This window comes from Pinus tabuliformis, chromosome 2_1, assembly GCF_031772625.1.
Source record: "Pinus tabuliformis cultivar Carrire ecotype Pingquan chromosome 2_1, CPIR1, whole genome shotgun sequence".
NCBI classification, from domain to species: domain Eukaryota; kingdom Viridiplantae; phylum Streptophyta; class Pinopsida; order Pinales; family Pinaceae; genus Pinus; species Pinus tabuliformis.
In genome coordinates this window covers 75,671,648-75,815,826 of record NC_142299.1, presented here as the reverse complement: position 1 = coordinate 75,815,826, position 144,179 = coordinate 75,671,648, and the positions used below count along the sequence as shown (strand labels likewise).

The 144,179-nt window shown below is 38.2% G+C and overlaps 1 long non-coding RNA gene across 1 annotated transcript; it reads left to right on the top strand.

Annotated features, from left to right (window-relative positions):
* The first annotated feature begins 33,179 nt into the window (after nt 1–33,179).
* Nucleotides 33,180–83,954, top strand: LOC149198854 (uncharacterized). Its single transcript, XR_016253656.1, has 3 exons — nt 33,180–33,296; nt 83,613–83,649; nt 83,761–83,954. It is a non-coding gene; the product is annotated as an uncharacterized LOC149198854 (long non-coding RNA).
* The last annotated feature ends 60,225 nt before the right edge of the window (nt 83,955–144,179 follow it).

Here is a 144,179-nt window from a genome sequence, read left to right as displayed (position 1 = left end):
ATGAGTAAATTAGAGTAGATCAAGGCCTAAGTACGATGATACAAAGGTCAAACAACCTGTTAGCTACCTATACCAATAGGTTTCATTTTTCATGATTGGGGGGAAGTGCTAATATGATCTACTTTGGTGATGCAAAGATCTCATATTCTTGTGGAAAACACATATCTACAGTTGGTTGATGTTGTCCTACTTCTGAATGGGTGATCCAACAGTCTAAGCTGGGTCATGCCATATTTCAATTTTTTGTTGTAGATTAGAGAAAGAAATCTGTCCAAACTGTTCAATCTTGGCAGATAAGTAGTTAGGTAGAGAATGAAGGTTCCCAACTGTTTAATCTGGGGCCTTGGAAGTAATAAGGCTAGCTTTAGATAGAAAATCAAAAGGAAAAGCCAAAGGAAAAGAAAAGGCACATGAGGGTTTGCAAGTCTAAGTGCACCCTCCTTGAAGTAACAAAAAAATGCTAGGCAATAGAATGGGTAAGTAGATGGGGTTGCAGAAACATGATTTCCTTTATATCACTGGCCTAAGCAAAGGAAACACATGGTGGCCAGTGCAGATCTCCTATTCAGCAGTTTTGTAGCAACAAAGTGAAGCATGTCTAACTTCCCAATCATCCCCCATCAAACTCTTTGCTAACATCCCAATACCACCTTTGTTCATAAGAGAAAACAAACTCATTGGGTGATCCTTGTTGCATAAAGAACCACATCTCTTGTGAAAAATCTTTTCATTTTGATCTACTCTCCTAACTAAGTTTGGTTCTTATAAAACTTAGTCTTTGCTTCCTCTTCTCCATATCTTCCATCCAATACTAACTACTAACTCTATCTATACTTAACTCCCTATGTTCCCCTGTCCCTATTACTATAGCACTATGGTGTATAAAACCCCAAAAAATAAGTATATTCCCTTCCCCTAGGCAATATAGCCTAATAGTCCTAAAGGGTTGAAATACAAAGAAATCAAAGCGCTAAGGCAAGACTGCGCTAATATAGTGTCTTGGGATTAAATCAAGATCCGCTTGGTTTATAACCCTAACCCCACTTTTGCAAAAAATACCAAAAACCCATTTCCGCCAGCAGAAACATTGTAAAACGCATTTATGCCGCCTATCCTAAGTTTTGTTTACAAAGCGTATCTCACAACAAAACATTGAAAAACCCAAAAATCCGCCGAAGTCTAAAGTCCCGCCCTGGCGCGCATTTCCAGAAATATAATAATTTATTGCTCGCCCCTACCGCCGTATTGTCCTACCATGTTTGCAACCCGTCGTCCGTCGGATCTGGGCTTTCCCATCCGACGACCCATATCAATATCGGGCCGCCCCTGATGACCGGACGATAGCACCCGAAAAGTGTCAGAGGGTGACGTCAGGGCTCGGCCACGATTTGCCCCCAGGTTATATAGGGAGGCCGCCTGCCAATACCGCCCCCGTACCATAAGTGGTCCGATGGAACCGCTTACCACTCTTTGTTTACCGCCGGCCCACGTCACGTCCGCGTCATGCCACGTCGACTCCGCAGCAGCGCCCGACCCGCCATCGCCTTGAGCTGTCCGTCACGTCCCCCATCCACGTGGACCACTCACAGGCCGCCACATCACCCTTCCGTACCCGACCCCACCCGATGACGTCATCCAAAAAGCGCACCAAAAACCCAAAATGTCCATATTTTCGCCAAAATTTGCGTTTTTTCTCATTTTTCGGCAAAAGAACTATTGTGCTCCCTGCATGTGATTTACGACCATTCCGCCGCCAACCTGCAGAAATCGATTTTAGAGACCGTGGGCGCCCTCAATTTGTCTGCATTCCCACCATTGCCAGAATATACCAGGTATTTATCAAATCATCCCCTCCGCGCCTGGTTTTTACATAAATCACAGAAGAAACTAAGAAGAGAAGAAAAACACAGTAACTTCCAGAAATCCCTATGAACCAGTGCTCTTCCTCCACACTCTAAGCCCAATTTCACTTGCAGAAGTCCCAATTCTGTCCAATTTCCATGAATTTACAGTTGGTTTGCGCATTCGCAAACTAAAAGCTCTGCTACACAAGCTCACCAGGAAAACCACCTTTAAATCCCAGTAGTTGCTCATTAAACTCTCTCAGGAGCATTTCAACTTGTTTTCACCATAATTCACTCCGTTTCCTCTGCAAATTGCCCTGTTCCAGCAAAATCCATTGCTCTGTGTTGCTGAGCCCAAAGAAACAAGTTCAAGTACATATCAAAGCACCAATTTACCATGGAGACACTAGTTGCATTGAATATTACACCTCTAAATGCCCCACAAAGAGATTTAGAATGGAAGGCCCTGGCTGACAGAGACTGCCAGATGGAAGAAGTAATCCCAATGTATAGTGAATACCACATTCATATACTCAATTACCTTAAAGCCAAACATCTCAGTGGGAATGATATCCTAGGGATTTGGGACTCCAACTTGCCTATTTTTAATCTCCCTCAAGTCAACATCCTCCCAGACTTGATACATATATGCAGTGCCAACTATGACCCCTGTCAGAGAGCTGTCCTCAATTCCTCAGGCTCAATTTTGTTTCATGTCACCCCTGAGACCCTAAATGAAATGCTACACTTTCATACTTCAAGGCCATTGACTCCCCTCTCCATCATGGATTTGATAAAGAAAGGAGGCAAGCTGTCCAGTGCCCAAATTGTAAAGATCAATCAGCTATTCATTGAACCAGGCTCTGAAGCTGTGAGGACTCCTCCCATAGCAAATGTATATCTAAATAAGCTGGGCAAAATGCTTGTGGATATGATCAGTTATGTCCTGGGATACAGAGCATCTGAGGATGTCGATAAAACCATTCTAGCCATGCTGTCTATCTTCTCCCCTGGAAAGCCTCCTGTTGTTTACTATGATTATGCTGCCTACATTGCCAATAAGATTCATGAGCAATTGATGAATCTAGACAGGGAAAGGATATTCATATATACTTCTTATATCTATCATTTATTCCTATTCTATCAGCCTGATAGCTTCCCTTTTACTCTCAAGAAGCTTGATGCCCAAGGGAACCCAAGGTCTGTAGTGTTTTGGTCTTCAGTTTTCCATCATATGTCTTTTTCACCATACAACTACAATGAGTTCGTAGACCTGTTCATCCATCCAGCCATGTTAAGTGCCCCTCCTCAATTCTTCTGCATTCCCACCATTGCCAGAATATACCAGGTATTTATCAAATCATTCCCTCCGCGCCTAGTTTTTACATAAATCACAGAAGAAACTAAGAAGAGAAGAAAAACACAGTAACTTCCAGAAATCCTTATGAACCAGTGCTCTTCCTCCACACTCTAAGCCCAATTTCACTTGCAGAAGTACCAATTCTGTCCAATTTCCACGAATTTACAGTTGGTTTGCGCATTCGCAAACTAAAAGCTCTGCTACACAAGGTCACAGGGAAAACCACCTTTAAATCCCAGTAGTTGCTCATTAAACTCTCTCAGGAGCATTTCAACTTGTTTTCACCATAATTCACTCTGTTTCCTCTGCAAATTGCCCTGTTCCAGCAAAATCCATTGCTCTATGTTGCTAAGCCCAGAGAAACAAGTTCAAGTACATATCAAAGCACCAATTTACCATGGAGACACCAGTTGCATTGAATATTACACCTCTAAATGCCCCACAGAGAGAGTTAGAATGGAAGGCCCTGGCTGACAAAGACTACCAGATGGAAGAAGTAATCCCAATGTATAGTGAATACCACATTCATATACTCAATGACCTTAAAGCCAAACATCTCAGTGGGAATGATATCCTAGGGATTTGGGACTCCAACTTGCCTATTTTTAATCTCCCTCAAGTCAACATCCTCCCAGACTTGATACATATATGCAGTGCCAACTATGACCCCTGTCAGAGAGCTTTCCTCAATTCCTCAGGCTCAGTTTTGTTTCATGTCACCCCTGAGGCCATAAATGAAATGCTACACTTTCATACTTCAAGGCCATTGACTCCCCTCTCCATCATGGATTTGATAAAGAAAGGAGGCAAGCTGTCCAGTGCCCAAATTGTAAAGATCAATCGGCTATTCATTGAACCAGGCTCTGAAGCTGTGAGGACTCCTCCCATAGCAAATGTATATCTAAATAAGCTGGGAAAAATGTTTGTGGATATGATCAGTTATTTCCTGGGATACAGAGCATCTGAGGATGTTGCTGAAACCATTCTAGCCATGCTGTCTATCTTCTCCCCTGGAAAGCCTCCTGCTGTTTACTATGATTATGTTTCCTACATTGCCAATAAGATTCATGAGAAATTGATGAATCTAGACAGGGAAAGGATATTCAGATATACTTCTTATATCTATCATTTATTCCTATTCTATCAGCCTGATAGCTTCCCTTTTACTCTCAAGAAGCTTGATGCCCAAGGGAATCCAAGGTCTGTCGTGTTTTGGTCTTCAGTTTTCCATCATATGTCTTTTTCACCATACAACTACAATGAGTTCGTAGACCTGTTCATCCATTCAGCCATGTCCTTGCTATTAAGTGCCCCTCCTCCAAGATTAACAGATGAGATGCAAAGGATCCTCCATCTCTCAAAGGCCTACAGCATTGGGGATTGGTACTTCTACCAACACCATACAGTGATCAGAATATATGGCTGTGAGTTAGCCCCATATAGGCTACCAAGATATGTCCCTATGAGACTCTTTGCCTTAGAGTATTTCAGACAGTTTGGAAATGTGGATATGGTCCATTTCCACAGCAAAAACAAGAAGGTGCAATTAAAAGTCAGAAATCAGCTAGGCCCATTCATTTATAATAAAAGAGAAGAGGCATGGCAAGAAGCAGATAACTTCCTACAACGCCTCAGGTTGAAACCCAGTTTCCTCTGGATGCCCTATGATCCCAATCATTTCATTAGTCTTAGAAGGGTTAAGTATAAGTTGGCTAGCTATGATCATGTCAGGCTACCTCATATTGAAAAATATGCCAATATGTTAAGCTGGAAAGAAGGCACATTAGAAGAAGCAAGTCCTAAAGAGGAAATACTTCAAAAAGAAGCAAAAAATCTTGAGAAGGAAGCTGACTTGGAAAATTGTGGGCAGGTTTCCTCTCCTTATCAAGCTCAACTTGGAGCAGCTACCTCATCTTCCACAGCTCCACAGCAGGCAGCTCAAACTACTCCTCAGCCTGCCAGCAAAGGTAAAGAAAAAGAGATGGAACAGGAACAACCACCCCCTACAGCAGAACAGCAGAAGGAGCAGCACAAACAGCAAGAAGAAATGGTTGAAGCTCCCATATCTACAGAGCAACAAACTCAAGAAAGTGTGCCTCCAAGGCAGGAAACAGTAGTGGAGGCCTCGGTGCTCCAAACTCCACTAAATGAAGAGAGAACCAGAAAGAGGGATAGAGAGCAAGAAACTCCCCTCAAAACATCCAAAAATCAACAAGGGGAGAAAAGGCAAAGAATAAATCCCCTTTCTGAAGAAGAGATGCCTATTGGGCAATCCTTGGGTATGGGCCCCCCTAGTATGGAAGCATCTTCCAGCTCCTTCCAACAGGAACAAGAAAGAACACTAGGAGGAGAGGTCAGCTCCTCAAGCCAGCAAAGGAGGGCTGAATCAGGCATAAAGAAGCAATTTATTGACATCAAGAAGAGAAATGAGCCAGTCAGACTCCAACTGTATAATCACTTGCTTAAAATGGCTCCCACAAACCAGCAGAGGCTTATGTCAGCGTATGACATAATAGAAGGCAAAATGACTATGAGTCATTTCATGCCTACTATGCTGCAGCCACAGTCAGCTGCAGATTATATAAGAACCAATCTGGAGGTGTTAGCCAAAGACATCCACCCAATGGACCAGATAGAGCTTCATAATCAAATGGGTGAGATGGTCTATTCCGCTCTCGCAGATAAGACCTTTCTTGCATACAAATTGCAAAACAGTCTTCACAACACAACTGCCCTACTTGAATTGGAAAAGGCCTCCTCTCAAGACAAATACAACAGAATTAAGTCTTTGGAGGATATCATTATAGAGCTTGGGCATGACCCAAGTGATCCCAAAGCTGCACAGGCATTGCTAAAGGAAAAAGATGCAGATATAGCAGCTTTGAGGAAGATGGTCAAGATTCCAGCAACCCTTCACCCTCAAATAGAAGATGTTTCTCAACAAAGGAAGGACCAAGACGTAGCAGCCATGCTGCTAACACTACACAAACAGCTAGTACAAACAGAAGGGAAATTGGTAGAAACTGAGGCTGCATTACAGACAGCCCTGAACCAGAAAGAAGGAGGCCAGACATCTCAGCCCCCTCAGCCAGTGATTGACCTTGAGGAGCCTGCTCAAATTATCAGTCCTCCCACAGAACAAGCAGCGGGAGCAGGCCCTTCAACATCAGCACCAAATATAGCAGCAGAACCAGCAACAACATCACAGGCACCCAGCCTGGATATGCAGAAGATGATGAAGGAAATTCAAGTTCTAGAGGCCCAAATGGTAGAACTACATGAAGCCAAGGAAAAATTGGCTACAATAAATGAAAAGTATGATAAATCAAAACAAACTGTAGCTGAGAAAACAAGAGAGGTGAAGGCTCTTGATAAAAGGATAAAAGAGCTGGAGAAAGAGCTCTCTTTGGACAAAGTAGTGGCAGAAATCAAGAAAGTCTTATGGGCCAATATTGGTCAATCCATAATAGATCAATGGCAGTATATAGAAACCATTCATGAGCACATGGATCTCATAGGCAGGGCCCATAAGGAAAGTCAAAGAGCAAGAGCATCTCTTGGCAACATGCCTGAGATAGCCAATAGAATGATCAATGTCTTAAACAATCGCACAGGCCCCTAGATGGCAGCAATGGGCATCCAAGGCAGGACTGATACTATTTTATTAATTAAAAGGGTCCTCACTTTGAAAAGTCTTGTGCAAACATTGGATAGGAGATGCCAAGAAATGCAGACAGAGGTAAACAAATTCATGGAAAAATTTGCAGCATTACATAACAGAGGCCTTCTCGGCTTACTGAACAGCGCAGGGAGGCTACTATCCCATGACAATTATGCCAAAAGGGTAAATACTTTTGCTACAAATCAGATCACTGCAGGATCAAGTACCCCAGAGGAAACAGGGCCTGCATCTGGGCAGAGTCTCTATGACAGAGTAGAGAACTTATTTTTTATCATGAATGAGATCAGACATCTATTTGAAGTGCCTCCTAATTACTACAAATATACAGAGGCAGATGAAACATTAGGCACAATTTTGAGACATTAGTTGCCTACTCAGGAATGGTGGACCAGCATGATACAGACATTGCTATGACTAATAGATTTTCATCAAGTTTTTACATCAAAATACAAATCATCATGTTCAGACAGTTGATACATCCACTATGACCGCAAAGGAGTGGACTGAGCCAACTCATCAAACCAATTCGGCCACTAGAGAAACATTGATAGATACAGATGACAGGGCCGAGAAAGCTACAGCACGACAGAAAATTAAAGGCATATCATTCAGAATTAATGCAGAAGCACTCAACCGACTCAGTGGCCTCCAAAAGTCAAAAAGGTTTCTGACATAACTGAAGGCTATTCATTGTATATTTAGAGTAGCAATAACTTTCTTATCTGCTATTCTGAAAGTTGGTGAACACAGTTATTGAGCAAATGACTCAGTGTTCAGATATTTTGTAAAAATCGATTGTATATATATCCCCTCGCATAAGCTTGCGGGGGTTGTTGATTTTCTCTTCTGGAGAACTTATGCTGTAAATTTCAGGCTTTTTAATAAAAAGAGCTGATGGAATTTCGAAAGATCTGAGTTGTCTTGATGTGTTGTGATGTGATTGTTTACTGCTACAAGATTCCTGCGTATTTCATGGCACAATAAGTTTCCCAAACCTCTTTGTTATGAATTTCATTATATCATAATCCATTCATGCTTTATATTTCACTGTTTAATAGCACAGAAAAAGAATAGTTCATGATTTATTCATTAAATACCCTGGACTCAATCTATGCTGTTATAAATGTTTTCCTCCAATATTAGTTATGAAAGTGTAATTCTTAATTGCTTCACCTTCAGACTAAAACCTCACAGTGAGTGTTATTCAGGAATTCAAACCTGCTCCTGAGTGATATATCCCTTTCTCACATCACCAGCTTAGTGGAAGATTCTTAGTTGCCTCCCACTGGTTAGATACACTTCATAATCGCAAATTTTAAGTTTGTTACATGATATATCTATATGGCCCTGCAGTTCCAGCAATCCTACTCAATATCTCAAACAACTCATAATCACGGACTCCATTGACCAATGGACTAAAACCCTCTGAAAATCTCATCTCAACTACTAGAAGACATCATTCAACCAAAACCATAAACAAAACTCTCACTTCATAACTAGCCTAAAATCTTTCAAAAACAAAGTTAAAACTAAAAGAGAGAGCCCTCTCTGATTACAGGTAGGCTAGGACCTGTAATCCAAAGCTTGGTTAGTGGTTACCCCGGTTGTATTCCCTTGGGAGTCAAAGGGAACAACCTGGGTGTTAACATAAATGGCGACTCCACTGGGGACCTTAATGAACTTCATAAACCCCTGGTTTGATTCTTAATACTGTAGATAAAGCATGAGTGACAGCCAGACAGCCTCGGAAACTGCCTCTGCTTTGCATTTGCAGGAGTATATAAAAGCTGCCTCAGTCAATCTTTATTCAGTATTAAGTTCCATACAGTTGGGCTATACATGATCAGTCCTTGTCAAATATTACTATCCTCTCAGAAAATTCTCCTATAGAAAATCTCAGAAACTGGCTCCTAAGAAGAAAAATCGATATACAAGATCTAATCCAGATCCAGATCCATCACCGGAGTTTCAAAATCCCAACTTGGTTTCAAGAATCCTTAAGAGACAAAAATCAGAAGGGACTTTATCAGATTCAAGTTTTGAGGCAGGGTTTCAAACTAATATTCCAACCCCTGCTAAGGTTTCTTTACATCCTCATACTAATGTTCCAAATTCTCCCAGTTCTTCATCCACTTCACAAGGTGTGTCTTCAACCCCTCTATTAACTGCACACACCCCTCTCATTCCCTTTCCTCCACTAGTCCCCCTCGTTCCTGTTATCTCTATTATCCCACCAAACATGGCTAATAGATATGCTCCACTGCAGTTACCTGGTAACCCAAGGGCTATGCCTCAGGATTACCAAGGTAAGATCACTTATTTTGATGGAGCCAGTACATACACTGCCTTACAGCATACCAAGAGAATGCAAGATTACTTTGAAAACTATGAGATAGATGATGATGATGTGAGAATGAAAATTTTTGTGCAAAGTCTGACAGGTGAAGTAAGAACTTGGTTTAGGGCACTGGCTGTAAATTCCATAGCTGATTCGGGTGCCCTTTATCAGTCCTTTCTAAACAGATGGGAAAAGAAAAAGGATCCTCTACACATTTTATCTGAATATGACACCATAAGGAGAGGTCCACAAGAGACTGTCTCGGACTATTGCACTAGATTCAATACTATCTATAATGCCATTCCTCAAAATCTTAGGCCTCCACCTGATTTGGCATTGATTAAGTTCCCTGATGGGTTTGATGCTGATATGGCATATCAGTTAAGAGAAAGAGCCCCTGCAACTTTGGCAGACATGCAAGATATTGCAGTAAGTGTAGAGGCAAATTTGATTGCTAAGAGAAATAGAGCAAGAACCGAGAGAAGAACTACTTTCAAGGAAGAACCCTCATCATTTGAGCAAAAATTGGATGCAATCATCAAAGGCATGGATAGACTTGGGGACAGAGTGGAAACCATAGAAAGAAAGTCATCATGGGAAGGGCAAACAAGTAATATAAGAAATCCAAACTTCAGAAAGAATCAAAACCCCAATGTTGGAAGGATGGATCCTGACCAGCATGTCATACCCCCATTCCAAGAGAATTATGCTGAGGCTTCAAAATATAGTGAACCTAATGAGGACCCTCACATCAACCTGATGGGTTTGGACAGTGAAAATCAAGTCTTTTTAACACAAGAAGATCATAAGAATGACGACATTAGTCAGTTCCAGACTAAATCAGGTGAATCATTCGATTTCAAACAAGGTTATGACACAACTGTTTTTGAGGTTCATAAACAATATAAATTGAGAAGCAGAACTATAAATGTGACACAGCCTGAGAAAACAAAATATGGTCACCAGCCCAAGAAGGATATCGTCACAGAGCCAATTGACAAAACTGATTCAATTACAAATGAAGTAACAGTTGAAGAGGTAACCGAAGCATTTCCCTTAAAACAACAACCATTGGCCACACCCCCTTTACAGAACAATCCAAGCAGCACTTTTCAAAAAGTGAGCAAAAAAGACAAACTTCAAGATCAGAGGGAAAATCAAGAAGAAGCCTCTAAAAACTTGGTTGAGAAAGAAAAAGTTGTCAACTAGAACACCAAGATTCAATCTGAAAAACCCTTTGACTTAGAAGCTGAAATTGGTAAATTGAAGATAGCCATTCCTCTTTCAGAGCTAGCCAAGCATAACATTTACAAAGAGAAAATCAAGAGGTCCCTTCAACTGACCCATAATAAGGATGATGTCACAGTGTTGGATGATACCCCAGAGCTGCTCTTTGGTCCAGAAGTTGATGGAAAGACAACAGTTACTGGAATCCTACCTTTTTATGTCAACTTGCATATTCATGATAAGACATTACATAATGGAATGTTTGATTCAGGCGCCTCTCATGACCTTATGCCTAAATCAGTGATGGAGAGACTCAACCTAGACATTACAAGACCATATAAGGACCTATTTTCATTTGAATCCAGCCAAGTTAATTGTTTAGGTTTGATAAAAGATCTATGTGTGTCCCTTGTCCAGTACCCAAACAAAACAATCTTAATGGATGTTGTAGTTGCTGATATCCCACCCAAATATGGAATGCTATTATCAAGATCATGGGGAGCCAAACTCCAAGGTTCCCTACAATTGGACATGTCATATGCCACCATCTATATCTTTGGGCAGCCAAAGAGGCTATACAGAGAAACACTCATGAAATACATGGTGAGCAGTGAAGAAAAACCTCAAAATTTCCCTATTTATGCAGTCCATTCTGATTTGGATTCCTTCATCTTGTTCAATGATGATGTAAGTCCAACAAGTGATAATAAATCTGTCACACTTTAACAAGATTTGCATATGAGTGAGCAATCAAGTTCCCAAGAAATCAAGAGTGAGAAATCAATTGATGAGGCGCTTCTAGAAGACAAACCAGATGAAAGACAAGAACTCCAACTTATAATCCCAAGTCATAGAGACGCTGTTAAATATTCCCTAAACCAAGAAATCCTTTGGTTTCTTGAGTTTGATGGATCCGTCAACAAATTAGGGGCAGGAGCTGGAGTGTGGATTCATAACAAACAGAGCAATCATGCACAAGGTCGAGCCTATAGGCTTAATTTTAGATGTACAAATAATATGGCAGAATATGAGGCTCTGCTGCTAGGCCTCAAACTGGTAAAGTCCTTATAGGCCACAAAAGTTTCAATCATGGGAGATTCAGACCTCATAATTCAACAAGTGAAAGGCAATTTTGTCACCAATGATAAAAGACTAAGATCATACAGGTCTGCTACTATTGAAATACTTAAGGCTTTCACTGAATTTCAGATGACCAAAATACCTAGAACCCACAACCTTCATGCACACAGTTTAGCTACATTTGCAAGTACATGCAAATTTCCTTTTGAACCCAACCACTACTTTACAGCTGAGATAAAACACAGACCATATGTCCCAAACAATGTCAAAGATTGGCAAGTATTTGAAGATGATGCACAGATAAATAGTTTCTTAACCTTGCAGCATGAATTTTCAGGTTTGAACATTGATGTTGATTCTGTGAAAGACACACAAACACTAAGTGAACAGGACCAAACAACTATATCACTCAAAATAGCAAATCAAATACTCTGTCCAACAACCTTTGACAAGGAAAATATACTACAACTTAAAAAATTGCATGTGGATGAAATAACTAGTGCAGAGGCTGAAATCATACAGCTAAAAGACAATTTTCTACCAACAGGCCTAACTCCGTTGGAGGACATTTTTTACTCAAATGATGTTCCTAGAAAACCAAAAATGCAACCCCTTAATGCTGCTATTGAAGAATGCAACATTGGAACTACTGAAAAACCCAAGATAATAAAATTGTCTGCATCTTTACCTCCTGACCAGAAGCCTAAATACATTGACCTCTTTAAAGAGTTCCAAGATGTGTTTGCATGGAGTTATGAGGATTTGAAATCCTATGACACCTCTGTCATTCAACACACCATCCCCCTCAAGCCTAATCAAAAGCCGTTCAAGCAAAAATTGAGAAGAATCAATCCTATGCTTCTCCCTTCAATTGAGAAAGAGGTACAAAAAATGTTTAAAGCTGGTATCATAGCACCAATCAGGTTTTCAGAATGGATTTCAAATTTGGTCCCCATAAGAAAGAAAACAGGTGAGATTAGGCTTTGTGTTGATCTAAGGAATTTGAATCAAGTATCCCTTAAATACCATTATCCCTTACCAAAAATGGATCACATTCTCCAAAGAGTGGTGGGGGCTTCAAGAATCTCATTACTTGATGGATTTTCAGGTTTCAATCAGATCCTAGTCCACCCTGATGATCAAGATAAAACAGCCTTCACAACCCCATGGGGAACTTTCAAGTATGTTAAAATGCCTTTTGGGTTGAAAAATGTAGGAGCAACATTTCAGAGAGCAATGGATATTGCTTTTGCTAAAGAGATTCGTGATTTCCTTGTCATTTACTTAGATGACCTCACACCTTTCTCAAAATCTGACCAAGAACATCTGAAACACTTGAGACAAATATTCATAACATGTAGGAAATATGGAATTTCCCTAAATCCTAAGAAGTCTCTATTTGGTTTGGAGGAGGGCAAGCTATTGGGTCATATTATTTCAAAGGATGGCATTAGAATTGACCCAGACAGAATATAGGCCATCTTGCAAATGCCCCGTCCAAGAAATATTAAAGAATTACAAGCCTTCTTGGGAAAGATCAATTTTTTAAGGAGATTCATCCCAAACTTAGCAGAATTGATCAGATTACTAAACAACATGCTAAAGAAGGATTCAAAAGTGAAGTGGATAGTAGAAGAAAATCAAGCTTTTGAAGGTATTAAATTGGCCCTTACCCAAACCCCAGTCTTAACAAATCCTCAATTTGACAGAGAATTCATCATTTTCTCTTTTTCCTCCCAGCATACCATTGCTGCTGTCTTATTGCAGAAAGATGATCAAGGGAATGAAAAACCTATTGCTTTCTTTAGTAGAGCCCTTAGAGATGCACCTCTGAAATATCAGATCATGGAAAAACAAGCTTATGCTTTGGTCAAAGCCATCAAAGACTTTAGGATTTACATCCTATACTCTCATGTTATTGCTTATGTACCAAATCCCATTGTGAAAGACATACTGACTCAAGAAAACTTAGAGGGAAGAAGAGGAAAATGGATTGCTAACATATTGGAATTTGACATTGAGATTAGACCTACAAAACTGATAAAAGGGCAAGGTTTGGCCAAATTGATGTCTGAAACAAACTTCCAAGCCTTGGACATTAACCAACTGGACAATGAACCGGAGCTGGCGACTCCAAAGATCAATGTAGCCTTTGAACAATCCCTGTGGTATTCTGATATCTGTTATATATTGCAAAACCTGTGTGCTCCCCCAGGATTGTCCAGAACCAAATCTAGATTTCTAAAAATGAAAGCTTCAAGATTTTGTGTTATAGATGGTAATTTATTATGGAAAAATCATGAAGGTATACTTCTGAATTGCTTGAATATGGATGAAACTAACAATGTTATGAAAGAATTCCATGCAGGTGATTGTGGTGGACATTTGTACTGGAAGTCCACTGTGGATAAGATATTAAGGGCAGGTTACTATTGGCCCACTCTCTTCTCTGATGTTAAAAAATTTACCACTTCATGTCACAAGTGTCAAGTATTTGAGGGAAAAAGAAAGTTGCTACCACTTCCCTTAAAACCTATTGCAACAGAAAGGTCCTTTCAGCAATGGGGTTTGGACTTCATTGGAGAAATTCACCCTTCATCTTCAGGCAAACATAGATGGATTCTAACAGCCACAGATTACTTTATTAAATGGGTTGAGGCTGTTCCATGCAGACAAGCAAATGATTCTACTATCATTCAGTTCCTTGAAACCAACATTCTTTCCAGATTTGGTTGTCCTAACAAGATAATAACAGACAATGCTGCTGCTTTCAGATCCAAGAAGATGGTGAACTTTTGCCACAAATTCCACATTACTTTGGGCCATTCTACTACGTATTACCCTCAAGGCAACGGTTTAGCTGAATCATCCAACAAAAGTCTTATCAATATCATTAAGAAGATACTGGAAGAAAATAAGAAAAATTGGCATAAGAAGCTTGTGAATGCCTTGTGGGTAGACAGGCTAACAACCAAGAGGTCTATTGGGGTCAGCCCATATGAGTTGGTTTATGGATTGGAAGCCAAATTCCCTTCATCATTAGGGGTCCCTATCATGAAGCTACTTCAAGAAAGTCTAGCTGAACCAAATGACATGCAAAGAAGAATCAATCAGATTATCTGTTTACAACAAACTAGAGATCAAGTGTATAGCAGAGTCCAAGTCCTACAAGAGAAACTGAAAAAAGCCTTTGATAGAAGAACTAAGGCTGAAGATTTCTTCATTGGGGATAAAGTGCTTAAATGGGATTCAAGAAGAGAGGACAAGGGAAAGCATGACAAATTTGACTCCCTTTGGAGGGGGCCTTTTGTTATTCAAGCAGTGCAAGGAAACAATACTTATTTCCTCAAAAATCTTGATGGCACTGAAGCTGAAGAGGGCCCTGTGAATGGCCAGATGTTAAAGCATTATTTTGACTACTTTCCCTGCATATAGCATGGCTGTCCCCTGTGCATAATTAGTTGTATATACTATTTTCTTCCAGCATATAGATAGTTCAGTTTAAGAAGCTTTGTAAATAAACAGGAAAAGGATTTTATTCCAGAAGTTCCACAGAGGTGACAGCTTCCAGTTTTGAAATCCAAAGAAAAAGCTCTCAAAGTTTTGGTAAGAGGTCAAGGGCCAAGGCATTCTGACCTGCTGTTCTTGGTCTTTCAAAGTAGAAAAACCATCCCCAAGTGGAGCCACTGTTAGCTACCTATACCAATAGGTTTCATTTTTCATGATTGGCAGGGGAAGTGCTAATATGATCTACTTTGGTGATGCAAAGATCTCATATTCTTGTGGAAAACACATATCTACAGTTGGTTGATGCTGTCCTACTTCTGAATGGGTGATCCAACAGTCTAAGCTGGGTCATGCCATATTTCAATTTTTTGTTGTAGATTAGAGAAAGAAATCTGTCCAAACTGTTCAATCTTGGCAGATAAGTAGTTAGGTAGAGAATGAAGGTTCCCAACTGTTTAATCTGGGGCCTTGGAAGTAATAAGGCTAGCTTTAGATAGAAAATCAAAAGGAAAAGCCAAAGGAAAAGAAAAGGCACATGAGGGTTTGCAAGTCTAAGTGCACCCTCCTTGAAGTAACAAAAAAATGCTAGGCAATAGAATGGGTAAGTAGATGGGGTTGCAGAAACATGATTTCCTTTATATCACTGGCCTAAGAAAAGGAAACACATGGTGATCAGTGCAGATCTCCTATTCAGCAGTTTTGTAGCAACAAAGTGAAGCATGTCTAACTTCCCAATCATCCCCCATCAAACTCTTTGCTAACATCCCAATACCACCTTTTTTCATAAGAGAAAACAAACTCATTTGGTGATCCTTGTTGCATAAAGAACCACATCTCTTGTGAAAAATCTTTTCATTTTGATCTACTCTCCTAACTAAGTTTAGTTCTTATAAAAATTAGTCTTTGCTTCCTCTTCTCCATATCTTCCATCCAATACTAACTACTATATCTATACTTAACTCCCTATGTTCCCCTGTCCCTATTACTATAGCACTATGGTGTATAAAACCCCAAAAAATAAGTATATTCCCTTCCCCTAGGCGATATAGCCTAATAGTCCTAAAGGGTTGAAATACAAAGAAATCAAAGCGCTAAGGCAAGACTGCGCTAATATAGTGTCTTGGGATTAAATCAAGATTCGCTTGGTTTATAACCCTAACCCCACTTTTGCAAAAAATACCAAAAACCCATTTCCGCCAGCAGAAACATTGTAAAACCCATTTAAGCCGCCTATCCTAAGTTTTGTTTACAAAGCATATTTCACAACAAAACATTGAAAAACCCAAAAATCCGCCGAAGTCTAAAGTCCCGCCCGGCGCGCATTTCCAGAAATATAATAATTTATTGCTCGCCCTCGCCGCCGTATTGTCCTACCATGTTTGCAACCCGTCGTCCGTCGGATCTGGGCTTTCCCATCCGACGGCCCATATCAATATCGGGCCGCCCCTGATGACCGGATGATAGCACCCGAAAAGTGTCAAAGGGTGACGTCAGGGCTCGGCCATGCGTTGCCCCCAGGTTATATCGGGAGGCCGCCTGCCAATATCGCCCCCGTACCATAAGTGGTCCGATGGAACCACTTACCACTCTTTGTTTACCGCCGGCCCACGTCACGTCCGCGTCATGCCCACGTCATGCCACGTCGACTCCGCAGCAGCGCCCGACCCGCCATCGCCTTGAGCTGTCTGCCACATCCCCCATCCACGTGGACCACTCACAGGCTGCCACGTCACCCTTCCGTACCTGACCCCACCCGATGACGTCATCCAAAAAGCGCACCAAAAACCCAAAATGTCCATATTTTCGCCAAAATTCGCGTTTTTTCTCATTTTTCGGCAAAAGAACTATTGTGCTCCCTGCATGTGATTTACGACCATTCCGCCGCCAACCTGCAGAAATCGATTTTAGAGACCGTGGGCGCCCTCAATTTGTCAACATTCCCACCATTGCCAGAATATACCAGGTATTTATCAAATCATCCCCTCCGCGCCTGGTTTTTACATAAATCACAGAAGAAACTAAGAAGAGACGAAAAACACAGTAACTTCCAGAAATCCTTATGAACCAGTGCTCTTCCTCCACACTCTAAGCCCAATTTCACTTGTAGAAGTCCCAATTCTATCCAATTTCCACGAATTTACAGTTGGTTTGCCCATTCGCAAACTAAAAGCTCTGCTACACAAGCTCACCAGGAAAACCACCTTTAAATCCCAGTAGTTGCTCATTAAACTCTCTCAGGAGCATTTCAACTTGTTTTCACCATAATTCACTCTGTTTCCTCTGCAAATTGCCCTGTTCCAGCAAAATCCATTGCTCTGTGTTGCTGAGCCCAGAGAAACAAGTTCAAGTACATATCAAAGCACCAATTTACCATGGAGACACTAGTTGCATTGAATATTACACCTCTAAATGCCCCACAAAGAGAGTTAGAATGGAAGGCCCTGGCTGACAAAGACTACCAGATGGAAGAAGTAATCCCAATGTATAGTGAATACCACATTCATATACTCAATTACCTTAAAGCCAAACATCTCAGTGGGAATGATATCCTAGGGATTTGGGACTCCAACTTGCCTATTTTTAATCTCCCTCAAGTCAACATCCTCCCAGACTTGATACATATATGCAGTGCCAACTATGACCCCTGTCAGAGAGCTGTCCTCAATTCCTCAGGCTCAATTTTGTTTCATGTCACCCCTGAGGCCCTAAATGAAATGCTACACTTTCATACTTCAAGGCCATTGACTCCCCTCTCCATCATGGATTTGATAAAGAAAGGAGGCAAGCTGTCCAGTGCCCAAATTGTAAAGATCAATCAGCTATTCATTGAACCAGGCTCTGAAGCTGTGAGGACTCCTCCCATAGCAAATGTATATCTAAATAAGCTGGGCAAAATGCTTGTGGATATGATCAGTTATGTCCTGGGATACAGAGCATCTGAGGATGTTGATAAAACCATTCTATCCATGCTGTCTATCTTCTCCCCTGGAAAGCCTCCTGTTGTTTACTATGATTATGCTGCCTACATTGCCAATAAGATTCATGAGCAATTGATGAATCTAGACAGGGAAAGGATATTCAGATATACTTCTTATATCTATCATTTATTCCTATTCTATCAGCCTGATAGCTTCCATTTTACTCTCAAGAAGCTTGATGCCCAAGGGAACCCAAGGTCTGTAGTGTTTTGGTCTTCAGTTTTCCATCATATGTCTTTTTCACCATACAACTACTGTGAGTTCATAGACCTGTTCATCCATCCATCCATGTCCTTGTTGTTGAGTGCCCCTCCTCCAAGATTAACAGATGAGATGCAAAGGATCCTCCAGCTCTCAAAGGCCTACAACATTGGGGATTGGTACTTCTACCAAGACCATACAGTGATCAGAATATATGGCTGTGAGTTAGCCCCATATAGTCTACCAAGATATGTCCCTATGAGACTCTTTGCCTTAGAGTATTTCAGACAGTTTGGAAATGTGGATATGGTCCATTTCCACAGCAAAAGCAAGAAGGTGCAATTAAAAGTCAGAAATAAGCTACGCCCATTCATTTATAATAAAAGAGAAGAGGCATGGCAAGAAGCAGATAACTTCCTACAACGCCTCGGGTTGAAAACCAGTTTCCTCTGGATGCCCTATGATCCCAATCATTTCATTAGTCTTAGAAGGGTTAAGTATAAGTTGGCTAGCTATGATCATGTCAGGCTGCCTCATATTGAAAAATATGCAAATATGTTAAGCTGGAAAGAAGGCACATTAGAAGAAGCAAGTCCTAAAGAGGAAATACTTCAAAAAGAAGCAAAAAATCTTGAGAAGGGAGCTGACTTGGAAAATTGTGGGCAGATTTCCTCTCCTTATCAAGCTCAACTTGGAGCAGCTACCTCATCTTCCACAGCTCCACAGCAGGCAGCTCAAACTACTCCTCAGGCTGCCAGCAAAGGTAAAGAAAAAGAGATGGAACAGGAACAACCACCCCCTACAACAGAACAGCAGAAGGAGCAGCCCAAACAGCAAGAAGAAATGACTGAAGCTCCCATATCTACAGAGAAGCAAACTCAGGAAAGTGTGCCTCCAAGGCAGGAAACAGTAGTGGAGGCCTCGGTGCTCCAAACTCCACTAAATGAAGAGAGAACCAGGAAGAGGGATAGAGAGCAAGAAACTCCCCTCACCACATCAACAAATCAACAAGGGGAGAAAAGGCAAAGAATAAATCCCCTTTCTGAAGAAGAGATGCCTATTGGGCAATCCTTGGGTATGGGCCCCCCTAGTATGGAAGCATCTGCCAGTTCCTTTCAGCAGGAACAAGAAAGAACAATTGGAGGAGAGGTCAGCTCCTCAAGTCAGCAAAGGAGGGCTGAATCTGGCATAAAACAACAATTCATTGATATCAAGAAGAGAAATGAGCCAGTTAGACTCCAGCTGTATAATCACTTGCTCAAAATGGCTCCCACAAACCAGCAGAGGCTTATGTCAGCATATGACATAACAGAGGGAAAAATGACTATGAGTCATTTCATGCCTACTATGCTGCATCCACAGTCAGCTGCAGATTATATAAGAACCAATCTGGAGGTATTAGCAAAAGACATCCACCCAATGGACCAGATAGAGCTTCATAAGCAAATGGGTGAGATGGTCTATTCCACTCTCGCAGATAAGACCTTTCTTGCATACAAATTGCAAAACAGTCTTCACAACACAACTGCCCAACTTGAATTGGAGAAGGCCTCCTCTCAAGCCAAAGACAACAGAATTAAGTCTTTGGAGGATATCATTATAGAGCTTGGGCATGACCCAAGTGATCCCAAAGCTGTACAGGCATTGCTAAAGGAAAAAGATGCAGATATAGCAGCTTTGAGGAAGATGGTCAAGATTCCAGCAACCCTTCACCCTCAAACAGAAGATGTTGCTCAACAAAGGAAGGACCAAGACGTAGCAGCCATGCTGCTAACACTACACAAACAGCTAGTACAAACAGAAGGGAAATTGGTAGAAACTGAGGCTGCATTACAGACAGCCCTGAACCAGAAAGAAGGAGGCCAGACATCTCAGCCCCCTCAGCCAGTGATTGACCTTGAGGAGCCTGCTCAAATTATCAGTCCTCCCACAGAACAAGCAGTGGGAGCAGGCCCTTCAACATCAGCACCAAATACAGCAGCAGAACTAGCAACAACATCACAGGCACCCAGCCTGGATATGCAGAAGATGATGAAGGAAATTCAAGTTCTAGAGGCCCAAATGGTAGAACTAACTGAAGCCAAGGAAAAATTGGCTACAATAAATGAAAAGTATGATAAATCATAAACAAACTGTAGCTGAGAAAACAAGAGAGGTGAAGGATCTTGATAAAAGGATAAAGAGCTCGAGAAATAGCTCTCTTTGGACAAAGTAGTGGCAGAAATCAAGAAAGTCCTATGGGCCAATATTGGTCAATCCATAACAGATCAATGGCAGTATATAGAAACCATTCATGAGCACATGGATCTCATAGGCAGGGCCCATAAGGAAAGTCAAAGAGCAAGAGCATCTCTTGGCAACATGCCTGAGATAGCCAATAGAATGATCAATGTCTTAAACAATCGCACAGGACCCCAGCTGGCAGCAATGGGCATCCAAGGCAGGACTGATACTATTTTATTAATTAAAAGGGTCCTCACTTTGAAAAGTCTTGTGCAAACATTGGATAGGAGATGCCAAGAAATGCAGACAGAGGTAAACAAATTCATGGAAAAATTTGCAGCATTACATAACAGAGGCCTTCCCGGCTTATTGAACAGCGCAGGGAGGCTACTATCCCATGAAAATTATGCCAAAAGGGTAAATACTTTTGCTACAAATCAGATCACTGCAGGATCAAGTACCCCAGAGGAAACAGGGCCTACATCTGGGCAGAGTCTCTATGATAGAGTAGAGAACTTATTTTTTATCATGAATGAGATCAGACATCTGTTTGAAGTGCCTCCTAATTACTACAAATATACAGAGGCAGATGAAACATTAGGCACAATTTTGAGACATCGATTGCCTACTCAGGAATGGTGGACCAGCATGATACAGACATTGCTGTGACAAACAGATTTTCATCAAGTTTTTACATTAAAATACAAATCATCATGTTCAGACAGTTGATACATCCACTATGACCGCAAAGGAGTGGACTGAGCCAACTCAGCAAATCAATTCGGCCACTAGAGCAACATTGACAGATACAGATGACAGGGCCGAGAAAGCTACAGCACGACAGAACATTAAAGGCATATCATTCAGAATTAATGCAGAAGCACTCAACCGACTCAGTGGCCTCCAAAAGTCAAAAAGGTTTCTGACAGAACTGAAGGCTATTCATTGTATATTTAGAGTAGCAATAACTTTCTTATCTGCTATTCTGAAAGTTGGTGAACGCATTTATTGAGCAAATGACTCAGCGTTCAGATATTTTGTAAAAACTGATTGTATATATATCCCCTCGCATAAGCTTGCTGGGGTTGTTGATTTTCTCTTCTGGAGAACTTATGCTGTAAATTTCAGACTTTTTAATACAGAGAGCTGATGGAATTTCGAAAGATCTGAGTTGTCTTGATGTGTTGTGGTGTGATTGTTTACTGCTACAGGATTCCTGCGTATTTCATGGCACAATAAGTTTCCCAAACCTCTTTGTTATGAATTTCTTTATATCATAATCCATTCATGCTTTATATTTCACTGTTTAATAGCATAGAAAAAGAATAGTTCATGATTTATTCATTAAATACCCTGGACTCAATCTATGTTGTTATAAATGTTTTCCTCCAGTATTAGTTATGAAAGTGTAATTCTTAATTGCTTCACCTTCAGACTAAAACCTCACAGTGAGTGTTATTCAGGAATTCAAACCTGCTCCTGAGTGATATATCCCTTTCTCACATCACCAGCTTAGTGGAAGATTCTAAGTTGCCTCCCACTGGCTAGATACACTTCATAATCACAAATTTTAAGTTTGTTACATGATATATCTATATGGCCCTGCAGTTCCAACAATCCTACTCAATATCTCAAACAACTCATAATCACAGACTCCATTGCCCAATGGACTAAAACCCTCTGAAAATCTCATCTCAACTACTAGAAGACATCATTCAACCAAAACCATAAACAAAACTCTCACTTCATCACTAGCCTAAAATCTTTCAAAAACAAAGTTAAAACTAAAAGAGAGAGCCCTCTCTGATTACAGGTAGGCTAGGACCTGTAATCCAAAGCTTGGTTAGTGGTTACCCCGGCCGTATTCCCTTGGGAGTCAAAGGGAACAACCTGGGTGTTAACACAACCCAGTAGACAACTCTCGACAAAACCTAGAAACAGATCTGATAAAAACTCGGAAACCCTAACAATCGCATAACTACACTGTTTTCAGGGGGGAACACACTTTTTGGCCTGAAAGGTGTGCTCTAGACTCTAGATCACACTTTTTGGGCAGAAAAGTGTGATTTCTGCTGCTTGATTCCTGATGGGAGAATCTCAGAAAAATGTCGTCTCTGTCGCGGTTGGTTCCTGTGACCAGCGGAAAAGACTAGAAAACTTGCGGAAGTAAGAAATTTAACAGATCTAGGGCTAAAGATATAGTAAACAATATTAAGAGACTAAAAAAAGAAGAAAACCTAAGATGAAAACTAAAGGTCACCCGGGTTTCTGGATCTGAAGTAAAAAACTAGTGGAGTCGCCAATTTTGTTATAGTGTTTTCTTCTCAAAGATGTATGAAAAGAACCCACTTAAGACTGTGGATGACAAACAATCTCAACAATATAAATGGTTGCTAAACATTGTAGATCTGCAACAACTGATAGAAACAAAACTTGCCAAAGTCTTGATCTATGCCACAATCATAGTTAAACAACAAAAAGAAACAGTAATAACTCCAATCATCCAATGGAAACCAGATATACAAAGAATATATTTTATTATAACACCTATGAAGGGAACAAATAAATGTTACTAGTCCCCCTCTATGGGATGGGTTCTTGGCTATCTTCAAATGTCTTCATCTTGTGTAGAGTCTCTCTCCTCTATAATGTGTAAACCTAGCAAATAAAGTGTTTGAGCTCAATGGGAACCCGGAAAATTTTAAGGATGGTAATTTTTCTTAAAGTTTAGAAAACTCGACGAATCTTACTAGTCCCTATTATGCAAATTGTAAAATGTTTGGTGATATTTTTTGTAAAAGTACTAAAATTTCTAATAATTTTATATAGTCTCTATAAATTTTTGGCGATTTTTGAGGTAAAATAATTTTATCGTGTAACATTTGGGCGAATAATTTTTAGAAAAAATGGAAAATAGTGAATCTTTTTTTGGAGAAACCATGGAAAATTAGCCCATCTGCAAATATTAGCCCCTAAAATTTTCCCTGATGGGAACTCAAATGGAAGAAAAATGGTGTGCAACAATGAAAATAATCAAAGTTACAATAGTGAGTGCAACATTGAAAATAATCAAAAGTAAATAATGAATGAAAAATCCTTCTATTTATAACAAAATATTGAGTTATCCTCGAATAATGAGCAATAATAAAATATTATTAACCCCATTCATGGAATAACCACTAGGAATATTTTATTATATTTTGTTAGGAGGGAAAAAGTATTTAAACTTTTATTTAGAAATAATAAATAAATAAATAATTTATTTATCATCTCAAAAAATTGGTTAAGGAATAATAAACAAATAATGATTTATTTAATTGTTCTCGAGGGATTAATCAAATTTGACAAGGAACAATAATTAATTAGTGATTAATTAATAATTCCTAGAGAAAAATAAGATAATTAATAATTTATCTGTTGATTTTTCATAATTGGGTCAAATATGACAAGGAATAATAATTGAACAATAGTTTAATTAATCATTCCTAGAAGAAAATCAAATAAATAGTGATTTATTTAATTATTCTTCATGAGTTTAACTATAAATTACTTAACAAAGGTGGTTTATTAAGTAATTTCTCATCGTGAAAGCAATTTTACTATGGTAAAATTGGCTTTACATGGTGTACTTCGATCCATCTAGTAAATTAGGCTAGATGATAATTTTTTTGGTGATAACATATTACCCCCCAACGTGTGAGTGTTAGGAGAAAAATGTATGACTGAACTACGTTGTAAAGACACAATCACTAGACAACAAAGTGGAGTCAGAGAGAGAGAGAGAGAGAGAGAGAGAGAGAGAGAGAGAGAGACCAATAGAGCTGAAGCAAAAGAGGATAGGGATAGAGGGGGTGAGACCAATGCAAGTCTCCTTTTGTGTTGTGGTACTAGACCTCAAAGAGGCGGGGGAGGCATACCTATACACGTCGAGATAACCTAGTACACAAATAATGGCGCACCCAGAAACATAAAACTAAGTAATGAAGTACATGTTGAATGGTGCATGACACACTAGCATAACTGAGCCAAAAAATAATACAATGTGTCACCGCGCTACCCAAATATGGATATTGATAATGTTAAATTGGCAACTAGGGCCAAACTCCATGTGGGTTGGCTTATTTCTGGCAGCTGATATTTTTATTGGATCCCTCTCGTCGAGAGGTGTAGGATTGATCCAAAGATCATCCGATTTTGATAAGTATTTATGGAGATATGAATTTATTTTGTTTATGTAATTATTATCAAGCTGACCAGCACATATGTAGGCTCTAGAAGCCCAACCGACGTGTCTATTCAACCTCTACATTTTTAGTATAAATAGATGAGGATTTTATGTCATTTAAACACATATTCTTGAGTGATCTCCTCCTCTCCACGTCTTGGGTTTTTGGAGAAGGAGTGATACACCAAGAGTGATATGTTGGCCTTATGAAAATGCCCTAGCCGCAGTACAACGCAGTCATGGTAAAACGCTGGTCATGGAAACAAGTCATACGCTAATATATATAGGTTATGGAGACAGTCATTCCACAAGGCATTCAACGTATCTGTTTCGTTGTCATATGGAAGCGCCGCAGTACAATCTTAACGTTGTTCCGCAGGCACTTATACGCTATGCACAACAATGAAGAATATATGTATATATGTTGTCATGACTATATCTAACGCAGTCTATACGCAGTGAAGGAGGGAGACCTTACGCAGTGTATACTCTGTCATGAAGACAATATACACACCGTTACAGAAACCCTACACGTTGTTCATGTTATATATATACACGCTGTTCATATATACATACACAGTTCATATATATACACGTTGTTCATATATACATACACAGTTCATATATATACACGTTGTTCAAGTATACGCTGTTCTTTGTGGATCCGCTGTCTTTATACGTTGTTCTGCGCTGGTCATATAATTCATGGAGAGCATTCATACGTTGTCTTGAAGCCCACACACAGTCAACAGAACAATTATGAACTAGCACTCACACGCTGTCCCATATGCATCAATACGCTGTTCATTCCTGAGTTATATACGCAGTTCATGTAAAGATATGCTGCTCGTGGAAGGAACGCAGATATATATAGAACCTGTTGTTTGGAATGCGGTCATAGATAACCCGCAGTTATATATGGAACACTACAGCCAAGATATGAAGCCCTCAATTTGTATATGGAACGCTAATCATGCCATAACCCTGGATCCATTGTCACATGGATTACTCACAGTTCATGGACAGTCAACGTGATGACTGGAACGTCATTAACACGCATTCAACGTTGTTCATGTTATACACGCTATATATATATATATATATATATATATATATATATATATATATATAGATATATACGCTGTTCATGAGAAATATATTCCCGGTCAATGGAACACAGCATGGCACATCAACATAGCAACCCGCAGAGATATATATATATATATATATATATATATATATATATATATATATATATATATATATATATATATATATATATATATATATATATACATACGTTGTTCAGAAACGAAGTCATGATGCTATTGGAACGCAGTCATATATGAATGCCGCTGTATGCAGACATATATTGGAATGTGAATATATATGCTATTGGACAACAACTGTATATAGACAGATAATGGATCATCAGGGATTACATACAGTGTTCATAAAGTGATATTGCCTAGGTATATAAACTTCTGTGGCATAGAGATAAGAACGTTGTGTGATCTGGACACATATATATAACGCAGTCTTGGGCAGCAACATGATGTATGAGATATTGTGGATGGGCAGCGCAATGATACATGGAGCATGGGCAGTAGCATGATGGGCAGCACAATGATGGGCAGTAGCATGATGGGCAGCACAATGATACATGATATATGGGTAGCGTGATGTAGCATGATACAACATGATGGTGCTACACGATCAGGTGCTGCAAATGGACAAGATGCAGAACGATGATAGGTGAAGGAGTCACCTTGCAGAATCAGTTGAAGCAAAATGTCTTCAACTGATCTCATCGTTATAAGAAATGATCTATGCTAGATCTAGATAAGTCAAAGTGTTGACTTCTGTTGTAAATGTATTATCTCTCTCTCTCTCTCTCTCTTTCTCTGCTGAAATTTGAAGATAAAAGAAGATTTGATCAAAGGGTTTCCCCACACATTGTGGGGTTTGTCCTTGGCTCGCGCCACATCTTGTGTCCTCTTATCTTGGCTTGTCTTCTGCGTTTTATATTTATGTTCTATCTGCAGTTTATCATAATGTTGATGTGATTGCTAACTGTGAAAATTTAAATAAATTGCTCTAGCATATAACATACCTAATCTTAACAGATAAGTAAATGAATTTTCTCCCAATTTAGGGCCTTGGTTCTCCCCACTAGTTAACTTTCCCCTTGGCCCTCAAACCTAAAGTCCTGACCACTAGTTTCTCTCTTTTGTTCTTGAATTGAGTCTATGGTTTTGGGAGTATGTATACTATTTTGAGGATGATGAGGTCATGAGACAGAGGAGATAGAAACTTCTGACCTTAATATGGGGTAATATTGTTTTGTGGACCTGTTTTTCATGTATCCCTCTGCAAGTTTGATTTTTCTTTCTCTACTTTTGAGATTAGCTCTTGAATAAATTTTTTCCTCCCCAAATCTGCGCTCTTCTTATTCCTTTTATAACCCGTTTTTCCTGTGGATTTATTAGAGTGGTCGTGTTTGGTATCTCTTCTACTCATACACCCTACACATGGACCCTATGTGTAATTATCTCACACCCTAAGTGTCTAAGCTTCTATAGTGGAGAGCCTGCTCAGGTATGTTAGAGTGATGTGCAGGTTCTTATATCTCATCTTATCACCCAACATCTATAAAAATGAGAACACTTCTAAAGAAAATTCAAATTTTTTTACACACCCTAAGTGTTCTAATGATCATAGTGGTGAGCCCGCCCAGGTATGTTATAGTAATGCGTAGGTTCTTACCTCTCGTCTTACTACACAAAACTTGTGCACTAGAAACACTATACTAGCAAACCAAACTTGTCTGATTGTATCGTCAACTACCTTCCCTGGCAACGACGCCAAAATTTTGTGCCGGTTTAATCACTGTTTAATTTGACTGAACCGCAACCATTTAATTTTCAACCAGTGTAAGTCTGTTTATTTCAAAGGTGTCTGCACTATCTGTGCCGATACATAATAGCCAAAGAAAGAAAGAAAAGAACTGAAAGAAATGTTGCTCAACATAATTGCAGAACTTAAAACATTCATGCAGAAATTAAAAAGCATTCTACAGGAATAAAATTACTCATCACACTTCATTTTTTATCAAGAAACAGGTGTGCCACACACAATATTAATGAAACTGTATTAGTTTATCAAACATTACAGTTCTAACCAATCTTGTGTAACAACATATAGTGTATCTGAAAAATAGAAGTAAATATGCTCTATGAATTATACAATGAAAATAATAAACCCACACATAACAAAAAGAAAACAATTAATCTACTATTATTGCTACACTCCCTACTAAAGATGATGACCCTTCCTCCCTGGCAAGGCGTAGGGATGGAATGTGAACTAGTTAGGAACTCAACATGAAATCTGTAAAAGCATCACCATAGATGTTCTGTATTAAAAATAATTGTGAATTACAAGATCAAAATGCCGATATTGTCTTGTGTTTCCTATTCCCTTTCATGGAATTGGATCCTTTTATAAAGTTTACATGCCCAAAAATAGGGAACAAATCAATCATGAGAATCTTACGATTCTCATGCTGATCAATATTAAAAGAAAAATAGAAATTGTTACAAACTATTTCTAAATACAAGGCCAATTCAAGTTACACCGTCCTCTAGAATCATAACCACTCAGATCCTTTGATCGCCTATAGATAATTCATGCTCCTTGACAACTGTCTCATGGAATAGTACCCACGGCCTTTGACAGTTGTGGTGTAACAACATCTCGCGATGTAACAACAACTTGAGGTTTAACAAAAAAACTGTAACAACAAATATTCAGAGTATAACTGTAAGTACTAGCAAAACCATCCATCTTTTTGCCTTGAGTTCATAGGCAACACCTGAAAGGAAAAGAACCAGAAAACTTCTTCCACACTCACCCTAGTTAGCCATCAAAAAGACATCACTTCATTCAATATTTAAAAAAAATGGAAAAATAATATGTCAAAGCAAGAGTTTCTCTTGTAACCAGGGAAAGTGATAATTAGGACATAAAGTTCACATGTTTAAAGAGAAAATGGTTAAAAATGGGGAAATAGGTGTCTAAAATATGCTCAAAAACTTCACCCAACAAGTATGATGAGAGAAACGTTGATCGAGGACATCGAGCTAGCTCTTCCTCCCTGTTTGAGTTCCCAGGGTGTGGAATTGAGATAGAGGGTTCCTCGGGTTGAGGGAACTCTAGACAAGAGGGTTGCAAATGTTGCTCCCCTATATGTCACCCATGGAATGTGTGTGATCCTTGTTCATTTTGAAAAGTCGAGTATCTACCCCCTTTGTTCGTTATAAAGTATACCCTGGTTGGCATCACACCTACAAGCAGAGCTTGTTGGGATTGTCCCTCCTCGTCTGGTATGGGTTGAGGAGGCCTGGAGGCATGTGATCCTTGCCTCTTGGTAAGTCGGGTATCTCATCTAATATGGATTATGATGCAGGTGTTCTACCACATGATTGCTTAGAGTCGTCGATGGGAAGATCAACAAGAAATAGGATTGGGTTGAGATTTTTTCCCCTATGCAATTCTGGGTTGAGAATGAGCTCCCTGATGTGATTCTAGGGTTGATATGTGCTCCTCTATGAGGTTTGATATCATATTTCTTGATATGGGGTTGTAGATGTATGCCTCCCCCATGATATTTCAGGTCAAGATGTGCTCCCCAATGTGGTTTTAGGTTGAGATGCGCTCCCAGATGATATGCTCTTCGATGATGATGTGGGTCGTAGAATTGAATCTCTTCTAATGTGATTCCGGGTGGTAGCAAAGGCTCCTTGATGAATAGAAGGTTGTAGACTAAGCTCCCCTACGACAACAAATTCTTCTTCTTTTAGATTCGAGAATGTTCAACATATGAGAAGGGTCAATCAAGAGATAAGTAGGAGTAATAAAGAGATGAATTGAGATGATCAATGTCGATATGTGATGATCAGATACTTGATATTGGATATGATTTGATGACAGGATATTCATGACATGATGCGGGTGGAATTCTCCCTAGTTGAGAGGAAGTGTTAAAATATGAAACTATGGTCAAATTCCACTTTGGACAACTAATTTTATGGATATTATGATTGCATTGAATTCGTCTTTTCGAGAGGACCAAAATCAACCTAAAGATCACTCAAATCAGATAAGGGAAAGTGTGATTATGAAGAAAATCCCACATGTGCATATTTGATAAGGTTGGCCCTAAAGAAAAGTGGATACCCTTGGAACGATATAAATACAAGTTGAATCTAGCTCATTTGTACATCATCATGAGACACTCTTCTATATTGGCTTTTGGGTCACACAGGTCTGAAGCTCTTCTGAAAAGGGACAAGTTCTCTTGAAGATGAAATCACATGGTCTGTAGCTCGCAGTTATGTTTTAGGGTTTTGGGCGTCATTCACTAGCACAACACAGGAAGAAGTTGATTGCATTTTCTCACACAAAATCTCATCCATATGACTGGAACCTTCTAGTCGCACATAAAACTGTCCATCTATGTGATTGGGAGTTAGGATTTCAGAATCTCAGTCGCTCACTTGCCACAGTCCAAGTTCGACCCAAGTCGCTCGCATGTCAGGATTAAGGGAGTGATTGGGATGCTACAATCGCTCGAATGACCCCTCCTCTGTGTGACTAGGAACTAGAAGTTGAAATTTTAGTCTACCGAAGTTTTCGCTCATTGACCACAGACAGTGATAATTCATTATAGGTTTTTGAATCAGAGTTTTGAGTATAAACATGTTTGGGTTCATTTCATAGATATTGGTAGCTGATTTTTTCTATATAGTTGTATGGATGAAGACATGGATCATTTTACTCTCTCTTTGGTGAAAATTTTATGAGAATATAATAAGAAGAATAATTTGGAAGGGTTTTCCCCCTTTCGGGGTTTTTCCTTGGTCTCCGACCAATCCTGGTGTCTCTATGTGTGAATGTTTTTCTTCTATTGTTCCTTTATTATCTAATGCATTGATGATGATGATATTGTTCTTTCTATATAGTTGCATATGCTGCTGAATAATGATGTAAATATGAATAATGCTATGATGTCATGGTCTGAAATGAATATGGAAATGATAAAATGAAATTATCAAAGTAAAGAACAATATAGCACTAAGAAAAATTAGCATCGTTCACTTGTTGCTATGTCATGTTTGAATCAAGACACAAAGATGTTTTTCTTTTCAGTTTTGAGCTTGTGATAAATACAAATAAGCATCTATTCGATTTCATTCCTAAGGTATTGAGGCTACTTTTGCTTGAAATTTTATGCGTGAGGGAATTGGAAAGACTCCAACCGTGGTAGAAAAGTAGAAATGCACAATGTCCAATAATATTGGAAAAAAATATAATGAGTTTATGTTCCTTGTGACAGTGACATATATTTTTACTATAAGGGAACATGAAATTGTTTGAGTATTCAATCTTGAAGATCCATTCAACTCCAAAATAAATAAATGTAACTTGAAAATAGTATACCTTTAAGTTTATTTGTACTTCTGTTAAATTAAATTGAATTGCATTATAAATGGGTGCATTTTCGGTAGAAGTAGGTACCCTACATTTTCTAAGTTTTCCAACATTGTCATTAAGTTGGCCATATGGAGGATCAACGTTTTGATATCCATTCTCAAGTATTGACACAACTTGTAATGAAATGTTTGTAGGTTTTAACCCTGTACTTCAAATGTATTTTTAATAAAGCATAGAAGGTGCAATGGAAAACACACACATAAACACAAAGATTTTATCCTAGAAAACCAAAACTGGGAAAACCAACAAGATTTTTCCCAATATATATTTGTCTCTATATAATAGTACAATACAATGTATATCGATGACATCCATCAAATTCCAATCCATTTACCCTGGATTAGAATATAGTCATGATTCCTTAAATGAGATTACAAATCGATGGGAAAAGCCACCATGCACCACAAAATTGGTGTTATAAAAAACTGTACCAAAAACAAATGCAAAAAAAATCCCCAGTATTTTTTTTTGGTGGTACTACCCTCAAACCCCCATGCAAGGGGGTTTCCATCCACTCTTTCACAACAAATTTTTTTATAGCACATGAGGATATTCGTGCAAAGAATATAACACATACCCAAAATTCTCCTACTTCTTGTTGTCTTTGCACATAGGTTGTCACAAGAGTACATGATCAACCATCTAAGACAATAATGGCCATTGTTTCTCAACGCCAAGAAAACATCCCCATGCTCACAAATTTTGTTAATGAATCTATAGCATTCTTCAAAGTGTCCACTTTTTCCACCACCACTCTAATGATACCTCACATACACTCAATTTTCTTTTTGTATTCAATGATTATTATTTAAATATGCAATTTCTTCTTTCCACATCATTGTTTTCCTTTATTAATAATAGAATTGAATAGTACAAAATTCTGATATGTTATTTTTTTCCTCCTTATTGTTCTACAAATATCTTGCAATATTTCTCTTGCATTATAGGTGAATCATTTATATTCTAATGTTTAGACTAAAGAGATTTACTTGGCTTGGAAACTTTCATGGTAAATCGACACTTCCAATCACCTCTTTCTTGCCATGAAAATAATTATGTTGATTTTTCACTAAAATAATTTTCTAATTCATTATATGACTCATTTCTAGGACCAATACCTATACTCTAATGCCTCATAAATATGGGTTTTGTACCATTTTGTTTTGGTTATCGCATATAAGAATCATTCCTAACTCATTACCAATGTTATAACTTTCAATCAATTTATATTAACGAGCCTATGCTATCATAATATAAATTGCATCAAATAAATAACATTTTACCATATAAATGGCTTATTACGCTCTTTCATTTTGAATGTGGTATTAATGTTTATGATGTCTGATTCGTATTTGTGTTAAGGTCTAAACATTTAATATAGAACTCTCCAGACCTCATTGGCTTTATGCATGGTGCTTAACCATAATAACCATGTGTCATATCTTGAGCTACCAAATCAACGTTCGAGATTTTTTCTTGTGTAATCTACGATGGCGATTTAGTTTAGGTTTCTCATAGTTTAATGACTACCAGACATTTACCAATTCTTTATTCTTCTGCCGCCTCTTTCGCTATGAAACTAGGGTTTCAAGGTTAATTTTTCTCTGCCGTTCTTTCCCAAAACATTGATATATGGGTTTGAGTTTACATGTTAGTGTTGATCTCTCTCTTGTCGAAATGACTTGGCTCTTTCTTATTTTAACAACAATTTCTTTAATAAAGGTAAACAAAATCATAATCTCCTATGAAGTTTTATATTACTTATACTATTTTGTCTACAGTTAATACCTCGATTCCACTTGGATATTCTTTAATGTTTCTCTGTTTGAGTTTTATATTACTTATACTATTTTGTCTACAGTTAATACCTCGATTCCACTTGGATATTCTTTAATGTTTCTCTGTTTGAGTTTGCAGGATAGTCCAAGTTACGTTCACCGTTGGAAAACTCCTTTAGAGTTTTCCCTTCAAGAAATTTGCAGAGGGTTTTGTTCTAGGTAACATTATTTTTTGGCTCGAATGGCTATTGCGTTACAGGGTTATGATAATCATTCATTCCATCTACAGACAACTAATGTGAGATCCCAAATGTTTTTTTTTCACAGTTAATACAGTACAAACACAAAATTCCTTTCATTTTTATAAAGTTGGAACGAATCCCTTTTTTGCATTCTCTATTTCTTCCATAGAACTTATTTCCCGGTTAATACAGTATGAAAAGGGTTTCAAACCCTTGTTGTTATATCTCTTTTTGATAACTCGTTCTAAAAATTATTTCTTTTTGGGATGTATACTGGTTAATATTCCAAAGGAAAACCCCAATGATTCTAAGGTTTTTCGGTGCAACTATAACCTGAATTTTTCATATATATATATATATATATATATATTATTTTTCACCCTGTCAACAGAGGATGGAATTATGGAAATCACAATGGCATTTTCTATTTGTTTTCATTTTTTTCAATTACTATGTTAGGGTTCGTACCCTTTACTATCCTCTACATATTTTTCTAGTAAAATATTTATATGTGGGTTTGGTTGGCTGTAAGAAGTTGTTTCCTGCGTCCAACTAATTTTGTTATACTCATCTTTGAAGAGTTTGAATAATACTAATTTTCTCTCAATATTATAAATTTCCAAAATTTGTTTTCTATTCTCTGTAATTTTGTACTAATGTACACAATTACTTATTCTTTTTAACTTCACCGGCTAAGCCTATAATGTCTTACTTTACTAAAAGAAAAAACTCAACACTATTTTTAAGTGCAATGGCTAATTTATTTATTTTTCCATTTTTAAGTGCAATGGCTAAGTAATACAAGCTTCTTTTGTTGTTACATGTTCAATGTCCATTTCCCTTTTTGTTCTAAACTTGCACTTGGACAGGTTTATTCATGTTTTCTCCTATGTCTAATGCTAGATAACTGTCATCTTGTCTCTGCATTGGTAAATTGGATTTGCTATTGAATAGGTCATCTATGTTTCTTTTGTATGTAACGCTAGATAATTGTCATCTTATCTCTGCGTTGATAGATTAGATTTGCAAAAATTCATTTACTGGCTGCAGTTGGCCATCATATGTTATGTATGCATCTGTTGGTGCGGTTAGTATTCTCCATTCATTCACTTAATTAGCAAACTATTGAGAATTAGTGGTCAAAAGCCTTGTAGGCTGAGGGTGTTCATGCATGTCTAGAGTGAAAACAGAGTTGAAGTGGTTATCTAGCTTGAACCAAACCATCATTCATTCCAATATTTCCTAGAACAATATTGAAGATTATATGTTACTAGGCATCTCCGAGCTACAACCTAGGAGAGTTTCCTGGAGTGATAACATAATTGGCATCGTTGTGGGGAGAGGAGATTGAAGCTCAGCTTCCATGGGAGACGACATAGATCCAGCTTTGATGATAGACAAAGTCTAGGCACATTTTTTGTTGTAATCATCTATCTGGTGACTCTATTGGAGGCCGAACCTCTGGGCGACTCCACATCATAGTTCTGGCTCAGTTTATGAGGCATACTCAGAGAAATCCTCAGAAGTCACCAGCTGACCCAGTACCTGACCCTGAAAAGATCATCAAAGGAAGGAAGGTATCACAAAAGGAGCATCAGGATCAGGTAAACCTAAACAATCTTCTATATCTCTACAAGAAAAGCTTGTAACAGAACAAATGCATGTTGAGAGTATAGCCTCTAACACCAGCAGTGAAGAAAAAATTTTAGAGATTCATAAAGCTCCTTATTCTTTAGGTCCTCCTTTTGCTTCAAGCCCAAAGGAAACCTCCCCCCATCCATCATACTCCTTTAGTACTGTCAGTCACTCCTCAATTCCCTACCATTCAGACTGCCAGTACTCTTTTATCCACCACAACCATGGCAGGTCCACAAGCGCTCACCAAAATGGAAAGAATGATAGCTGCTAGGTATGGACCCCTAGTACTGCCCACTCCTTTGAATGCAATGCCTATTGAAGAATATAAAAAAAAATGCCTAAGTTCACTGGGACTGAAGGAGTTGCAGTTGAAGAACATCTTGAGTCCTTTTATAGCTATGCTAATAATCTAGACATTAGTGAAGATGATGTGTGGATGACAGTATTTGTCCAAAGCCTAGATGGAGAGGCCAGAAAATGGTTTAGAGAAATAACCACTAGATCTATAACAGATATTTAGGCTTTAGATGATGTATTACTAAAGCATTGGGGGGATAAGAAAGATCTGCTCTACTACCATACTGAGTTTGGGAACCTGAAAAGGGAAAATGAGGAGTCACTTTTTGATTTCAATAAAAGGTTTAACCGCATGTACAACAAGATACCAGCTGAAGTGAAACCCACCCCTACCTCTGCTAAACTCACCTATGCCAATGCCTTCGATTCTGACTTCTGTCTACTATTGAGGGAGAGAAGATGTGCTTCTTTGACTGAAATGCAGGATGCAGCCTTGGAGGTAGAATCCAACATCATGGCTGCAAAGAAACTCAAGGAGCATGTTCACCGGAGGAGACAGAGGGGGGAATCTTCCTCATCTTCAGGCCCTAAGATAGATAATATGACCAAGATGATAGAGTCACTAGCCTCTGAAATCTCCAAACTAAAGGTTGAGCAACACCTAGGGAAAGGAAGAGTTCCTAATACCTTTGCTCCTAGAAATCCGAATCCATATAGAAGAGCCAATGAGCAGTTGAAGATTATGCAAAGGAGCAAAGATGCCAATGAAGACCAAAGAGGGAAGCCCCATTTCTAGAACGTAGTCATGGAAGAGGAGAAATTTGGAGAAGATGATGAGATCCATTGTATGGAAGACAAAGGCAACGCTTCCTTCTTGACCTTGGCTGCCTATGAAGAACAGTTATTCAAGGACCGATCAACCAAGAGTGGGATAGTGGAGCTGTTCTACAAACCGAAGATCAGCAAAGATATCATTTGAGTTTGAAGATGAACAATGTCGAGGAAACCCCTGTTCAAAGAGCTGTTGTCCCTGCAATGCAGCAAACTAACAAGAAAAAATGACCAGCAGTTGATCCCATCATTCTCAAAGCTCCAACTCAAGAGGTAAGAGGCCCTAACAAGTCTCCTTCTCCTTTCAGTTTTGAATCAGAAATCCAGAAGCTGAAAATATCTATACCTCTGATGGAACTAGTAAAGAACGAAGCCTTTAAGAGACCCATCCTTGAGGCCCTTGAGCTTAAGGCCACTCAAGCATCAAATGATTATGTGAATTTGCAATATGACCAACCTGCAGTTGTGCTTAGCCCAATGACTAAACCTTCTGAAGACAATTCCCCATCATTCTATATCTCCTTGACTATTCATGACAAAATCCTTCACAATTGTTTGTTGGACACAGGCGCCAGCCATAATCTAATGCCTAAGGCTATCATGGATGAGTTAGGCCTTGACATCACTAGGCCTTATCATGACCTGTTTTCTTTTGATTCTAGAAAGGTGAAATGTTTGGGGTTAATCAAAGACCTAGCCATCACCCTGTCTCAACTACCTATGAAGAGCATGATAATGGATATTGTGATAGCAGATGTTCCCCCTGAGTTTGGCATGCTTCTTTCCAGGGGATGGTTCAAAAGATTGGGTGAATTGTTACAAAATGATCTATCCTATGCTACTGTCCCAGTTTTTGGAGGTGAGAGTAGGAGATTATACAGGGAAGCTCAGTTAACTTATATCATCAGTGATGAGAAGCATCCCACTAATCATCCCATCTATGCTGTTGACACTGATTTTGGAGCCTGTATTCTCCAAATTGAAGAATCCCAATTGGCCTCCATGCAGCTCAGGAAACCAATTCGTCAAATCACAGAGGAAGAAGGCCCACAAATTTGGGACATGTTCTTTGATGGAGCTTGCTCTAGGGAAGTTGCAAGAGCAGGTGTAGTTCTGGTATCTCCCACACAAGAATGCATACATTTATCTTTCAAGCTGACTTTTCAAGTCACAAATAATATAGCAGAATATGAGGCTTTGATCTTAGGCTTGAAAATTGTTAAATAAATGGGCATCAAACATCTGAAGGTGTTTGGAGATGCAAAACTTATTATTCAACAGGTGAATAAGACATTCTAGGCGAGGCATCCCAGGCTGAAAGCATACAGAGATGAGGCATGGAAGCTCAAGGATTTGTTCAATAGCTTTAGTATTTCCTACATCCCTAGGGCTAAGAATCAACTTGCTAATTGCCTTGCTGTGTCTGCTAATATGTTTGTTCCTCCTTTACTCCCTAGATTGACTTATGAATTCCAAGTAAAATACAGACGTCATTTCCTGATAATGTCAAGTATTGGAAAGTATTTGAAGATGATGATGAAGTCAATAGGTTTCTACAAGTCATTGGTGAATTCCTTGAAATGAAAATTGATCAAGAGAATGAAGCCATGGAGGAATACCATCAGTCCCAGCTAAGAAACAAAATTGGTCAACACAACATCATACAACTACCTAGTAAACATATCCCCAAAGGGTTGGTGCCTCTAGAGAGGTTGTTTGATCATAACGATGTACCTTATAAGCCCTCCCAAAAAGAGAATGAGTGTGTAGTCCATAGACATAATATAGGGAGCCCAGATCACCCAAAGTACATAAATCTATCCACCCACTTGTCTGCTACCCAAAGCTCTGAATATTGCACCCTGATGAAGCAATTTGTTGATGTCTTTGCCTGGGAGTACAGTGACCTTAAGACTTATGACAAAAACATCATCCAACATAAGATTCCACTAGAGAAAGACACCATCCCTTTTAAGCAGAAGTTGAGACCTATCAGCCCTATATTACTACCTTTGATTGAAAAAGAAATTAAGAAACTGTTGGCTACCAAGATCATAGTTCCCCAAGGTATTCAAAATGGATAGCTAACTTGGTGGTAGTAAGGAAGAAAAATGGAGAAATTAGGCTTTGTGTTGACTTCAAAAATTTGAACAAGTGCTCTAAGAAAGACAACTACCCCCTGCCCAAGATGGAACATTTGCTGCAAAAAGTTTCAGGGGCTAGAGTCATGTCTTTCTTAGACGGTTTCTCAGGTTACAATCAGGTTGCTGTACACCCAGAGGATCAAGAGAAGACTACCTTCACTACTCCTTGGGGCACTTTCATGTACTCCAAGATGCCTTTTGGACTGATGAATGTTGGGGCTACTTTTCAGAGGGCCATGGACATAGCTTTTGTGGGAGAGAAGGAAAAGTTGGTCCTTATTTACCTTGATGACATAACAGTTTTTTCCAGCAGTCACATGGAACATTTGTAGCATTTGAAGAAGGTGTTTCTGAAGTGCAGAAGGTTTGGAATCTCAGTAAATCCCAAGAAGTCACAGTTTTCTCTAGAAGAAGGCAAACTTTTAGGACATATTGTTTCTACTGTAGGTGTCAAGATTGATCCAGAAAGGGTTCAAGCAATACAGACATTGTCCATCCCAAGGTCAAAAAAGGACATTCAATCTTTTCTGGGTAAGATTAACTTTGTGAGGAGGTTTATTCCAAATTTTTCAGAACTAGTGAAGCACATCACCTCCATGCTAAAGAAGGGGTCAGAGATAAAATGGACAGAGGCTGCAAGAAGATCTTTCGAAGCCATCAAAAGAGCTATCATGGAGGCTCCCACCTTAGTCAGCCCAGACTACACCAAGGAGTTTTATATTTTCTCTTTTGCTTCTTATGATACACTTGCAATAGTCTTGTTATAGAAAAATGATGAAGGTATAGAACACCCAGTGGCCTTCTTCAGCAAAACTTTGAGGGATGCTGAATTAAGGTATGACCTCATTGAAAAATAGGCATATGCCCTCATAAAGTCTTTAAAAGAATTTTGAATCTACATTTTGCATTCCAAAGTGGTTGCCTACGTACCTTCAACTTCAGTAAAGGATGTCCTAACATAGTTAGATGTTGATGGGAGAAGGGCCAAATGGATTGCGAAACTCATAGAGTTCAGCATAGAGGTAAAGCCCATCAAGCTTGTCAGAGGCCAGGGCCTGGCTCAACTTATGGCTGAGGAAAATTGTAGCCTGCTGGACATAAATTGCATAGGTGCAGATCCAGGTGGTGAACTGGCAGAGGAGGCAACAGAAGAACAAGGGAAGAACCAGCCATTCACTGAAAATTTGGCTACTTGTGAGTGGTATTCTAGTATATCTCATTTCTTGTTGCAGCTAGAAGTCCCTCCAGGGCTTAGCTCAAGTCAGAATAGGACCATCAAGCTCAAAGTAGCCAATTTTTATATTAATAAGAACCTGCTTTATTGGAGGGACCCATCTGGAATCCTCTTGAGGTGTCTAGACAAAGAACAATATGTCGAAGTCATGCACCAATTTCATTCTAGCATCTGTGGAGGGCATCATTATTGGAAAACCACAACCCACAAGATCCTAAGGGCTGGGTATTATTGGCCTACTCTATTCTCTGATGTGTTTTCATTTGTGAAGTCTTGTGACAAATGCCAGAGGTTTACAGGAAGACAACAACTGAAATCTTTTCCCCTGAAGCCAATATGCACCCATGACCCCTTCCAGTAGTGGGGTTTAGATTTCATAGGGGAGATTAATCCACATTTCAGTGGCCAGCATAGGTGGATTTTGGTAGCCACTGACTATTTTACCAAATGGATTGAAGCCATGCCCACTAAGAAGGCTGATCACCAGGTTGTCATGAAGTTCTTAACTGAGAATATTTTCACTAGATTTGGATGCCCAACCAAACTAGTTACTGATAATGCAGCAGCTTTCAGAGCAAAGGAATTGGTGGACATGTGTGAATCAATGGGCATTAAATTAGTGCATTCTACCTCATATTATCCTCAAGGCAACGGCTTGGTAGAATCATCCAATAAAAGCCTGGTAAGGATAATCAAAAAATTGCTGGAAGACAACAAACGAAACTGGGATTCCAAGCTGAAGTTTGCATTATGGGCTGACAGAGTTACCACCAAGAAATCCATAGGGAACTCTCCATTCAAGCTGGTGTATGGTACTGAGGCTGTTTTTCCAATCCAATTGACTCTCCCTGTGGCCAAATTCTTGCAAGAGGAGCAGGATGAGGAAAGTGACATGGCAAGGAGGATGAATGACTTGGTTGAAGTTCACCAAATTAGAGATCAACTGATTGAGAAGTCAGTAGTGCATCAAAAGAATATCAAGGAGGTCTTTGATAAAAAAGCAAAGATGGACAGTTTTCAGGTTGGTGATTGGGTTCTCAAATGGGATGCATTGAAGGAAAAGAAGGGAAACCATGGTAAATTTGATGCCTTATGGACAGGACCATTTGTCATTGCTCGAGCTCAAATGAACAATACTTTCACTTTGCAAAATTTAGAGGGGGGAGGTGTTTTTGATGGCCCAGTCAATGGGTGGTTTTTGAAACTTTATTTTGTTTAAGGCTTTAAAGCCTTGGTATTGTAAATATGTTTTTCAGTTTTATTTCATGTTGATTAGACTCCATGCCCAATGGAACACCATGTAGTAGATTTGATCTTGTTGTTTACTGGAAAGGTAGTGGTCTATAGTTCTTGAAACCTCACAGGGAGGTTTTCATCCCTAGAAGGAGCCAGTGTTAGCCCTAAAGCGCAGCGTTGCCATTTTGAAGGCTAAAGGAAGGAGATAATCCGCTTTGATTTCCTGGATAGGGCCCCACACGATCCATCACCCCACTTTCATCACTCTTCCACTTACCTTTCATTTCACTCGTTTCCTAACCCAACCCTCACATCCCGACGAAATCCTCTTTTCGCCTCAAGCCTAAATAAATTAACCCAAAAACCCCTTGAAGAACCTTAATTTTCCACCCATACACGCCCTCTGCACATTTCCCGAGGACATCTCGTACCTCCGTGTCCATCCGCTGTTGATCTTCCCCCGCCGATCTGATGGCCCACGTCTCACTTGATCAATGAAACCTGCCTGATCATTCTATACCGTTAGATCACCCCCGCCAGATCTGACGGCTATCGCTCATATCACACAGGAAACTAGTGAGAGGAATACCCACTCGATAAAGGCAATTGTCCTCTCTCCTCCACTGCGATGTGTCATCCGCTGAATGGAATCGGGCGGACTCCACCATTTACCACTTACCGCCCAGTTAGCGCCCGATATAAACCATAACCGCCCAAACCAAACCACCCCCTGGATGTTATCGTCTGTGCACCTCCTCCATCGGATAGTCGTCCGATATGCTCACTCAAGATCTAATGGCCCGGACATGTTCCGCTCCCACCTCGACCTCAGGCTTCCTGCGCTCAATCTCCACCGTGCATTCCCCTCGATCTAACGGCCCTCGTTCATGATCGCTCTCGCCTATCCTCCACTCCGTCGTTTCTCCATCCATCCGATTTTGCATGTCCTTCCACCCATGCACCTCGTACTCCACTTCCTATCTATCACCCGAGGAAGAAGGTGGTCGACTTTGACAGTGTTGTGACAGTCAGATTGTTGAACCGAATTAACAGAAAGCATGGCCGAAGGAAGAAGGACATATCACGATCCAGCAAATGGAATTAAACAGCCATGGGGCTCCACTGGCGCAATCAAGCCAACCACCTAACAGGGCAGTGATGTACCAGAATTAATTATCATTTTCGTGATGGAGGGGAATTGTGTCCTTGAACACAACTAGGTAGTTAATGACAGTAGGGGATAGATTAATACACCTCCAGCCCTAAAAGGCTGGAGAGCATTGTAAAGAGCTATAAATAGCTGAAAGTAAGATGTACTCAGGGTTCAACTTCTGGAGACTATAGATATTCTGATCCTTGTAGCGTCTCATCTTCATTCTCAGTAATACAAGCTTCTTTTGATGTTGCATGTTCAATGTCCATTGCCCTTCTATTCTAAACTTGCACCTGGATAGGTTTATTCATGTTTTCTCCTATGTCTAATGCTAGATAACTGTCATCTTATCTCTGCATTGGTAAATTGGATTTGCTACTGAATAGGTCATCTATGTTTCTTCTATATCTAACGCTAGATAACTGTCATCTTATCTCTGCGTTGATAGATTATATTTGCAAGCTTCATTTACTGGCTGCAGTTGGCCATCATATGTTATGTATGCATCTGCTGGTGTGGTTAGTATTCTCCATTCATTCACTTAATCTGCAAACTATTGAGCATTAGTGGTCTAAAGCCTTGTAGGCTGAGGGTGTTCATGCATGTCTGGAGTGAAAACAGAGTTGAAGTGGTTATCTAGCTTGAACCAAACCATCATCCATTCCAATAGTTCCTAGAACAATATTGAAGATTATATGTTACCAGGCATCTTTGAGCTATGATAACAGTACCAAAGTATATTTCTTGGTTATTGTTATTCTTGTACAAACTTTGGGCACATGGCAAAAGATTGTAGGGAATATCACAGAGATAAATTTAATGGTCCCGTCAATCTCCTAGAAGCAATTTTACAAGAAGAAGTCATGATTACTCATTCATAAAAAAGATGGAGTGCTTCAATTGACATAACATTGTACATATGGCATGTGATTGTAACTTGACTTGGGTCCCTACGCAAGCTAGAACCATGACAACCAAGCCAAAAAAGAAAGTCACTCAAATATGGAGAAGGAAGAAAATTGGATCTAAAAGTCTCTTGAACGCTCAAGCCAACAACACATTTTTTTAATGTGAGAAATACATCTTTGGCAGATATGATGATGATGAAATTATTCCAAAAAGGAGACCATGCATACTGTTAGTGGGATCTTATGATTCATAACAATTCTTGTAAAAGTTATCCAAGAAGAGCCCCACAAAACCCTTGAGGAGTCACACATGGACAATTTAGATAGATCATCTCTTGGGAGAAACTCCATTGAAGAATATGATCCCTTTCTCATCCGGTGGACTATTGTTGTGGATCTCTTATTTTTTTATCACTAAGCAAGTAATCTTTCTTGACCTAGAGGAGTTTAAGCAGACAGGGGGAGTTGGTTCATCCATGAAGAAATGTAACTTGGACCATAATGCTAGATGAAAAAGCACCATGACAGGAGAAGTAACATACCTATGAAGAACTACTATTGATGAAGAAAAGAAGCAGCTTGAAAGGGGGAGTACTTGGGCACCCCATTTGCCATTGATGTCAAAGGAGGAGAGAATATCAGAAGTGAAAGAATATTTCCATCAATGACAAAGGGGCAAATTGTTAATATGTTGTCATTGATGTCAATATGGCATTCACCGAGATGGCATTATTCTTGAGATGCATGGTTCCAGATGATGATGTCAGGACTCTTGTTTTACAAGGATACCATCAACGAAGATGTCAAGCCACGAAGATGCCAAACCGTTAATGAAAAGTCCTAAGGAACCCTTGAACTAACTATAATGTTGTATATCTAGACCTTAACCCTTGATGAAATATGGAGTCATACACTAAATGAATGAACACAATTGATGATGGCACTTGGTGAAGGTTGGAAGACTAGATGATGACATAGAAGATCTCATTTGATGTTAGAAGACTACCTTGAAACTTTCCTAATGATGTTTCCTATGACGTATCACTGCACCATTATATGATGACACGAGATGATACGCTCATTTTTGGACACTACATGATGATATTATGATCCTATGACGATGAAGAAGCCAAACAATGGAGAAGCCAAACAAGAGAAACGATATTATCCTAATCATTTTTTGCACTAAATAATTCAAGGACAGTCACAAAGAAAAATAATTCTTGCAACCTTAGAAGTAACCTTTCCACATGGGACCTAGAACATCTAAAAGAGGACTTTTTCCTCTTTCCAATGAGCCGTTATTTGTCCTGAAACTCCTGATAGTTTGTGAGATATCGAATTTTCAAGTTAAAAAAATATATTTCTGATATTGAGCTGACTTACACTTAGACATTCATGTTGGCCTACTTGCAAAAAGATGTGTCCCTTCAGTTCAAGGTGAAATCCTATATAAATATGACGTCTAGCTCCTCATTTTAACCTTGATTTCGGTGAAGATTTCAAAGATAAGGCACAGAGAGACACAGAAGCAACACAAGGTCGAGGAGGACTACAGTTTAGGCAAATACTTTATGTGATTGGGCTAAACAAGGAAGTTCTCCATTACAACTCGGATAGATAAAGGACAGCCAAAATTTAGAGAAGTTTGGATTACTTACAAGCATGTTGGAAACTTTACCTCACCTCAGATTGCACCTCATTAGAACCTATTCAAAACTAGGACAGTGGACTGCTACCACTCCATTAGAGCTTGGACAGTGGTTTATAACATGAATAGAACTGTAATTTCGTATTTTTTCCAGACTTGTGCTATATTTTAAGGTTGGACATGTTGTCATCCTTCTTTTGCAGATCAAGTGAAGTCTATTTTTGACCTGTGGTGGATTTTGTGCGAACCTGTGGCGACTTATTGTAGATTTGTGAGCGTTTGGAGGTCCTGTAATAACACTTAATTGCAATATCTTGTTACAGACCAGTGGAACTTTAGTACAAACCTGTGAAGGTACCCGGTTGCAGACTTGTGGAATATCTTAAGCAAACTTACCTCGAGGAATGCTCTCTTGGAATTAAAGAAACATTTGAAGGGTTCATTTGAGTGTTTTTTGGAAGCCATCATTTGTGGGAGACTAGTGAAGACTAGAGCTGATCTTGAACCAGATCTTCAAGCAATCTTTGGAAAAGTATTTTTGGAGGAGATCAAAAAAATCTTGTGAGAAGTCTAGAAGCATATGTCAAAGACACCTTGTAGTAGTAATATTGAAGGCATCATATGAAAATCTGTTGTGCATATTTGAGAGAAGTCATTTGAAAACTATTTCGGAGCAGATCCTTGTTTCAGCTTCCTTGAAGACAACTTAAAAAAACCTTGAAGTCGTCGTTGAAGAATTGTTTTGAGCAGTACTTGAAGTAGCCTTTGAGGACTCCTTGAAGCTGATCTTGACTTATTGTACATATATATTAAGAACATTGGTTGGAATTTCTTTAAAGTAGGCTAGATAGTTGGAAGTAGCATATTGAAGATTCGTGGAGATCCTTGGAGACATGATGCTTTGCTGAAGCCCTCATGGAGTAACCTTGAAGATATTTACTTGGGTACGATGAAGAGAAATGGTGACACCTTCTAAGAGATCAAGGTTGTCATTGATGACATAACATGGATACTATAGTGATGACGAAGGTAGAAAAGGCTTATTGAAGAAGACATTAGGAGTCGTGAAGTACAACCAAACATAAATTGACAAAGTGAAGCGATAGGGTTGGAGCCCTTGGGTTTGGTGCCTCATAATTGACAGGTTTGATGCCTTGGAAAGTCCAAGTTGGTGCTTCTAAACTCAAGGTTGGTGCCTTGGATAAGATAGGGTCGAAGCCCTAGGGGTCGGAACCTCACTAAATCCTAAGTAGGTGCTTGGCACATCCCAGGTTGGAGCCTAAGTGTCTGCATCAAGAGTTGGAGCCCTACCCATATTATACTTGATTCATTATAAATATTATATTAATAAAAGCATTTTATTTCTACTGTTCATTTTGTGTTCTAAATATAAGTGATCTAACTGTTAAAAGTAACAATTGAAAATAAATATTGCTTCACTTCCCTCTCGGTATTTCCAAAAAGAACTACCCCATGAAATACTTTGTTAGGTCCCTATAATATTAATGATTCCCCCATTACTATTGTCATTATATCCCTTATTGTTATTTTTGTGCCCCTATTGTCCCCATATTGTTATTATTGTGCCCCATAGAATCCCTCTATTGTTATTTTTGTGCCTTTATATTATTATTGTTAGGTCAGCTTGGTTATATTGTAACCCCTTAGACTCCTATATATAGAAAGGAGGTTTTGTCATTTATATCATCCAAGAATTGTTCATTTGTGTAATGTAAAGGAGGTTTCCCCCTCAAAGAGGCTAAATTCTAAGGTGTTGATCTATCTTTTCTATCTTTTTGTGAGCTGGTTTCATAACATTTGGTATTAGAGCTTTGGATTCTAGGGTTTCGTTGCTCCAAACAGGTCATCGTGGAATTTTCGTTATAATTTTTTTTTCTACAATGTTTCAGAAGCTAAAAAAACCCCATTTGAGAGTAAATCTTGTTGAACCTTCGATCCTAATTTCAGATTTTGTCTCACTATATTTTCAGAGATATGATCTAAAGAAGTTAGGGTTTTTTAAGCTACAAAATCTCATCTAAAACAGATCATCGTGGACCATTCACTATAAATCTTTCGCTACGAAGTTTAAGAGGCTAAAAAAAACCCATTTGAGAAGAAATCGGTCTAAAACTCGGCACCGAATTTCAGACCCTGTCTCGCTATATTTGCGGAGATATAATCTAAGGAAGTAAGGGTTTTGCAGACCCCCAAATTACATTCCAAACAGGTCACCTTGGGAAAAGCATCATAACTTTCACTTTGAGCATCAGATTGAATTTTCGTAAGAAGGTACAGAAAGAGGATAGATTGTAGTTTGTTTGGGTATCATTTTTAGGACCTAAGGTTGATACAGTGACCCACGGCATGTCATACAAGTTCGATCTACTGAACCAGTCTATATTCAGGTCATCATGGGAGATTTGGCATAACCCTTCATTGGAGAATCCAATCTTGATCAGACTTGCGGGGCTAGAAAGATTACTTAGAGGGTTGGAAACAATTTCAGACCTAGGAGATCCAAAATTACAGAGATAAATCAGATTTAATATTGAGCTCCTACAAAGTGAAAAAACGTGTGTAATTTTTTTTTTTAATTTTTGCATAAGCTTGGTTTTAAAAATTAGTTTGAAGGAATTCAAAGGGCATAGTGAACCATTATTATCGGTAATTGATACCCCAAAGAAAGAAAATGGAAACACCTAGTAAGCAACCTGAAAGCTCTATCATGACTGATGAAGAAGAGGAAGAAATGCAACATTATATATCCAAATTACGAGACCAAGTGAAACAAATTTCACTCACACAAATAGTAACAGAGAATAAGATGGATGGTTTAAAGAAAGACGTAGAAGCTAATATGGATGGTTTAAAGAAAGACGTGAAAGCTAATATGGATGGTTTAAAGAAATGCATAGAAGCTAAGATGAATGATGTGGAAGCTAAGATGGATAGTGTGGAAGCTAAGATGGATGGCGTGGAAGCTAAGATGGATGCTTTAAAGAAAGGCATGAAAGATTTGCAAACAAATTTGAAGACATGTTTGACAAAGTATCTACAACAAATGCTTACTAATGGCGAAAGGGTAGTAAAGGAAACTCATGATGAGAACAAAATAAATGTTAATCATGATTTCATAGGCTCTAACATTGGATTGAAGAACCACCATGTTCCAAAGATCAATATGAGGAAGTTTGATGGCAAGGATCCCAGAACATGGATACTACAGATGGAACAATTTTTCGATCTCCATAATGTGCAAACACACAAAAGGTACACATTGTGACTTTATATTTGGAACCAAAATAGTTTGTATGGTATCGATGGCTTTGCTCTCGTAAACAAATTTTCACTTGGGCTATTTTTACGGATGAAATGATAGCACATTATGAGGATACAAAAAGCAACACTTTTTTTAGCCAGTTGATAAATCTCAAACAAAAGGGTTCAATGATGGAGCACATTGAGGACTTCCAAAAATTGAATATAAGGGTAAAAGATATTCTAGAGGAGCATAGGATTGATGTGTTCATAGGGACTTTAAAAGATAACATCCAACATGAGGTTCACCTTTGGGAACCAAATTCATTGGAGAAGGCATTTAGGTTGGCAAGAAAAATGGAAAGAAAAATTATGGCAACAAGGAAGCCTACCACTCACAGTCATAAAGATGGAAGTGTTAATGCCCCTAGCCATCCATAACTTGCAAGGTTGACACCACAACAATTGGAAGAAAAAGAGCAAAAGGGCTTTTTACAGTTGTGATAGCAAATACACTAAAGTTCATAAGTGTGCCAAGAAGAAATTATTTTACATAGATTGTGAAGAGGAGGAAGAAAAGGAAAAAGAAATGTCAAAAGAAGAGGATATACACCAGGAACAAACCCTAGAAAAAGAAGAAATGAATCTGGCCATATCTTGTAATGCATTGGATGGAATTACCACTCCTCAAACTATCAAGATAGAAGGGCATATCAAGAAGAAAAAGGTAATAGTGTTGATTGATTCAGGAAGTACCCATAATTTTATTCATTGTAAGATAGCCAAGGAATTGAATTGCTTCCTATATCCAACACCAAAGTGTCAAGTGATGGTTGCAAGTGGAGGAACCATAAATTGCTCAGGAAAGTGCCATAATATCAAGCTATCCATGGGAAAATGTGTATTAAATAGCCTAATGCTTTTCATTCCAATGGGTGGTGTTGATGTTGTACTAGGAGTCCAATGGATACAATCTTTGGGTACAATAGCTTTTAATTTTCAAGAAATTTTCATGAAATTCCCTTCAGAAGGAAAGGAAGTTGAGTTAAGGGGTATCGCGGGGAAACCAGGAAAAATAATCAGCTCTAACGGAATGACAAAGCTTCTAAAGAAAGAACAACGAGGCATAATTGCACAATTAGGTTCACTAGAGGTTCCCACATCAAAATCATCCATTCCTCCAGATCTCCAAAAAGTCTTGGATAATCATTCCAAGGTATTTGAGACTCCCAAACGCCTCCCACCTATTCGTGATCATGATCATGCTATTGATTTGATTCAAGGAAGTGTTCCTCCAAACATCAGGCCTTACAGATATCCCTATGTCCAAAAGAGTGAAATTGAACATATGGTTGTAGAAATGCTAGAGGCTTGTATAATTCAACATAGTCAAAGTTCTTTCTCAGCTCCAGTAGTATTGGTTCACAAGAAGGATAGATCATGGCGCATGTGTCCAGATTATAGGGAGCTCAACAAGCTCACTATTAAAGATAAATTTCCCATTACTGTCATTGATGAATTATTGGATGAATTGCATGGATCAATTTACTTCACCAAGTTGGATCTTTGTTCAAAATATCATCAAATCAGAATGAAGACTGAAGATATTCCAAAAGCAACATTTAGAACTCGTGAGGGTCATTATGAATTTTTGGTCATGCCTTTTGGCCTTACTAATGCACCTTATACATTTCAAGGTTTGATGAATTCCATTTTCAAACCCTTAGAAAATTTGTGTTATTATTTTTTGATGATATACTAATCTACAACAAGTCTTGGAAGGATCATGTCCAACATATTGACATGGTTGTTGACACCTAATCCGAAACGGATGAGGTGAAGCTGGACAGTTATCTAGAAGATGAACTGATCCGTTTTGTGTATGTATAAATAATAGTTGGCTAATGAATAAAAATATCAGTTCTGTCTTGCGCTAAATAATTTCTGGAGTTAACCTGGCCTGACATGGTATCAGAGCCCAGGTCCCAAAATAGTGTAACTCCTACTGAGCGCTGCATCATCCTGAGCGATTCCCTGACACTGCTGAAGACTGCGCCCTCTGTCCTGACATGGAGACTGCGCCCTCAGACCATGAGTAATTGATGTGCGTTTTTTTACCTGAGCGTTGATGCGTTCATGTATTCCCTGGAACGCTGCGTTGAAGCTCCGTTACCTATGCGTTGATGCTGTTGAACTGTGGTATGCTGAGAACTGAGGTATCGTTTTTTTGTAATGGTGACTGTGGTATGCTAAGAACTGTGGTATGCGTTCAAGATTTTTCGTTTTTATAATGGTGGCTGCCTTCTTAGTTTAATGAAGACTGTGTTTTTATGAAGACTGCGTTCCACAGCCTTATGCACAATGATTCAAATTGCAACTGCGTTGAAGACTGATTCAAATTAAAATGGTGACTGCGTTTTTTATTGAAGCCTGACATGGTATTGTATTGAAGCTGCGTTGTATTGTATTGAAGCCTGACATGGTATTGTATTGAAGCTGCGTTGTATTGTATTGAAGCTGCGTTGTATTGTATTGAAGCCTGACATTGCGTTGTATTGAAGAATGGCTGCAAGCCTGCGTTATATTGTTTTGAAGTCTGCGTTGTATTGAAGAATGGTTGCATTGTATTGAAGCGTTGACGGAATATAGTGTTGCGCCTGGTAAAGAGACTTGTAGCTTCATAAATCCACGTGGTATCTGAAATAAACCCTGGAACCGTGCCTTGTTTTAACGTGCCTCTATGTGCATTGTTGTAACATATATTTTGGTTCCGGTTTCTCTGTATTGAACCTACGAAGGTTGGATCCACATTAAAATTGGATGATATGCAACGCTAATATATGTGCTTTAGACTGACATGTTAGCTCTTCCCATTATGATATGATCTTCTCCGCTGGAAATTGTGAGGTACTGTTGTATGAGCCAGAGGTCTTGTTGAATTTGCTGTATTACTGCTTGGTGTAGGGTTTCTTGAGTTTGCTAAGTTATCAGTCGTTGAAGGATCTCTTGTCCACTGGAAATTGGCAGAAGATTGAATGTGTTGCGCTGTTTTTTTAACAGTTTTTACATTGATATATATTGAAGTGATATATGTTGAAGAGATCCCTTAGCGCCTTTTTTTTTTCTCAAAACACAGTAGTGTGGCAGTGATATAAGAAATGGTGATGCTGATGCAAATGTTAGAAGAAAAATAAAATGCATAAGGCTATGATATAAGATTTTTTTTCCAGCAGAAGTCTTGCTGTGGCATAAGTTTTTTTTTTCCAGCAGAAGTCTTGCTGTGGCATAAGAAGTTTTTTTTCCAGCAGAAGTCTTTTATCAACAGAATTTTTTTTTTTAGCAGAGATATTTTTACAGAATGCATTCAATCATTTCTATGGTTGGAATAGTTCTCACTGGCAAGGAGAACTATTCTGAATGGTCTCGGATGGTGAAACACACCCTCATCTACAATGAGCTGTGGAAAGGAGTGTGTGTCGGAGAAGAAGACAGAGACCCTGTGCAGCCCACATCAGACAAAGAACTCGCCATTTGGGAAAACAAGAATAGCAAAGCCTTTGCATTGATCGCAGCATCTGTAAATGAGGAAGTAAGTCATCATATTTCATCCTATTCCACTGCCTTTGAAGATTTACAAAAGCTGAAAGAACTCTATGATACACATTCTGCACTTGAAGTTGTTCAGCTCATGATTAAACTCTTCACTCTTGAACTGAAAAATAATGATCCTCTTACTCTTGCATCTGAAATAAAGTCTATAGTGCATGATATTAAATCCACTAAGGTTGAGCTGGATATCTCTCTTATTGCCTTTCTCAAAGCACTCTATCCTACCTACTCTAACTATCTTGAGTCTTTACAAGCAAATGGAAATTTTAAAGATATAACCTTTGACACTCTTGTGAAAAAGTTTGCTGAAAGAGAGAAAGCCTTTGGAAAGAAAACAGTCCCTGAATCTTCTGAAGAGACTGTTTGCCTTGCTCATAAAGAAAAGCATCCTGCTCAAGATTCTGCAAGAGGAAGAGGTGGACGAAGAGGAAGAGGAAGATACTTCAGAGGCAGGGGGGCAGACATCCTCAAGCAGAAAAGGCAGATCTGCATTGCATTCGCTGCAAACGAAATGGATCACATGATGCTTCTACATGCAAGCTACCATGGGACAAAGTTGAGCAGAGAAGAAATCAGCAGAAAGGTAAAACTGATGACACGGACAAAGGTAAAGCACCTGAATCCGCTCACTATATTGAGGCACAATGTAACATTGGAGTAAATGAAGATTTGTTTAATGCTTCACTTGCTTCTTCGAAAAATGACTGGTTGCTTGATTCAGGAGCAACCTGTCATATGACTCATAGGAAAGATTTCTTTGAAGATTTCACTGACAATGTTGATGGAGCAGTATACTTTGCAGATCAGTCAAAAATCAAGCCATCAGGGCTTGGCACAATCAGGCTTAAACTGCCTGGTCTTCCAGACTTTCTTCTGGATCATGTTCTATATCTCCCACAGCTCAAGAGAAACTTGCTGTCCCTGGTCCACATCCGCCAGCAAGGTCACTCCATTCATATGTTTGATGGAAAACTTGAGGTAAGAAAGGCATCTGACCATTCACTTGTCATGAGGGGTATAGAAGAAGAAAGACTTCTTAAACTGCAAGGAACCTCTGCTCATGCACAACATTTTTCATATGTTTTTCATCATGATGAAGGTACACTTCCATCAAGTCTATTATGGCATGCTAGATTTGGACATTTAAACTATGATAGTCTCCGCTTGTTGAAGAAAAATGGTGTTGCTGGTTTGCCTACAATTCCTAGAAAACATAAACAATGTGATGCCTGCATTCTAGGAAAGCACAACAAACAATCTTTTCATGATTCACATTCAAGAGCACATAGGAAGCTTGAACTTATTCATTCATATTTATGTGGTCCAATGCCTGTTCCTTCTGCAAATGGAAATAAATATATCATGACATTTATTGATGATTACACCAGAATGTGTTGGGTTTATTTTTGAAGAACAAATCTGATGCTTTTCAAACATTCAAGAATTTTCATAAATGGATTGAAAATGATGCACAATCTCATATTGGGTCTATTCGCACTGATAATGGAAAAGAATATACATCAAATGAATTTGAACACTATCTTCGCCAACATGGGATTAAACATCAAACAACTGTGCCTTATAATCCTCAACAGAATGGTGTAGCTGAAAGAATGAACAGAAAATTTTTGAATATGGTACGATCCATGCTTTTCTTCAAAAATGTAAAGACAATGTTTTGGGCTGATGCTGTTCTATGTGCTGCATATATAAACAATAGATGTCCATCTAGTGCTATAAGAAACAAGACTCCTTATGAATTGTGGTATGGACATGTTCCTTCGGTAAAACATCTCAAGATTTTTGGTTCCACCTGTTATGATTTAATACCAAAGGTACATAGAAACAAACTTGGCGCTAGAAGTCGTAAGTGTATCTTCCTGGGGTATTCAAACACATCTAAAGCATACCGCCTTTATGATGAAGTAAATAAAAAGTTTGTTTTATCTAGAGATGTCATTTTTCTTGAATCATCCAAATCTGACAGTGTTGTTGAGCAGCAACTTGATCGCTTGGATAGATTCACAAAACCGAAATCATTCCAAGAGTTTGATAATCAGATTCCACATCTTGAAGGGGGGATTCCTATACTAGATCAACATGTGGAATCTTCTTCTGAAGAACAATCTCCCCTGCATGACACTCCAACAACGGATGATGCTTTAAGTGATGTAATTGATAGAATTGGGAGACTCAATCTTGATTCAGACCCAACTCAATCAACAGAACAGCCTGGACCATCTGAGAAAGGTCCCCCAAAGTGGCTGACAAAGACACTTGAAAGTGTTCATCCTGATGAAATTGGAAAAACAGGAACCAGAAATTCAAACCGACAAGATGGAGGTGATGTAGATAACTCTAATTCACCTGTTGATATGGATGTTACTTATGATTGTGAATTGAACTTGTCTACAGATTTTGAACCAACTTCCTTCAAAGAAGTTTCTTCTCATGATAAATGGAAAGAAGCGATGCAGAAGGAGTATGATGCCCTCATAAAGAATGGCACTTGGAAGCTGGTTGATCCTCCATTTGGAACCAAACCAATTGGCTGCAAGTGGGTCTACAAGAACAAGTACAAAGCTGATGGCTCACTTGACAAGCACAAAGCTAGGCTTGTGGCAAAAGGTTTTGCACAGAAGGAAGGGGTCGATTATGAGGAAACTTTTGCTCCCACAGCAAAATGGGCCACCATCCGGACACTCTTTGCACTAGCTGCTCAGAACGGTTGGAAAGTCCATCAAATGGATGTAAAAACTGCATTCTTGAATGGAGATCTAAAAGAGAATGTTTTTATGTCCCAGCCTGAAGGATTTGCTGTGAAAGGACATGAACACAAAGCATGCAAACTTGTGAAGTCCTTGTATGGCCTTAAACAAGCACCACGAGCCTGGTATGAAAAACTAACTGAGCATCTTCTGAAACTCAACTTCAATCATTTTGATCTTGATGATGCAACTTTATTTGTCAAGAAAGTTGGCAAAACAGTTGTATATCTTGTGGTATATGTAGATGATCTTTTAATGACAGGGAACAATGAAAGCTATATTGCATCCATAAAGAAAGAATTAGGAAATTTTTTTGAAATGACTGATTTGGGCTATGTTCATTACTATCTTGGCATTGAAGCAACCCAACACCCAAAGTCCATATTTCTTTCTCAAAAGAAATACATTGGAGATTTGTTAAACAGATTTGGCATGACAGAGTGCAATCCCCTTTCTACTCCAATGGAACAAAACTTGAAGCTCACATCTATTGAAGGAAAGGAATTTGAGGATGCAACAAAGTATAGACAGCTTGTAGGAAGTCTCATCTACCTCACTACTACCAGACTAGACATTTCATTTGTTGTTGGAATCCTCTCCAGGTTTATGCAAAAGCCTTGTGAGGGACATTGGTCTGCTGCAAAAAGAGTTCTAAAGTACTTGAAGGGAACTCAAGACCTTGGAATCAAGTATACACAGGTGGACGACTTCAACTTGATTGGATACTCTGATTCAGACTTCGATGGAGACAAAGAAACTGGGGTATCTACTTCAGGATATGCTATGAGTCTTGGATCGGGAGCTGTCTCCTGGAGATCACGCAAACAATCCGTACCAGCAGATTCCACAACAGAAGCAGAATATGTGGCAGCAGCTGAAGCAACGAAAGAAATTGTGTGGCTCAGGAAAATTCTTGAAGATTTGCAGGTAAAACAAATACAATCAACTCCACTCATGATTGATAACACCTCTGCAATAAAGTTGGCCAAGAACCCAAAGTTCCATGATCGTACTAAGCACATCAATTCTAAATATCATCTGATCCGACATCATGTTGAGGCCAAAACAATCCATCTCCGTCATTGTTCCACAAACGAGCAAATTGCAGACATCTTCACCAAAGCGCTTGGAAGAGAAAAGCTTGAAAGATTCAGAACGATGCTTGGACTCACCAACATCCCTTCAGATTAAGGGGGGGGAATGTTGACACCTAATCCAAAACGGATGTGGTGAAGCTGGACAGTCATCTAGAAGATGAACTGATCCGTTTTGTGTATGTATAAATAATAGTTGGCTAATGAATAAAAATATTAGTTATGTCTTGCGCTCAATAATTTCTGGAGTTAACCTGGCCTGACAATGGTGCTCAAACAATTGGAGGAGAAACAATTATATGCAAAAATCTCCAAATGTTTCTTTGGAGTTAAAGAGGTGGAACATCTGGGTCATATTGTATCTCATGAAGCTGTTAAGGTAGACCCTAACAAAATTAAAACCATTAAGGAATGGAAAATCCCCACATCCATAAAGCATCTACAAGGATTTCTCGGGTTGATAGGGTATTATCACAAGTTTGTTAAGAATTATGGGAGAATAGCAGCATCTCTAACAACATTATTGAAGAAAGATGCATTTTCATGGACTCCAGAAGCAACGAAGGCCTTTGAACATCGTAAAAAGGCAATGTGCCAAGCACCAATATTAGCTACACCTGACTTCACAAAAACCTTTATTGTGGAATGTGATGCCTCAGGAAATGGAATTGGTGCTATTTTAATGCAAGAAGAAAGATCCATTGCTTTCGAAAGTCATCCAATCAAAGGAAAGTATTTACACAAAGCTATTTATAAGAAGGAAATGTTGGCAATACTACATGCACTTAAGAAATGGCGACCTTACCTAATGGGAAGACACTTCAAGGTAAACACATATCATGCTAGTCTTAAATACTTTTTAGAACAAAGATTATCTTTAGAAGAGCAACAAAAATGGATCACAAAGATGTTGGGTTATGACTTTGAAATCATCTACAAAAAAGAGAAGCAAAATGTTGTGGCAGATGCACTCTCAAGAAAGGATGAGGATGTGGAAGCATTTCTTTGCGCCATTTCTATTATCCAACTAGATTGGATAAATGAAGCAAGGGATGAATGGAAGAATGACGAGGAAGTGTGGGCACTAATTCAAAAGATACAAAAAGATCCTAGTACATCTGATACATTTAGCTAGAAAAATGATTCGTTATGGTACAAGGATTGGTTATAATTATGTAAGAATTCCCAACTCAAACAAAAGATTCTTAGGGAATTGCACACCTCTCCCTTAGGAGGGCAATCAGGATTTCTAAAAACCTATCACAGGGTTTAGAAGGATTTTTTTTTGGGATGGCATTAAATTGAATATTCAAAATTTTGTGGCATAGTGTTTGGTTTGCCAACAAAATAAAATTGAAACAATTAAGACCCCAGGACTATTACAACCTTTATCCATGCCAAGCCAACATTGGGAGGAGGTTTCAATGGATTTTATCACAAGTTTACCCAAGTCTGGATGAAAGAATGTTATCATGGTGGTAGTTGATAGACTTACCAAGTATGCACACTTTTGTGCATTATCTCATCCATTTAAAGCGAGTATAGTTTATACTGCATGTATGGAAACAATTCAAAAGCTACATGGAAACCCAAAGATTATTGTTAGTGATAGAGATCCCATTTTCACTAGAAATTTTTGGACAAAATTATTTTCTTATCTTGGTACTCAGTCAGCTCATAGCTCATCTTATCATCCTCAATCGACGGGCACGCTGAGATAGTAAACAAATTTTTGGAAGGATATATTCATTGCTTTGTATCTGATAAACATACACAATGGGTCAAATGGTTGCCTCTAGTTGAATGGTGGTATAACACTTTCTTCCATACTGCAACAAAAATGACCCCATTTATGGCACTTTATGGATATCATCCACCATCCATCACATCATATTTAAGAGAAAATTATAAGGTTCAAGCAGTGGAAGATCAGATCAAGCATTAGCAACAAATTCTCCAACTCTTAAAGGATAACCTCACCTTGGCACAGAACAAAATGAAACAGCAGGCAGATCAACATCACAATGAAAGAAGTTTTGATGTAAGTGATTGGGTATTCCTACAACTACAACCATATAAACAAATGTCCCTCAAGCAAGCTAAGAAGGATAATAAATTATCACCAAAGTATTATGGTTCGTACAAGGTGTTGCAAAAGATAGGTACTATGACATACAAATTGGAGCTTCCTGCAGCTTCCCGAGTGCACCCATTTTTCCATGTTTCATGCTTGAAGAAGGTTATAGGTGACAAGATTCTAGTTCAAACAATATTGCCAGAACTTGATGAGTAATCCCGTAGTGTTCCTCCATGTTGTCATGCATGCCCACAACGCCTTCAGAAGTTTATCAGCCCAATTTCTCTGGTGGCTAGCCACAATATTGGTAAGAATTCCCTCAATGACCTTGTTGGTGCTTTCCATTTGGCCATTTTCCTGTGGATGATAAAGTGAAGTAATCCTATGACAGATTTTGAATTTCTCAACTAGCTTCTTAATCAAATGAGATGTTAATTGGGGTCCTCCATCTTTCGCTATTTCCCGAGGTATCCCAAAGAAAACAAAAATGTCTTCAAACAAGAAGTCTGAAACAACCTACTCTGTGGCTCTAGTCAATGCGTTCACTTCAACCCACTTTGTGACAAAACCTGTGTAGACCAGGATGTAGGACTTTTGATGGGATGAAGTATTAATTGGTCCTACAAAATCCAAGACCCATTTCTCAAATGGTTCTAAAACTATTTAAGGGTGCAACAGAATCTCATTTGATTGAAGTGGTTGACCCATTCTCTGGCAGTTTTCACATCCCTTCACAAATTTCTTTGCATCCTGAAATATTGAAAGCATCTTGTACCCCTACCTTTTATCTTCAAAGTGTCCTCCACAAGGTTACTCATGACAAGCTCTTAGGATATCAAATATTTCATCCTCCCTCACACACCGCCCTATCTAATGATCTGGCTTAATGTGATAGAGATTTCCTTCAATCCAAGAATATCTTGCACTTTGCTAGACAACTCTTTTCTTTTCTCTTGAGGATAGGTGTTGTGGAAATATTCCCGCAGCAAGATAATTAGCTATGTCTGCATACCACGGTGAGTGATAAAAAAATAGAAAAAAGGTATTCATCAGGAAAAGAGTCTTCAACAAGCATGCATTCGTCACCAATAGTTAGCCTAGAAAGAAAATCGGCCACTACATTATCTTTCTGAGGTTTATCTGGGATTGTTATATCAAATTCCTATGAAAACAATAACCAACGCGTAACCCCAGCGTTAGTGACTGGTTTATTTATTAAAAAATGAATGGTAGAGTGGTCAGTGTGTACAAACACTTGATATCCCGTGACGTAGTGTCGAAATTTGTTGATGGCATGCACTACTGCAAGGAACTCTTTTTCTGTCGCCATGTAGTTGAGTTCAACTGGAGTCAAATTATTGCTTATGTAATAGATAGCATACAATTTTTTGTCCTCTAGCTGGCTCAATACAACTCTCACAGTAGTATCAAATGCATCTGTGGCTATGTGAAATGACAGAATTCTGTTTGGTCCTCACAAAACAGGGGTTGCTGATACACAAGTCTTTAATTCGGTAAATGCCTGCCTGCATTTCCCTATCCAAACAAATTCCACATCTTTCACAAGTAAAGAAAATAAAGGATATGCAATCTTTGAATTGTTTTCTATAAATATTCTATAATACCCTGCATGTCCCAAAAAAATACGTACCTATTTTTGTGTTTTGGGAATTGGAATTTTCAAGACTACCTCTAAGTTAGAAGGGTCTACTTTAATCGTGTCAGCAGAAATAAGATGTCCCAACACAATCCCTTCATTCATCATCATGTGACACTTTACAATACTTAAAGCAACATTAGTTTGAACACATCGTTCTAATACTTTTTCAAGATTAACTAATGTTGTTTCAAAGGCATCACCATTTTTATAGTGTTTTCTTCTCAAAGATGTACGAAAAGAACCCACTTAAGACTTTGGATGATAAACAATCTCAACGATATAAATGGCTGCTAAACATTATATATCTGCAACAACTGATAGAAACAAAACCTACCAAATTCCTGATCTATGCCACAATAATAGTTAAACAACAAAAATAAACAGTAATAACTCCAATCATCCAATGGAAACCAAATATACAAAGAATATATTTTATTATAACACTTGTGAAGGGAACAAATAAATGTTACTAGTCCCCCCTCTATGGGATGGGTTCTTGGCTATCCTCAAACGTCTTCAGCTTGTGTAGAGTCTCTCTCCTATATAATGTGTAAACCCAACAAATAAAATGTTTGAGCTCAATGGGAACTCAAATGGAAGAAAAATGGTGTGTGACAATGAAAATAATCAGAGTTACAACAATGAGTGCAACAATGAAAATAATCAAAAGTGAATAATGAATGGAAAACCCTTCTATTTATAACAAAATATTGAGTTATCCTCGAATAATGAGCAATAATAAAATATTATTAACCCCATTCTTGGAATAACCACTTGGAATATTTTATTATATTTGGTTAGGAGGGAAAAAGTATTTAAACTTTTATTTAGAAATAATAAATAAATAAATGATTTATTTATCATCTGAAAAAATTGGTTAAGGAATAATAAAAAAAAATGATTTATTTAATTATTCCTAAGGGATTTAGTCAAATTTGACAAGGAATAATAATTAGTTAGTGATTAATTAATTATTTTTAGAAAAAAATATGATAATTAATAATTTATCTGTTGATTTTTCATAATTGGGTCAAATATGACAAGGAATAATAATTGTACATTGGTTTATTTATCATAGAAGAAAATCAAATAAATAGTGATTTATTTAATTATTCTTCATGGGTTTAACTATAAATTACTTAACAAAGGTGGTTTATTAAGTAATTTCTCATAGTGAAAGCAATTTTACTATGATAAAATTGGCTTTATATAGTGTACTTCGATCCATCTAGTAAATTAGACTAGATGATCAATTTTTTGGTGATAAAAGATTGCCCCCCAACGTACGAGTGTTAGGAGCAAAACGTATGACCGAAGTACGTTGTAAAGACATAATCACTAGACAACAAAGTGGAGTCAGAGAGAGAGAGAGACCAATAGAGCTTAAGAAAAAGAGGATAGGGAGAGAGGGGGCGAGACCAATGCAAGTCTCCTTTTATGTTGTGGTACATAACCTCAATGAGGCGAGGGAGGCATACCTATACCCACCGTTATAACCTAGTACAAAAATAATGGTATGCTCAGAAACATAAAACTGAGCAATGAAGTACATGTTGAATGGTACATGACACACTAGCATAACTGAGCCAGAAAATATTGCAATGTGTCTCATATACATAATGCACTAGGAAAAAATATGAGCTAGGATTGAATACATTAATATCTGAGTATGTGAGATATAATGGCCCTTCCCTCAAAAAATGGGTGGGAGGGAGGGTAGAACAACTGGAGAAGCCCTGCTAAATAGGGAAGGGCTCTGCAAAACTGAATGTAGAAATTTCTCATTTCCCACCCCGGTTTTCAGTTTCTCCTTATTTCTCCCATATAGTTAAATGCCCTTTCCCAAAACCATACATTTAACAAGCTGGAAAAAATAAATTTGCTGAAAACACAAATTCTGGAAATTTTACAGAATGCTGGAAATTGCAGAAATAAAAAATCAGCAATAATAAACAGCCATTAAAACACATTTAAACACTGAGATTTTTGGTCAATGTGACCCTGGAAAAACCTCTTACAACTCTTGGGGAAAACCAGTTTGAGAGCTCTTCTTTATTTCTGAAAATGCCTTTTCCACAGTGAGAAATATTCAGCAAAAATCAACAAGCGAATTTACAACTTATCTCTTTTCCCATGCCTTACAGCAAACTGGAAATTACAGCAAACAAGACAACAATAAATGTTGTACGACCTCCTCGATTTTCATGCCCACTTTCAGAATTAAATGCTATTGTAAGGCCAGCATTAAATGCGATGTACAGACTGCAATAAATGCATTGTACGACCCTCGTTTTGCGTGCAGAAAAATCAGCAAACTACTCCTCGATTTTTGTGCAAACCACTCCTCGAAAATCATGCCAAAATCTGCCTTTCACTGTGTGTTGAATCAGCTGTACAAATCTGCTCAACTGCTGCCTTGGAATGTGTGCCAAGCTGTTGTCTCCTTCTCCTCCCTACTCAGAAATCTCTCTTGCTCTCTTGCTCTCATTCTCCTAATCTACTCATGAAAGAATGAATGACCTTTTCCTCCTTCAATCTAACCCCAAGTGACTTTTGGGTGATCCAAGTGACTTTTGGGTGATCCCTAAATCCAATGGCTGAAATAGATTGAGATCTAAGGCCGAGATTAAATGCTCATTTAAATCTCACTTTTTATTTTTTAATTCACTCCACTTTAATAAAGACCCACTTAGTCATTTATTTCCAAAGTCACTTTTCCTTTCTAATTTTTCAATGACTTTATAAAAGTCATTTTAAAATTAGACTTAGTAACTTTATCACTTAAAGTCACTTTTAAATTAGATTTAACTTTATAAAAAAATTACAGTCACTTTAGGAGAAATTAAATTCTTTTGGACACTTTTCCCTAGGCCAAAGATCAAAGCCTTAGGGAACCACCTGTCCTCCGGTACCAAATTTCAACACTCCCTCTTACCAAGGAAGGTGTTCCTCACCACACCCATCTTGTCTCTGAAGCAGACATGCTTGCCCCGTGGTAAGGCTTTGGTAAGAATATCTGTAACCTGCTCATCAGTGGAAATATACTCAAGCTTCACAGCTCCCTTCTGAACATAGTCTCTGATGAAATGATATCTGATCCCGATATACTTTGACCTGTCATGAAATACTGGATTCTCCATGAGTTTAATGCAACTCTGATTATCATAGTAAATCACTGAAGGTCTCAACGGCTGACCAAATAAGCCAAGCAACATCTTTCGAAGCCAGATGGCCTCACAACTAGCTAGATTGGCTGCCATATACTCTGCTTCCGCTGAACTCAGTGCTATTGACTGCTGCTTCGGCTGAACCATGACACTACTGCTGAACCCAACCCAAAACAGCACCCTGAAGTGCTCTTCCTATCAAAAGCACAACCTACCCAATCAGAATCAGTGTATCCTGCCAATCTCACTCCATCTCCCTGCCTGTAGTCCAGACCATAATCCACTGTCCCCTGCAAGTACCGTAAAATGTGTTTTGCAGCCACCCAGTGAACCTTCCTAGGCTCACACATAAACTGACTCATCGTGTTGACTGCAAAACATATATCTGGTCTAGTGTTGACCAAATACATCAAGGAACCAATCATCTGCCTGTACAATGTGGGATCCACCAACTCAGAATCCGAAGCATGAAGCTTCTTCCAGTTGGTGATCATCAGTGTCGACATGGGTCTAGAATCCTCCATGTGGAATCTGCTAAGGATGTCCACAATATACTTCCCCTGCCCCTGGAAGAAATGCCCCTCCTCTTGCCACACCTCCAAGCCTAAAAAGTAATGCATCAAGCCGATGTCCTTCATCTCAAACTTCGTCGCAAGATCTCTCTTGCAGTGCTCTATGAGTCTCTCTGCACCTGTAATGACCAAGTCATCCACATACAGCACCAGAATGAGAGTCTCCTCACCAATCACAATAAAGTAAAGGTTCAGATCTGTCTCACTCTTTGTGAAACCCATCCCCTGCAAATATGTATCTATCCTAGAGTACCAAGCTCTGGGAGCTTGCTTCAAGCCATAAAGGGCCTTCTTCAGTCTGCACACATGGGACTCCTTCCCATGCACCTCAAAGTCCTGTGGCTGCTCAATGTACACCTTCTCCTATATGAAGCCATTGAGAAATGCGATCTTCACATATGGATCTTCCAACCCATCTCTGCTGCTATCGATATAATGGAGCGAATCGAAGTATATCGAGCCACGGGAGTGAAGGTCTCCTCATAATCATCTCCCTCTACCTGGGAGAACCCTCTAGCCACAAACCTTGCTTTGAATTTCTCAATGCTACCATCTACAACATGCTTTACCTTGTAAAGTCATCTGGAAGTAACCACAGATTTGCCCTCAGGCCTCGGCACCACCTCTAAAACATCATTTTTCATGATAGAAGAATACTCCTCCTGCATGGCCTCTCTCCAGACCTGCTGTCTAGCTGCCTCCTCATAGCTAGAAGGCTCAGAGTCAAGGATGCTGGTAACCATCGCCATATAGCTACAAAACCTCTCAGGTGGTCTACTCTCTCTGACCGACCTCTTCGGCTCAGCAACAGATGTGGCATCTCTCAAGGTGTCCTGAAGCCACTTGGGCTTCCTCTTCCCTGAGCGCACTTCTCCCACCGGAGAATGAAACTCCTCCTCCTCATCATCATCAGGAGCCTGAACTCCTGACTGTCTGTCTGCTGTCCTCCTGCCTGCACCTGAACCTGTAGAAGCTGAGGTACCGTGTGAACTGTCCATCAGTGGACTCCCTAGTGAACCACTCTGTGAACTACTCTGCATGCTCCCCGGAGCACCACCCCTCTAGCTCGATGCGCCACTGCTCACTAACGGACCTGACAACCTCATAGATGTACCTCCTGATCCTCCTGATCCCTGCCCGTTGGATCCCTGCGACTGACTCAACTGCTGCTGAGGGTCTGGCTGATCCAGATACTCTAACTCCCGTGACCTCCTAAAGGCCCTGTCCTCCTCGAACTTCACATCCCATCTGACAACAACTCTCCTCTGTGCAGGAATGTAAATCCGAAAGGCCTTTGAGGTCTCACTGTAGCCCACAAAGATACCTTTCTCTGCGGTGGGCTCTAGTTTGGTCCTCTTCTCCTTAGGTATATAGGAGTATGTAATGCATCCAAAGATATGAAGATGACCAATATCAGGCTTCTTCCCAGAGAAATCCTCCTCCGGAGTCATGTGCCCCAAGGCACGATGCGGACTCCTGTTTTGCAAGTATACAGATGTGTTGCAGGCCTCTGCCCACAAGAACAATGGCAACCCCTGATCATGTAACATGGCTTTGGCAGCCCCTATAATGGATCTGTTCTTCCTCTCTGCAACCCCGTTCTGCTGGGGGTTGTAAGGAGCAGTGAACTCCCTCCTAATGCCTGCCTCCACACAATAGTCAACAAACTCTCCAAGGGTGTACTCTCCTCCATTGTCCAACCTCAGGGACTTGATCTTTCGACATGTCTGTGTCTCCACAAGAGCTCTGAACTCCTGAAACCGCTTGAAGACCTCACTCTTGGTCTTCAAAAAATAAATCTAGGTCCTCCTGGAGTGATCATCAATGAATAAAACATAGTACTCATATCCACTCAAGGAAACATGATACATCCGACCGCTCACATCAGAATGAATCAAATCAAGTATCCCGGTCGCTCTGCTATCACTGCTGGGAAAAGGGGATTTGGCAAACTTGCCCATCGCACAACCTCTGCAAGTATCAAAGTGATCAGTACTGAAATCTGGCACACCTGTAGTGATCTCCCGCAATGTCCTCAAGGCTCCATGATACATATGTCCCATCCTGCGCTGCCAAATCTCACACAGCTCAGAACTGCTAGCTCTGTTGTCGGTACTACTGCTCAATGCCAAAAGGGGCTGGAATGCAAACTTGTACACCTTTGCATGGCGCACACCTATCACTCTAGCTGAATCAGCTGGAGTGCCCCTGGGATACATCAACACCTGTCCTCCCCTGAACAGTACCTCATATCCTCTGTCCTCCAAAGTTGAGACGGATATGAGGTTCTTCCTCATCCCTAACACATAAAGAACATCTGACACTTTCAAGGGAGGTTTGGACTACCTCTGAAATGTCAGTGTCCCCACCCCGACTGCTCTAACAACTCTGTCATCACCGAGTACTACCTCTATATCAGTGCCACTCTCTGAAAGCTCTGAGAAGTACTCACAGACTCCTGTCATGTGACGTGAAGCCCCACTGTCCACATACCAGATACCTGAAGATGCTTCGCTAATCGAGGGAAAAGCATGCTCCCTCTGAACCTGTGTGGCAGGTGATCCTGCACTAGAGGACTCACACGTAGTGAACGCAAACTCCCGGTCAAAACGACCTGCAAAGTCCTCAATCTCTGCAGAAGCTGCCACGTCCTGGTTCTTTCCCTTCTTCTTCTTCTTCTCCGGACACACAACTGCATAGTGTCCCATCTTTTGACAATTCAAACAATTCACCTTGGAATAGTCCTTCAGTGTGTTCCCCTGTTTACCTTTACCTTTGCCTTTGCCCCCACCACTGCTTGCGGAAGCCTGCTTCTTCCCTTTACCTTTCTTGCCTCCTGCCACCAGTGCTACATCCTCATCCTGCTCAACTGGCTTGGCTGCCCCAAGCTGACCTTTCCTGATCTCTGTCTGAATGCAATCATCCCAAAACCTCTCCCATGTGGAAAGGGTCTCACGTGCACAAACCCCATCAGCAAAGTTCAACCATGAACGGGGGAGGCCATTCACTGCAATCCACACCAACTCAGTGGGTGGAATGGCCTCTCCAATCGCTGCCAACTCATCTCTCACATTAGTAATATTTGTGAGATATCCAGCTGCACTATCATTACCATCTTAATGTTCTTCAGCTTCTCCTTCAGGACCATCTTCCGGTTATCATTGGTACTCTGGTAGAGATTGGACAATGTTGTCCACATCTCATGGGCATTACTCTTTCCTCTCACATGAGGAATGCAATGGTCTTTGATTCCGTCTAGAATCAGCCTCTTACCCTTGTTGTTCTTTTTATTATAAGTTGTCAACTGAGTAGCATCAGTAGGCACAACAACAGGGTTCTGTGTGGTATGCACCATGATATCCCAGACTTCTGCCTCCTCAAAGATACTCTGCATTCTCTCCTTCCAAACGTTTTAATTTGTATGCCCATCCAACCTATCCTCCGCCCTCAATCCCAATGACATCCTGTTGTCCTATTACTGAAAAATAGCACTGCTGTAGTAAAGATAAAACTGTTGTTTATGAAAAAATCAGCTTGCTGGAATTTTCTGAGTGAAAAATCAGCAGCTGTAATTTTTCCTTTTGTTGTTCCAAACTTTCCTTCGACACTCAAGCTCTGATACCATGTAGAAATTTCTCATTTCCCACCTCGGTTTTCAGTTTCTCCTTATTTCTCCCATATAGTTAAATGCTGTTAAAATTGGCAACCAGGGAAAAACTTCATGTGGGTCATCTTATTCATGGCTAATAATATTTTTATTAGATTCCTCTCATCGAGAAGTGTAGGATTGATATAAAGATCATCCAATTCCGATAAGTATTCATGGAGATATGAATTTATTTTGATTATGGAATTATTATCAAGCCGACCTACAACTCATGTAGGCTCAGAAGCCCAACAGTCGCATCTATTCACCCACCAACGTTGTGTATAAATATAAGAGGACTTTTCCTCATTTAGACTCACTCATCTCATCACATCTCTCTCTCTCTATTGCACAGATATGAGTCTCTTCTCTACTACGCTGAAATGGGTCTCTCTCTCACACATGTGAAGCCGGAAGCTGTTGAATTTGAAGCTGCAACTGCAGAAGTAAAGATTGACTTGCGTGGCCTAGAAGATCTCCTATTTGGAACTGCGCTATAGGTTCATCTGAACCTCCTTTGAAAGCCGCAACTTTTGGTGGTGGAATGAAGTCAATCCGACGAACGGTTTGAAAGATATCGAATGCCCTAGTTTGAAGCCGGAAACTGCTGAAACTGAAGCTGCAACTGCAGAAGCAAAGATTGACTTGCGTGGCCTAGAATATCTCCTCATCTGAACTGCGTTGTAGGTTCATTTTAACCTCCTCTAGAAGCCGAAACTTTTGGTGGTGGAATGACGTCAATCCGACTATTGGTTTGTGAGATATGGTCTGCCCTAGTTTGATAATGAAGCCGCTAATGCTGATGCTACTGATCTAGGGTTTGCTACTGCTGATATGAATCAGATTTATTGTATTATTTCTCTCTGCTGAATTATTGAAGATAAAAGAAGATTTGATCAAAGGGTTTCCCCACACATTGTGGGGTTTGTCCCTGGCTAGCCGCCACATCTTGTGTCTCTTGTCTTGGCTTGTTTTCTGTCGATCGTTTAATGTTCTATCTGCACTTTACTTTATGTACATGTGATTGTTAATCGGTGGAATATAATAAGAAAAAGAAGTAAACTGTTATAAGCATAGAACATACCATAACTTAACAAATGCCCTTTCCCATAACCATACATTTAACAAGCTAGAAAAAATAAATTTGTTGAAAACACAAATTCTGGAAATTTTACAGAATGCTGGAAATTGCAGAAATAAAAAATCAGCAATAATAAACAGCCATTAAAACACATTTAAACACTGAGATTTTTTGTCAATGTGACCCTGGAAAAACCCCCTACAACTCTTGGGGAAAACCAGTTTGAGAGCTCTTCTTTATTTTTGAAAATGCCTTTTTCACAGTGAGAAATATTCAGCAAAATTCAGCAAGCAAATTTACAACTTATCTCTTTTCCCATGCCTCACAGCAAACTGGAAATTACAGCAAACAGGACAGCAATAAATGCTGTACGGCTTCCTCGATTTTCGTGCCCACTTTCAGCATTAAATGCTACTATACGGCCATCATTAAATGCGCTATATGAACTGCGATAAATGAACTGTACGGCCCTCGTTTTGCGTGCAAAAAAATCAGCAAACTGCTCCTCGATTTTTGTGCAAACCACTCCTCGAAAATCGTGCCAAAATCTGCCTTTCACTGTGTGCTGAATCAGCTGTACAAATCTGCTCAACTACTGCCTTGGAATGTATGCCAAGCTGCTGTCTCCTTCTCCTCCCTGCTTAGAAATATCTCTTGCTCTCTTGCTCTCCTTCTCCCAATCTGCTCATGAAAGAATGAATGACCTTTTCCTCATTTTCCTCCTTCAATCTAACCCCAAGTGACTTTTGGGTGATCCAAGTGACTTTTGGGTGATCCCTAAATCCAATGGCTGAAATAGATTGAGATCTAAGGCTGAGATTAAATGCTCATTTAAATCTCACTTTTTATTTTTTTATTCACCCCACTTTAATAAAGACCCACTTAGTCATTTATTTCCAAAGTCACTTTTCCTTTCTAATTTTTCAATGACTTTATAAAAGTCACTTTAAAATTAGACTTAGTAACTTTATCACTTAAATTCACTTTTAAATTAGATTTAACTTTATAAAAAAATTACAAAGTCACTTTAGGAGAAAAATTAAATTCTTTTCGACACTTTTCCCTAGGCCAAAGATTAAAGCCTTAGGGAACCACCTGTCCTCTGATACCAAATTTCAACACTGAATGGATCATGTGAAGGAGACGTGAATGTTATGAACTCTACGATTGCTAGGAACAAAACCCATCAAATCTTCGGAACTGCATCTGAGGCTATAGCATAATAGGAATGCATCCGGGTATATGGGGGCTACCCCCTTTTGAGGTCTGAAACATCTCACACACCTGGGAGTCACTGGTACAATCGGTTGTATCACTGGAATGTCAAGTGTATCGATCACGAACATGAAACAACCAAGTCAAAGGGAAATAATGAGTCCCTCTGCTCAATCCGAGGTACCGAACAAGAATGTAAGCTGGAACCAAGATACACCGCCCTCTAGGCCATTCTTCTGGAATAAATGAGCTGATGTCGATAGAATAGGGCCTGTGATAGGTGAGGCAATGAGGATCCTAAACTAAGGCACAAGGGAAAATTGTAATGTGACTGATGGACTGACACCAGGGATGATGGAAAAAATGGGATTGAGGGACAAAAAAATGACTTCCCTTGTGAGAGCATAAAGTGCATGGTTGACTTGGCAGTAGTTGACTCAACTTTGGAGGGGATGGGGACAGTATGAATGTAGGAAAAAATGAGCAACACAAGATGAACAATATGCAAATATCGATGGAATACTATGACATGATATAATGGGACGTGAAATAGACTCCATGGATGCAAAGGTGACTCATCGGGGATGCTTTGAACAAGTATGACTCGATGACACTGCCACACTGAATAGGCCTGATGACGACCATGAAAGCATGAGTGGATGATAGTTCCTCATGATGAAAATTGACACATGAGATGACAAGAACCAAGGGAAGGTGGTCCCTAAAGTACAAGCATTGCATATGAAAAAAATCAATTTTGAGAGGCGACGAAGTGACCCTTCTTGGAAAAAATGGCTTCCAGGTGAAGTGTTAAATCATGAAAAAATGAGAAAGACCCATTATAGTACTCGATGAGATATTTCCAACAGTGTTGATTTTTCGTCAAACTGAGCTATGGTTTGGTCACAATGGGCGACAAAAAAATTGTGGGTTTTTCTATGAAAGGACATTTTCTCTCCAATTTGAATTCATTTGCTAAGTGAGTTATGGTGAATTTGGAGAGGAGGAAGAGGCCCTAAATCTTGTGGAGATTGTAACGGACAAACCGACCATCAGAATCAGGATCTGTGACTTTTAGGTAAGTGGCCTTACTTGTCTAAATATGGTCTTAATGCTTCTTGGAATGATGGTTCCTGGTGAAGAATTAAGGGAAGAGGAAAACGAGGATGAACTACTAGAGGAGGTCTAGAATCATCCTCAACCACTAAGTCAAACATGGGGACTATTTGGACATAGAGTAGAATACTTGAAGATATGGTATCAAAAGTCTATGATATTTGATGTGTGTATGGCTTGCCGAGGAGGCCGGTAGGACAAACTATCTAAAGAATGGGAGGATAATCAACCATACCTAGATCCAGTGGAATCTAGGTTGAGACTTATGTTAATCAATTGAGAAAATGTCCAGGGAAAACCATCATAACCCCAAGAATGGGATATTACCTTGAAGCATATGTGATGGAGGGGACTGATATGGTATGCAAAGGTGGGAATGATTCCCCCTAGGAGGAGGAGTTTGCAGAGCGACATTGTGTTCTAAGTGCTCAGAAAAGGGATTCAAGCATTTCGCCCAATTTGGCATGAGATCCTCCAAAGGACGAGAATGAGATGTAGGGGCCTATGTGCGCCCCAATATGCTATGGGCGTACTGGATGTATTTAGAGTGGTGGACTCCAAATATGGGAGGAAGTATGCATGATGGTGCATATTGTTCCAAGGATAATCAGGGGTAGTCATGGCTTCCATGATTTCCTCATCATAATGGAAGATGGAGGGATGGGAGAAAGATTGACTACATGATGCGACAACTATACCTGGTGCATCAACCTGAAAAGGAAGGTTCACATACACATCATTTGGAATGGTAGACATCGAGCTAGTAGATGGAGGATCTATGGATGTTGAGACCTGGGATTCTATCAAAATAGGTTCGATAAAAGCATGTGCAGAAACCTCAAAAAGGATTGCCTGCAAGGAACTCAAGGATGACAATACGTAAAGGACATGGCCCGTGGAGTCCATCATCTCGAAATTGGGGGGGGGGAGGGGAATCATGATGGTGGGACCAGAGTCCCCCTATTCTAGTTTAGTAGTGGTACCAGTTTCCACAGGTAGATGAGTATGTGTTCCACTACGAGTGTTCTCGTATTCGCGAAGTGCCTCAAGGAAATCATGAAACTTGTCGAGATGAGGGCAGCAATGGGTGTAGTGGCCATGATGATCGCACAAGGTACAAGGGTGATTTGTGTGTAACATTTTGAGTTTCTTGGCTGGACTGAGTAAGGTAACATGGACCTCAGGGATATTTGACTCAAGGAACGTTTCGTGAACCAAAGTTTTGAGATGAGGAAGCTCAAGAAAATTATTGGTGGCATGCCCAAAAACTTTACACAAAGCGCACAGAGGTGACGACTTTGGGGCCTTGGGGGATGCAAAAGCTTGGGAAGCCTTATTCCTAGGTTATTTTCTTTTAGCTTTTTGATCCAGATTTAAATAGGAACGCAATAAAATATAGAGATAACCATAAAGACAGATATGCAATGGAAATAATACTTCATTTCATTCATGGAAAATACTGAAATATGCTTACAAATAGAAATAGAAATAACCCAGCTAGGGCGATGGTAGCTTATCTCTGAGAAGAGATGTGTCGGCTACATGCCTCTGAACTGTTCCGAACTGTGTTACAATGAGGCTCGAGGGCCTATTTATTGTTGAGAAAAAATGGAAAACCATTCACATTCTAAAACCTAACCCTAGAAGATGAAACACCAAATTGTGGGCCCCGTTTTTGGGTAAGTTGGTACATCAACTTCCCGGGGTCGCGAATTGGTCGTACTATCTCCTTTTGACGTGCATGATAGCTCGTTGGAAAGATATATCCGAGGACTACGACAGAAAAGACGATTTTTAGACAAAAAAATCGTTGGCAGTGGATTTCCCAAAAAACTTCGTTTAGGGCCTCAAAACGGCTCCGGAAGTTTAGGACCCAAAAAACTGCTAAAAATAGTAAACTGTGCTATAATTAAGGAAACAGGAAAACTGAAAGAGACAATTGTGGGGGTCCAAATGGGATAGGTGGGTGGCCACCAACATCCACCTGGATCACCTTTCCCCCCTGTCCGGATTCTTTCACAACAGGAGTGGGTTCCTGTTGAGGTTGTGATGGAACTGAAGAAGTGGTAGGGTCTGTAGGGACCTGTTGAACCGGGGTTAAAGCATGATAAGGTCTTAGTTGACCAGGAGGAATGCTTGTAGGGGGATCAATGTACCATACTGGGATCCCCAAAGTCATGTTCGGAAGGACCAGCAAAGCCATGATAGGAACATAAAGTATTCCCTGAGAGGGAAATAATAAACGTATTTGGCCTATAGGGTAATGTCTTGGAGGAATAGATCCTAAATGGTTGAGACCTGGAGGAACAGTTCCTGGTGGAAACATAGGAGAGGCACCCACAAATACAAGAGGTACTGGGGGGTGGATCCATATGGCTCAGTTGGGATGGAAACAACAGGGTGCTGAGGAGCTGGTTGTTGATCGGATGTACCAAACTGCTTGAGAGCAACCCGTGACGCTTGTAACATGAAAATACTCAAATATTTAGGCTCTGAGATGAGACGGGGAAAGCACCCAACAATGAAGAATCTTTGTATACTCCAGGTGAAACACTGGTGAGAGGATTTGAAGACTGCTTATCTGAAGTTGATGAGATAATGGACTCGGGGGAGGTCACAGATGCCGGCTCATAGTATGTCAACTGATTGATGGTAACAATCTTCCCTTCGTGTGGAAAGCACATCTTGTAGAAAATCGCAGATAAGATGACTGACATGGCATATGTGTAACTATGACCCAAGAGAATGTTGTAGTCTAAAGGGGCATTAATAACCTCAATGTCTACATGGACAATCTTGTCTGCAAGAGTCACTGGACAATTGCGATACATCCAAGAGGTTGGGAGGAATTTCTGTCCTAAGCATGCAAAGTGATGGTGGATGGGGACAGCTCAGGTGACTTAAGTTGTTTCCAAATGGCATCGGACATCACATAGGTGGATGCACCTTCCTCAATAATGCATCAGGAGATGATGGCATTACAGACTTGGACTGGTATCTAGAAAGAAACAGATGAAGGAAATGGAGATGTTCGGATGTATAACCTGGGAAGAAAATTAAACGATCATCGAAAGGATCTACTGCACCCAAAGAAGTTAGTAGAGCTTTCTTTTGAGATGGGCACGACTGGAGGACTTCAGCGTCGACATGGCAGCAGGTGATTGTGCCAAGTCATCTACTATACTATATTTATGGGCAAGTTGGTTAGAAGTCACGTTACGATGTAATGTTCCCTTTGGAGATCTTGGGAATGGCCTCAACTTTAGGTTGAGGGATGTGTAATGGACCATTTGGTGTCATAAGAAACTTAGTTAATGCTTTGTTTTTGGACTCAGTGGCAGACAAAGTCGATGGATTGTCATATTGACGTGACCGAGTTTGCAGGTTGATATCTAAGGGATTAGCCTCATCATGATTATTTGGTAGTCACCGGGACCAGAAGGTTGGGGGGGATGGGCTGTTTGACCTGGTTAAGGTTGAGAAAAAACAAATCCTTGCTGAGGAAAAGGATTCGTAAGAATTTCCAGTTGAGATGGTACAGGATTCTGAGGTGATTGTTAACCTCTAGAAGCTACTTAAGCTTCCCACATTTGGCACATCTAGGGTAAGAGAGGAAACTCATATGAATAATGGCCATGTACACCGCAACATGCACAAGGCTTATTCGTACGAATAACCTTGTTCTTCTTGGGTTGACTTCCTTGTTGTTGGTTGTTGGTGTTAGGTTGGTTCCGCTTTTGTTCACTAGGTTGATTACCTTGATTACCCTCATTACCCTTGTTACCTTTCCCCTTATTCTTTTTCTTCAAATTTTGGGGATTGGTCGCACTCTACTGTGCAAACACTTGACCCAAGGGGGCAGTGGCTGCTAGGGCTGAGGATGTATGGGAGGCTACAACACTAATGCTTGAGGGGCTGGAGCACTTGGTTGTGCATAGGGAGGAGCAACGGTTTGGTAGACAGGTTGAGGATTGGTTGGCCTTGGAAACATGTTACTAGCAGAAGGGGCATAAGTGTTGGAGGAATTGATGCCCCCCTGTGGATATCCATAACTTTGTTGAGTATATGGAGAAGGATGTGAAAGGGTTCCAACAATACCATCGACGGTGTGAGATTCCCTTGGTGCATTGGCACCTCCAAGATGGGGAAGGTCTGGAATGACGGTATAGACATAACTGGATTGCGCATAAATCAGGTCATATCTCAAAGCGATTTGGAGAGCTTCTTCCTCTATCTGAGGAAAATGAGACACGACATATTTTCCAATGGTTGATGAAAGGCTCCTAAGAAACCAATCTAGATAGACATGGTCTCTGAAGGGCAGGGCACAACATGTTCTCTTCCTTCTACACCACTCTTGAACATGGTAAAAAATGTGAGTGGTAGAGGAATGACAAAATGAGGTCAATAGCTCTGTACCAGTGTCGTATCAGGGAGGTAACTAAAAATATGAGAGGAACACCTTAGCAAGCATCACGAAAATGGAATGAGATGCGACAGGCTAGTCTACATACCATTTTGTAGTGTCTCTAGTGAGCGTGCATTGGAATAGACGAAGATAAATGGAGTCATCGGTAATGGAGTTGGATGAACACCACATGTGGAAGTAGCAAACATGATTGGTAGGACCCTCTCTAGAATTACCCTCAAAATTTGGGATGTTTGAAGGAAGCTTAGTCGGCATAGTAGGACAACCAACATCGTGGTGTATTGGGTCGTTTATCAACTCGCTAAAATCCAGGAGACTTAACCCAGCCATAAAAGGGAGCATGGGGGTTGTTGGAATGGTTCCTGAGGTTTTTCCACTATTTGTGACCACTAGGTTGAATCAGAGCCAACACCAGGTTGGGGTCCCGCACCAGATGTCAGTCCAGACATGGTGACGATATGCGTTGAAGGATGCTCGAAATTAGATGAGGAATCATAAGAACCAGGAGAAGAGCAAGTATGGGGACTCAGGGGACTATGAACTCGAACCCTGCGGGGAGGAGTAATATTCCCAACAGAAACTGGGGATGAATGCCTAAGAGTCTCCATGATAAACGCCTTGGTGGCGCAATGGTGGTAAGACACACGTGACATGTAAATGGTGAAGGGAGATCAACAATATGCCTTTGTCTCTATGAGGGGAGATACATTTATGATGTTTAGTCTTGGCTTGGCAGTGTAAATCAAGTGCCCTTCACTTAAGGTGTGCTTGTGTTTGCTAGTGTGTTTATTGATTAAGCCCAGATCGTGTTTGAAAAAAAAACATCTTGCTGAAAATAAACTGAAATTAACAGTAGAAAATGAATAGAAAAACAATTAACTAAACCCCAGTTTTGCAAACATTGTGTTGGTTGGTGGCAAAATCAACTGAAAACACACTAAAAATCGTCAAGATATCTAAGTGTCAGTGTGACTGGGATCAAATGACACTAGGCTACTGGAAAGTGGTGTAGCTACAACAAAAAACTAGAGAGGAATATTGTTGCAAAAAGATAGGGAGATGGGTGAAAAACCTAGGGAAAATGATGGGATCTTAAGGAAAATGACCAAACAAGGTTTAAAATGAAACTTTGGATGGATGGAACTTGTCTTTGGAGATATGAAACAAAAGGGTACATATATGGAAAATATGGCTGAAAGTGTTGTAGAAACTCATACTTCTTACTCAGCTAAACTCCTCCTATAAAGGTGGAAACATACTAGAAGCCCTAAGGGGATAAATTCCACTTTGACGAGTAAATTAGAGTAGATCAAGGCCTAAGTAGGATGAGACAAAGGTCAAACAACCCAACATAAAACTCTCGACAATACGTAGAAACAGATCTGATAAAAAGTCAGAAACCCTAAAAATCGCATAACTGCACTATTTTCAAGGGGGAACACACTTTTTGGGCTGAAAGGTGCGCTCTGGACTCCAGATCACACTTTTTGGGCAGAAAAGTGTGATTTCTGCTGCTTGATTCCTGATGGGAGAATCTCGGAAAAAAACTGTCGTCTTTGTTGTGGTTGGTTCCTGTGACCAGCGGAAAAGACCAGAAAACTTACGGAAGTAAGAAATTTAACAAATATAGGGTTAAAATATAGTAAACAACATTAAGAGACTAAAAAAAGAAGAAAACCTAAGATGAAAACTAAAGGTCACCCAGGTTTCTGGATCTGAAGTAAAAACTAGTGGAATCGCCAATTTTGTTATAGTGTTTTCTTCTCAAAGATGTATGAAAAGAACCCACTTAAGACTGTGGATGACAAACAATCTCAATAATATAAATGGCTGCTAAACATTGTAAATCTGCAACAATTGATAGAAACAAAACTTGCCAAAGTCTTGATCTGTGCCACAATCATAGTTAAACAACAAAAAGAAACAGTAATAACTCCAATCATCCAATGGAAACCAGATATACAAAGAATATATTTTATTATAACGCCTATGAAGGGAACAAATAAATGTTACTAGCCCCCCTCTATGGGATGGGTTCTTGGCTATCCTCAAATGTCTTCATCTTGTGTAGAGTCTCTCTCCTCTATAATGTGTAAACCTAGCAAATAAAGTGTTTGATCTCAATGGGAACCAGGAAAATTTTAAGGATGGTAATTTTTCTTAAAGTTTAGAAAACTCGACGAATCTTACTAGTCCCTATTATGCAAATTGTAAAATGTTTGGTGATATTTTTTGTAAAAGTACTAAAATTTCTAATAATTTTATATAGTCTCTATAAATTTTTGGCGATTTTTGAGGTAAAATAATTTTATCCTATAACATTTGGGCGAATAATTTTTAGAAAAATTGGAAAATAGTGAATCTTTTTTTTGGAGAAACCATGGAAAATTAGCTCATCTGCGAATGTTAGCCCCTAAAATTTTCCCTGATGGGAACTCAAATGGAATAAAAATGGTGTGCGACAATGAAAATAATCAAAGTTACAAGAGAGTGCAACATTGAAAATAATCAAAAGTAAATAATGAATGGAAAACCCTTCTATTTATAACAAAATATTGAGTTATCCTTGAATAATGAGCAATGTTAAAATATTATTAACCCATTCTTGGAATAACCACTAGGAATATTTTATTATATTTGGTTAGGAGGGAAAAAGTATTTAAACTTTTATTTAGAAATAATAAATAAATAAATGATTTATTTATCATCTCAAAAAATTGGTTAAGGAATAATAAACAAATAATGATTTATTTAATTGTTCTTGAGGGATTAATCAAATTTGACAAGGAACAATAACTAATTAGTGATTAATTAATAATTCCTAGAGAAAAATAAGATAATTAATAATTTATCTGTTGATTTTTCATAATTGGGTCAAATATGACAAGGAATAATAATTGAACAATGGTTTAATTAATTATTCCTAGAAGAAAATCAAATATATAGTGATTTATTTAATTATTTTTCATGAGTTTAACTATAAATTACTTAACAAAGGTGGTTTGTTAAGTAATTTCTCATAGTGAAAGCAATTTTACTATGGTAAAATTGGCTTTACATGGTGTGCTTAGATCCATCTAGTAAATTAGGTTCGATGATAAATTTTTTGGTGATAACATATTACCCCCCAACGTATGAGTGTTAGGAGAAAAATGTATGACTGAAGTACGTTGTAAAGACACAATCATTAGACAACAAAGTGGGGAGAGAGAGAGAGACAGAGAGAGAGAGAGACCAATAGAGCTAAAGCAAAAGAGGATAAGGATAGAGGGGGTGAGACCAATGCAATTCTCCTTTTGTGTTGTGGTACTAGAGCTCAATGAGGCAGGGGAGGCATACCTATACATGTTGAGATAACCTAGTACACAAATAATGGCGCACCTAGAAACATAAAACTGAGTAATGAAGTACATGTTGAATGGTGCATGACACACTAGCATAACTGAGCCAAAAAATAATACAATGTGTCACCGCGCTACCCAAATATGGATATTGATAAGTAAATGAATTTTCTCCCAATTTAGGGCTTTGGTTCTCCCCACTAGTTAATTTTCCCCTTGGCCCTCAAACCTAAAGTCCTGACCACTAGTTTCTCTCTTCTGTTCTTGAATTGAGTCTATGGTTTTGGGAGTATGTATACTATTTTGAGGATGATGAGGTCATGAGACAGAGGAAATAGAAAATTATGACCTTAATATGGGGTAATATTGTTTTGTGGACCTGTTTTTCATGTATCCCTCTGCGAGTTTGATTTTTCTTTCTCTACTTTTGAGATTAGCTCTTGAATAAATGTTTTCCTCCCTAAATATGCGCTCTTCTTATTCCTTTTATAACCTGTTTTTCCTGTGGATTTATTAGAGTGGTCGTGTTTGGTATCTCTTCTACTCACACCCTACACATGGACCCTATGTGTAATTATCTCACACCCTAAGTGTCTGAGATTCTATAGTGGAGAGCCCGCTCAGGTATGTTAGAGTGATGTGTAGGTTCCTATATCTCATCTTATCGCCCAACATCTGTAAAACTGAGAGCACTTTTAAAGAAAATTCAAAATTTTTTACGCACCCTAAGTGTTCTAATGATCACAGTGGTGAGCCTGCTAAGGTATGTTATATCAATGCGTAGGTTCTTACCTCTCGTCTTACTACACAAAACTTGTGCACTAGAAACACTATACTAGCAAACCAAACTTGTCTAATTGTATCGTCAACTACCTTCCTTGGAAACGACGCAAAATGTTGTGCCGGTTTAATCACTGTTTAATTTGACTGAACTGCAACCATTTAATTTTCAACCAGGGTAAGTCTGTTTATTTCAAAGGTGTCTGCACTATTTGTGCCGATACATAACAACCAAAGAAAGAAATAAAAGAACTGAAAGAAATGTTGCTGAACACAATTGCAGAACTTAAAACACTCATGCAGAAATTAAAAAGCATTCTACAGGAATGAAATTACTCATCACACTTCATGTTTTATCAAGAAACAGGTGCGCCACACACAATATTAATGAAACTGTATCAGTTGATCAAACATTATAGTTCTAACCAATCCTATGTAACAACATATAATGAATCTGAAAAATAGAAGTAAATATGCTCTATGAATTATACAATGACAATAATAAACCCACACTTAACAAAAAGAAAACAATTAATCTACTACTATTGTTGCAATCCCTACTAAAGAGGATGACCCTTCTTCCCTGGCAAGGTGTAGGGATGGAATGAGAACTAGTTAGGAACTCAACATGAAATCTGTAAAAGCATCACCATAGATGTTCTGTATTAAAAATAATTGTGAATTACAAGATCAAAATGCCGATATTGTCTTGTGTTTCCTATTCCCTTTCATGGAACTGAATCCTTTTATAAAGTTTACATGCCCAAAAATAGGGAACATATCAATCATGAGAATCTTATGATTCTCATGCTGATCGATATTAAAAGAAAAATAGAAATTGTTACAAACTGTTTCTAAATACAAGGCCAATTCAAGTTACATCGTCCTCTAGAATCATAACCACTCAGATCCTTTGATCGCCTATAGATAATTCATGCTACTTGACAACTACCTCGTGGAATAGTACCCACAGCCTTTGATAGTTGTGGTGTAACAACATCTCGTGATGTAACAACAACTTGAGGTGTAACAACAAAAATGTAACAACAAATATTCAGAGTATAACTGTGAGTAATAGCAAAACTATCCATCCTTTGGCCTTGAGTTCATAGGCAACACCTGAAAGGAAAAGAACTAGAAAACTTCTTCCACACTCACCCTGGTTAGCCATCAAAAAGACATCACTTCATTCAATATTCAACAAAAATGGAAAAATAATATGTCAAAGCAAGAGTTTCTCTTGTAACCAGGGAAAGTGATAATTAGGACATAAAGTTCACACGTTTAAAGAGAAAAAGGTTAAAAATGGGGAAATAGGTGTCTAAAATATGCTCAAGAACTTCACCCAACAAGTATGATGAGAGAAACGTTGATTGAGGACACCGAGCTAGCTCTTCCTCCCTGTTTGAGTTCCCAGGGTGTGGAATTGAGCTAGAGGGTTCCTCGGGTTGAGGGAACTCTAGACAAGAGGGTCGTAGATGTTGCTCCCATATATGTCACCCATGGGATGTGTGTGATCCTTGTTCATTTTGACAAGTTGAGTATTTGTCCTCTTTGTTCGTTATAGAGTATACCTTGGTTGGCATCACACCCACAAGCAGGGCTTGTTGGGATTGTCCCTCCCCGTCTGGTCAATGGGTTGAGGAGGCCTGGAGGCATGTGATCCTTGCCTCTTGGTAAGTCGGGTATCTCATCTAATATGGATTATGATGCAGGTTTTCTACCACATGACTGCTTAGAGTCGTCGATGGGAAGATCAATAAGAAATAGGATTGGGTTGAGATTATTTCCCTTATGCAATTCTGGGTTGAGAATGAGCTCCCCGATGTGATTCTAGGATTGATATGTGCTCCTCTATGGGGTTTGATATCATATTTCTCGATATGGGGTTGTAGATGTATGCCTCCCCCATGATATTTCAGGTCAAGATGTGCTCCCTAATGTGGTTTTAGGTTGAGATGCACTCCCAGATGATATGCTCTTCGATGATGATGTGGGTCGTAGAATTGAATCTCTTCTAATGTGATTCCGGGTAGTAGCAAAGGCTCCTTGATGAATAGAAGGTTGTAGAATAAGCTCCCCTACGACAACAAATTCTTCTTCTTTTTAGATTTGAGAATGTTCAACATATGAGAAGGGTCAATCAAGAGATAAGCAAGAATAATAAAGAGATGAATTGAGATGATCGATGTCGATATGTGATGATGAGATACTTGAGATTGGATATGATTTGATGACAGGATATTCATGACATGATGCGGGTGGAATTCTCCCTAGTTGAGAGGGAGTGTTAAAATATGAAACTATGGTCAAATTCCACTTTGGACAACTAATTTTATGGATATTATGATTGCATTGAATTCCTCTTTTCGAGAGGACCAAAATCGACCAAAAGATCACTCAAATCAGATAAGGGAAAGTGTAATTATGAAGAAAATCCCAGATGTGCATATTTGATAAGGTTGGCCCTAAATAAAAGTGGATACCCTTAGAACGATATAAATACAAGTCGAATCTAGCTCATTTGTACATCATCATGAGACACTCTTCTATCTTGGTTTTTGGGTCACACAGGTCTGAAGCTCTTCCGAAAAGGGACAAGTTTGCTTGAAGATGAAATCACAGGGTCTGAAGCTTGTAGTTATGTTTTAGGGTTTTGGGCGTCATTCACTAGCACAACACAGGAAGAAGTTGACTGCATTTTCTCACGCAAAATCTCACCCATGTGACTAGAACCTTCTAGTCGCACATAAAACTGTCCATCTATGTGATTGGGAGTTAGGATTTCAGAATCTCAGTCGCTCACTTGCCATAGTCCAAATCCGACCCAAGTCGCTCGCATGTCAGGATTAAGGGAGTGATTGGGATGCTACAGTCGCTCGAATGACTCCTCCTCTGTGTGACTAGGAACTAGAAGTTGAAATTTCAGTCTACCGAAGTTTTCGCTCATTGACCACAGACAGTGACAGTTCATTATAGGATTTTGAATCAGATTTTTGAGTATAAACATGTTTGGGTTCATTTCATAGATATTGGTAGCTAATTTTTTCTATATAGTTGTATGGATGAAGACATGGATCATTTTACTCTCTCTTTGCTGAACATTTTATGAGAATATAATAAGAAGAATAATTTGGAAGGGTTTTCCCCCTTTCGGGGTTTTTCCCTGGTCTTGGACCAATCCTGGTGTCTCTATGTGTGAATGATATTCTTCTATTGTTCCTTTATTATCTAATGCATTGGTGATGATGATATCGTTCTTTCTATATAGTTGCATATGGTGCTGAATAATGATGTAAATCTGAATAATGTTATGATGTCATGGTCTGAAATTGGAAATGATAAAATGAAATTATCAAAGAAAAGAACAATATAGCACTAAGAAAAATTAGCATTGTTCACTTGCTGCTATGGTCATGTTTGAATCAAGACACAAAGATGTTTTTCTTTTCAGTTTTGAGCTTGTGATAAATACGAAGAAGCATTTGTTCGATTTCATTCCTAAGGTATTGAGGCTACTTTTGCTTGAAATTTTATGCGTGAGGGAATTGGAAAGACTCCAACCGTGGTAGAAAAGTAGAAATACACAATGTCCAATAATATTAGAAAAAAGTATAATGAGTTTATGTTCCTTGTGACAGTGACATATATTTTTACTATAAGGGAACATGAAACTGTTTGAGTATTCAATCTTGAATATCCATTCAACTCCAAATAAATAAATGTAACTTGAAAATAGTATACCTTTAAGTTTATTTGTACTTCTGTTAAATTAAATTGAATTGCATTGTAAATTGGTGCATTTTTGGTAGAAGTAGGTACCCTATATTTTCTAAGTTTTCCAACATTGTCATTAAGTTGGCCATATGGAGGATCAACGTTTTGATATCCATTCTCAAGTATTGACACAACTTGTAATGAAATGTTTGTAGGTTTTAACCCTGTACTTCAAATGTATTTTTAATAAAGCATAGAAGGTGCAATGGAAAACACACACATAAACACAAAGATTTTATCCTAGAAAACCAAAATTGGGAAAACCAACAAGATTTTTCCCAATATATATTTGTCTCTATATAATAGTACAATACAATATATATCCATGACATGCATCAAATTCCAATCCATTTACCCTGGATTAGAATATAGTCATGGTTCCTTAAATGAGATTACAAGTCGATGGGAAAAGCCACCATGCACCACAAAATTGGTTTTATAAAAAACTGTACCAAAAACAAATGCAAAAAAATCCCCAGTATTTTTTTTTGGTGGTACTACCCTCGAACCCCCATGCAAGGGGGTTTCCATCCACTCTTTCACAACAAAATTTTTTATAGCACATGAGGATATTTGTGCAAAGAATATAACACATACCCAAAATTCTCCTACTTCTTGTTGTCTTTGCACATAGGTTGTCACAAGAGTACATGATCAACCATCTAGGACAATAATGGCCATTGTTTCTCAACTCCAAGAAAACATCCCAATGCTCACAAATTTTGTTAATGAATCTATAGCATTCTTCAAAGTGTCCACTTTTTCCACCACCACTCTAATGATACCTCACATACACTCAATTTTCTTTTTTTATTCAATGATTATTATTTAAATATGCAATTTCTTCTTTCCACATTATTGTTTTCCTTTATTAATAATAGAATTGAATAGTACAAAATTCTGATATGTTATTTTTTTCCTCATTATTGTTCTACAAATATCTTGCAATATTCCAAAGTTTCTCTTTCATTATAGGTGAATCATTTATATTCTAATGTTTAGACTAAAGAGATTTACTTGGCTTGGAAACTTTCATGGTAAATCGACACTTCCAATCACCTCTTTCTTGCCATGAAAATAATTATGTTGATTTTTCACTAAAATAATTTTCTAATTCATTATATGACTCATTTCTAGGACCAATACCTATACTCTAATGCCTCATAAATATGGTTTTTGTACCATTTTGTTTTGGTTATCGCATATAAGAATCATTCCTAACTCATTACCAATGTTATAACTTTCAATCAATTTATATTAACGAGCCTATGCTATCATAATATAAATTGCATCAAATAAATAACATTTTACCATATAAATAGCTTATTACGCTCTTTCATTTTGAACGTGGTATTAATGTTTATGATGTCTGATTCGTATTTGTGTTAAGGTCCAAACATTTAATATAGAACTCTCCAGACCTCATTGCCTTTGCGCATGGTGCTTAACCATAATAACCATGTGTCATATCTTGAGCTACCAAATCAACGTTCGAGATTGTTTCTTGTGTAATCTACGATGGCGATTTAGTTTAATGACTGCCAGACATTTACCAATTCTTCATTCATTATCCTTATTTTCTTCTGCCGCTTCTTTCGCTATGAAACTAGGGTTTCAAGTTTAATTTTTCTTTGCCGTTCTTTCCCAAAACATTGATTGCTAATTTATTTATTTTTCCATTGTACAGGCAGAGGGAGCACCTGCAACCTTAAATCTTAATTCATGTATCTCATTCTTACTCTTTTACTGTTATAAAAAAAATATATAAACTCTCTCTGTTTTCCTACACCATTTTTATTGTTGGTCACTTATTTTATTTGCAATTTGTGTTAGAGGTACCAACATTAATTTGGTTGTATCATATTCTTATGAATTACTTTCTCCAGGATGGATGAGGGTTTATTTCGACTTATTCGTTTCTTTTACAGGTCAGAGTTTCCCCACTCTTGGTCTCTTCTCTGCATGGACGATAATTTTTCGACCAAATTCTCAATTGTTTACTCCTATAAATGTGTTTTTTTCTACATGAAGACCAAATTCTCAATTGTTTACTCCTATAAATGTGTTTTTAGATGTAATTTATAATGCCTTCTCTAGCACATAGTTCCTCCGGAACAAGAATATATTCAAGAACCTCTTTGATGTATTTTTTTTTTCTAATGAACAAGACTTTATATATATATATATATGTATATATAACTTGTATCTTATATCTGATACAAAAGATGCAAATGCCTCGTATATCAATTGGCTCTTCTTTCAGTTTAGTATTGTAGAAAGTCCAAAACAATTTCCTTGTGTATTTGTTTTATTTTGAATAGTTAGTACTGAGAGATTTTATACTGTTCCATTTATACCTCGAAGAGTCTAAAAAAAATTAAATTCCATGGAGGTTTTTACATCTATTTTGAGTTTATTATTTCTTTAACTCATATAGAGTAAATAACTTACTAAGGCCTTTTCTTTTTTATTTATTGTTGGGAAAGTGATTTTCTTATGGATAAAATACGGTTATATATATATATATATAATTTCTCTATTGTCACTTTTCAGAGATTTTTCTGTGTAAATGACCCTACTTGGTCTGATGTTCATACTTATGTAGAAACATTCATGTATATAGATTTATAATTATGTGCCAATGGTAATTTATCATTTAACACCAAAACTAACCAGTTTGATACATGCCTATATTTACATTTGCATTCACCATTTTTATTTTCTTTTCCTACTGTGAAATTCATGCATGTTGTATAGTTTATACCGTACATAATAAATAATTAAAAATAAATGATATTTAAAATTCTAGTAGAAACCATTTTTCTTTCCTTTTTTTCCCCATTGTATAAAAGACTATAAGTAACACAACTAATTCTATTTTCTTGACAAATAAATAAATACAACAGTTAGAGATACCAACTTGAAACATTAATTTTTTTTCTTGAAATTAATAGTCAACTACTTAGCTCCTCCCAACCTTGAAACTGCTCACAACCAATGTCCCCCTAAGCATTCCAAGCCTACAAATCCTTTCTATTTTCTACTTTTCTTCTCTTCAATCTCTTATGTTCTGAGGATTAGAAAAAAACAAGGAGATTTTTTTTTATTCCAAACCATCTACCTCTCTTTTGGTGGTTAATAATTTTCTTTTCTCCACCTCACTAACATGTGGAAGGTAGTTATCGACTCATTAATAAGCTCCTATTTCCCACTCTTGAGGACAACACCCTATCTTCTAGGAAACAATTAATTGGCTAATATCATAATTCCTCAATTAAATCCAATCATCCAGATTAGATGTCTAGGACTTCTTGATGGGTACTAACACTTTACAATAATTTTCAGCCTTATCTCTTTCAACCATCTCTACTCAACAATTAATTTTCCAAATTTGTCTTTATTCACAAGAACAAAAATTACAAATTTATAATCATTTATTATCAGTGATAAATTACTGATAATTAAAATGCTCAAGTGTATTTGAAAGTAACATAACAAAAAACACACATATGCATATTTAATTACAAAAATTATCAAGCCAAGTGATATCACATCCTCGCCCACTTGAATTTGACATCGTCCTAGTCTTTGATCAACATTTTTTTGGAATACACTCCAATCTTTCATCCAGGAAGAGAAGGATATGCTTCTTTAAAAGCATCCTCCAACTCCCAAGTTGCTTCCTTTGGACTAAAATATTTCCATTGAACCTTCACCTATGTTACATCTCTATTTCAGAGTTTGAATACCCTTCGGTCTAGAATACATATTGGTTATGATAGGAACCCTCCCCCTGGTTGTACCTGTACAACAGTCTGATCAATTACATGAGATGGGTCGTGCACATATTTTTTTAACAAAGATACATGAAACAAATTATGAATTTTAATATTAGTTGGTAGGGCTAGATGATAGGCTACAGGTCCAATTCTAGCTAACACCTCAAAAGGTCCACAATATCTAGGTGACAATTGAGCACAACTTCCAAGTCTGAGTATAATTTTCTTGGTTTTGACCTTTAAATAAACATGATATCCCACATAAAACTCTTTCAGAACTCTTTTCAAGTTTTCATACCTTTTCTGACGATCTTGGGATGTTTCAAATTCTGTTTAACGTACTTGACCACTTCTTCCATTTCATTTAACATATATGGTCCCAATACTAATTGATCTTTAGGATGATCCCAACTTAAAGGTACTTTGATATTCTTCCATACATAATTTCGAAACGGCTCATTTTCAAGGAGGTTTGATACCCATTATTATAAGAAAATTTGGCTAAGTGAAAATAGTCTTCCCATTTAGTCTGTTTATCCTTAACATACATCATTAACATATCCTCCAATATCTTATTGGTCCTTTCTATTTGGCCATCAGTTTGAGGATGGTAAGATGTACTAAAGTTTAAATTTGTTCCCATACCTTCAAACAACCCTTTCCAAAATTTGGATGTAAACTTTGCATCCCTATCTGAGATTACAATTTTAGGTATTCCATGAAGTCTGAAAAAATTTCTCATGAATATTTCTGCAATTTTTATGGCTTTAAAAGTGGATTTTACAGGGATAAAATGTTATGCTTTACTAATTTTATCAACCACGACCATAATGGAGTCATGTTGCCTCCTAGTATTTGGTAGTCCAATAATGAAATCCATTGAAATTGTCTCCCATTTCCATTCTGGAATGGGTAGGGGTTGTAACAACCCAGCAGGGTGTTGATGAGAAGCCTTAACTTGTTGAAACTGTCTCATTTTTCATATTTGGCAAGTAAAAATCCTTTTTGAATGTAGTAATCAAATTTTTGTAGCCATGATGGCCAACTCTTGGATTTTTGGGCAACTCATCTAAGACAAAAAAATTCATATTTATATCATTAGATATATAAATTCTACCTTCTATATATCTTGGCTATCTATTGAAAAATCACTCCCCTCCTCATTCAATTCTTTTATTTTCTGAACTTTTTCCTTGATTTTCATATATCCTGAATCAGAGTTTGAAACTATTTTGATTTTGTCTATGATCAAAATTTCTTGACCAACTTGTTGTTGATGTAGCACAAATTTGATTAAGATTTCTTCTTAAAGCATCAACTATTTTGTTTTCCTTTCCTTTAATATGTGTAATCTCAAAATCATATTCACTAATAAATGCTAACCATCTTGCTTGTCTAGCATTTAGATTAGGTTGATCAAATAGATATTTGAGACTAACATTATTTGTTCTCAACTGAAATTTTCTTCCTATAAGATAATGTCTCCACATTTTGAATGCGTCAATAATGGCTGCTAGTTTTAGATCATGAATTGCATATTTTTTCTAATGCTCTTTCAACTTTCTAGATTCATAACAAATAACCTAACCATTCTACATTAAAACTCTCCCTAAATGATGCAGGAGCATCCAACACCCTTAGTCAAAGGGAGGAATCCAAAGCGGAGCAAAGAGGAAGACGTGGACTAAGGGAGCAAAACAGGGAAAAATTTGTTTTAAAACAAATTTAAAGATGGAATGGATAAAGTCTCGAGGAGACTTATTAATGTAATCTGCCATGTGTTTATATGCATGTATGCGTACCAAGAGCTTTAAGGCTTTTGTTAGAGGATTGATTGGATCCTTTCGTGATCCGATCCAACAATGTTTCCATATATATATGTGTGTGATGAACCTATGTGTTCAAGGAGGGAGAGACAGAGTGATATATAAAGCTTTGTAAACCTAAGTGTTAAAATGTAGTCGAAAGGAGACTCTTTTCTAAGGCTGAAATGCCTTAGCTGTAATTGTGCTACGTATATTATAATAAATATGTGTTTTATGTTTCCAACATGTCTGTGTAGTATGTCTCTTTTCAACTCTGGTTCGTGTATGTGTGCTGAGGGTTTAATCCCAATTGTGAAGTGTTTGATCGACCATCGATGGTGATTTAACAAAATACTGTTATATAGATAATTGTTCTGTCATGTGTTGGCGGAGTGTGGTAGAAGAAAGCCTGAGAGAGGTGTAAATCCATCAAAGGCAAGCAAAACCAAGTCCAAGAGGAGGCTGAAGAATTGATACACATGGACCGTTAGATTTGGAAGATCAACGGCTTGGATGAAATTGCAGAGGATCAGAGAGTCTTATCACGTTAGCGGAACCCATTGGAACAAGAACTGGAACGAGCCCTGTAATAGAGCGATAGTGATATGCGGTTAACTGGCAACCATCGGATTGAGGATCCAGATCGACGGTTTAAATGAAATCGACGATCGCATATCGGGGAGGTCAAAGAACAGTGGTTTACGGAGTAGCGATACGCCAATGGCCGATAATGCGATATTGTGATAAGTCGATCAGCGATCGGAGCTTGGGGTGATCGGAGGACCCGACAATATATGGATTTGGGTCTATAAGATTTGAAATCCGGTTATGTGTGCTGGAGAAGGTTTTCCCATGTTTCCTTTGTATTGCGTTAAATGATGGAGACCCCGATTTTAAAGGAAAGTTTCGATATATGTGCTCACCGGGGTTTAAGGCTCAACTCGTGTTTGTAAGCTCTTGATGTTAATAAAGGCTGATAGTGTGGTGGCTCTAATTCTTGTGTGGTCCATGATTTTAAAGGCTTATAGCCTCAAAACGCTTCCGATAGGCTTTGTGGGCCATAACCCACATGCCTCAAGATCAATTTCTTTAGGGAAAGGGATTTTGGTGAACTCCCAATTTCTCTTTCCGGTAAGTGGTATTAGAGTAGGGAAAGTTTTGTTGCGAGAAGAAGGATTCCAGAGAGAAAGAAGAAGGAGCATGAGGTACAGTTGATAAAGCTGGAGAGTTTATGGTCTTACTATCGTACAGATGGCGGTAGATGAAGGTGAGACGACTTGCAACAAACCTAGAGCATAGAGTGCTCATATGGTTCCAGAGGAAAGAACCTAGAGGATGCCAAAAGACCGAGTCAGGAGGGATTAGTGAGGTATCGTGTAATGGAGGAACACTGTTACTGTAGAGGTTTGGTTGCAGCTCACAAAGATCATAAAAGCAATTACACTGAAGAAATGCAGTGGGTAGAATTGCTAAAGACAAGAAGCATATGACCAGGAGGTCATAAATTTTGTGCCTCAGGAGTCTGATACAGGAGCATCTAGCACCCTTAGTCAAAGGGAGGAATCCAAAGCGAAGCGAAGAGGAAGACGTGGATCAGGGGAGAAAAACAGGGGAAAATCTGTTTTAAAACAGATTTAAAGATGGAATGGATAAAGTCTTGAGGAGACTTATTAATGTAATTTGCTATGTGTTTATATGCATGTATGCGTACCGAGAGCTTTAATGCTTTTGTTAGAGGATTGATCGGATCCTTCCGTGATCCAATCCAACAATGTTTCCATATATATGTGTGTGATCAACCTGCATGTTCAAGGAGGGAGGGACAGAGTGATAGATAAAGATCTGTAAACCCGAGTGTTAAAATGTAGTCGAGAGGAGACTTTGTTCTAAGGCTGAAATACCTTAGCTTTAATCTTGCTGTGTATATTATAATAAATATGTGTTTTATGTTTCCAGCATGTCTGTGTAGTATGTCTCTTTTCAACTTTGGTTCATGTATGTGTGCCGAGGGTTTAATCCCAATTGTGAAGTTTTTGATCGACCATCGATCATAGTAGGATCGATGGCGATTTAACGAAATATTGTTATATATATAACTGTTCTATCATGTGTTGGCAGAGTGTGGCAGAAGAAAGCCTAAGAAAGGCGTAAATCCATCAAAGGCAAGAAAAACCAAGTCCAAGAGGAGGATGAAGAATTGATACACAGGGACCGTTAGATTTGGAAGATCAATGGCTCTGATGAAATCGCAAAGGAGCGCAGAGTCTTATTGCGTCAGCGAAACCCATTGGAACAAGAATTGGAACAAACCTTGTAATAGAGCGATAGCGATATGCGATTAACTCGCAACTGTCAGATCGAGGATCCAGATCGAGGGTTTAAATGAAATCGGCGATCGCATATCGAGGAGGTCAAAGAACGGTGGTCTGCGAAGCGGCGATATGCCAATCGCTGATAATGCGATATCGCGATAAGCCGATCAGTGATCGGATCTCGGGCGGATCGGAGGACCCAACAATATATGGATTCGGGTCTATAAGATCTGAAATCTGGTTATGTGTGTTGGAGCAAGTTTTCCCGTGTTTCCTTTGTATTGCGTTAAATGGTGGAGACCCCGATTTTAAAGGAAAGTCTCGATATATGTGTTGGCCGGGGTTTAAGGCTCAACTCGTGTTTGTAAGCTCTCAATGTTAATAAAGGCCAATAGTGTGGTGGCTCTGATTCTTGTGTGGTCCATGATTTTAAAGGTTTATAGCCTCAAAATGCTTTCAATAGGCTTTGTGGGCCATAACCCACAGGCCTCAAGATCAATTTCTTTAGGGAAAGGGATTTTGGTGAACCCCCGATTTGTCTTTCCAGTAAGTGGTATCAGAGCAGGGAAAGTTTTGCTACGAGAAGAAGGATTCCAGAGAGAAAGAAGAAGGAGCAGGAGGTACAGTTGATAAAGCTGGAGAGTTTATGGTCTTACTGTCGTACAGATGGCGGTAAATGAAGGTGAGATGACGTGAAACAAACCTAGAGCATAGAGTGCTCATATGGTTCCAGAGGAGAGAACCTGAAGGATGCCAAAAGACTAAGTGAGGAGGGCTTGGTGAGGTATTGTGTAATGGAGGAACACTGTTACTGTAGAGGTTTGGTTGCAGCTCACAAAGATCATAAAAACAGTTCCATTGAATAAATGCAGTGGGTAGAATTGCTAAGGACAAGGAGAAGCATATGACTAAGAGGTCATAAATTTTGTGCCTCGGGAGTCTGATGCAGGATAATCCAACACCCTTAGTCAAAGGGAGGAGTCCAAAGTGAAGCGAAAAGGAAGACGTGGACCAGGGGAGCAAAACAGGGAAAAATCTATTTTAAAACAGATTTAAAGATGGAATGGATAAAGTCTCGAGGAGACTTATTAATGTAATCTGCTATGTGTTTATATGCATGTATGCGTACCGAAAGCTTTAAGGCTTTTGTTAGAGGATTGATCGGATCTTTCCATGATCCGATCCAACAATGTTTCCATATATATGTGTGTGATCAACCTGCGTGTTCAAGGAGGGAGAGACAGAGTGATAGATAAAGCTTCGTAAACCTGAGTGTTAAAATGTAGTCAAGAGGAGACTCTGTTCTAAGGCTGAAATGCCTTAGCTATAATCGTGATGTGTATATTACAATAAATATGTGTTTTATGTTTCCAGCATGTATGTTTAGTATGTCTCTTTTCAACTCTGGTTTATGTATGTGTGCCGAGGGTTTAATCCCAATTGTAAAGTGTTTGATCGACCATCAATCACAGTAGGATCAATGGCGATTTAACGAAATACTATTATATAGATAATTGTTCTGTCGTGCGTTGGCAGAGTGTGGTAGAAGAAAGCCTAAGAAATGCGTAAATCCATCAAAGGCAAGCAAAACCAAGTCCAAGAGGAGGCTGAAGAATTGATACACAGGGGCCATTAGATTTGGAAGATCAACGGCTCGGATGAAATTGCAGAGGAGTGGAGAGTCTTATCGCGTCGGCGGAACCCATTGGAACAAGAACTGGAACGAGCCTTGTAATAGAGTGATAGCGATATGTGATTAACTCACAATCGTCGGATCGAGGATCCAGATCGAAGGTTTAAATGAAATCGGCGATTGCATATCGGGGAGGTCAAAGAACAGTGGTCTGCGAAGCGATGATACATCGATGGCCGATAATGCAATATCGCGATAAGCCGATCGGTGATCGGAGCTCGGGCGGATTGGAGGACCCGACGATATATGGATTGGGGTCTATAAGATCTGAAATCTGGTTATGTGTGCCGGAGAAGGTTTTCCCGTGTTTCCTTTGTATTACGTTAAATGGTGGAGACCCCGATTTTAAAGGAAAGTCCCGATATATGTGCTGGCTGGGGTTTAAGGCTCCACTCGTGTTTGTAAGCTCCCGATGTTAATAAAGGCCGATAGTGTGGTGGCTCCGATTCTTGTGTGGTCCATGATTTTAAAGGCTTAGAGCCTCAAAATGCTTCCGATAGGTTTTGTGGGCCATAACCCACAGGACACAAGATCAATTTCTTTAAGGAAAGGGATTTTGGTGAACCCCCAATTTCTCTTTCCATCACTAAACCTTCCTGACATGCATCTATACATACCACAAAATCTTGTAGGAATTTACAGGGTAATTTCCTCAGAAAGAACACCAAAAGGACACCGCTCACAACCAGATCACAGATCAATACACCAGTATTTTTGATGTGGTTAAAACCCTCAAAGAGGGAAACAGTCCACGGCCTGAGCCAACGCGGCCACTTCAGGCAATTTATTAATCAAAGAATGAAAATTTACATAAGCTTCTCTCATGCACGGATTACCCTACAAATGACCCTCCATGCGCTTTAAATAGAATTCATGGACCAATCGGGTGTCAAGCCACGGATCAAGTGTCGGTAATATCGAGGAGAGAATGAACCGTTAGATCACTACATATCGTGACCGTCAGATTGTAAGTTACAAAATGTACAACGGTAAAGAAACACACTTTACCTAACTCTATACCTAACTCTACACTAGACCAAGTTGTACTTAACTATTTCCTATGTGTCGGAATATCCTAACGTCCCCCCTTAAGAACAACTTGGGATAGGATTGAAGGATTTACAAATATGACACAATAGGAGAAGGAAGGAGGCACTAGAGCCTATCCCCCCTTAGTGACAACTTCCTGAACTCCAACCATAAATCGAAGTTTAGTGAACTTCGCCTCTGTGAGAGCCTTTGTGAAGATGTCTGCAACTTGATCATCTGTTGAACAATATTGCACTTCAAGAACATGGTCGTGAATGAGCTTTCTGATGAAGTGCATGTGTAGTTCAATGTGTTTGCTGCGCTGATGTTGGACTGGATCTTTGCATAGCTGAATGACACTTTGATTATCACACCAAAGTGTAGTCGGATGCTGCTGCTCAAAGCCAAACTCTGACAGGATCTGACGAAGCCACAAGGCTTCCTTACTAGCTTCTACGGCACCACGATACTCTGCTTCTGCTGATGAAAGAGAAATGGCACCCTGTTTCTTGCAATCCCATGTAATAGGTCCTGAACCAAGAGTGAACACATAACTGGCAGTAGACTTCCGATCATCAGGGTCACCAGCCCAATCGGAATCAGTGAAACCAACTAATAGAGGAGATGCTTTGGCATTGTAATGAATCCCAAACTGAATTGTACCTCGAACACAACGAAGTATTCTTTTAGCTGCTTTCCAATGACTTTCACGGGGGTTTTGCATGAACCGAGCAACAAGGCCAACAACAAAGGAAAGGTCAGGACGAGTATGGGTTAGATACAAAAGTTTTCCTACAAGTTGACGATATAAGGTAGCATCAACTTCAGGAGAAGTACAAGTGACTGAGAGTTTGACTCCAGACTAAAAGGGAGAAGGGGCTGAGGCGTGCCAAGAGGCACGTTTTTCAAAACTGTCCCGATGATGTTTTCCGAGTACACATCCGGAACAAACACCATCTCTGCAAGATACCATAGGAAGACTTGTCACCATATTTTCTTTACATAGATGCTGAAGGGAGCGATAGTTTAAGTGACCAAATCGCTCATGCCAAAGTTTGCTCACTTCATCGTTATGAGCAACAAATACTGAGGGAAGATTTGATGACCCAAAGTTGTGAAACTTATACAACCTTGTAGAATCATCAGCAATGCCAGTAGCCAAAATCTGTTTAGAATCTTTTAAGTCCTTGATTACAACATCATGAGGTGAAAATTCAACGATTTTACCTTCACCTGAATGAGTTATCTGATATACAGATAGAAGGTTGCAGGAAAAGGTGGGAACACATAATACATCATTAAACTGACCATTGTCTAGATGAACAGTTCCAGTCCCTACAACATTAAGAGATCTATCATCACCAACATATATATTTTTGGTGTTACAATCATTTAAAGAAGAAAACATGGCTTTGTTTTTGGCCATGTGATAAGAAGCTCCAGAATCAATGAGCCACTCATGAGAATGAGAAGAAGAAGATACATTTAATGCATAACCAGACCGAGATGATTGACAATGACATGCAGAAAGTGCCATTCCTGAAGATGAAGTTGAAGTTGAAGATTGACCCAAATGGATGTTATGCTTCTTCATTGCTGCTTCCAAGGCTTCCATCTTTTTAAAGCATTTTGATTCTAAGTGGCCATCTCTATTACAAAAATTGCAATGTCTATCAGTCTTCTTCCATTTGTTTTTATTGGTTTTATCATTTTGCTGAAATGATCTTTCATTTTGGGGCTGAAATTGCTTAGGACCCTTGTTTGGTTTAGGACCATTCTTTTTAGGATATGACTTTTTAGGATTCTTTGAATTTGGTTGCTGCTGGGCGGCTAACGCTTTCTTGGAAGAGTTTCCAAGATTAAGAAGACCAAGGTGTAAGAGTTTTTCTTGTTCTCTTATTAAAGAATCACAAAAAGAGTCAAAGGAAGGAGGCTTATAGTCTTTTCCTTGAGAAATGAAGGCTTCTCTTGTAGAATGGAAGGTGGAAACAAATACAGAGTAGGCTGGTCCCAACTTAGTAAGGATGGAATAAATAAGGTTACTATCTTCTTTCTTAACCTTAACACCTTCCAAAAGATATCTAAGGGTCTTGAACTTAGACAAGAAATCTTCAATGCAAGAAAAATTATTAGGGTCTAATGTAAGCAACTCATTTTCAAGTTGATGGGCTCTAATTTCATTTTTAATCCCAAAAACTTTATTGATTTGTTCCATTGCTTCATGAGGAGTATCAAGTTCTGCAATATGGAATCTAAGATTAGGAGAAATAGACATCCCTATCAAACCACGTGCTTGATCTTGTCTATTTTCCCATTTAGCAGCCTTGTCTTCATCTTTCGGTTTCTTTTCTTGGCCTGTGGCTATTCGGTATAGACCTTTACTTCTAAGTAAATCCTCCATGTAGGACAACCATTGGAAGTAGTTGGTGCTTTCAAGGGTAATTTGACTTTCCATTTCAACAAAAACTAAAGCTGAAGATGTTGAAAGTAAGTGTTCCAATGGATAGATCTCGAAAAATTAGGCTGGTTTAAAAAAAAAACGGCTCTGAAAAAGGCTTCCGGATGAAGAAGTTATGGCTTTTTGAAAAAAAGTTTTTGAAGTTGTCGACGAAGTGCGGGAAAGTGCGGAAATGAAAAAGTCCGCCCCCACAAAATGGAGACTTGAACCCAAGACCTCTACTCTCTTAAAATAGCTTTGAACCAATTGATATATACAAAAAATTAGAGAGAGAGAGAGAGGGGGGGGGCCTTGGGTTGCGTGCTTGCTTTGAAAAGGATCTTTTTCCCTACAAAACAAAAAACACAAAACCCAACACGGACATGCAAAGAAAACAAACCTTGCGGCTCGAAGTTAGCTTTATCCAAAAACTAAATATTTTCAAAAATTGAACCTTGCGGCTCAAAGTTAGCTTTAGCCGAAAAACTAAATATTTTTCTCAATGTTTCTGATTTTCCGAGATCACACTAAGGTGCAGGGAAAAGAGCATACGCATGAGAAAAATCCTTCCTTTCTGTTTCTGATTTGCCCAGATCGCACAGAGTCGTAGGGCAAAGAGCATACGCAGAAATGAAAGGTATAGATCCGGTTAAAAAAAAGCTAAATAAACCGAAACCGAAATAAGCAGAGAGAAAATAACAGTAAACTGCAAATAAAGGCTGTATACCTCTAGATCTTAAAAATGACGCAGCTAGGGCTACCGGAAACCTTTTCGCGTGAAACGAAAGGGGTTCCTCACTGGAACAGATGCTCCGAACACAACAGAGCAGTCCTCTAGGCCCGAAAGCAGTCAGAAACAGCAGATCTAGGAAACGACAGTCGGATGCAGTTCTACCGGCTTCAGATTTGGATCACCAACGGACGCGGCCCTCAAATAGCTCTGATACCATGTAGGAATTTACAGGGTAAGTTCCTCAGAAAGAACACCAAAAGGACACCGCTCACAACCAGATCACAGATCAATACACCAGTATTTTTGACGTGGTTAAAACCCTCAAAGAGGGAAACAGTCCACGGCCTAAGCCAACGCGGCCACTTCAGGCAATTTATTAATCAAAGAATGAAAATTTACATAAGCTTCTCTCATGCACGGATTACCCTACAAATGACCCTCCATGCGCTTTAAATAGAATTCATGGACCAATCGGGTGTCAAGCCACGGATCAAGTGTCGGTAATACCGAGGAGAGAATGAACCGTCGGATCACTACATATCGTGACCGTCGGATTGTAAGTTACAAAATGTAAAACGGTAAAGAAACACACTTTACCTAACTCTATACCTAACTCTACACTAGACCAAGTTGTACTTAACTATTTCCTATGTGTCGGAATATCCTAACAAATCCTTGTTGGGATCAACCAATCTTAAAACTGGAGTGGTGGTTAAGAGTTGCTTTAACTTATAAAAGTTTCCTTGACACTTTGACTCCATTCAAACTGGATTCCTTTCTTCTAAAACTAAGTAATTAGATATGAAAATTTGGAAAATCCCTCTATAAATCTCTTATAGAATATAGTAGCCTGTAATTCCCATAAAGGATTTGACTTCCTCCACATTTTTAGGTACCAACCACTCCATTATTGCCTTTATCTTTTCTGAATCAACAACAATTCCTTCATCTGATATTACATGTCCTAGATAATGATTTTGTTTCTACTAAAATGAACACTTGCTAAATTTACCATATAATTCATTATCGCTAAGAGTTTTAATGACCATCTAAAAATGTTGGTCATGTGCTTCTTTACTCTTCAAGTATACCAGAATATCGCCTATAAAGACAATTACAATTTTATCTAGGAATGGTTTAAGTACAATGTTAGTAAGCCCAAATGGAAGTACCACAAATTCATAATTCCCATAATGTGTGTGAAATGTTGTTTTTTTAAATGTCTTCATCCTTAATTATGATATGATTGTATCCTGATCTTAAATCAAGTTTAGAGAAAATAGTAGCTCCCTTGACTTGAACAAACAAGTCATCTATCCTAGGTAAGGGATATTTTTTTTTTTATGGTCATTTTATTAAGTTGTTCGTAGTCTATGCACAACTTAATAGTACCATTTTTTTGAAAAACAGAACTAGTGCTTCCCAAGGAGATACACTTAGCCTTATATACTTTTTATCCAAATGTTCCTATAACCGAATCTTCAATTCCATCAACGTAGGAATACTCATTCTGTATGGGGGATTTGATACTGGAACAACTCCAAGTATAATATCAATGGTAAAATCAATATCCCTCAGAGAAAGTCTTGGTATTTCTTTTGAAAAAACATCCTTATATTGTTCCAATATAGGATATTCTTCTAATGACGGTTTCTAATTATCATCAAAAATATTTTACACTTGGACAATGAACAATTTATATCATTTTCTAACATATTTCTTCATTTACATCATTTTCTAACATATTTCTTCATTTGTATTGAAAAATTTTGTCTGACAAAAAAATTTCTTGGTATTCCTTAAACCATACTGGCTTCCCCCTTCTCATCAATATATTGAAAAGACTTTTCTAAACAATTTAATATCACTCTATGTGATTCCAACCAGTCCATACTTATGAGAATGCCATAAGATCCCAAAGGTAATATATTCATATAAGTGTGCTATGCATTCCATTGAGATTTACTGTGTATTTTTTTCTTATTTTAGTCACTTTTCTTTTAGTTCTTGTGGCCAACTATACTAACCAAGTATTTTTTTGTTTCTCTTTTACAAGATTACATCTTTCAACTACAGTAGGGGAAATATAAGTTAATGTAGAACTTGGATCTATACGTACATACACATATTTTTCTATAATTTTACCTTAAACTTCCACCATGTTGGACTGATAATCTGCTTGCCTCGCATTGAATGCAACATTGATTCTGGGTATGTTACATGCAACATCATTCACAATAGATGATTCTTGAATATTGTTTAATGTTGCTTTCTTATTTAATGGATTCTGTGGGCAATCTCTCCATAAATTATTTTCATTGAAACCCCATCATTTTATTGGTGGTTTCACTGATTTACTATAATTTCTATTTTCATATTCCCAATCCTCCTTTCTGCCCAAAATTCTTCTGTTGATTAACATTTCTGTTATAGTTTCCTGCTTGCTTACTCTTAGGAAAGGCAAGTTTCTTAAACCTCTTTCTCTTAATATTGAATATTTCATGTTTATTTTCCACCCATCCCTTATAACTTTCTCCTTTTTGTTTACTCTGATTGAAACATAACTTTTCCTTTCTGATGGTCTCATCCATGGTCTTCAAGTTGTCAAATTCAATCCTTTCTCTATATGAAAAAGGTAGGAAGCTGATAAATCTTTGTATTTTTTCCTTCTCCTCTTTCAGATAAGGTACATATCTTAATAAACTCATGAATTTATTAACAAACTCATCCATGGTAGACTTTCCCAATTTCAGTTCATGAAAATCCCTATCATTTTCATCAAAATACCTCTCAGTCAAGTACTTCTTCTTGAATTATTTCTTGAACAGTTTCCATGTTAAGTTCTTACTTCTAATTCTCTTGATAGATTTATTCTCTTCCCACCATAAGGTTACCTTAGCTATCGGTTAGTAAGTTTCTAATCTTGCTTTTAGGTTACTTGGGTAATTGTATACTTCAAAATATTTGGACATATTGAGGAGCCATGCCTCCGCTCCTTCTTTAGATTCACCATCAAAATTAGGGGGCCTAATATTTTTAAACTCTCCTTGCAACTGAGAGGAAGACCTCCTTTTCCTAGGAATAGAGGTATTTCTATCTGATTTATGTTCATTATGGTCACTAGACTCTTTTTTTGAATTTCACTAGAAGTTATAGAGTTGGTTCTTTTAGAATATTTCCTTCTTGATATTTTCATATGAGTGTCCTCACATATTTTTCTACTCCTTTTTCCTTCTAATTTTTTGATTATATAACCATTAATATTTTATTGCTTCTCCTTTTCTTTGGATAGTCTTTCTTGATTGGCTTTAATGGTGTCTAAATCTGCCTTCAAACTGTGAACAACTTGCAATATTTCAGATTCATGTTTCTTTATACTATTATTTCCTCCACTCAACATTCCATAATCAATTTTGTGCTCCTCGCTTTCTCTTGGTGGTTTTAAAGAGGTTTTCCCATTCCTATCTTTGGTCATACTACTAATTGTTCAACTCTGTATATGAAATATCAATTAGTTTTCAGTTCAGGACCCATAAGGGGCCCAAAGTTGAAACCTATGCTCTAATACCACTTGTAATGATACCTCACATACACCCAATTTTTTTTTAATACAATGATTATTATTTCACTATGTTATTTCTTCTTTTCTCATCATTCATTTCCTTTATTAGTAATAGAATTGAATATTGCAAACTTCTCATATGTTATTAATTTTTTTTTCTCATTGTTCTACAAATAACTTGAAATACTCCAAAATTTCTCGTGTACCTTATAGGTGAATCATTTATATTCCAATGTTTAGACTAAAGAGATTTACTTCGCTTGGATACTTTCATAGTAAATTGACGCCTTCCAATCACCTCATTTTTATTTTATTTATTTTTTAAATGGGGGGGGCTAGTCCCTGAAAAAGCATGTATTAGGCCCAGTGTACATTATATACAATATATACATCAATCTCATCAATCACAATCAAACCGTATACAATCACGATGTTACAATATACGCTGCAACGCAGCGCGAGAATAGCGGGAATCGAACACGGTTGGGGTCCGAGAAAGCCGACTGCCCCGACCGTTGTACCATGCACTCATGTGCATTCCAATCACCTCATTCTTGCCATGAAAATAATTATATTGAGATTATTCACTAAAATAATTTCCTAATTGATTAGATGACTTATTTCTAAGACCAATACCTATACTCTAATGCCTCATTACCAAAACATGGTTTTTGTACCATTTTGTTTCAGTAATCACATATAAGCATCATTCCTATCCTCATTACCAATGCTATAACTTTGAATGAATTTATAGTGATGAGGCTATGGTATCATCAGACTAAATTTACAATAATAGGGGTACGCTATATATAGAATATCAGGTGCATACGACGATTTACCATTTACCGTGTGAATATAATATCTGTTGCATCAAATAAATAACATGTTACCATATAAATGGCTTGTTACGCTCTTTCATTTTGAATGGGGTATCAATGTTTATGATATTTAGTTCATATTTGTGGTAAGGTCTAAACATTTAATATAAAACTCTCTAGACTTCATTTCCTTTATGCGCGGTGCTTAACCGTAATAAACATGTGTCAAATCTTGACCTAATGAATGTTCGAGATTGTTTCTCGCGTAACATACGGTGGCGATTTAGTTTACAGTTTCTCATAGGCTAATGAATACCAAGTGTTTACCAATTATTCATTCGTTATCCTTAGTTGCTTTTGTCGCTTCTTCCTCTGAAACTAGAGTTTCAAGCTCAGTTTCTCTTTGGTGTTCTTTCCCAAAACACTGATATATGAGTTTGAGTTTATATGGTAGTTTTGCTCTCTTTCCTGTCGAAATGGCTTGGCTCCTTATGGTTTTGGCACCAATTTCTTTGATAAAGTTAAATGAAATCATAATCTCCTCAGAAGTTTTATATTACTTATACTATTATGTCTACAATTAATATCTCGATTCCAATTGGATATTCTTTAATGTTTTCTCTATTTGTGTTTGTAGGATAGTCGAGGTTATCTTCACCACCAAAAATATCCTTTAGAGTTTTCCATTCAAGAAACTTGTGGACGGTTTTGTTCTGGGTAAAATTCTGTTTTGGCTCAAATGGATATTTGGTTATAGGGTTACGGAAATTGTTCATTCCCATTTGCAGACGACTCGTGTGAGCTCCCAAATGTTTTTTTGTTCACGGTTGATATGGTATAAACACAAAATTTTCTTTTCTTTTTACAAAGTGAGAACGAAACTCTTTTCTGCATTCTCTATTTCTTCTAGAGGACTTGTTTTCCGACCAATATACTATGAAAATCGTTTCAAACCCTTGGTGTTATATCTCTTTTGATAATTTGTTCTAAAACTTATTTCTTTTTGGGATGTATATTGGTTAATATTTTAAAAGGAAAAACCTAATGATTCTAAGGTTTTTGGGTGCAACTATAACCTAAAATTTTCCTATGTACTAAATATTTTTTTTCTCTTGTTTTATATATTTTTTATTTTCTGCCCTCTCAATAGAAGATGGAATTAGTGTTTTCTCATCTTTTTCATTTATTTTCAATTAGTATGCTAGGGTTTATACCCTTTACTATCCTTTACCAATTTTTCTATACAAACTTTATATGCAGGTTTCGTTGGCTGTGAGAAGTTGTTTCCCACGTCCAACTGAATTGGTTATACTTATCTTTGAAGAGTTTCAATAGTAACCATTTTCTCTCTATATTATACATTTCCAAAATTTGTTTTCCATTCTCTATAATTCTGTATTAATGTACACAGTTACTCATTCTTTTTAACTTCACCAACTAAGCCTATAATGTCTTACTTTAATAAAATAAAAACTCAACCCCATATTTAAGCGCAGTGGCTAATTTCTTTATGTTTCCACTATATAGGCAGAGGGAGAACCTGGACCCGTAAACCTTAATTCAAGTATCTCACTCTTATTCTTTGACTCTTTTTTTTTTTAAATTTAGACGCTCTTTATTTTCCTGTACCATTTTTATTGTTGATCACTTAATTTATTTGCAAGTTGTGTTACAGGTACCAACATCGATTTTGTTGTATAATATTCTTATGAATTCTTTTTTCCAAGTTCGGTGAGGGTCTTTTTCGACTCATTCATTTTGTTTAGAGGTCAAAGTTTCCCCCTTCTTGGTCTCTTCTCTGCATGGACGAGGATTTTTCTACTTGAAGACCAAAGTCTGAATTGTTTACCCCTATAAAAGTGTTTTTACAAGTATTTTATAATGCCTTGCTTGACAAATAGTTCCTCTAGAACTAGAATATCTTCAACAAGCCAAGAACCTCTTTTATGTAAATCTATTTTTTTAATGAACAAGACTATATATATATATATATATATATATATATATATATATATATTCATTTTTAACTTGTATCATATATTTGTTACAAAACATGCAAATGCCTTGTATATTGATTGACTCTTTTTTCAGTTTAGTATTATGGAAAGTCCAAAACAATTTCCTTGTGTATTTGTTTTGTTTTGAATAGTTATTGCTAAGATATTTTATACTATTCTTTTTATACCTTGAAGAGTATAAATCAAACTTAATTACCATGGAGGGTTTTATATAGATTTTGAGTTTATTATTTCTTTAACTCATACAAAGTAAAGAACTTATGAAGGCTTTTTAGTCTTTTTATTATTTGGAAAATGATCTTCTTATAAATAAAATATATGGTTATATTGATTACATAGTTTATCTATATATATATATATATAGATATATAATTTTTCTATTCTCACTTCTCAAAGAATGACTATACTTGGTCTAATGCTTATACTTATGTAGAAATGACTATGTTTATAGATTTATAATTATGTACCAATGGTAATTTCTCATTTATTACTAAAATTAATTCTCTTGTAACTATAATCAGTCTTGTACATGCTTATATTTCATTTTCATTCACCAATTTTCTTTTCTTTTCCTACTTCCATATTCATGCATGTTGCATAATTTATACCATATAGAATAAAAAATTAAAAAGAAACAATACTTAAAACTCTAGTAGAAATCATTTTTCTTTTCTTTTCTTTTCCCATTGTATAAAATACTATAAGTAACACACAACTAATTCCATTTTCTTGACAAATAAATAAATACAATAGTTAGAGATACTTACTTAAAACAATAATTTATTTTTTTGGAAAATTAATAATAAAGTACTTGGCTCCTCCCAACTTTGACACTGCACACAACCAATGTCCCTCGAGCATTCCAGGCCTACAAATAATTTCTATTTTTTACTTTGCTTCTCTTCATTTTCTTCTGTTCTTAGAAGGAGACAAGAGCAAGGAGAAAAACATTTGTATTCCAACCCATCTACCACTCTTTTGGTGGTTAATAACTACTTCCACCTTACCAATAGGTGGCAGGTAGTTATCTAATAATTAATGAGCTCCTATTTCCCACTCTTGAGGACAACTCTTTATCTTCTACGAAACAATTAATTGGCTAATATCATAATTCTTCAATTAAATCTAATCATTCAGATTAGATGCATAGGAATTCTTCATGGGTAATAACACTTAAAAATAATATGCATCCTTATCTCTTTCAACCATATGTACTGAACATTTAATTTTCCATATATTTCTTTATTCACAAAAATAAAACATAAAAATAACAAATTTACAATCAATTATTATCAGTAATAAATTAATGATAATTAAAATGTTCAATTGTCTTTCAAAGTAACATACTTAACCAAAAACACACATATGCACATTTAATTACAAAAATTATCAAGCCAAGGGATATCACAACCACCTTTTTGTCTTCTATCACATCTTGCACGAAGTGATATTGAACACCAGTATGTTTTGTATTCAAATCATAAGATGGGTTCTTTGCTAGGAAGATTTCACAAACATTGTCACAATCTAACCTTATAGCATGTTGTACCAACCCAATACATAAACACAATCTCTGTATCCATGCTACTTCCTTTCTTGCATGAGTAGCTACCTTGTATTCAACTTATATAGTTGAGAGTGCCACTACAAGTTTTCTTTTGATCATCCAACTGACTTCTCCTCCAAATAGGTTAAACACATACACAGTTGTAGATATTTTGCGATAGCTATATGCAACCTAGTGTGCATCTGTTGAAAAATATTGTCATTGATGTCAAAGCATAGGTGAGATCATTTGAGATATGGTTTACCAAGGATTCATTGTGTTTCATGGTTGACCAAGAAGTCATTATGTTGATCATTATTCAATACCTATGAAAGGGAAAAGAGTATTTTGTCTTCAACTTCTCATACTACCATTAATATTTGAACATGAATTTGTTTAGGAAATGCATGGAGCTTGTTGTAGGATAAGAGCCCTATCATATGGTTGTGTTTGTGAGAGAATCTACCTATATCTCTAAAGTAATTGTTGCAGGATTTCATGGCAATAAGAAACAACATAAGTGCTATCAAAATTCCCAAGGAAGGTATCATTTTTATTCTGAGCCCCTTTGAACCTAGTGCTTTTCCATATCCCTGCATTTAAGAATAAAACATGTGCTTATGTAAAATCCTTCAAGATAAGAAAGATACCAGATAAGAGTACCATGTCAAAATCGAAATCAAAGGAAGAAAATAAATATTAAAAGGCTTTTCCAAAAACACTAGTGTGAATTTAAGTAAATATTGAATTTCATGTTCTAGTCTACTCTAATTTAATCATTTTGGCCTACCTCGAGACATGACAATTCAGGGTGAAAACGTGTATAAATAAAATCCCACACTCTTCATTTGAGACAATGAACTTGTCTAGAAATTCATTGATCTATGAAGAAGCAAGCCAAGGATAATAGAAGTGACCTGAAGAAAGGAATTTGTCTAAGCAAGGAACATATAGAAGATTGTGCAACATATGAGGAAAGAAGCAAAGAATTCAGAGATCTAAGAGAGAGTTTTCAAACTTGTGAAGAGTATTGAGAATTTATAGAGTAGAGGTCATCCAAGTAAGGAGAATACAATGTCGACCTAGGTTGTCATTGATGTCAATATGGAAATATTCTAAATACTAGATGATCCATGAAGGGGAAGCAGAACAGATCCATGAAGAGACAGGGGCAAGGCCATCAGGATAGCCAAGCCATGAGCAAGAGTTTGTTAACGGAGGAGTTAACAAAGGAGGCATATCAAAGCTATCGCTTATGCTTAAGAGTATTGCAGAATATCAGAGCAAGAGAGGCATATCAGTAAAGGTGGAAGGCATCAAGGTATGAAGGTACAAGAGGAGGTCATTGAAAAACATTGCAAATCCAAAGGAAGACATTGGAGCAAGAGGAGCCACATCGGACGAGCATTGCATGTAATACATGCCCAAGAAGAACCGGGAGGAATAAGTCATCAAAAGAGGAGTTAACATGCCAGAGGAGGCAAAACAAAGCTATTGGAGCTACAGGAGGAAACATATATATATACCAAAGAAGAACATATTAGAGGAGAAAATAGAGCTATCAGAGGAGCAAACAGAGTTATCCGAGGAGAAAACAGCGTTATCTGAGGAGAAAAATAGAGAGGAGCAAACAGAGCTATCGAAGGAGCAAATAGAGCCATTAGAGGAGAAAAACAGAGTTATCGAAGCCATATCGGGAGTAATATATGCCACAGAAGGAGTATCGAGAGTAATGTATGCCAGCCCAAGAAGAACTATCGACGAAGCAATAGAGAAGAGTGAAAGAGTACAAAGAGCAGAGGCGGAGCAGTATATATATATATATGTGTGTGTGTGTGTGTGTGTGTGCGCAATATACATTATCAGAGGCGGAGTTTACATGTATATCATAATACACTATCGGAGGTGGAATATACATATACATTGGAGAAATCATATCGGGGGGTTCTACTATGAGCTACCACCCAAAACCCCCGACTGCGATATACACGTGCAATCTATCTATATATATATATATATATATATATATATATATATATATATATATATATATATATATAGATATATGTATGTATGTATGTATGTATGTATATATATATATATATATATATATATATATATATATATATACATACATATATATATATACATACATACATACATACATACATACATACATACATACATACATATATATATATATATATATATATATATATATATATATATATATATATATATATATATATATAAATATACTCCCGCAAGTGCCGATTGCGATGTATGTTGTGGACCCGATGCAACATTGCAGTTTGTTTTAATATCATATCGCATCCGCAGGTGAATCGGCCATCGGGAAGCTACGACTGCCAATTGCGATATATGTAGCGGACCCGATACAGTTATAGATGTGGGTGTAATAATTTTTTAAGTCCGCCCTTTAGCGTTTCAGTCATTTTTCCATATATTTCTGTGTATTTCAAATAATTGTATTACATGGGGTTTGAAGGCCAAAAATACATAAATAATGGTTCTGATAGTTCAGTAGACCTGAACAAAGCTGATTGCGATTGCAATTGTGACGTGGCATGTGGGTCTGCCCTGATTGGTACAGTCTCTCCGTTAACAGTAAAGTCCTGTGTATGAACGTTATTAAAGGAAAAAAGGGCTCTCTCTGATATCAATTTATAAGCATCATTTCCTTTGTAATACAACCTACTCTTTTGTATTAACGTGTCTGTGAAGCAGTGGCTAATCCGAATAGGTAGAGGAAACTACAACGACCAAGGAGGGAAGCCGAAGGATCAAGTGAGGTAGCGGAAACTACAGCGACCAAGAAGTAAGCCAAAGAGCCAGCGGAAAGAGGAAACTGACGGTCAAAGGCATTAGGAAGATACAAAAATAGAGAACAAGAAAAGTTGATTGTTGTTGAAAAGGTTGGAGGAAATAGAGGCAGCTGTAGGGTCCAGCAGAATAGAAAAGGGCCAAAGGACCAACAAGACAGGAGGCATTCAAAGGGTGAGCTTCTCAGCTAATCGTGTTATCATGTGAAAGAATTAATTAGGTATACAATGCAGTTTGAAGAATAATTATGTGATGTAATGAATAGAGGTTTATAAAACCTCTAACATTGTTTGAAGGGAGAAGGAGTCAACAGAGAAGTAGTTAAGCTGAAGCATTTACTGTGACAGTAAGAATAGATGCTTGAACAGACAGTTGGTTCTTATGTAGAGCTTAGTGCAGCTAATAGTAGACTCACTAAAGCTGTGTGGAGACATTATCAAAGGTCATCTATTGGAGACTCTGTGTGGACAGTATGAAGAGTTGCAAAGACTCTTTCATAAGAAGACTAGTTGTCATTGATGTTGTAGCATGGAGACTACAGTGAAGCTGTAAATAGACAGAACTCAGTAAAGAAGAGTTCTGAGAGCAAAACATTACTACCAAACATGCCTTGACAAGATTGGGTCGAAACACTTGGGGTTGGTGCCTTAGAAGTAAGAAGGATTGGAATCCTTGGGGTTGATACCTCAAAAGTAAGAAGGATTGGAGTCCTTGGGATTGGTGCCTCAGAAGTAGGAAGGACTGGTGTCTCAGGAACTTGAAGGATTGAAGTCCTTGGGAGTTGGTGCTCCTAAGTCCAAGATTGTTGCCTTGGCAAAACAAAGTTGGAGCTCTGGAGGTTGGAGCCTCACAAAAGTCCAAGTTGGTGCTTGGCAACTAATTGCAACCATTTATGTATTGTATCTATTTTATTGCAATGATTATATTAATAAAAGAATTGATACTTGTTGTTCATCTTGTGTTCTAAATATAAATGTTTTAACTGGTAAAATAATAGTTGAAAAAGAAATACTGATTCACCCCCACTCTCAATATTTCCAACATACAAGTCATCTAATAGAGATAAAAATAAGTGTAAGATGAATTTGAAGAACTTGATGAGTTTCAAAAGAAATTTGGAAAAGGTTTTGAGGTCTTCCGGTCACCATAGTGAAAGGAACTAAGGTACTTTGTTCAATAAATTTCTCACGAGAATTATGGGCATACAATTGAGGATAAATGACACTAATATTAAACTTAAATTGCACTAAGATGAAATAACACTATGGTTAAATCGCACTGATGAATCACACTAAGGATGAATTGCGTTGGGCTAAGAAAGAAGAAATCTATAGTAAAGAAGGGTATATTGTGATATAAACTAGTGAATAGATTTATGGTCAAAGACATTCCTTGTTATCAGATTTTTTTGCAGACTTGAAACTATTATAGTAGAAGACTTGTTGTTGGAGCTGCCTCTTTGAACGCTTTTTGTGCAAACTTGAAATTACTATAGGAGTAGACTTCTTGTTGGATCTCCCGCTTTGAACACTTTTTGTGCAGACTTAAAACGTTTTTGGAGTTGCCTTGTTTAATACATGAAGATTTACTATATATCCCACCAAGGGATTCCTAATATCAAAACCCTCATAAATAAAACCATGCTTTATAGGAATCCCATCGGATCACTAGGCCTATACAAGAATGAATGCCTCCAGATCTCTCCACATAAACTTCTAAGTTTTAACGTGTATCTTGCCATTACTGGTGAAGGGATTCCTAGGCCTAGGAGATCACCACCCTTTGGGCTTTACCATGTATCCCACCCCAAGCTTCTTAGGCCTTGTAATTAATCTTGAGACCACCCCACTCAGCATCGAATCCATCCAAAAATCCAGCTCAACCAAAACAAGAGAACCCCATCACACCATGGCTATCCGGAAATGGAAAGGAAAGGTTGAAAGACATTGTCACACCTAGAAAAACCCATGCCAATGATAGAAAGAGAACCAAAAACAAAAATGCATGTATCATGCATGCCCAAATTAGCAAGGAAATCATACATGCAACTCGATACCTACAAGCAATCATGTTGTAGCCACTTGATCCTACTCTTCCTTGTTTGATATTTTCTTCCTCTTGCTTTCTTGTCCATCCTTTTCCTTCTTTCTTCCAGTGCTACAGTGCTCCAAGAATTCTCAAGTGTCCAATAGTATGAAAGAGAGAGAGTAGAGAGAGAGAGCTCCAAAACTAAACTGAAAAAAGATACAAATTGATCCTCATAAGCCTTTTCATTAATAAGGCCTCCATTTTCTTCATTTTTTTATTATTTCCTTAATTTCCCTCCTCACATGCAACCTATGAACTTTCACCTCCCTTTTCTCCTATTTTCCATTATTTTCATAAATAAACTACCAATTAATGCCTCTTGTATTTCCAAAGCCTTTGCCATTTCCTTTGCCAATTTCCTTAGCCATAATAAACCAAATGAACACCCACACTAGCATGTCTTTCCAAACATTCAACTTGGAATAAGTGTTCCATGATCTTGGTTATTATTTTGCCTTTCTTAACTTTTATTACATGGATTTTTGACCGGGGATGTTAAAGAAACCACCCCTTGGGGAACACCATCCTTGGTGTTCAATGACACCAAAAACCAACAATATTGCTGAGAAGCAAAACATACTGCCCATGGAGCTTTATAACTTAGCTTGATGCAGTATTTACAATGATTAACCTGTTGAAAATCAAACCAACAAGATAAACATAACAAAATGACAACCATAACAATATGACACCCATACTGCTTATTGGAGATTTATAACACAACTCATGGTTGTATTTACATCCATATACATATATACATATAAAAAACATCACGCCAAAAAAATACGCTCAACTAATGAATAAATAAGGATACATAGCCCGCATCTGATCAACCATCTCCCATCTAGTTTCATCAGACCCAAAGTACTACCACTACACTTTAAGCTACTCAATTGCATTGTTCCAAAGCATGAGCATATTTATCTATAAAATACACTGAGGTTCCGACTGGAATTCTCCTTCTGCGTCCACCTACAATACAGGTCATTCAATCACATGATTGAGATCTTTAACATACTTCTTAAGCAATTACACATGGACAAAATTATGTATTTTCACTATCATAGGCAGTGCAAGTTGATAGGTGTTGATCCCATTTTTTGTTCCTATTACTATCAGTTCAATCCCCATTTTGACCTCTTTTTGGCACTATGGAATGTACTTCTTTGCTAAGTTTACTGTCCTAATCTAGTCCCAATCCCCATTTGAGGTAAATCTTCTTTTGATTGCATTTCGCTATTTGTTGGTAAATTTAAGTGAATATAGGTAGCATATTCTTGAACTAACTCATTATTGTAATTGAGTGTAGAATTCTCAGCAAAATGTGCAAGACAATACTAGAAGAAGCAGTTGATGTACCATGACTCTCTATTTCAGTACTCAAAGGCTACATGCGGATGTGGCACTCAAACAATGTATTGGACAAGGAGTCGTGTGCTTTTGGACGAGAATATCGAGCCAACCATGAGAAGAACACATCCGATCCCAAGATCTTCGCTCTCCTTCCTTTAGATACAGCGTACACTAAGTTGGGGTTTGGTTATGAAGTTCTTGACCAATTCGAGCCAACCATTCCAACCAATTTGTTTTGAAGGAGTAATGTTGTTCAACTGTTATAAACTGATATCTTTAGTTTAAAGTTTAACTTTAATCAAATGCCTATACAAGGTGGGGATGTAATATGTCACAGGACATGCTGAACCTTTGAAGTATTTGATGTGTAATCATGACTTGAGTTTTAATAAGATTATTATGATGCTCTTGCTCTGAGTTCTAGTTGAATGTGTTCATGGGATGCTGATGATCATGTTTTAACTGCGATCGCAACCATTTCGTTATTGTAAGTTTAAAATCCCCCAGGTGTGGCCGGGCCCACCCATATGGGTTTGCTCTGTATTTTCATCGATAGTGTCACTATGAAACTAGTTACAGTTAGTTCCCTTTTCCATTATAAGTCAGTTTAATTGTGTTGTTTTGTTTGATTGGTTCGTGCATATAGGTGTGCTAAATGATTGTGAGGTTCTTGTTATTTACATAGTTGCAATTAGATTTTGGTGTGAACTTTGTGTGCCTTCCAAACCAGAGTTGTGCCATTACCTTGATTTACTCTCATCTCAAATACATTGTATGGTCGCTTGCTAAGTTGATTGAATCATTACCTATGGGCGATGCCAGAATAAGTCTTTAAACTCTTTAACAGTCATGTATGAACACGATATTAATTGATTAAGAATAGGCTTGGTTTATTCACCAAATATACCTCTGTTTCTCTGAGAGAATTGACTCGAATCAATCCCTTGATTAAACTGTAGCATTGTGTAGGCAACACGAAATAGGCAAATGTTGCATTGACTGTTCAAATATTATAACGGATTTGGTTGGAACGAATTGGATTGGTGACCAAGGCATGAAGATGCATTATTTGCACAGATGATTGATTGGATTTCATTTCACTTCATTTCATTCAACAGACTATCGGATTAATGTGTTGTGGGTTGGTAACAAAACACTGCAGGAACATTTGTGTGTGATTAGTTACCGAAGACCAATTCTATTAGCTTGCCTCCCCTGTTCATGCAATTGCCAATTTCATTAGTTGACTGAGACGATTACTCTTCCCTGTTTCTGTGCAATAATTAGTCTCATTTGAATGATTGATCTTTCTCTTGGTTCATAAGGTTCCGGTTATCCACTTTGTAGTTAAATCATTGCTTGAATTTGCAACAGCATATTGGTTGTGAGTAAGAATATTCATAAGTCAGGATTGGTGTGATTCCAGAAAATATTTAAGTACAGTTCCTTGAATTTGTGTGATTACATAGCTAGGTGTTAAATAGGATCAGCGTTAGGGTTGCTTTCATTAATCAAATCATGTAAGTGGTTTATTTGAAGATAGAACAATAAGTAAGTAAGTGATAGAGTAAAACAGAGTAATTCCTCCAAATTAGTACTTAACTCCTGAGTCTTGATAAGGGAATGAACCATTAAGTACAGAACGATTGTTTGATCAAAGTGCTACTGGGATAGATTACTCATTTACTTATGATTATAAATTGCTTCAGGAATGAACTGTTGTTTACATCAAGAGTTTAATAAGTTGAGTGGTTATTAGTATAGGTTATTTGATTACTTCGAGTAAGAATTGCCATCATCATAGGATGCTTGTTGAGGAATGATTGAGTGGTTTTTCACATAGAAGGTCTGGTACCAGCATTCAGAGATTTGATTGATACTGTTTGGTGTGGATAAAAGTCTATTTTCATCACTAGAGATACATAGTTGAGTACAGATTTGAATACTAGAATTTGTAAAGGTTTTAGATTAAATTTGATTGTTGGGTTTGCTCTTGAAAATTAGATGATTTGATTTACAAATAGTTATTATTTCATAAATTGTGAAAAGGAAATGATTAAACTCTGACCTAGCCCTAAACAGAGAGAGCACAAGGAAATTCGTGCTTACAAACCCTGGGTTGACAATTAATATTAAGGGATTTAATCTGACCATTTAAATCTCCCAACATTTTGGCGCCGTTGTTGGGGAATTGTCATTTCTTATTCAGGTAACCATTATTATCAGAGTTTCAAGATCTTGCAAGACTGTCAGAGGGCAGAGAGAGTATGGTAAGACGTGAGTGAAGAGCCATGCATCCACTTTTGTTGGGGTTGCTCCAAAGTCTGATCGATCATTGCTTGTTCTTGATTTCTATTTTCCTTTATCTTTATGCGTAGGAGTACAGGTAGACCTAGGGACAGTAAAGGTAGATTTATTTCAAATTCTAAATTTCCTACAACTTTTGGATCAGTCAATATACCTGTTTTGACCACTGCTAATTGATATGCAGGTCTAAGACAAGAGGGAGGAAGTGTTGATGCCAACATGGTTTCAGATCAGGAATTCTTTGATCGAGAAGGAAGGATCGTTCAACAAGTTGTCTTTGACAACCCTATAGAAGAACCAATAGAACAACTAGACCTCTTGGACGAGCAGTCCACCAACATCTACCGTGTTCCAATACCCCCGGTCCACACTATAATTAGCAAACCCCAGTGGGTACCGATTGCAAATATGAAACATGTAGATGGTGAGGGCAGAAACAATGATGAATTCCATGAAGAAGGAGAAGGCCCTAGACGAAATGTTAACTTGTTTGGAGGAAACCAGGAAGAAGTAGAAGTCATTTTTGGGTTCCCTATCCTGGATGTGACTCGCGACATCAACATGAAGAACATTTTGATGGCATCTCTACCACTATTCTACGGTAAATCATCCAAAGATCCCGATGCTTTTCTCTTTGAATTCGATATTTTATGTCGTAGTTATAATTACTATGAAGATGCACATAAACTCAAATTGTTTCCTGCCACATTAAAAGACGCAACCCTTAGGTGGTTCATGAGTCTAGGACAGCATACCATATACACATGGGATGATATGAGGTCAACTTTTCTTAAAAAATATCAAGATTTCTGTAAGAGTAGGGACATCAGTGATATCCTTAGGATGCAACAAACTAAAGACGAAAACCTAGAGGAGTATCTTGAGAGATTCCTGTACAACTTTCATAAATCCCGTGGAAGCACCCTAGACCAAAAAATCATTAGAACTGTGTTCCTAAAAGGGATAAGAGATGATTGCATAGAAACATTGAACTTGCTTAGTGGTGGGGACATTTACAAGAAATCCTTTGCTAAAATCATTGACCTTTGTCGCACCTACTCTAGAAGCCAAGCTAAAGTAGGTAAAAAGCTTCGTGAACTTCGAGACAATTCTCGAGACTATGTGCAAAAGAAAACTGCAGCTAATGCTGTCACCAGAGTTGAGCTGGGGAACCTATTAGAGAATTTCAAAATTGACATCTTGAATACAATCAGCGACCAACTTGACACCATGAAAATCAACCAAAAGCATGAGGCTGAAAAGGCAACCATAACGATCTTTTGTCACAAGTGTAGGTGTAAACTTGCAGAGAGGGAATGTCCTTTGAATTCCATAGAAGTCTGTGGGATCTGCGCTTTAGAGCACCCAATCGAGAAGTGCCCATCACTTCCCTGTCTACAGGCCATTTACGAAGGCAATACCGAAACCCTTGACTAAGCTCAAATAGCCAAAAGACCCACCTAGAGAGGTTCGAGTCAGAGTTCATTCCCAGACCTGAATTTTTAAGGATGTAGCCAAACCCAGCCTTGGACCTTTCCTGCATCCTACCCCCCTTAGGTTGCTCAACAACCACAAGGTACTTCTTGGAACCGGAATTGGAGAACGAGTCCTTATGTCACCAACTATCAACCCCAATCCCAATTCTATGCGCCTTATCCAAACATGTTGAGCACTTCATATAATCCAACCATGCAAACTTATTAGTAGGCATATAACCCTAACATCTATCAACAAACTACGTAGCTACCACTACCTCTGCATCAATTATTACCAGTGCCTACCAAGACAACACCTCCTATACATCAATTATTACCTGCACATACTAACACCCCCCTCCCAATAGGCACCAACTAATATAAACCCACCACAACCTACACTGATGCCTGTATAACCCGTACGTATCCCAAATCACAATAGGGCACCTCAACCAGTGCAAAACATAGATATCCAGCCCTTTCCTACATACATGATCACGGCCATTCCTATGAACAAAATCTAGTTGCAATCAGGGAAAATAGTTAATAAAGGGAAATTGAATGTGTTTATTCAAGAAGACGTGCCCTCCTCCTCATCTGAAAAACATCCATGAAATGAAAACCAGAAAACAAAGGAAAAAGAATTGACTAAACCACCATACCTGGAGAGACTGATAGTAAAGAAAGAAGAGGTCTCGCTTGAATATGACCTGGAAAACGAGCTTAGGAATGTCTGTATTAAAATTACACTTTTTCAAGCAATTCGAGACATCCATATATACACTAAAATTGTCAAGGATATCTGCATCAAGAAACCAGGGAGAGAGGGGAATAAAAACCAGAATGTCAAAATTATAAGTCAAATGTCCACGATGATTTCTGATATGCCTACCAAATACAGTGACCCTGGGAATCCCATCATCACTATCGAAATAAGTGGAGTACTTCTACCAAAACTCTTGTAGCTTTAGGGGCTGCAATAAATGCAATGACTTATGAAACAATGACGTCACTACAGCTGCCTGGGTTAAAAACCACCCCTATCCTCTTAGAGATGGTAGATAAATCCATTGTCAAACCAATAGGATACTTGGAAGATATAGTAGTCTCTATAGCCTCCTGGAAATATCCTATAGACTTTGTAGTCATTTCTACCAAAACCTCTAGACCTAGACACCCTATAGTGCTAGGAAGGCCATGGCTAGCAATTGTTGATGCTGTCATCGGATGCAGAAATGGGGAAATGATTATTTCAAATGGTTCTCACAATCAAACATTGTCCATCTTTCCACCTGCTCAAACAACTGCCGAAGTACCAGTATGGCTCGAAAATCCTTATGGAGATGAAGACTGCATGTTTCCATTATTAACATTAGATCAGTCTAGAGGTCTCCAGGAACATTCTGATGAGCATGTTTTGCAGCAGTTTCTAGCTGATAGTTCTTGCATCAATTATCCCATCTCATTTAATGGTTATCAGCATGTGTTTAGTGATGAGTTTCAGGAAACCTACCATCCGGCCATCTTCACCTCATTTGCAGCCATGGAGGAAAGCCAGGAGCTCACCACAGAACCTGTGGAAATATTTGAAGGGAAAATTCTACATATTGGCACAGGATTGACTGCAGAACAAAAGCAGCAGTTGATGAGTATGGTTCGTGAACAAACCGGAGCATTCACATGGGATTACTTGGATATGAGAGGTATACATCCAGACACTTACATCCATCATATTTACACAAACGAAGAAATGAGACATGTTTGACAATCGCACAGGCGGATGAACCTAGCATTGAAGGATATCGTTAAAGAAGAGCTTTAGAAACTTTTGGTCGCAGATTTCATTTACCCCATTTCCGATAGAAAGTGGGTATCACCTCTGGTAGTAGTCCCAAAGAAGAAGAGAAAATGTTGGATATGCATCAATTATAGAGAATTAAACAAAGCCACGCTGTGCGATTATTTTCCATTTCCTTTTATTGATCAAGTTCTCGACACACTTGTAGGTAAGAAATATTTTTCTTTTCTAGATGGTTATAGAAGGTACAATCATATAGAAATAGCTGAGGAAGACTAGGAAAAGACCACCTTCACATGTCCATGGGGTACTGATGCATATAAAGTCCTTCCCTTTAGTCTTTGTAACGCTCCTGCCACCTTCCAAAGAGCTGTGCTTGCTATCTTTTTTGACCTAATCCATGCCTGTGTGGAAGTCTATATGGATGAATTCATAGTCTATGGGAATGATTTCCCGCAAGACTTGGAAAATCTAGAGAAGGTATTGATCTGTGTTCGAGAAGCTGATCTGGCTCTTAGTAGTGATAAATTCAGGTCGACCAGGCAAAAATCGAGGTAATTTCGTGTATCCCTATTCCAAGCTCACAAAAGGAGGTAAGAGGTTTTCTAGGGCATGCAGGATATTATCGACGATTCATTGAAAATTTCACTAGAATAGCAGCACCATTATTTAAATTTTTAATTAAATATGTTGACTTTGTATGGAATGTTGACTTTCAATAAGCTTTTTAGGTACTAAAGGAAAGATTGTCCACAACTCTGGTGCTAAGAGGACCAAACTGGTTCTTACCTTTTCACATTTGTACAGACGCATTAGACACCACACTGGGAGCGGTTTTGGGACAAAGGGAGGATAAATTTCCCTATGCCATTTATTTTGCTAGCAAAAATCTCTCTCCCACTGAATAAAGTTATATGGTCACTAAAAAAGAACTGTTAGCATGTTAAAATTGGCAACCAGGGAAAAACTTCATGTCGGTCATCTTATTCATGGCTGATAATATTTTTATTAGATTCCTCTCGTCGAGAGGTGTAGGATTGATATAAAGATCATCCGATTCCGATAAGTATTCATGGAGATATTAATTTATTTTGATTATGGAATTATTATCAAGCCGACCTACAACTCATGTAGGCTCAGAAGCCCAACAGTCGCATCTATTCACCCACCAACGCTGTGTATAAATATAAGAGGAATTTTCCTCATTTGGACTCACTCATCTCATCACATATCTTTCTCTCTCTACTGCGCAGAAATGAGTCTCTTCTCTACTGCGCTGAAATGGGTCTCTCTCTCACACATTTGAAGCCGGAAGCTGTTGAATTTGAAGCTGCAACTGCAGAAGTAAAGATTGACTTGCGTGGCCTAGAAGATCTCCTCTTTGGAACTGAGTTGTAGGTTCATCTGAACCTCCTCTGAAAGCCGCAACTTTTGGTGGTGGAATGAATTCAATCTGACGAACGGTTTGCAAGATATCGGCTACCCTAGTTTGAAGCCAGAAACTGCTGAAATTGAAGTTGCAACTGCAGAAGTAAAGAATGACCTGCGTGGCCTAGAAGATCTCCTCATCTGAAGTGCACTGTAGGTTCATCTGAACCTCCTCTCGAAGCCGAAACTTTTGGTGGTGGAATGAAGTCAATCCGATGGTCGGTTTGTGAGATATCGTCTGCCCTAGTTTGATAATGAAGCCGCTAATGATGATGTTGCTGATCTAGGGTTTGCTACTGCTGATATGAATCAGATTTATTGTACTATTTCTCTCTGTTGAATTATTGAAGATAAAAGAAGATTTGATCAAAGGGTTTCCCCACACATTGTGGGGTTTGTCCCTGGCTAGCTGCAACATCTTGTGTCTCTTGTCTTGGCTTGTTTTCTATCGATCGTTTAATGTTCTATCTACACTTTACTTTATGTATATGTGATTGCTAATCTGTGGAATATAATAAGAAAAAGAAGTAAATTGTCATAAGCATAGAACATACCATAACTTAACATGGTATCAGAGCTGAGGTGAAGACAAAGCCCGAGCAAGAGCAAGAGCAATCATCAAAGAGAAGATTGGCAAGGCTATCCTAAAAGAATTATGGGGTCCTCAACACTCTTTCCTGCTGAACAAAAGCTCTGTGAGAAAGCTGACTATCACAGATGGAAGATGTCTATCGATCTAACCCTTGAGAATCAAGGAGTGTTGGATCATGTGAGAGGTAATATTGTTGAGCCTCCATCAAATGCATCCGTCGCTGCTTGGAACAAATGGAAAAATGGAGAAGTCAAAACAATAGAAATGACTCACATCGGGACAATGATCAAAATCCCTTTGATGGAAAATGAAAGGAATGAAAAATTCAACAGCAAAGGTAAGAGGAGAGCTAGGGATCGAGGAAGAGGACAACCATTCAAGAAGGCTAGAAAGTCCAGGATGTATTAAATGCACCTAACCTCAAAAAGAACCTAGTGTCCATCTCAGCAATGGAAGACAAAGGCTACAAGGTAACCTTCAACGATGGCAAGGTACGTATATGGAAAAATAATGTTAAAGATTCCTTTACTCTTGGGTTTAGTGTTGATTCATTATATCAGGTCGATGGAAGTCTACTAGGTGTCATGTCTTATGACACATTTCTTCAGTCCGATCTTTGGCATTAGAGGTTTGCCCCCCTTCATTATAAAGCTATACTCGGTGTAAGACAAATGGTGACAGGGATGCCCGAATTCTGAGTAGAGAAAGAAGGTGTATGTCCAGGATGTGCTGAAGGAAAGCTCAAAAGGGGACCATTCCCCTCAAGCCAAAGCAAGACCTCCGATGTATTACAGTTGGTTCACTCAGGCATATCTGAGGCTGGCATTAAGAGGGAGACTACTACACCACATACTCCTATGTAGAATGGTGTGGCAGGAAGGAAGAACCGCATGATTATGGAATGATCAAAGACTTCTGAAGTTTCTATGGGCTAAAACTACAAACACTGCCATATATGTACAAAATCGATGCCCTCATCAAGCATTGGGTTCCAAGACTCTTGAAGAAAAGTTCACCAGTAAGAAACCTGATGTTTCTCATTTTAGAATTTTTGGAAGCCCTGTATATATTCATGTGCTGAAAGAGAAAAGAAATAAATTGGGTGCATCTGGAAAGAAGGGAATTCTCATGGGCTATGGTGAAAATACTAAAGGCTATAGAATCTATGTAGCCGGTCAAATGGAAGTCGTAATTAGTCATGATGTTACCTTTAACAAAGATATGGCTCTCCGCAAGGTGAACAATCTTCCGACTTTGATGAGCTCTCAAGAAGCCGACACCAGGGAACCAAAAGAAAAGGATGATAAATTAATGCCTGATGTAGAAGAACCCATGGATCCGATTGTTCCTCCTCCACATGAGCCTTCCTCTTCTAGGAAGAGGCTTTCATGGCTTAAGGGGATACTTGATGATGCTGAAGGACATGCTGCACCCTGAGGAACCTTCCGTCAAAGTAAGAAACTTAACAGGTATCTGGGATACCTGACCATCATGAGAACGATCATACAAAATGAGCCTTCATCATTCTCAAATGTTGTCAAGCATTAACTATGGAAGGATGCTATGACCATAGAATATGAGTCTATTATGGAGAATGATGTCTGGGAAGTAGTTCCCAGACCCTAGACAAGACAATTGTTACTTCAAAATGGCTTTACAAGATAAAGCATGTAGTAAATGGAAGTATGGAAAAGTATAAGGTTCATTTTGTTGCTCGTGGTTTATCATAGAAGGAAGGTATACACTATGATATTTGCACCTGTTGCCAGATATACGACCATCTGCCTGATCATAGCCCTTGTGGCTTCACAAGGATGGAACCTACATCAGATGGATGTCAAGACCGCGTTCTTGCATGGTTCTATCAAAGAAGAGGTATATGTGGAGCAACCTGAAGGATTTGAGGTTTATGATTGAAAATCTCATCTATGCAGGTTGAAGAAGGCTCTCTATGGGCTGAAGCAAGAACCCCGAGCATGGTATGAGAGGATTAATAGCTACTTGATGAAGCTGGGATTCACTAGGAGTGAAGCTAATCCTAACCTTTACTTTAAGGTTGAAGATGACAAGCCTCTCATACTGGTGTTGTATGTGGATGACCTCTTTCTAACAGGTGCAAACCATCTCATTCACAAATGTAAGAGGGAGATGGCTTCTGAATTTGAAATGAAGGACCAAGGACTTGAAGTGTGGCAGAAGCCAGGGGAAATTTTCCTACCTCAAGGAAAATATGTGGTAAAGGTATTGGAAAGATTCGGTATGATGGGCTACAAGTTTGTGACTACCTCAAGGATCTCAACTTTTAGAAGTTATATGGTAGTGATGTCAGACTAGATTTGGGAAATGCCTCTGAGTTTCATAAACTCATTCGCATTGATGTTCTTGGTGAACCTCCATCCGAACATATGTTTTGTAGTTAGCATTGTGAGCTCATATTTGGTTGAGCCTCACTAGATTGATGCCAAGAATCATCTGAGATATCTTCATGGCACAATGGGTTAAGATACACTGTGGGAGATGTGAGATATACTGATGCTAATTGGGCAGGCAGTGTGGTGGACCATAATAGCACTTCCGGGTGCTGTTTCACCTTGGGATCTGCTTCAATATCCTAGATGAGCAGGAAGCAGAAGTCGGTGGCTTTGAGCACCGCCGAAGCAGGATATATTGTTGCTAGCATAACCTCGTGTGAGGCAATCTGGTTGCAAAAGCTCTTTAGTGAGTTGTTTGGATTTACATTGGATACCACTGTGATTCTCTGTAACAACCAGAGGTGGGATTCGATTATTGAGGAATCCCGTATTCGTCAATTGCTCCAGCAGATAAACATCATCTGGGATATGGTAAGTCGATGAGCATGGAAGCTCCATCACATTAAGATGATGTACAGGTTGATACACCTTGTCAAATCCCCGAGGAAAGATCTAATCTGTGATTTTCCCAAACGACTTGGAGTTGGCAAGAAACCCTTGTACAAGGGTCCTGCATGTTGCATACATTGAGCTCTGGGAGCTCTGAGGGCTTGCGGTTCCTACTGGAGCAACATATGACCACAGGGTGACTCACCCTCCCCTGCTGGTGCACACTGGAACAAGATGATTCGCTCTCTTGTGGGACAAGATGATTCACTCTCTTATGGAACAGGATGATTCGCTCTCCTGTGTAGCAGGATGATTAGTTCTCCTGTGAGGCCTGGATTGATGTGTTCTCCATGGCAACCTGGATTGATGTGTTCTCCATGGAAACCTGGATTGATGTGTTCTCCACAGCGATTGTAGCAGGATTGATGTGTTCTCCTGTGAGGATAGGATTGATTAGTTCTCCTGTCGAGGCATCCTACCCATGCAGTCTGGGACTCATGGGAAGTACCTCTCATCTGATCAATGAGCAAGGAAATGAAGTTAGGGACCATAGTAGTACCGATGGACGCATCATTGTATCTACCGTACTCCCTATGCTAGGATGACCTCCATCGATCTGGGATCAATGATACTGGTCTGGGACTAGTGGTAGGAGTTGTACCATACTATGACGCTGACTTCGGTTCGGTTGAGACTGGTCTGGGACCAGTGGTACATACTCTGAGACTGACTTCGTGTCAGTGCAGTACTGGTCTGGGACCAGTGAGAGTGGTACATACTATGACGTTGACTTCGGGTCGGTTGAGACTGGTCTAGGACCAATGGTACACTCTCTGAGACTGCGATACTGGTCTGGGACCAGTGGTAGGAGTTGTACCATACTATGACGCTGACTTCGGGTCGGTTGAGACTGGTCTGGGACCAGTGGTACATACTCCGAGACTGACTTCGTGTCAGTGCAGTACTGGTCTGGGACCAGTGAGAGTGGTACATACTATGACGCTGACTTCGGGTCGGTTGAGACTGGTCTGGGACCAGTGGTACACTCTTTGAGACTGCGATACTGGTCTGGGACCAGTGGTACTTACTATGAAGCTGACTTCGGGTTGGCTGAGACTGGTCTGGGACCAGTGGTACGCACTCTGAGACTGACTTTGAGTCAGTGGAAGATGATACTGGTCTAGGACCAGTGGAGTTGTACTCACTATGACGCTGACTTCGGGTTGGTTGAGACTAGTCTAGGACCAGTGGTACATACTCTGAGACTGACTTTGAGTCAGTATGATACATCCTCGATCATTTCTTCTTCTTCATAATTCGGACAAAAGCAGAGCAGAACAGAACAATGCAAGAGCAGAGCAAAATAGAGCAAAACAGTACAGATCAGTGCAGGGCAGAACAAGTCAAAGCAGATCAGGAAAAATTGAGCAGAGTAGGGCAAGGGCCAGGCTATACAGGGCAGTGCATTTGATGGATGAATAGTAACGACCGATAGACAGATTGCAGATGAAGTTCTCCATGGTTGAGAGGGAGTGTTAAAATTGGCAACCAGGGAAAAACTTCATGTTGGTCATCTTATTCATGGCTGATAATATTTTTATTAGATTCCTCTCATCGAGAGGTGTAGGATTGATATAAATATCATCCGATTCCGATAAGTATTCATGGAGATATGAATTTATTTTGATTACGGAATTATTATCAAGCCGACCTACAACTCATGTAGGCTCAGAAGCCCAACAGTCGCATCATTCACCCACCAACGTTGTGTATAAATATAAGAGGACTTTTCCTCATTTGGACTCACTCATCTCATCACATATCTCTCTCTCTCTCTACTGCGCAGAAATAAGTCTCTTCTCTACTGCACTGAAATGGGTCTCTCTCTCACACATTTGAAGCCAGAAGCTGTTGAATTTGAAGCTGCAACTGCAGAAGTAAAGATTGACTTGCGTGGCCTAGAAGATCTCCTGTTTGGAACTAAGTTGTAGGTTCATCTGAACCTCCTCTGAAAGCCGCAACTTTTGGTGGTGGAATGAAGTCAATCTGACGAACGGTTTGCAAGATATCGGCTGCCCTAGTTTGAAGCCGGAAACTGCTGAAACTGAAGCTGCAACTGCAGAAGTAAAGAATGACCTGCGTGGCCTAGAAGATCTCCTCATCTGAAGTGCACTATAGGTTCATCTGAACCTCCTCTGGGAGCCGAAACATTTGGTGGTGGAATGAAGTCAATCCGACAGTCGGTTTGTGAGATATCGTCTGCCCTAGTTTGATAATGAAGCCGCTAATGATGATGTTGCTGATCTAGGGTTTGCTACTGCTGATATAAATCAGATTTATTGTACTATTTCTCTCTGCTGAATTATTGAAGATAAAAGAAGATTTGATCAAAGGGTTTCCCCACACATTGTGGGGTTTTTCCCTGGCTAGCCGCCACATCTTGTGTCTCTTGTCTTGGCTTGTTTTCTATTGATCGTTTAATGTTCTATCTACACTTTACTTTATGTATATGTGATTGCTAATCTGTGGAATATAATAAGAAAAAGAAGTAAATTGTCATAAGCATAGAACATACCATAACTTAACATAGCAGTTATACATGCTATAGGAAAGTTTAGACATTATATTACTGGTTATGAGACATTTGTTCACACTGATCATTCTACTGTTAGATTTTTAATGAATAAACCAATTACTAACGATAGGATAACTAGATGGTTGTTGCTTCTATAAGAATTCAATATAACTATAATCGATAGGCCTGGAAGGGATAATTTGGTAGCCGATTTCTTATCTCGTTTGAATCTTATGTAGGGAAGCATGCCAACGCCAACGCCCAACGAATTCCTAGATGAGGCTCTATTTGCCATTTCTGCGATTACTCTTGGGTTCCTTGATGTTGCCAATTATTTGGTACCAGGAAAGCTACCTCAGAACATGTTGGCTCGAGTAAAGCATAATATAGTACAACGCAATGCTAATTTCTTGTGGATTGAGGGAGATTTATTCTATACAGGGCTAGACTTGATTATGAGGCGATGTGTGTGGGAAGACAAAATGCATGACATACTAAGCGCCAATCATAATGAGCCTTGTGGCGACCATTTTTCCGATAAGAGGATGGCATATAAAGTTCTCCGTACAAGATACTATTGGCCTACGCTCTTCAAGGATGCCAAGAAGTTTGTTTCAAGTTGTGATGCTTGCCAAAGAATGGGGAGACCAGTGGCCTCCGATGAAATGCCCCTTCAACCGTAAATTGGTATTAAACCCTTTGAGAAGTGGGCATTGGACTTTGTAGGGCCCATCTCCCTAATGTCAAATAAGAAAAAATATATTTCGGTATGCACTAATTACATCACCAAGTGGGTGGAGACTAAAGTGTTGTACGTTGCCACTGAAAAGGCGGTAGTGGAGTTTTTGTTTGAGGACATCTTTACAAGATTTGGGTTCCCTCGTGAAATTTTCATTGACCAGGGAACCCAATTTACATCAAAGCTTGTCAAGGCACTTACAGAGCAATATCAAGTGAAGCACCACAAATCGACTCCTTACCACCCCCAAGCTAATGGGAAAGTGGAGTCCACGAACAAGGTGTTGGAATCCATCCTTACAAAGGCAATTCAACTGCATCACAGAGATTGGGAAAAACATTTACCAGAGGCACTTTGGGATTACCGGATCACTTGGAGGAATGTGACCGGGCATACTCCCTATGAACTAGTCTATGGTAAACAAGTACTTCTACCCATTGAATTTTAGGTAAAAACATTTAGAACAACTACTCAATTGGGCATGAATTTAAATGAGGCTCAAGAGCAAAGATTGATGCAACTGAATGAACTAGATGAAATCCGACAAGATGCCTACCACCAAACTGCATTAGTACAGAACCAAAGAGCCTGATGGCATGATAAATTCATTAAGAAGAAAGTCTTCATCCAGGCGACTAGGCCTTATTATACGATAGTAAGTTTAAGCATTTCAAAGGTAAATTTTCTACCAGATGGTTAGGACCATATGAGGTAATTGAAGTTTTTGATAATGGCTCAGTTCGCATCTGTACTATTGATAATGACAAGACTTCTTTTGTGGTAAATGGTCATCAACTTAAAGTTTATCATAAGCCATTGTCATGTGGTCATTTTTTGCAGGAAATTCGAAAGGATCCAGGATTGGAGCCGATTCATGCAAAGGACTAGCCCCTTGTTGGTTCAGTTAATTAATTTTTATCTATTTTACACACACACACACACACACATGTATATATAAAATAGTAGGCTATCATTTTTTTGTTATCTACAAGTGGTCCTCCCCACAACTCATGTAGAATAAAAGATGAATTCACCAGGAGGAAGTTTATCCCTTTACCCAGGCTTGGTGGATTATATATGGAAAAGGAACTTGAGGAGTCTTCTTTGGAAGCCTTCAGACTCTCTAAATATGAAGCTAACGAGAAATGGATGATCCATGATCATAAATGAAATGGACCGGCAATAGTTTAGGGATTCCTTGAGTACAAAATTGTTCTTTTCTGGGCTAAAGGAAATTATGATTACATAAAGGAAACCTGTGGAGTCTACTTTGGACAATTCAAACTCTCTAAATAAGAATACCTCGAGCACTAACTACTTTAGGCTCGTTAAAACAATAAGGTAGTAGTAGCATAGGGATCCTCTAGGCTGTGAATTATTCTTTTCTGGGCCCAAAGGAATAACTATGGAAAAGAACCCCCCCTAGAGCTCTCTTTCTGGCCATTTCCAGCTCCAAAAAAAGGAAATGCCCCAGGCAGTCACCATTCTAGGCCTGGTTAAAATCCATGGATTGGTAAGTAGTTTCCTTTACTGAAATAATGAGCAACCTGGTCTATGATATGGAATTTGAAGATTCCGGGAGGATAGCAGTTGATCTATACCTCACTCATTGTCTAGCTTCAGTTGTTTTTCATGAGGATCTCAAAATCTAATTTTACATGACCCCATTCAAATAACTGTGTTTTATGTCTGATCACCTCTGTTTCATGTTGTGCTTGAAAGGTCTATGTTCTATACTCTGTCTAGAAATGCAGCTCATATTGTACATGAGGGCCCAAGATTTTGCTTAAACTAGGGTCCTATAATCCCTCAGCTACTACCAAAACATACACACAAGACCATTCTACATTATTTTGTCTATGTTAATATGTTTTGAAGAAGCAGGGCCTGTCTTCATATGCAGTGGAGGAATGATCAAGAACTACTGTATCGCTTAGAGTTAAGAACATATTCCTAGAAACAGTACTCTATTTTCCAAAGGCATAGCATGTTAATCTTCCAGAATCTGGGCACCAAGCACACAATTGTAGGAGGCATTGCTTAAGCACGTGGATCACACACTCAACACAAATCATTCAAGTGGTTGAGGTATGCACTTGTATTTTTCTTGAATTTTACTGATAGATAGTTAAAGTGTTAATCATTGAAGTACACCTCAGAATCTATCCTATGATCACCATGATCATATATCCTATGACCTCCCCTGTCCATTCCTAATTTCATAAACAGTTATCCTCATGTTATATCACTGCCATCACCTACAATTTATCATTGTTATGTCATGATGACTGCTTGTAGCTCGACCATCATTCCGAGATGATTTCCGTCTTCATGATAGTAATGCACTGCCTCATAGCAAGGATGCTCACGCGCTCCATCCCTAGATCACACCCTCCACTTAAGTGCCCACGCTCCTAGTTAGAGAAGGCGAGATGATTACCATCATGAAATAAATCCCCTGTATCTGATCCATCATCACGATGGGCACCTAACTGCAATTAAAACGGAGGTTGATTGTGGACATGGGCAGAGAATTAACCAAAGACCGGCAGTGCATGTGATTACAGTTAATCCATAGGCGCCATGGGAGCAGACAGAAATGAACCCAACTTATTTCAGTTTTCACGCAACCTAGAGTATGAACAATGTAAGGAGAGTCTGGAAGAGAAAGGTTGGATGCCTTTTCTCCAAAAGTTCTAAGGCTATAATGATTAGGTGACACTCGCATTCACTTGGAGCTTCGATGGTGAAAATTCCCAAGTTGGAAACCTCAGATTCAAGATCACAGATGAATTAGTGAGTAGGGCTATTGGGCTACCAGCTGATGGTGAGAAATTTTTCAAAGGTGGCTAGTTAGAAGTACCAAAATGCACCATGTTCTTGAATCTGGTCTACAGATAAATTAGTTGGATGAAGGGAGTGCTTTGTAATTGTATTGAGGAGAAATAGTATCCACTCTTGACAATGCTACAACGCTTTGTGACCTATGACAGAGAGCGACGTCCCAGAGTCTCCAGCGAAACCCTCCTTCAACCCTGAAAGCACCACTCCTTAGGCTAAATGCCGGAAACCCTAATCCCCCTACAAAACTTTCCCAATTTTTGTCGCTAAAACTTCGGCTCAAGGATGTCGTCAGACCTGCAGTATGGCCTATACCCCACAGAACACTGTTGAAGGACCCAACCTCATCCATATCCTTGTTTCGTCCTCCCACGAGGCCAGTCTTCCACAGTCTCAAACACCCATAGCAGAGGAGCCCACTGCCGCGACTAAGCTCCAAATCCCTGTGGATATCACACGGGATATGGAAGCCTTGTCCCCTACTAAACCGAAAACAAGCAGGAACACTACAAAGAGCACCCCACATTCGTCATCTTCTAAGAAGCATAGAGGAAAATCATCGGGAGGAAGTATCTCGCAGCAATCAACGACCCCGACTAAAAGCCCTACACTGGATGCTGAGGAGAATTTAAAAATTAGGCTTGTGAAGCTGTGGAAAACAATTACCAAGCTTAGAGAATATGCAAACAAATACAAGGTCTTGTTTCATTTTGTAAAGGACGTAAATCAACAAGTAAGGGATTCCAATATGAAACTGTATGTTCAGAATGATGCTTTGGTACGAAAGAACAAGCACCTTCTACGTTGGAAGGCATCCCCCAATAAGCCTACGAAAATGTTGAGTACTAGGGGCCTAGAATTGCAATTTAAAAAGTGCTCGCCACCTATTGGGCAAGGGATAGAAGTCTTAATCAAGACTGCTAGTCTTTGACAACAATCTCCTTCAGCTGACAGTCTCCTTTTTGTTGGATGCATGAGGGCATGCATCAGGTTAAGTGTGGGAGGATGTTGATCCCCTATTTTGTTCCTATTACTATCAATTCAATCCCCATTTTGACCTCTTTTTGGCACTATGGAACCTACTTCTTTGCTAAGTTTACTGTCCTAATCTAGTCCCAATCCCCATTTGAGGTAAATCTTCTTTTGATTGCATTTGGATATTTGTTGGTAGATTTAAGTGAATATAGGTAGCATATTCTTAAACTAACTCATTATTGTAATCGAGTGTAGACTTCTTAGCAAAATGTGCAGGACAATACCAGAAGAAGCAGTTGATGTACCATGACTCTCTATTTCAGTACTCAAAGGCTACATGCGGATGTGGCAATCAAACAATGCATTGGACAAGGAGTCGCGTGCCTCTGGACGTGGAGATCGAGCCAGCCATGAGAAGAATGCATCCGATCCCAAGATCTTTGTTCTCCTTCCTTTAGATGCAACATACACTAAGTTGGGGTTTGGTTACGAAGTTGTTGACCAATTCGAGCCAGCCATTCAAACCAACTTGTTCTGAAGGAGTAATGTTGTTCAACTGTTATAAACTGCTATTTTTAGTTTAAAGTTTAACTGTAATCAAATTCCTATAAAAGGTGGGGATGTAATATGTCAGGGGACATGCTGAACCTTTGAAGTATTTGTTGTGTAATTGTGACTTAAGTTTTAATAAGATTGTTATGATGCTCTTGCTCTGAGTTCCAGTTGAATGTGTTGATGGGATGCTGATGCTCATGTTTTAACTGTGATCACAACCATTTTGTTACTGTAAGTTTAAAAGCCCCCACATGTGGTCGAGCCCACCCATTTTGGTTTTCTCTGTATTTTCATTGACAGTGTCACTGTAAAACTAGTTATAGTTAGTTCCCTTTTCCATTATAAGTCAGTTTAATTGTGTTGTTTTGTTTGATTGGTTAGTGCATACAGGTGTGTTGAATGATTGCGAGGTTCTTGTTATTGACATAGTTGCAATTAGATTTTGGTGTGAACTTTGCGTGCTTTCCAAACCAGAGCTGTGATATTACCTTGATTTACTCTCATCTCAAATAGATCGTAGGGTCGCTTGCTAAGTTGATTGAATCATTACCTATGGGTGATGTCAGAATAAGTCCTTTAAACTCTTTAACAGTCATTTATGAACACGATATTAATCGATTGAGAACAAACTTGGTTTATTCGCCAAATCTACCTTTGTTTCTCTGAGAGAATTGACTCGAATCAATTCATTGATTTAACCGTAGCATTGTGTAGGCAACACAAAATAGGAAAACATTGCATTGACTGTTCAAATATTATAACGAATTTGGTTCGAATGAATTGGATTGGTGACTAAGGCATGAAGATGCATTATTTGCACAAATGATTGATTGGATTTCATTTCGCTTCATTTCATTCAACAGACTATCGGATTAATGCGTTGTGGGTTGGTAATAAAACACTGCAGGAACGTTTGTGTGTGATTAGTTGCTAAAGACCAATTATGTTAGCTTACCTCCCCTGTCCATGCAATTGCCAATTTCATTAATTGACTGAGACGATTACTCCTCCCTGTTTCTGTGCAATAATTAGTCTCATTTGAATGATTGATCTTTCTCTTGGTTCATAAGGTTCTGGTTATCCACTTTGTAGTTAAATCGTTTCTTGAATTTACAACAACATATTGGTTGTGAGTAAGAATATTCGTAAGTAAGGATTGGTGCAATTCTAGAAAATATTTAAGTACAATTCCTTGAATTTGTGTGATTACATAGCTGGGTGTTAAATAGGATCAACATTAGGGTTGCTTTCATTAATCAAATCCTGTGAGTGGTTTATTTGAAGATAGAATAATAAGTAAGTAAATGATAGAGTAAAACAGAGTAAGTTCTCCAAATTAGTACTTAACTCCTGAGTCTTGATAAGGGAATGAACCATTAAGTACAGAACGATTTCTTGATCAAAGTGCTACTGGGATAGATTACTCATTTATACAGAACGATTTCTTGATCAAAGTGCTACTGGGATAGATTACTCATTTAATTATAGTTATAAATTGCTTCAGGGATGAATTGTTGTTGACATCAAGAGTCTAATAAGTTGAGTGGTTATTAGTATAGGTTATGTTGGGCCTCCAAATAGTCTTAAAAATGACATCCACTTTCACGTTTATAGCCACCATTTCACTCACATGTCACAACTCCATAACCATATAACCTTTCATTAGCCACCATTTTCATAAATATATGGGTTAGGATCTTTATTTACCAAAGTTATTTATTTTATGTGTTTAAAATGAATTTATGATTAAAAACTAGGAAATTAACATGGTTTCATGTATCTATATATGTGGCTTCAGTTTCATGACATGTGTAGGTCATTTGGAAGCTTCCAAGGCACCCTTATGTGACCTCCAATGCTCAAATTCGAATTCCCTTCAAAGGAGATTTGGATAAAGGTCAAAGAAGGATATGTGTCCTATTTGGATTGTAACTCTATGAGGTGTCTCATCATTTCTTATTTGGATTAGAACTCTATGAGACACCTAGGGGATACTCATTATGAGCTATTTGGTTGTAACCATATGAGATTTTAGTGGATCCTCATTAAATAGGGTAGCTTCTTATGTTTTTGTATAAATAGGAGAGCCTTCTCCTTTGAAAGGCATATGTAAAGTTGGAGAAATGCTCATGTTTTTAATAGAGAATTTGGAGCTTATACTTGGATATTTGAAGATTTAGTTTTTCTTGCATATGGAGCTTCTTCAGTTGCCATCCTCATACACCATTGGAATGGCCATATAATGATTGTGAGATTTAATTGATTTTATAGATTAAAGTTCATTTGCTTTATTAGTATTAGTTTTGGAATGACTATGTAATCTTTGCTTTTCTAAAAACATTTCAATAGTGAAGATTTATGTATTTTCTAATTGGATTAAGTTTGAGGCAAGGGCTCATAGTTATTTAGTTTCCTTTCATGTTTTGTTATTTACTTTCTTAGATCAAACCATCAATTCATTGTATAATTGAATAAAGGATCAGGCCAAGAAGGTGACTTCAAATTGGGTGATTGAATGTTCAACCTATGCAATCATTGAGCTTTACTTTTTCATGCTTTTATATTTGCTTTTAAGATCCTCATTTAATTGCATTAACTGATATTCCTAAATATCATTCTAAGAAATTGATTTAATCATATTTCAAGATTGAATGGTTGAATGGTTGAATATTTGATACATGCAATTACTGAGTTATTTTCTGCACACTTTACTTGATTTTCTAGGACATTAGAAGTTAAAGTATAAATAGTTGCTTACACATCATCTCAAGAAGGTAACACTTCATAATTGAATGCTAGAGTAACTAAGTATACATTAGTTGTTTTTGATTTCACAGGTTAGTTGAATTTCATTTTCATTATTTGATTTCATAGATTAGATGAATTGGTTTTCATTATTTTGTAGTTAGATTGATCTAAACTGAAAGACAATTTCTAGCACATATAGTGCATGCATGCTTCACAAGTTTACGAAACCCCCAGGTTGACAAATTAAATGATAGGCAATCACTTTACCCCAACAGGTTATTTGATTACTTCGAGTAAGTTTTGCCATCATCATAAGATGCTTGTTGAGGAATGATTGAGTGGTTTTTCACATAGAAGGTCTGGTACCAACATTCAGATATTTGATTGATACTGTTTGGTGTGGATAAAAGTCTATTTTCATCACTAGAGATATATAGTTGAGTGCAGATTTGAATACTAGAATTTGTAAAGGTTTTAGATTAATTTTGATTGTTGGGTTTGCTCTTGACAATTAGATGATTTGATTTACAAATAGTTGTCATTTCATAAATTGTGAAAAGGAAATGATTAAACTCTGACCTAGCCCTGAACAGAGAGAGCACAAGGTAATTCGTGCTAACGAACCCTGGGTTGACAATTAATATTAAGGGATTTAATCTAACCATTTAAATCTCCCAACAATAGGCTACTGGTTCAATCCTTTTAAGAATCTTGGAAGGTCCACAAAACTGAGGTGCTAGTTTTGCACATGATCCAATCCTCAAGGATCTCTTCTTGGCCTTGATGTGAAAGTACACCTGTTCCCCAACCTAAAACTACTTAAACAACCTGTTCCAATCTACATAACTTTTCTTCCTATCCTGTGCCTCCTTCAAATTCATCTTAATTATTTTCATTTCATGTTCCATCTATTCCAATATGTCAGGTCCTATCACCACCCTATTCACTGGATCACTCAAATTGATAGGAGTATTACAACTCCACCCATATAGTTCCTTGAACAAACTCATCCTCAATGACTCCTGATACCCATTGTTGTAAGTGAACTCAACCAATGGAATATACTATTCCCACTTCCATTGTTTATGCATCACATACATCCTGAACATGTCCTCCAATATCCTGTTGACTCTCCCTGTCTGTCCATATGTCTGTGGATCATAAGTAGTGCTAAAGGCCAGATCTATTCCCAAACCTACAAAAAACTCCTTCCAAAACTTGGAAGTGAACTTAGCATCCCTGTCTAACAAATTCCTCTTCAGGACACCATGCAACCTCACTACATCTCGGATGAAGACCTGTGCTACATCATTAGCTGAGTAAGTAGATTTCACTAGAATGAAGTGCACTACCTTTTTCAACGTTTCCACCACAATTATGATGGAATCATTTTGTCTAGATGTCCTCAGAAAACCTGTGATGAAATCCATTGAAATGACCTCCCATTTCCACTTTGGAACTAGTATCAGCTTAAGAAGCCCACCTGGATGCTTACACTCTGCTTTCACCTGCTGAAAGTCCAAGAATCTAGTCACAAAATCTACCACTTTGTTCTTTAGATTCGGCCAATTATAAAACTTCTTCACCATTATCAATGTCTTCTAGTATCCTGGGTGACCTGAATACGGTTTTGCATCAAACTCTCGCAAGATAATCTTCTTGAGCTCATTGTCATTCGACACATAGATCATGTCCCTAAATATGACCAAACGATATGTTGTAAGATGATAGTCCACATCCTGATCACATGTACCCTACTGTAACCTGTGCTTAAGCTCCATGTACATGTCATCCTTTCATCCTACCTGTAATATTCGATCCTATAAGTTTGTCCCATAGGAACTCATAGTTTCTATGTGATTCACCTGCACTCTCCTACTAAGAGCATCTACAACCCTATTCTTCTTTCCTTTAATGTACCCAATCTCAAAATCAAACTCGTTGATTATGGCCAACCATATAGCTTGCATTACTTTCATATTCGATTGGTCAAATAGATACCTCAATCTGATGTGATCACTAATCAATACAAACCTCCTGCCAAGAAGATACTATATCCACATATTCAATGCATGGATAATCAATGCCAAATCAAGATCATGTGTAGATAATTATGCTCATGCTCATTCAGTTTCCATGACTCATAACACACTACATGTCCTTCCTACATTAAGACTCTGCTAAGTCCTCTCTTGCAGGCATGTGTACACACCACATTTTTTTTTTTTCAGATCAACAATCTTTAAAACTGGAGCACTTGTCAACAACTGCTTCAATTACTCAAAATTGGCTACACATTCTTCTCTCCATTTAAATTTCTTACCTTGCCTTTGCCATTACATAATAGGATATGAAATCCAAGAGAAGTTTTTGATAAAACTCATATAATAACTTGCTAGACCCAAAAATGATCTTACCTCATCAACATTTATAGGAACTACCCACTCCATGATAGCTCTTATCTTCTCTGGATCTATTGATATACCTTCCTTGGAAAAAACATGTCCAAATTAATGTACCTCTATCTAAAATAAACTACATTTACTGATCTTAGCATATAATTGATCCTCTCTCAGCGAGCTCAATACTTCTACTAAGTGTTCGACATGATATTCCTCATTCTTAGAATATATCAATATATCATCAATGAACACACTAACAAACTTGTCCAGATAAGGATGCAACACACTATTCATCAAACACATAAAGGTATATGGAGCATTATTCAAACCAAATGGAACTACAAAAAACTCATAATTCCCATACTTGGTCCGGAAAGCAATCTTGTAGATGTCCTCTGACCCTCTAAATTAGACATAAATTAAGGCCCATGCCTCTAAATTAAACATAAATTAAGGCCCACCTAACCATCCTTCAGCATATTAAACCTCTCTTTTTGGATTAGATAATGTATTTTTAACTTTAATATGTTCATTAGGAAGGTTTATGAACAATTTCATATTTGTGCCTAATATTATTTATTTTTATGGAATATTATGAGAATATTGGGCAGATTATGAAGATTTGGAGGAGGAGATAATTTAGGGACTTTCACCCTACTACAGGAGGATAAATATTAAATAGTAAATGACCAAAATATTATGAAATTATGGCACAAATTGTGGAACTCCAATGATTGAGAAAATCTAGGAATGTGTTCCCTGCCATTTAATGCAGATTCCTAGTATTGGGAACTAGATCCACTAATCAATGGATTTTGGTGGGGAAATATTCCTCCTTTCATGGGGAATGATTCCTAATCATTTTTTATAAGTACCAAGTCAAATTTTCCTCTAGGGGATATTTTTTATTAGTCTTCTTTTGGAGAGAGCTCGTATTTTTGCAGTTCCATTGTATTTTCATGCAGGGATGTAATTGTATTGATGAAAATAATGAAGATTGGTGTCATGTTCAGCTTCTAAATCTTGTTCTCCTCCATAGGACTCTGAGTTTCCTTGGGATTGGCCATCCAGGAGCCTCAAAGTCCTTTTGTATCATTTTTTATTATTATTTTCACTTCTTATTCACATGCATCTCTTGTTCTTGTTTCTTTCTATTTCTGCATTTAGTATTAATGAATTCTTGTTGTAGGATTGGGTTAAATGGTTAATGTAAGTTCTTTTGTAGGGTCACAAGAATCATTTAATCCTTGGAAAATATTTTGAAGGTCATAGTAATCATCGAGTTGCTTGGATTAGTTTGCTTATTCCCAAATCTAGATTTCTGGAACTCCTTTGTGGCAAATAACAACAAATTTACGATATTTTTTAGAGCATGATAATGAGCTTCAATCAAAGTCGGTTCCAATTGAATTATATCAAAAAATTATTCTATTTAATAAAAAAAATTACCCCATTGCATTTTCACTTGATTAGGTTTGTCATTTGATAGATTTACTTGCTCACTAGTTCTCAAATTTATGATTTTTAGACTAGTAATTTCCTGTTATTTAATAAATATTTCCCATGTATAGATGCATTTGTAGATAGATGCAGACAATAATGTGTGTTTTTGCAAGAGGGAGAGATTGTTCATTTCATCTCCCGATGACTATTTATATTCTCCATTATTTATTTACATCAATTTTAGTTATTCACCCAATCCTAATGATTAGGTGTCAACATTCGGATCTGAAGGGATGTCCATGAGTCCAAGCATTATTCTGAATCTTTCAAGCTTTTTTCTTCCAAGTGCTTTGGTGAAGATGTCTGCAATTTTCTCATTCGTGGAACAATGACAGAGATGGATTGTTTTTTCCTCAACATGATGTCGAATCAGATGATATTTAGTATTGATGTGCTTCATTCGATCATGGAAATTTGGGTTCTTTGCCAACTTTATTGTAGAGGTATTGTCAATCATGAGTGGAGCTGATTGTACTTGTTTTACTTGCAAATCTTCAAGAATTTTCCTGAGCCACACGATTTCTTTTGTTGCCTTAGTTGTTGCCATGTATTCTGCTTCTATTGTGGAATTTGCTGGAACTGATTGTTTGCATGATCTCCTGGAGATAACTCCTGATCCAAGACTCATAGCATATCTTGAAGTAGATACCCCAGTTTCTTTGTCTCCATCAAAGTCTAAATCAAAGTATCCAATAAAGCTGAAGTCGTCCACCTGTGTATACTTTATTCCAAAGTCTTGAGTTCCCTTCAAGTACCTTAGAACTCTTTTTTCAGTAGACCAATGTCCCTCACAAGGATTTTGCATAAACCTGGAGAGGATTCCAACAGCAAACGAAATGTCTGGTCTGGTAGTAGTTAGGTAATTGAGACTTCCTACAAGCTGTCTATACTTTGTTGCATCCTCAAATTCTTTTCCTTCAATAGATGTGAGCTTCAAGTTTTGTTCCATTGGAGTAGTAAGAGGATGTCTTTCTGTCATGCCAAACCTGTTCAAAAGATCTCCAATGTACTTCTTTTGAGAAAGAAATATGGACTTCGGATGTTGAGTTACTTCAATACCAAGATAGTAATGAACATAGCCCAAATCAGTCATTTCAACACTTTTCCCCAATTCCTTCTTTATGGATGCAATGTAGCATTCATTGTTCTCTGTCATCAAAAGATCATCTACATATACCACAAGATATAAAAATGTTTTGCGAACTTTCTTGACAAATAAAGTTGCATCATCAAGATCATAATGTTTGAAATTGAGTTTCAGAAGATGCTCAGTTAGTTTATCATACCAGGCTCGTGGTGCTTGTTTGAGGCCATACAAGGACTTCACAAGTTTGCATAATTTATATTCATGTCCTTTCACAACAAATCCTTCAGGCTGGGACATAAAAACATTCTCTTTTAGATCTCCATTTAGGAAAGCAATTTTTACATCCATTTGTTGGACTTTCCAACCATTTTGAGTTGCTAGGGCAAAGAGTGTCCAGATGGTAGCCCATTTTGCTGTGGGGGAAAAGTCTCCTCATAATCGACCCCTTCCTTCTGTGCAAAACCTTTTGCCACAAGCCTGGCTTTGTGCTTGTCAAGTGAGCCATCAGCTTTATACTTGTTCTTGTAGACCCACTTGCAGCCAATTGGTTTGGTTCCTAATGGAGGATCAACCAGCTTCCAAGTGTCGTTCTTTATGAGGGCATCATACTCCTTTTGCATCGCTTCTTTCCATTCATCATGAAAAACAACTTCTTTGAAGGATGTTGGTTCAAAATATGTAGACAAGTTCAATTCACAATCATAAGAAACATCCATATCATCAGGTAAATTAGAGTCATCTACATCACCTCCATTTTGTCAGTTTGAATTTCTAGTTCCTGTCTTTCCAACCTCATTAGGATGAACACTTTCAAGTGTATTTGTTAGCCACTTTGGGGGACCTTTCTCAGATGGTCCAGGCTACTCCGTTGATTAAGTTGGGACTGAATCAAGATTGAATCTCCCAATTCTATCAATCACATCACTTAAAGCATCATCCGTTGTTGGAGTTTCATGCAGGGGAGAGAGTTCTTTAGAAGACGGTTCCACATGTTGATCTAGTATAGGAATCCCCCCTTCAAGATGTGGAATCTGATTATCAAATTCTTGAAATGATTTTTCATTTGCGAATGTATCCAAGCGATCAAGTTTCCACTCAACAACATTGTTAGTTTTGGATGATTCAAGAAAAATTACATCTCTAGATACAACAAACTTTTTATTGACTTCATCATAGAGACGGTATGCTTTGGAGGTGTTTGAATACCCCAGGAATATACACTTACGACTTCTTGCACCAAGTTTGTTTCTATGTACCTTTGGTATCAATGCATAACAGGTGGAACCAAAGACCCTGAGATGCTTTACCGAAGGAACGTGCCCATACCACATTTCATATGGAGTATTGTTTCTAATAGCATTATATGGACATCTATTCTTTATATATGCAACACATAGAACAACATCAACCCAAAACATTATTTTTACATTTTTGAAAAAGAGCATGGAGCGTACCATATTTAATTGTCCTATTCATTCTTTCAGCTACACCATTTTGTTGGGGATTATAAGGTATAGTCGTTTGATGTTTGATCCCATGTTGGCGAAGATAGTTTTCAAATTCATTTGATGTGTATGCTTTTCCACTATCAGTGTGAATAGACCCAATATGAGATTGTGCATCATTTTCAATCCATTTATGAAAGTTCTTGAATGTTTGAAAAGCATCTGATTTGTTCTTCAATAAATAAACCCAACACATTCTGGTGTAGTCATCAATAAATGTCATCATATATTTATTTCCATTTGCAGAAGGAACAAGCATTGGACCGCATAAATCTGAATGAATGAGTTCAAGTTTTCTATGTGCTCTTGAATGTGAATCATGAAAATACTGTTTGCTATGCTTTCCTAGAATGCAAGCATCACATTGCATAAATTTCCTAGGAATTGTAGGAAAACCAGCAACACCATTTTTCTTCAACAAGCGGAGGCTGTCATATTCAAATGTCCAAATCTAGCATGCCATAATAAACTTGATGGAATTGTACCTTCTTCATAATGAGAGTTGTATGAGAAATGTTGTGCACGAGCAGAGGTACCTTGTAGCTTGAGAAGCCTTTCTTCTTCTATTCCTCTCATGACAAGTGAGTGGTCAGATGCTTTTCTCACCTCAAGCTTGCCATCAAACATATGAATGGAGTGACCTTGCTGGTGGATGTGGACCAAGGACAACAAGTTTTTCTGTAGTTGTGGGAGATATAGAACATGATGCAGAAGAAAGTCTAGAAGACCAGACAATTTAAGCCTGATTGTGCCAAGCCCTGATGGCTTGATTTTTTATTGGTATGCAAAGTATACTGCTCCATCAACATTGTCAGTAAATTCTTCAAAAAATTAATTTCTATGATTCATGTGGCAAGTTGCTCCTGAATCTAGTAGCCAATCATTTTTCCAAGAAACAAGTGAAGCATTAAATAAATCTTCATTTACTCCAATATTACATTGTGCCACAACATAGTGGGCGGATTCAGATGCTTTACCTTTGTCTGTATCATTAGTTTTACCTTTGGGTTGATTTCTTTGCTGCTCAATTTTGTCCCAAGGTAACTTGCATGTAGAGGCATCATGTGATCCATTTCTTTTGCAATGTATGCAGTGCAAATCTGCCTTTTCTCCTTGAGAGTGTCTGCCCTCCCTCCCTCTAAAATATCTTCCTCTTCCTCTTCCTCTTCGACCACCTCTTCCTCTAAAAGAATCTTGAGCAGGATGCTTTTCTTTATGAGCAAGGCACACAACCTCTTCAAAAGATTCAGGGGTTGTCTTCTTTCCAAAAGCTTTTTCTCTTTCAACAATTTTTTTCACAAGAGAGTCAAAGGTAATATCTTTAAGATTTCCATTTTCTTGTAATGACTCAAGATAATTAGAGTAACCTCTTCAAAAGATTCAAGGGTTGTCTTCTTTCCCAAAGCTTTTTCTCTTTCAGCAATTTTTTTCACAAGAGAGTCAAAGGTAATATCTTTAAGATTTCCATTTGCTTGTAATGACTCAAGATAATTAGAGTAAGTAGGATAAAGTGCCTTGATAAAAGTGATAATAGGAATATCCAAATCAATCTTAATGACTTGGATATCATGTATTATAGACTTTACTTCGGATGCAAGAGCAAGAGGATCATTATTTTGCAATTCAGGAGTGAAGAGTTTAATCATGAGTTGAACAACTTCAAGTGCAGAATGTGAGTCATAGAGTTCTTTCAGATTTTGTAAGGCTTCAAAAGCAGTTGAAAATGGCATAATATGGTGATTCACCTCTTCACTTATAGATGTTGCAATTAACACATAGGCTTTGTTGTTTTTGTTTTCCCAAATGGCGAGTTCTTTGTCTGATGTAGGTTGTTCTGGCTGTTTGTCTCCATCTCCAATACACACTCCTTTCCACAACTCATTAAAAATGAGGGTGTGTTTTATCATCTGAGACCACTCATGATAGTTCTCCTTGCCAGTGAGAACTATTCCCACAATGGATAATATTGAACGCATACTGTAACAAAAACTTCTACTGCAAAATTTTACTCCTAATGGGAAAGAATATAATTCTGATATGACTGGACAACAAATACCAAGCCGAGGTATGGTGAGTGTAAATATATGGGCAGCGTAAATATATGGGTGAATTTACGTAATACAAGAACTGTGTAATATGGGAGCAACGTTAAAGATAAGCCAACACATTAATACGGAGCAACGTTAAACACTTTCCAATGTGGATCTCCTTGCAACGTTAATCATATAGATAAGCAATGGCGGTCATGGAGACATTTCAACACATCATTCAATGATTAAACACTCTGTATGAACCATAAGCAATGTGCAGTCAAACTCGTAGTCATGATTTGCAGAGTTTATACATTCTAAAGACAATCGAACAACATAGTTCCAACGCCCATATTAATATTTGCATGACATATAAACCAACTCAACACACAATCATTTATATGAAAATGCGTCACTTCACTTGCTCAAATGAATTGAGAGTGCAGGCGAGGATGATTTTCACAAACCAATGCAGCAACGATGACAAAGTATATCAACGTATATCAAGAGCCTCCAAACACTCTTTCCTCTAGCATTCAAAAGACTTCAATGGCAGCGTTAACAAAATATGGGACAACGCTCCAGAGCAGGAGACACATGCTTGCGTTAATAATCGTATAAGCAATGTACTCGGGGCTAATTAATGCCAACCAGATTGTTGATCACCATAATTTTTTTTTCGGCCTTTCGACGGCTACGGGACTGAGGTCCTTCAAGTGAGACGGAGCCACATTGGCATTTTCAGGGCACCTGCAATGGGGATTCAACAAAATTGATGAGTTGATGGGAATTGAGATGATCGAACAACCCTAATTTTGTCTGACAAGTATTGGAGATAGGCAAAGGAGGGTTATAGTGAAATATGGCATATATTATACAAAATGTCATTGTCAAATTCCGTGATTCCGGCCCTGAGGGACGTGTCAACTGTTAGGAGAGAAGATGGCGGAGAGCGCGGAGAGCCCAGAAAGCGCAGAAAGGACAATTATGCACAGCCTAGGGAGCGCAGAGGGCAGATAATGTTAGAGATTTGTAGCAGCGACTGTGGAGGGGGCAGTGGACAGACTGCAAGAAAATGGCAGAAGGGAGTTACAAGACTAGAAGGAGATGCCAAAAATGGAGCTGGCTCTGATACCATGTCAGGTCAGGCAGTAACTCCTCAAAAAAATTCATTGATTTCATTTAGATTGGTGTTTATTATATACATGAGGGAGAGACTGTTCATTTCATCTCCCGGTGACTATTTATATTCTTCAATATTTATTTACATCAATTTCAGTTATTCACCCAATCCTGATGATTAGGTGTCAACAAAATTGAATAAATATCATAATAAGATGAAGGCCCTATTTAACAGAAGGTCCAGGGAAAGGGACTTTAAGGAAGGTGATCTAGTTCTAAGATGGGATGCCAGGAGAGAAGAGAAAGAAAAGCATGGAAAATTTTACAATCTATGGTTTGGACCTTTAGCAATTGCTGAAGTCAAGGGTAACAACACTTTTGTGCTGCAGAATCTTGAGGGGCTATATTCTACTTCTCTTGTAAATGAAAGGTTTCTCAAACATTACATTCAGTACTAAGAAGTTGAAATAGTTCTCATTGTAAATACTTCGGTTTTCTTTTACTTTTCAAGATGTCATTGTGATTTTTCTTATAGCAAGGACTCCATAGCCCAAGAAGAAGGCACATGGATCTACAGGTTCTCTACATTCTACAGGAAAAAGCAGTCCCCAGATGGAGCCAATGTTGTAGCATTTTTTGGTTTTGATAAGATAGAATAAATTAGTCAAAAAATACATTAAAAACTTTTGAAAAAATGTTAAGGTAGGATATGGACATAACAATATTGAATAGAATGCTTTTGAAAATATCCTAATGATGATATCCATATCAAAGAAAATGTTAGGCTAGATGCCCTTAAAAAATCAAGGCAAAAAGAAAATGTTAGGTTAGAAAGAAAAGAAAAAAATAAACTCTGAATGTGAGCAAGTATAAATGCCTCTACTATTGTTTCTTCAAAATAATGGTTGTGTGCAGCTTGTCATAAATGCCACAACCCATGGCAGTCAAACTAATTAATCTTGACTGCTTCATGCTTTAAATTTGATGTTATAATTAGAGAATAAAAATCTGGCCAAACTGTTTAATCTTGGCAGATTAGTAGTTCGGTAGAGAATAATAAGGTGCTCATCAATTTAATTTGAGCTCTTGGATGTCATAAGGTTAGAACTAGATAATTTGCTTTTGCAAAATAAAAAGAAAGGAAAAGGGTTTGATAGCTTAAATGCACCCATTAAGTGAATAAAAAATGATAGGATAAGCAAATGGTAAGTATAAGAAAGGTTGCAGAAGTATGATAATTCAATGGACAAAATGTACATTTATCATGTTTTACCATATGTTTCTATGTCCATGAGGCAATTACACAAAGCAAATGAAGGTCTACAAGATAAATTAATTAACTTCCCTGCTGGGTCCCTATAATACTAGTGATTACCTCATTACTATTGTAGTTGTATCCCTTATTAATATTGTTGTGCCCCTATTGTCCCCATATTGTTATTACTGTGCCCCATAGAATCCCTCTATTGTTATTTTTGTGGCTTTATATTATTATTGTTAGGTCGGCTGGGTTATATTGTGACTCCTTAGACTCTTATATATAGAAAGGAGGTTTTGTCATTTGAATCATCGAAGAATTGCTCATTTGTGTAATGTAAAGGAGGTTGCCCCCTCGAAGAGGCTAAATTCTAAAGTGTTGGTCTTTCTTTTCTATCTTTTTGTGAGCTGGTTTCATAACATTTGGTATCAGAGCTTTGGATTCTAGGGTTTTGCTGCTCCAAACAAGTCATCGTGGAATTTTCGCTATAAATTTTTTTTCTGCGATGTTTCAAAATCTAAAAAAAAAAACCCATTTGAGAAGAAAGCGCGCTGAATCTCGGGTCCAAATTTCAGAGCTTTTCGCACTATATTTGCAGAGATATGATCTGAGGAAGTTGGTCTTTTTGCAGACTGCTAAATTACATTCAAAACAGGTGACTTGGGGAAAATCATCATAACTTTCTTTTTGAGCATCAGATTGAAATTTCGTAAGAAGGTACAGAAAGAGAATAGACTGTAGTTTCTTGTATGTATTTTTTAGAACAAAAGGTCGAAACAGTGACTCGTCGCACGTCGTACAAGTTCGCTCTACTGAACTAGTTTATAATCAGGTCATCTTGGGAGATTGTGTATAACTCTTCCTTGGAGAATCCAATTTGGATCAGACTGGTGGCATTGGAAAGAGGACACAGAGGGCTACTATAGATCGTAATTTCAGAATTGGATGATCTGAAATTGCAGAGATACATCAGATTCAATATCAAGCTTCTACAAAGTGAAAAAAGGTGTGTAGTTTTTTTAAAATTTTTGCATAAGCTTGGTTTGAAAAATTAGTTTGAATCGGTAATTGATGCCCCGAGGAAAGAAAATGCAAACACCTAGTAAGAAACTTGAAATCTCTAGCATGACTCATGAAGAAGAGGAAGAAATGCAACATGATATATCAAAATTACGAGACCAAGTGCAACAAGTGTCGCTTGCACAAAAAGCAATTGAATCTAAGATGGATGGTTTAAGGAAATATGTAGAAGCTAAGATGGATGGTTTAAAGAAAGGTGTAGAAGCTAAGATGGATTGTTTAAAGAAAGGCGTAGAAGCTAAGATGGATGGCATGGAAGCTAAGATGAATGGCATGGATGCTAAAATTGATGGCATGGATGATAAGATGGAAGAATTGAAGATAAATATGAATAAGTTGCTACAAGAAATGGTCACTAATGGTGAAAGGGTAGTAAAGGAAACTCATGATGAGAATAAAAGAAATGTTAATCATGATTCCACAGACTCTAATGTTGGAACGAAGACCCACCATATTCCAAAAATCAATATGAGGAAGTTTGATGGCAAGGATCTCGCAACATGGATATTACAGATGGAGCAATTTTTCGATCTCAATAATATGCAAAACACACAAAAGGTATGTATTGCAACTTTATATTTGGAACCAAATCAGTTTTTATGGTATCAATGGCTTTTCTCTCGTAAACAAATTATCACTTGGGAAATTTTTACGGAAGAATTGATAGCACATTATGAGGATACAAAAAGAAACACTTTTTTTAGCCAATTGATAAGTCTCAAAGAAAAGGGTTCAATAATGGAGCATATTGAGGAGTTCCAAAAATTGAATATAAGGGTAAAAAATATTCCAGAGGAACATACGATTGATGTGTTCGTAGGGACTATAAAGGATAATATCCAACATGATGTTTGCCTTTGGGAACTTGATTCATTAAAGAAGGCATTCAAGTTAGCAAGAAAAATGGAAAGCAAAATTATGGCAACCAGGAAGCATACCACTCACAACTATAAAGATGGAAGTGTTGTTGCCCCTATTCTTCCACAACCTATAAGGTTGACACCACAACAATTGGAAGAAAAAAGAGAAAAAGGGCTTTGTTACAGTTGTGATAGCAAATACACTAAAGGTCATAAGTGTGCTGAGAAGAAATTATTCTACATAGATTGTGAAGAGGAAGAAGAAAAGGAGCAAGAAAGGTCAAAAGAAGAGGATATACTCCAGGAACAAAGCCTAGATAAAGAAGAAATGAATCCAACCATATCTTGTAATGCATTGGCGGGAATTACCACTCCTAAAACCATTAAGATAGAAGGACAAATCAAGAAGAAAAAGGTAATAGTGTTTATTGATTCAGGAAGTACCCACAATTTTATTCATTGTAAGGTAGCAAAAGAATTGAATTGCTTCTTATAT